At 41.7% G+C, this 144,179-nt stretch overlaps 6 protein-coding genes across 16 annotated transcripts; 4 read left to right on the top strand and 2 right to left on the bottom strand.

Annotated features, from left to right (window-relative positions):
- Positions 1-15,561: 15,561 nt before the first annotated feature.
- On the top strand, positions 15,562-31,753 carry ankrd50l (ankyrin repeat domain 50-like). 7 transcript variants are annotated; one of them, XM_085249596.1, is made up of 7 exons: positions 15,562-16,132; positions 16,243-16,486; positions 19,019-19,094; positions 20,014-20,819; positions 25,785-26,002; positions 26,886-30,450; positions 30,972-31,753. In XM_085249596.1, the coding sequence occupies exons 4-6, from the start codon at positions 20,371-20,373 to the stop codon at positions 30,437-30,439; spliced, it is 4,221 nt and encodes a 1,406-aa protein (XP_085105722.1). In that variant the 5' UTR covers positions 15,562-16,132; positions 16,243-16,486; positions 19,019-19,094; positions 20,014-20,370; the 3' UTR covers positions 30,440-30,450; positions 30,972-31,753. The 7 variants fall into 7 exon arrangements, with proteins under 7 accessions (XP_085105722.1, XP_085105723.1, XP_085105724.1 ...); XM_085249597.1 differs by lacking the exon at positions 16,243-16,486; XM_085249598.1 differs by lacking the exon at positions 15,562-16,132 and having other exon boundaries at positions 16,146-16,441.
- A 3,114-nt stretch (positions 31,754-34,867) lies between these two features.
- Positions 34,868-40,669, bottom strand: LOC146556180 (uncharacterized). The gene is made up of 2 exons (XM_085248582.1): positions 38,753-40,669; positions 34,868-38,654 (listed from the first exon to the last, which is right to left on the bottom strand). The coding sequence occupies exons 1-2, from the start codon at positions 40,667-40,669 to the stop codon at positions 37,911-37,913; spliced, it is 2,661 nt and encodes an 886-aa protein (XP_085104708.1). The 3' UTR covers positions 34,868-37,910.
- On the bottom strand, positions 40,584-75,312 carry fhip1b (FHF complex subunit HOOK interacting protein 1B). 3 transcript variants are annotated; one of them, XM_085248580.1, is made up of 13 exons: positions 74,993-75,312; positions 63,435-63,900; positions 60,834-61,238; positions 59,740-59,970; positions 57,602-57,847; positions 57,262-57,429; positions 56,314-56,393; positions 55,680-55,849; positions 53,974-55,362; positions 53,426-53,604; positions 52,751-52,913; positions 51,933-52,240; positions 40,584-40,708 (listed from the first exon to the last, which is right to left on the bottom strand). In XM_085248580.1, the coding sequence occupies exons 2-12, from the start codon at positions 63,561-63,563 to the stop codon at positions 51,936-51,938; spliced, it is 3,465 nt and encodes a 1,154-aa protein (XP_085104706.1). In that variant the 5' UTR covers positions 63,564-63,900; positions 74,993-75,312; the 3' UTR covers positions 40,584-40,708; positions 51,933-51,935. The 3 variants fall into 3 exon arrangements, with proteins under 3 accessions (XP_085104706.1, XP_085104707.1, XP_085104705.1); XM_085248581.1 differs by lacking the exon at positions 40,584-40,708 and adding an exon at positions 46,162-46,968; XM_085248579.1 differs by lacking the exon at positions 40,584-40,708 and having other exon boundaries at positions 47,507-52,240.
- On the top strand, positions 74,864-81,664 carry cnga4 (cyclic nucleotide gated channel subunit alpha 4). Of its 3 annotated transcripts, none has more exons than XM_085248586.1 (7): positions 74,864-74,997; positions 76,731-76,832; positions 76,937-77,043; positions 77,314-77,897; positions 78,012-78,257; positions 78,491-78,656; positions 80,573-81,664. In XM_085248586.1, the coding sequence occupies exons 2-7, from the start codon at positions 76,789-76,791 to the stop codon at positions 81,394-81,396; spliced, it is 1,971 nt and encodes a 656-aa protein (XP_085104712.1). In that variant the 5' UTR covers positions 74,864-74,997; positions 76,731-76,788; the 3' UTR covers positions 81,397-81,664. The 3 variants fall into 3 exon arrangements, with proteins under 3 accessions (XP_085104712.1, XP_085104710.1, XP_085104709.1); XM_085248584.1 differs by lacking the exon at positions 74,864-74,997 and adding an exon at positions 75,031-75,179; XM_085248583.1 differs by lacking the exon at positions 74,864-74,997 and adding an exon at positions 76,203-76,354.
- Positions 81,665-82,069: 405 nt separating this feature from the next.
- Positions 82,070-103,649, top strand: trappc10 (trafficking protein particle complex subunit 10). The gene is made up of 23 exons (XM_085249631.1): positions 82,070-82,232; positions 86,938-87,019; positions 88,028-88,163; positions 91,564-91,763; positions 92,522-92,717; positions 92,831-92,942; positions 93,082-93,329; positions 93,440-93,586; positions 95,025-95,139; positions 95,446-95,522; positions 95,727-95,818; positions 96,323-96,463; positions 96,880-96,989; positions 97,097-97,629; positions 97,718-97,859; positions 98,195-98,353; positions 98,672-98,901; positions 99,317-99,417; positions 99,551-99,674; positions 100,022-100,186; positions 100,417-100,597; positions 101,068-101,262; positions 101,865-103,649. Exons 1-23 carry the CDS (start codon positions 82,172-82,174, stop codon positions 102,110-102,112), a joined length of 3,795 nt encoding a protein of 1,264 aa, XP_085105757.1. The 5' UTR covers positions 82,070-82,171; the 3' UTR covers positions 102,113-103,649.
- A 2,859-nt stretch (positions 103,650-106,508) lies between these two features.
- Positions 106,509-108,761, top strand: LOC146556176 (protein DVR-1-like). Its single transcript, XM_085249291.1, has 2 exons — positions 106,509-106,865; positions 107,641-108,761. Exons 1-2 carry the CDS (start codon positions 106,589-106,591, stop codon positions 108,492-108,494), a joined length of 1,131 nt encoding a protein of 376 aa, XP_085105417.1. The 5' UTR covers positions 106,509-106,588; the 3' UTR covers positions 108,495-108,761.
- Positions 108,762-144,179: the final 35,418 nt, after the last annotated feature.

Here is a 144,179-nt window from a genome sequence, read left to right as displayed (position 1 = left end):
ACATCCTGCAAGAAGCAACCAGGACAGGTGAGTACCTTTACAAGTTCTCATTTCACATATATTTAGTGTGACAGGTGAGACCTGAGTCTGGGAACCGCCCCTGGTGGGCGGAGCTGGTCTTTGCTCCTTTCATAAGCTCAGGTGTGGGCAATTAGGCATTCCTCAGCAAACCTGAAGCTGCGAGTGCTTGGTCCAAGTTGGTGTTTTTAAATTTCTTTCAATGAAAGCTTGATGCGGGTCCCCCTAAACTTCTGTTAGAACGGTATGTTACACTAAATGTACCACTTGAGCTCTGGCCGTTGGCAGAGATTTACAATTATTTGCACCCTTGTAGGTAGGAAACATTGCGTTCCTTCACTTCACCGCCACTGACCCACATTTATTAAGGTGTGACGCTAGTGATGGGCAGATGAAGCCCCATGAAGCACTGAAGCTTTTCATCCAATTGGTTCACCCCAACGCGAAGCTTCATGAAGCTTCATTTGCTCTAGCAGGACACCTACTGGACGTAAAAATAATAGCTGGCATGAATTTGAAGAGTGTGGCATTTTGCACACAGCCTGTAAATGTCAACAACAAAAGGAGTGTGTAAAACATGTATATTGTAGTGATGGCAGTATACTGTGTATATTTATAGTGGCAGTATGGGAAATGATTATTTGGAAATGCTTGAAATGGAAATGATCATTTACTGTGAGGTGAGGTGTGGTTGGGGTGTGGACAGTGGTTGTGCTTTTGTAACGTTGAGGTATGGACAGCTACACACTGAGGCTTTGAGCCTCAGTCCTGCCTGTTCACATTTTATTCTGTAAAAACTAAATTTTCACTGCTTTTATGGCCTTTTTAGTGGGGAGAACATAGCTAGGATTTAATGATTTAACAAATCTTTTGAATCCTTTGTCCTCCACAATGCTAAATGGCTGGGAGTCCTCAATCACCATGCTGACCAGGTCTTCATCTATTTGAGATTGTTCTCCTGAGGAAAGACAATAAAGATAAAGCACAAATATAAATATCACATACGTAACTTATAACAGTTGTATAATATTGTTATATCATTTAGTAACATTACTGCATGCTATATTATCATGGCATTTGATGGCTCACCTGGTCTTGCTCCACAATCGGTGTTCCCTTATTCTCATGCAAAGCTCTGTAGTGCCTAAGCATGGATGAGGTGTTGTTGTTATATCCCAGCTCCCTGGCACATAGCAAACACTTCACCTTGTACAAAAGTCAAGACAGCTCAACATAAATTGTATTGCACCATCAGTATCATGAAAATACATCTTCTGTAGAAATTTACATACCTTGTTGGGAGGAATAAGATCAAAATGTTCCAACACAGGGGAGGACATCCTCCTCTTCTTAGCTGGCTCCATTCTCTCCTGACTTTCTCTCCTCACTCTCATAAACCTCCAAACGGTCTCCAAACTCTCACTAACCGCAACTCTCCATCAAACACCCACATTTTTGAATGAAGTCTGAGGGGTTTATATCGCTGTCATATCTCGCGGCAAAGTTCGAACCACTTCATGAACCAGTCACGTGGTACAGCCGGGCAGCGAGGCTTCGGACGTCATCATTTTCAGCTCCTCCCATAAATGAAGCAAGCCTCGATACGCGCTTCGCGGAAACGCCCCCTCCATTACTCGACACACGCTCCGAAGCCTCGATACAGAACGTCCCATCACTATGTGACGCGAACTTGTGGACAGGTAATGAAAACGATACAGTTGAGGAATATTTCTGTGTTTTACTGTCCAGCGTAAGTCATCTCCTGCCTTTTATTTACAGAGTACCGAGCTGCTGCTTTGCCAAGTGGATTTCTGCTTTATAAGTTCAATAAAGTTTGGAGAAAAAAAAAACCTCTTCGGCTGCTCCCTTCTGCCGTATTTTGCGGCAAAATTATCCACGGCCACGCTATGAATTATGGGATATATGGGACCACGATGCGTGCACGGGACCACGATGCGTGCACCGGACCACGCTTGATATTTGGGGAAATCGACGGCCTATTTGGAGTATGCATTTGAAGTACACTTCGAATTGGGACAGCCATCGTCGCGTGGCGGTGACGTAACCGCACTTGAAATGCGTACTTCAAGTGTGCAGACCCTGAATTGGGACACAGCCACAGACCGGTAAGGGTCTGTTGCCTGGGGTTTGGGGACCGCTGATCTAGTCTGTGTTAGTTCCTGTTTTATTTTGATAGTCTACGGCTGCATCCCAATTCAGGGTCTGCAGCCTTAAAGTACGCATTTCAAGGCCGATTACGTCACATCGGCGCGCCAAAGGCTGTCCCAATTCAAAGGCTGCTCGAAATGCGGCCCTGAAATGAGTCCTTCATTTCCCTGAATTTTAAGGCTGTGGCAGTGTAGACTTCGTGGCCCAACATATCCCAGAATGCATAGCTTGTGTAACAGAGTTAGAAAATAGCTTAATGAATTTCCTCAAAATTGATGTGCTTTGTGAATAGTTGGAGCCACCTGGTGGACAAACACAGCAACTGCAACTGTTAAGGTTCCAAATTGCTGCACAGCGCATGCCTCAGCAAAGGAAAAAAACTCCCAAGCTGGTGGTAGGTGCTAGTGAGCGATACTGTTGTCAATTTTGTAATTGTATTAATGAAAACACCCTCATAGTGGTAATTGTCAACATGTATTTTGATTGTAAGCAGTACTAGCATGTATCCCGAAAGTTACAGGCATTTTGATGCATGGGTAGTAACTTTATTCACGAGTAGCATTTTTAGTTAGCATGCTAAGCTAATACTCGTTAGCTAGTCGGGTGCTTTTTGACTTGCACTCAGCTCTAATGCTTCTCTATGAGATTGTGATTGTTCTAATTCTTTTTAACAGAACTGAATGTTGCAGTTGCTTTGCAGATTGTTAATGAAGACTGTGTGCTGTTTTCTTTGTACCAGGTAGGCGCTGTTAAGTATAAGTTTTAATTGATGCTGTTGTATAGGAAAAAAAAATGATGAACAATGATGATTGTTTTATAATAGAAAAGCTGTTTTTATATGTTATTGTTGTTGTTGGTTAGGAAAAAGGAGAAAAATAAATAAATAATATTGCTACTATACGATCACAAGTTTGGTTTCAGCTAGAACTTTTAAAAGAAAGATTTTGTTGATGTTGTGTTGTATAAATATATCTTAGTCATTTGTTAAGTGTTATGTTTGGAAAAGGAAAAAGGAAAAAAACTCCCAAGCTGGTGAACTGAATGTTGCAGTTGCTTTGCAGATTGTTAATGAAGACTGTGTGCTGTTTTCTTTGTACCAGTTGCCAGAATAAAGAGGGAGCCCAGAGTAAGGGCAAGTCCAGCGTTGCAGTGCCGTCCTTTCTACATGGGCATATCACACCACTTGCACAATAGACTCTCAGAACAGCAACAGCTACATTGGTGCCGTGACTCTGTGATTTGAGATCAACTTGATGCAGATCTCCAACCCAGGTTGCAGTGTATTGTGCTTAAAGATTCATCCTTTGCTCGTCTTGGACTGTGAATTACGTTGAGGTACTGGACTGTTTGTTCTTTGATTTGATGGGACTCTCTCCGGACTGCTTGTGCTGACACCTGCAACTCTGAATATTTGTTATTGTCTACGTTTTGTTTTGGTTTGTTTTTCTTGCTTTTCCTTTTTTTTTTCTGTTTATATGCTAATATGGCAAGCAAATTCCAGCTGAGTGATATATGTGAAAATGTTCTCTCCTCTGTTGGGCGGGGTAGAGGTGCAGCACGTGCTCATTTACTGTCACATGGGTCAGTTGGGAGGGATGAGGGAGCTTCACCTGTGTTGCCTGGGAGGGTTGGAGCCTTTGGGTCGGATTTAGATCCGGATGAGTCTCCCGTGGGGCAATTTTTGCGGGGCGAAGCACGTCACTCCACTCCCGGTGATGGGAATGACACATTAAACCAGTTTAGTGACATGCTCTTTCAACTTGGTTCACAGATAGGTGAATCTATTGCGGCCAGACTTATGTCTAGTGGAGCTGTTGGTGATGTCGACCGAAATAATGCTCACTCACATAACCAGACTTCACATTCGGGTGGCGATACGAATACACCTAGTGAAAACACTCAATTCAGTGTTATTGTAAAATCCGACAGGGAACCTGTCATTTTCAGGGGTGATGGTACAGACAAGTACACAGTGACTGAATGGGTTGAGTTGATGAAATCATACATCAGGAAGCAGAGTCTTGATGTGTCGTTGCAGACAGAGGAGGTGATGGGGAGGCTAATGGGGAAGGCCAGGGATGTAGTTAAGATAGGCTTGAGAAGTGATCCTGCGCTTATTACTTCCTGCGCCCCTGATGTCATATTCAACATGCTGATAAGGTACTTCAGCAGCACTTCCTCTTGCCTACCCCTGCAGGACTTCTACTCAACTCTGCCTTCTCACAGGGAGAATCCTGTTGATTACTGGATACGCCTCAACAAGGCTGCTGATATGGCTGAGGAAGGTTTGAAGCGTCAAGGCAGGCGAATGGAGGACATTGGTGGTGAGATCGCTAAAATGTTTGTGAAACACTGCCCAGATCCTGAGCTCGCATCTGTGTTTAAGTACAAACAGATACATGAGTGGACGTGCAAGGAGATTCAGGAGAGGATAGATGAGTATCGGCGCGAGAGGGTGTCTTCTGTGAGAGTGCGCGTGGTTGAGGCCCATGCAGCAGCGCTAATTCGTGATGACACGCGTGTTGAGCTCTTGAATAACGATGACAGGAAGTCTTCTGGTGTTGACGCGCTTCCTACGTCACCCCCGTCACCTGGGGTAGGACCCTCTGTCTCACCCTCTCCTCTCTTGTCCCAGACGCAGCAGATGTTTCTTGCTCCAAGCTGTCCCACTGTTCCTCCTCTATTGTCACAGGATGGGGAACGGAATCCGACGACCTCAACTCAGAATAGATGTCAGACTATTCCCCTGCATTACCAGAAGCAGTCTGCCCTCCCTGCTCCTGAGCAGCAGTTCCCCCACAGTCAGCAGCCCAGCGACAATGCTGTGCTTGGTGAGATGATGTCGATGCTCAGGGAGCTGTTGAATAAAGCGAAGGCTGGGGATGGACATTCCCCCTCGCGGCAGGGTGGCAGACGAGTACAGAATCGGGCCCCTTTGTTCAATGGCAGGAGCTGTCAGGTCTGTAATAAGGAGGACCACACTACACAGTCCCATTGCCGCTTTGCCCGACTCTGTTTCACATGCTTTCAGCCCGGTCACACACGTCGCTCGTGTGCCAATGGGGCCTCTACGGGTGACAATGCCCAGGGAAACTAGACGACCTGTGCTTTGAGGGAGGCTGTACAGGTCATGAAGAACACTCCCACACACATGATGCAGCAGAACTGTATGACAATGTAAAGGACTTAGACAAGTCTGAGAGAGTTATTTTTCAGGACACACAGAGAATCAGCAGCAGTGACAGCCTGTTCTACACTCCTGTTATAATCGGAGGCAAGTCATCCCTTGGTGCTATGTTGGATAGTGGTTCAATGGCCTGTTCTTTGAGTGAAGTAGCGCTGCAGAGGCTTGCTGCTGCTGGTGCTATTGATTTGAGAAATCAGGGGGCACCCACTGTTGTTTTTGTTGGCTGTGGTGGTGTACGAGTGAAGCCTAAATCAGTGATGGAGCTTGACATGGAAGTGTATGGGTGTCGTATCTTGGTTCCAACCTTTGTTGTTGAGAATCAACAAGATGACTTAATAGTTGGCTCGAATGTCATCAGACATTTAATCCGTCAGTTCAAGAAAGATGCAAGCTACTGGGAGGCAGTTTCGATGTCGCGTTCAGGGCATCAGGAACTTGAACAGTTCCTCTCTCTGCTTGCTGGCCTGGAACGCTGGTCTGGTACTGAGATACCAGACAAAGTGGGCACAGTCAGGTGCAACAGGGCTGTCACCCTGCCAGGTAACAGTGAGTTTCTTGTATGGGGGAAACTTCCGAAAGATGTTAAGATATCTCCCGGCTCTACTGTAGTTACTGAGCCAACCACCTCTCGCTCTGCACCCAGGGGCATCATGGTCGCTAGAGTGGTGACTCCTCTCTGGGGAGACAGGTGGGTCCCACTCAAGCTCCTTAATGTCACAGACAACCCTGTTATTCTGCGGAGGAATGCCAAGCTTGCTGATGTCTACACCTGCCTTGCATTGGAGGATATGGAGGTTCCAGAGCTCAGTCAACAGTCTACTCGTACAGAGCCCACTGGGACATCTGTACCCACAGTGGATGTTGGTACTGTACAGGAGAGGCTGGACCGTGTTGGCCTGGGTGACCTGGACCTGAAATCCTGTGATGTGTCATCGGACTGGCAAGAAAAGTTGGCTGACCTTGTGGTCAATTATCAAGATGTCTTTTCTCGCCATCATCTGGACTGTGGTGAGGCTAAGGGCTTTGTACACAGGATTCGACTGACAGATGACAGGCCATTTCGTCTCCCCTACAGGCGTGTGCCTCCTGCCGAATACCACAAGCTCCGCCAGGTTCTTAACGAGATGGAGGAGAGAGACATAATCAGGAAGTCTACTAGCGAGTTTGCCTCACCTCTTGTCCTTGTGTGGAAGAGAAATGGCGACTTGCGAGTGTGCACCGATTTTCGATGGCTCAACAGGCGGACGCTAAAGGACGCTCATCCCCTGCCACATCAAGCTGATTGCTTGGCAGCCCTTGGTGGCAATGCGTTTTTTAGCACGATGGACTTGACTTCTGGCTTCTATAACATGCCGCTACATGAGGAGGATCGCAAATACTCTGCATTCACAACACCCATGGGTTTGTACGAGTATAACCGCCTCCCTCAGGGTTTGTGCAACAGCCCAGCCAGCTTCATGAGAATGATGACCTGCATTTTTGGCGATCAAAATTTCCTCAGCCTGCTGTGCTACCTTGATGACCTGTTGGTCTTTGCACCATCTGAGCAGTTGGCTTTGGAGAGATTGGAAATGGTTTTCAGCCGACTTCGCCAACACAACCTGAAATTGGCCCCAAAGAAGTGCTGGCTTCTCAGGAGGACGGTGAAATTCCTCGGGCACATCATTAATGAGTCTGGTGTGTCCACAGATCCTGCTAAGGTCGAGGCTGTCAGCAATATGACCATTGCGGACCTAATGGAGCCTGATGGGATCACCCCGTCACAGTCCCGTGTCAGATCATTTCTGGGGATGGTGAACTATTACCAGCATTTTGTGCCCAATTGCTCTGCCTTGGCAAGGCCCCTCTTTGACCTTCTGTCTGGCCAGAAGCAGAAGCGCAAGGGGCGGGCACGTGTGAGCCGTGCTATGCAATCTCGGAAGCTGACACCTACTGACTGGACACATGATCATCAACAGTCATTTGAGGATCTGAAGGCTGCTTTGGTGTCCTCAGTAGTTTTGGCCCATCCTGACTTTGCTCGCCCTTTTGTCTTGTCCACCGACGCCTCCTTGGATGGGCTGGGAGCAGTTCTTTCACAAGTTCAGGAAGGTGATTTTGTGGCTAGACCAGTTGCATTTGCCAGTAAATCCCTTTCCCGTGCCCAGCGTAAGTACCCTGCTCATCGCCTTGAATTCCTTGCGTTGAAATGGTCTGTGTGTGACAAGTTCAGCCACTGGCTCAAGGGACATGCCTTCACGGTGTGGACTGATAATAATCCACTTACACACATTATGACTAAACCTCATCTGGACGCCTGTGAGCAGCGGTGGGTGGCGAAGCTGGCATCTTACGAGTTTGATATCAAATATGTCCCTGGTTCTAAGAACATTGTCGCAGATGCACTAAGCCGTCGACCGTTTGTGAAGTTGGCTGTCGGAGAGAGGTTGCTCTGCTGTCCCTATAGCAACCTAGTTGGAGAAGCTCTTCCCATCTCTGTTGGCTCAGTACAGGAGGCATTTCGACAGTCGAACTCCAGTCGACATCTCTTCGATGGCCAGGTCGAGGAGGAGCCTAATGTGTCGGTGCATGCTAAGAACCAGTCCTTGACTAAAGAAGAGGTCTCTGCCATCTTTGAGACACATACCCTTTGGGAGTCGGGTGCCAGAACGCGTGCTGTTGACATCCTCCAACAGCTTCCACAGCTACTTCTCCCTGCAACAGATGCTCAACCTGTGTTCTCTGAGGGTGAGCTTCGTGAGGGGCAGTTGAGGGATCCTGTCCTCTCCAGAGTGCTGTACTTTGTGGAACGTGGCCGTCGACCTTCCCGGAGGGAAAGATCCAGTGAGTGTGCCATGGTCATTAGGTACCTTAAACACTGGGACAAACTGACGATGTGTAATGGTGTCCTTTACAGAGTATCTAGGGATCAGGTCTCCAAGAAGAAGAGATACCAATTTGTTGTTCCTGATGCCCTTAAACCCGAGGTCCTCCAGGGCACACATGACAATGCTGGCCACCAGGGGCAGTTTAGGAGCTTGTGTCTGGCCCGCCAGAGGTTCTTTTGGCCGCACATTGACAGAGATGTGAAGGATTATGTGCGACAATGCCAGCGGTGTGTCATTGGTAAGGCAGCTGATCCTGAGGGGAGGGCACCCCTGGAGAGTATCAAGACATCTGCACCTTTGGAAATTGTGTGCATTGATTTTTGGACTGCGGAGGATTCTAACAAGAAACCTGTTGATGTGCTGGTAGTGACAGACCATTTTACTAGGATGGCCCAGGCCTTCCCTTGCCGAGATCAGTCTGCTAAACAGGTTGCGAAGCAACTCTGGGACAAGTATTTCTGCATTTATGGATTCCCAGAGAGGGTCCATTCTGACCAGGGCGCATCATTCGAAAGTCAGCTGGTTGCCGAATTGCTCAGGGTTGCTGGTGTGAAGAAGTCTCGGACGACGCCGTACCATCCAATGGGCAACGGTAGTGTGGAACGTTTTAACAGGACACTGGGCAACATGATTCGTGCCCTCCCTCCTGATGCGAAACACGACTGGCCCCGGCGCCTCCAGACCCTGACATTCATGTATAACTGTACTGTGCATGAGACAACAGGTTACGCTCCTTTCTATCTCATGTTTGGTAGGGTCCCCCGTCTTCCAGTTGATGTGCTGTTCAAAAACATACTGAAAGATCCTGAAATCGGTTGTTATGATAGCTACGTGGTGTCCCTGACAAAGGATCTTCAAGAGGCAATGGCTATTGCTCAAGGACATGTTGACAAAGAACAGAGACGTCAGGCTGAGCTCTATAACCGCCGTGTGAAGGGGAACTTGATCGCTACGGGTGATAGAGTCCTGGTTTCCAACAGACGTGAGAAAGGGAAGCGAAAAACAGCAGACAGGTGGGAGTCCACCATATACACTGTCGTTGGTGTGAAACCTGCTACTCACACATATGTGATCAAGAATCCTATCACTGGACAGGAGAGGGTTGTGCACCGTAACCTGTTGATGCTTGTTAACTTCTTGCCTGTGGACGTGGACAGTCACGCAGATCGCACCTTTCAGTCTTCTTCTGAAGCTGGATCTGGCGATGCCATGGATGCAACGGGATTGCTGTCTTTCTCAGAGAGTGGGGATTCTGTGAACAGAACTCGGCAATGGGTTGACAAATTGTCGGCTGCACGTTCGGACAGCTGCGAGGGCGCTGAGCCCTCTGGTCATGTTTTGAGCATGGCTGATGAGCCTGAGAGTGTGAGTGATTTGCACCATCAAGCCGGTTCAGTGACCTCTGAACGAGACTGCTTATCGGCCCCCTCGACTATCACTCAGGGAGGGAACAGACAACTCACGCCTTCCACCCACTCTGGTCCTGGCGATGTACAACCAGTCAGATCTCGTTTTGGACGCATTGTCAAACCAGTCAATCGGTTGCTCCATGTAATGTCCACTCAAGAGGTTGTTAATGATGCAAGTCAGATGATTGGCAAAGTCTCTAAGTCATTACGTCAGGCTTTTCAGTAAGTTTTTTTTATTTTCTACATTGTGGTTTCCAGTTTGGTGTATTCTTTGTTCCATTCTGGTTTTCCATTGCACCACCATGTTTGAACTTCGGTCCCGATGCGGGGACATTTCTTTTTCTGTGGGGCATGGTTTGTGTGGGGTGTAGACGGCATCCTGCATCCAGGAGCTGGTAGTGAGTTGGCGCCGCTCACTCTGCTTCATCCTTTTGGGGATACTTCTTGAGTTGGTGTGTCTATATAACCATGTCGGGTCTGTTTTCTTTTGGGTTTCTCTTTTGTTTTGTTGATTTTGGTGGATGCTGTGGGTTGTGCATCTTTAATTTTGAGTGAAATTCTGCGGGGGTGGATGTAACAGAGTTAGAAAATAGCTTAATGAATTTCCTCAAAATTGATGTGCTTTGTGAATAGTTGGAGCCACCTGGTGGACAAACACAGCAACTGCAACTGTTAAGGTTCCAAATTGCTGCACAGCGCATGCCTCAGCAAAGGAAAAAAACTCCCAAGCTGGTGGTAGGTGCTAGTGAGCGATACTGTTGTCAATTTTGTAATTGTATTAATGAAAACACCCTCATAGTGGTAATTGTCAACATGTATTTTGATTGTAAGCAGTACTAGCATGTATCCCGAAAGTTACAGGCATTTTGATGCATGGGTAGTAACTTTATTCACGAGTAGCATTTTTAGTTAGCATGCTAAGCTAATACTCGTTAGCTAGTCGGGTGCTTTTTGACTTGCACTCAGCTCTAATGCTTCTCTATGAGATTGTGATTGTTCTAATTCTTTTTAACAGAACTGAATGTTGCAGTTGCTTTGCAGATTGTTAATGAAGACTGTGTGCTGTTTTCTTTGTACCAGGTAGGCGCTGTTAAGTATAAGTTTTAATTGATGCTGTTGTATAGGAAAAAAAAATGATGAACAATGATGATTGTTTTATAATAGAAAAGCTGTTTTTATATGTTATTGTTGTTGTTGGTTAGGAAAAAGGAGAAAAATAAATAAATAATATTGCTACTATACGATCACAAGTTTGGTTTCAGCTAGAACTTTTAAAAGAAAGATTTTGTTGATGTTGTGTTGTATAAATATATCTTAGTCATTTGTTAAGTGTTATGTTTGGAAAAGGAAAAAGGAAAAAAACTCCCAAGCTGGTGAACTGAATGTTGCAGTTGCTTTGCAGATTGTTAATGAAGACTGTGTGCTGTTTTCTTTGTACCAGTTGCCAGAATAAAGAGGGAGCCCAGAGTAAGGGCAAGTCCAGCGTTGCAGTGCCGTCCTTTCTACATGGGCATATCACACCACTTGCACAATAGACTCTCAGAACAGCAACAGCTACACTTGGCGGTGGGTGTGGATAACTTTGCCGAAAAAAAACGGCGGATGAGGGGCGCCTGAAGAGTAAACTTTAAGTACTGAATATTATGTCACTTATTTATGTGCAAATGTTTAATAACGAAGAACATTAAAACGTTACTGTTGGCCACATGTCGGCAAAGTTATGTGACATTAGTGACGTTTGTACTAACTTGGTTTTAAAGCCTTTACTTTAAAATATACGCCGTTCAATAGCTGAGCTTAATCCTACAGAGAATGATCAAAGCTCATGTGGAAACAAACAAACAAATGAACAAAAGATTTTCTCCTTTATTTCTGTCAAACAAAGCTGTATGACACGTTTCCAGCTGTTAGTATCATGGTTGCTAGGCAACCTGGGCAGCGCAACGGAGGCTAGACCGTCCCATTTCACAAGCCTCGCACTTCCGGCCTTAGCGGTCTTTGAGTACGCGGCCCTTGAGGATCGTTGAGGCTGCGTACTTTAAGGCTGCAGACCCTGAATTGGGATACAGCCTACATCTCGTGTGTATTATGTTCAGTTTTGCTTCTCCTGTCTCGTCAGTGTGATTAGCGTCAGCTGTGTTCCCACCTGTGTCCTGTTCCTCGTTATCGTGTGTGTGTGTGTGTGTGTGTTATCTGCGGTTCCCTCTGTTCTCTGTCATGTTCTTACTAATTGTAGAAAGTGGCTCTGTCTGCTTTCCTGCCTGTCACTGAGTCAGTTTTTGAAGTTGTCACTGTTTAGTTTAGTCTTTTGCCTTTTGTTGTGTGTTTTTAGTTCATCCTGCGTTTTCGGGTCCACAAATCTGTCTGCCGCACACCTACACCTGCATATACGATGCAAAGTATAAATCTTTATTGATTTTAAAGTGTGTGGGTTATTAATAAGTTATTTGTGGATATTTGTGATCCTCTGAAATTTTGATGCAGATATGAAAAATTTGTTTTCTAATTAGGCCTAAAGGATGTCCAGGTCAGGTAAGTCATCCTGCAGTTCTACAGATTCATACAGTTTGCATTTGTACAGATATGGGAATATTGTGTTTGCAAGATATTTAAGACAGTTTTAAGATGGATATTGTGATTATTAGCATGTGCACTGTAAAATATCACACAGGATTTATATTATAAGACAAATATCATAACATGATTCCAAACCAAAATGCTAAAAAAAAAAAATGAAGACAAAGTCATTACAGTTGACAAAGATAAGTTTTTTGCTGCTTTCTAGCAAAGAAAAGTGACACTGAAGTTAATAGGGAGCCAGTTTGTTTATACACTTGTATTTAATTATTTGTTATTATTAATCTCTGGCTCTCTTTCACAGTATGTCTTTGTCCTGTCTCATTCACTTACACCCAAACAGTCATGGAAGATGGCCGCGCCCTCCCTGAGCCTGGTTCTGCTGGAGGTTTCCACCTGTTAAAGGGAAGATTTTCCTTCCTGCTGTCGCCAAAGTGCTTGCTCATAAGGGGTCATATGATTGTGGCTTAAAAGTGATATCTCACTGAATGTCATCTGGGTAGCAATGATAAGAAACGTAGTTAAAAATTTGCTGAAGAAGAACCTACAGTGGGGCAAAAAAGTATTTAGTCAGCCACCGATTGTGCAAGTTCCCCCACTTAAAATGATGACAGAGGTCAGTAATTTGCACCAGAGGTACACTTCAACTGTGAGAGACAGAATGTGAAAAAAAAAAAAAAAATCCATGAATCCACATGGTAGGATTTGTAAAGAATTTATTCGTAAATCAGGGTGGAAAATAAGTATTTGGTCAATAACAAAAATACAACTCAATACTTTGTAACATAACCTTTGTTGGCAATAACAGAGGTCAAACGTTTACTATAGGTCTTTACCAGGTTTGCACACACAGTAGCTGGTATTTTGGCCCATTCCTCCATGCAGATCTTCTCGAGAGCAGTGATGTTTTGGGGCTGTCGCCGAGCAACACGGACTTTCAACTCCCGCCACAGATTTTCTATGGGGTTGAGGTCTGGAGACTGGCTAGGCCACTCCAGGACTTTCAAATGCTTCTTACGGAGCCACTCCTTTGTTGCCCGGGCGGTGTGTTTTGGATCATTGTCATGTTGGAAGACCCAGCCTCGTTTCATCTTCAAAGTTCTCACTGATGGAAGGAGGTTTTGGCTCAAAATCTCATGATACATGGCCCCATTCATTCTGTCCTTAACACGGATCAGTCGTCCTGTCCCCTTGGCAGAAAAACAGCCCCATAGCATGATGTTTCCACCCCCATGCTTCACAGTAGGTATGGTGTTCTTGGGATGCAACTCAGTATTCTTCTTCCTCCAAACACGACGAGTTGAGTTTATACCAAAAAGTTCTACTTTGGTTTCATCTGACCACATGACATTCTCCCAATCCTCTGCTGTATCATCCATGTGCTCTCTGGCAAACTTCAGACGGGCCTGGACATGCACTGGCTTCAGCAGCGGAACACGTCTGGCACTGCGGGATTTGATTCCCTGCCGTTGTAGTGTGTTACTGATGGTGACCTTTGTTACTTTGGTCCCAGCTCTCTGCAGGTCATTCACCAGGTCCCCCCGTGTGGTTCTGGGATCTTTGCTCACCGTTCTCATGATCATTTTGACCCCACGGGATGAGATCTTGCGTGGAGCCCCAGATCGAGGGAGATCATCAGTGGTCTTGTATGTCTTCCATTTTCTGATGATTGCTCCCACAGTTGATTTTTTTCACACCAAGCTGCTTGCCTATTGTAGATTCACTCTTCCCAGTCTGGTGCAGGTCTACAATACTTTTCCTGGTGTCCTTCGAAAGCTCTTTGGTCTTGGCCATGGCGGAGTTTGGAGTCTGACTGTTTGAGGCTGTGGACATGTGTCTTTTATACAGATGATGAGTTCAAACAGGTGCCATTCATACAGGTAACGAGTGGGGGACAGAAAAGCTTCTTACAGGAGACGTTACAGGTCTGTGAGAGCCAGAGATTTTCCTTGTTTGAGGTGACCAAATACTTATTTTCCACCCTGATTTACGAATAAATTCTTTACAAATCCTACCATGTGGATTTATGGATTTATTTTTTTTCACATTCTGTCTCTCACAGTTGAAGTGTACCTCTGGTGCAAATTACTGACCTCTGTCATCATTTTAAGTGGGGGAACTTGCACAATCGGTGGCTGACTAAATACTTTTTTGCCCCACAGAAATTGCAAAGGCCCCAAAACAGCACCTTGTGGCACACCATATTCAGAACAGCCACAGAAAAGAAATAATCCAAAGTAGACTCCAGTATGACCAGTGAGTAAGTCAGTCAGCTGCCTCATACAGATTGCGGATGCCAGCACACTCTGTAATATGAATGTAGGGAAAGCAGGTGGTCCAGGTGCTGTTCCAGGATGAGGAATTCATAATGAATGAATGCACTGTCCACACCTCCTGTAAGACATCCACTAGTGTTGTTCTCAAACAGTCTGTGATAACATGTTTGGCGACAACATGCCAGTTGCTCAAACAGCAAAAATCATGAAATGTCTGGAGGGACTGGTCCTCAGAGACTTTATGGATTCTCTCCAACCTACTGTGGACTCACATCAGTAGTTATACAAAACTGATGATATCATTTGCATCACCCTCCATGCTCTTTAGCACCACCCAGACAGCAAGGAACAAACGCGTGTCTATTTTTTGTGTGGATTACAGCTCAGCATTCAACACAGTCATCCAAAACACGACTGTTTGGTCTGCACACAATCTGCAACACACATTTTTCATTTATTATTCTATTGTAAGACTTTCTCAGACAAATGTAATATTTTGTAAGAGTACTAACACTCACACAAAGCGTTGCTCCATCCCATTTTAACGTCATTTAAGCTTACCTGATTGAAACTGTGTGCGAACCTGTTTCTGTGAGTGAGTAAGTGTGTTCCTTTCGAGGTAGTGGACACAATTTTATTTTATTTTATTAGTCGATGACGATAAAGGAATTCTAAATTTCGAAGACGAGATAACAAACGGTGTCATGGTGACGCTGTGTTGTCATCATGTAATTACAACAAATAGCCACCAGGGGTCTGTAGAACTCAGTCACTGACTTCTGCGCAACAGGAATGAAAGGGATAAAAATATTTCTTCTTTACAGTCCTGAAGTGAATTCAAATTAGGAGGTCACATACAACTACAACAACAACAACAATGATGATGATGATGCATTTTTACTGAATAAGTCTTTGGTGTCTTTTTCATACCTCTTTCACATATTTTATCTATATGTGTGTGGACTCTATGTTTAAACATAATTATGTGCATTATATTTCATTTTGCAAACTTGCTAAATCTTTTTTTGAAAATGATTTTTGGTATTTAATTTTATTATTATACGTATATATTAGAATGTGAACAATCGGCTAACAAGGTCACTTCTCATCTCACTGTGAGTTCAACTGTGATTATGGGACCGTTTACCGGATCTCGTGGCTTAAAGCAGAGTCTGTTTGCTTTGGTGCAAACACGTCACTCACAGGTCACTTTAAAAACCAGCTCCTCTTATTGCAAGAAAGATGTTTTTTAAAATGAAAGGCCCAGTATCTATTATTGTCAGTGAATGTGCAGTTTCAGCAAAATAAAATAAAATAAGCAATCAAATTCGACGGTTTACGCTTTCTTTGCTTTATCTTTAGATTTTTTTTATTTCTCTTAACTATATTTAGCATAAGTAGTAAAATCTGTTGTCCAGTCTAAATGTGTGCCCTCAAAACACACTGTTTAAAGAGTAAGGAAGGAATGACTGTCCTTTAAATGTAATTCCCAGTAGGATTAAGTTCACCTTTAAGGTGATGGTATGAAGAATTGTTGGAGACACGTGATTAAAATCCGGTGAAGTGCTGTGGGGCTGTGGGAGTGTGAGCCTCTGAGCGGCAGACGGAGAAGAGCAGCGTTCGTGGCAGGTAAGATCACGCTGTGTGCATTTACAAGTCAGATGCGGTGTCCTGCTGCACAGGAGGGAGATTTTTTTTTCTCTGTGAGCTTTGACTAAAAACAGCCTTTCCGCGAACAGATTTGTGCTCATATTTTGAATGGCGACGCCTAATGAAGCAGTTTGACACATTATCACGGGATATCTTTGGTCACACCTGTGGGAGAATCGTCCAGCATTTGGTGTGGGAGCAGGCACGCTGACAACCTGTGGATTCCAGCAGCGAGACAAACGCGTCCAGAGTGCTTGCAGCTGATCTGCTGTGTGCCGTGTACGCTGGGTAATTGTGGGAATTTGTGATCCGGTGATAAAGAATCGTCTGAAGGTATTTGCAGATAATGACCTTGTGACGTTGATTAACATGAGCTAATAATCATTTTCAAGAAAAAATTACATTTTTTGTTCGATTAATTGGTGACTGTAAATTGGCTATGCACACGCGAAGTGCTTGAAGTGTATAGAATAAAACACTGCATGAATTTATAGTTTTTGTGAAAATGTGGCTTGTACGACCAGAAAAAAGGCGCTGTGTAAATGCATGTGCATCACAGTTGCAGCAAACTCTGCTTTTTGCGTCTTTTGTTAAGAAATGTGGAAGGAGCGAAAGAACCGCTTCAGGAAACAGCCTTCAGCTGCCGGGAAATGGATGTCATTTATCCATCTCTCTTTTTGTGAACCCTATAGTAGCACCGATATGCACCAGTATAGTCTAATGTTCCACTGGAACTCTACTGGAGGGGCGAAAAATCATTCTGGAGAAAAATGATTCCCTCAGCTGATGTTTTGATGATGCTAAGTCTGAAGCTTTGTCCACATATCAAGGGAATTGCTTGCGGTGTGTGGATTTTTTGAAGGGGATGCTGGTTGCTGTGGTGGACGTTGTAGGCACTTCTGCACAGATGATCATCTTGCATATTTCCCACTCAGTCTTCTGCTCTTAACTTGGTCCCCACCGCAGTTATTTCACCTGTGATCTCTTTAAGTCACTTTCATGCTCTGTCTTTTCTGCATAACCTCTAGTCTCATCCTGTATGTGCACCGCTTAACAGTAAACAGCAACATTAGAATCACATCTTACTCAATCAGCCATTTGTGTAGGCCTAGTGTGCATGTAGATCCTGTCATCATGGAAGAGAACACTTAAAAGTGCTCATAATGGCACAACAGAGCTACTGGTTTGCCTCACTGTTGGTTTAAGGGTTTTCCTTTAATGTACAGTTAAAATGTTATAAAATGAGTGTTTGTCTCAACCCCAAAAATCCAGTATCGATCGGTCTGACTCCGCTTTTTAATTTCTGGTACAGCAGGTAGAGTTGGGCTGTCTTTTCTTTGCCCTGTTTTAGTCATAACACAAAGCACAGCAGCTTGCTTCAATTCTGTGCTGAACCTTCAGCTCCAGAGCAAATAATCACATTGCTCAGACTTCCACACAAATGCTGTAAGTTGTACGCACACATTTTTTTTCAGTTTTCTTGTGGGAGTCAGAGGGTGTAAGAAAAGGGAAAAAAATCTTAATGGAATGGTGTGCAACCTCTTTGCTGGTTGCCTAGCAACTTCATTCAGTGCATTCACATGCACTTTAGGTTCACACTGCATGAGAAACCGGGTTACTGTAATTGGAGCATGGAGTTAGAGGTACCTTATTTTCTGGGTGTCTGCTTCTGGTGCCTGAAAAGTCATCTTCAGTAGTGACAGATGATTGTATTCCTAAATAATTCCAACCTTACAGTCTGAATAACTTTTGATTCCGTCAATGTTTAACTTTTTCTAACTGAATACATAAATGAATAAATTAGGCATGGTAGGGAGTCTGGCTTTATTTGACTTCTACTTAGACAGCTTGCTATTGAAGGCTTCAGCTTTGGGTTCTGCACCAGTATCTGCTCAGGCTGCATAGCAGGTCCAAAGGGCTTTGTTAGTAACCACAAGTAATGACAAGAATGTAGACAACTTCTCTGCTTGGTGCCAAGTTTGCTCATTACTGTCATCAGTGTGCTGCTAAAACAGCACATCTCTCATTCTCTAGTTGATTTTCAGTATTTGGCACTTGTCAGCCGACGGTGCAGCATATGTGTCATCCACCTATAGGAGGGTATTCCTTGCCTGAGAAAGCATACAGACTAAAAGTTGCACAGGTTGGGAACGTCGGCTGGTGGCTCTTGGCTTCCTTTGCTCTTTGAATTACGCTGTCAGCAGGCTGGCGTGCTGTCGATGATATGCACAGCAGCAGGGTCTTTCAAGTGTTAAATCACAGTCTCATCCGTCAGATTCAGCTTCCTGTAGCTGATGCTTGATTAGTCACTGACTTGAAATGAAGAACAGCGTGCACGCTCATCAACATCGTCACCACGCCGAGTTTATCTCAGAGGCCCGTTGCATTCTTTGTCCGAATTCTTCAAAGATCTTCATGAGAACCAGACTCGTCTTTTTACTGCCTTTTCGTGATACTATACACTTTTTTGTCCAATCAGAAGAACTTAAAGTATGTATTGGCAGTTTGCATGTAGAAGCTTTTTTTTTTTCTTCTCTTCATTGTCTCATATGTGAAAAATGGATATGTGTGACATGTGCTTGGTATCATATAGGCTCAAAAACCCAACCATTCAGCTTTTCAGTGTTTGCCTCACAGCAGGAAAAAATGTGGAATGTTGTGGGACGGCTTTTAAAAACAGCAGATAACATAATCATACATACAGGAGCTCTCAAAAGGTGCTTTTAATTGCACAGAAAATAAAGAGGTTAGTGTTCCTCCAGCATATTTTTTTTTCTCCCGGTTTGTCCATCATGATTGGCTACCACAAAATAGAAACTAAAAACTTGATTTGCTGATCCTCTTTTTTGTTTGTTTTAAATGTAGGGTGTAACGCTGGTCCAGGAAATGCCAGAGTGTGTTTGACCGAAGAAGATGCCGCCCCTCTTTAATGAAAGTACAGGTAGGAGAAGTGAGCTCCTAAACGTGTAATAATTCAGAAAGGTTCAGAGGACTCTGTTTGATTTGTTTATGTTTTCCAGTTTGCATGCGCCCTCATCACACTTTAATTAAAAACTAGGTTTTAATCAGCAAAGTGGAAGTCAGAAAGAGAATAGTCAAATTAGCGGTGTTATGATTGGTGTTACTGCTGAAACGCTTCCCATAAATAACAGAAAACAAAGGATATGTCATTATATTTTCTCAGTGAGTGAGCTGTTTTGCTCTAGATCAGCAGTCAAAATATCAAACACATTCGCTTTATAATGATATAAGGAGGATAAAATGTTTGGCACTTTCGCCTAGTAAATGATTTATGACTAATTAATTAACTCAAAGTGAATCAGAACAAAAAGTGAAATTCGAGGCTCGTGTTTTGATGCCAGCAACACAACTTACCTTCTTGACACAAAACTTTAGTGCTGTAGTCTGGCAGATACCTTTCCTACAGCTGACGGAGTGTCCTGCGATTGAACCTTGACCCCAGGTAACTCCTCCCACCTGTCAGCTGTAGAGTGGCTCACCACTCCTCTACCTTGATCACCCGTGCATGCCCGGACATGCTGTGAAACACTGAGAGAGGGTGGAGACAAAAAAAACAAAACAAGAAAAACCGGAAGGCATGAGAGAGAGCGAGAGAGAGATGGGGGGGTTGAGGGAAGGCAAAGATCGTGGGTGTGGGAAAGGGGAAAAAAATGTCATGCTACAGCTGCAGTTTTGGGTCGATTCTCAAAAAAGAAGCAGGACAGAAAGTGAGAGAAGAGGGGAAACTGTGGCTGTAATTGGAGCACACGGAGGGCGACTCAGACAGGGGAGGGGGTGAGATACATGCTGTCATTGACTCATTCCTCATTTCCTTCTCCCTCTTTCTTGATATCTGACAGAGCAGCTCCATGATCCCCCACGAGAAGCATGGTGAACTGTAGCATTTCAGACTCGGCGACACAAAGATCAAGACGTTGAGAGAGAATGAAGAGGTGCACCTTTCCTGACTTAACCTTTTTCTGACTCTTTTTTTTTTTTTTTTTTTGTCAGCCTTACACCTTGGGACCTACGGGAGAAAGACAACTAGCGATAATAATCGCCTGATGCAACACTTTCAGAAACTGACAAGCTAAAGAAATATCCAGTTATTGCCTAGAGCTGTCACACACACACCGGCTGCAGCTGTACCACAAAGAGGAGTGGAGTTAGTCACCGAGTATGGGATGTGACATTCACAGTGCTAAGTTGTCCCCTGGATGTCAGGACCCCAGGAACAAATGAGCAGCAGTGGATTTGGCAGCAGCTCCAGCTTGCTTCGGGGCCGGCGTTTTTATTGCCGGGAATGGGCCCTGGACAAGCTGCGTCGCTGCCTGGATGCCCGCTCGGGGCCCGGGCAAGCTCCCGGGATCCTGGTAACGGGGGGACCTGGTGCCGGGAAGACAGCTCTGTGCACCGAGGTGGTGTCCCCCACCTCAAAGGCAGGGCTGGCAGTTGGGTTGGCACAGCGTTGCCTTGCGGCCCACTTCTGCCAGAGGGAGGAACAGACGAGTATAGTGCTGTGGAGGTTTGTCCTGGGCTTGGTGGAACAGCTGAGGGCCTCTCCTCTCCTCTCTCCAGGGTACGAAGAGCTCCTTAACAGCCCATCGGTATCCTCTGCCCTGGAGCCTCTCATGTGTCAAAGAGACCCTAATGAGACCTTCAAGAGGTTTGTACCATGTTTATTTTGTTTGGTTTTTTTTTTTCTTTGTTTTGGTGTCCTACAAAAAGTCAGCGCTTCCATCTTTTGAGATCAGTTTTGTTGAAACACATCAGTGGGAAATTTCCCACTTCTTCTAAATGAAAGGGAAAAGAAAGTTGCCTGAAACAAATCCAGGTGCTCAGCGTGTATGTGCACGTTCAAGGGTATGGCTCATGCCCAGCTCATCACAGCAGAATTTATGTGGGGGTCTGTAAATCATGACGCTGATGATGAAAGCCGGAGCAAAGTTCCGACTTCGTGCGTGGGGAAAAGCAGTTTATCAGATTCCAAAATCAATGAAAACAGGCCGACGGAGTCCTGGCACTGCAGCTCGGTGCTGTTGTATAAGTGGCCTGTTTGAGTATTTAGTTTTAAATGTAGCTGTTAACAGATCGTGTATTTACAATGATGTTATCTGTTTACTGTCAACCTGCTGATGACCCATTTTGTGTTTTGTTAACATGATGATCTTAACTTTATGCAACACAGAAGCTATGAAATTCAATCCGTGACCATCCGGTTATTTGACAGCATCTAGGATTAGGGCTGTTATTGTTTGAATCCAGTTCCATGCATTGAAATCTATATAACTTTTTTGGTTTTGTGGCAGAAAGTCTGAAATTTTATTCATTTTATTGCATGAAAGATTAAAGTAGTAAGCTAAACGTCATTTCCAACACTTGCTGAATTGCCAGAGTTGGTATGAGCTCCTGTAATTGGGGGAAGGACTAGCAGAGTTAGTTGTGGACATCTCACAAAGCCACCTTACCTTCGACCTTTTTACTTGGATGGACTCGGCTTGGGTTTGAATTCACGGGTTTCCAGTGTTAACACATTTTGCGAAGCTCCCTTTTCATTGTTTGCAGTTCGGTGAAGCTGAAGTTTTTCCCACATCTCCACTTAAGATCACTGAGCTCAAAAACAGTAGTGCTGTCTGGTCTGCCTTCTGAGAGAGGACCACCCTAAATACCATGATCCAGTAGATAAAAAGTGAGCTGAATAAAGGCTGCTGTCATGAAGTAATGTGCATGTAAAGAGTGAAGCTGCCTCACTCTCAAAACAAAAACAGAGTAAAGCACGAGCAGCTGTTCATGTTGTGGGAAAATGCTCCAGCAGAGCTTAAAGGTTATCTTTGTTTTTGTCTAAATAAAGGTGGCTTTCTGCAGGTGTTTAGACTCTCAAGCAGGCAGTTAACTGCCTCACAGTCTGTACATGTAAAAGCTGCAGTGAGCGGCAAACAGAAGCCGGGACAGTCGCAGGAAAAGTGTGCAGCAGCCATTCTTCCTCGTCTTATATTTATGTCTCCCCCTCATAATGCCGCCCATTCACAACACACAATGGGGCCTCCAGTGAATGAACGCTGCAGTGTTATTTACAACATAACATCCTTTCAGAGACTGAGGGGGACAAAGAGGTGAAAAAATGCCTCCGGCTCCCCGGTGACCGTCTCGGCACCGGTCAGCGAGGTCACTCTCCTCTCTGAGACTTTGACACGTTGCCGGTGTGTTTGCTTTGCGGTGAGTCGGAGCGCTTCTGCACTCCTCCTCTGTTTGCTCTCCTCTGGTGTGAAGTGCTGAGCTGAATTGCACATTCCCCTCAGACTGGCTCGCAGCCAGCAGCTGTTTGTGTTGGGGGGGCTCTTTTGAGAGAAGGTGGCTGCGGGTGAAGCTCCACTGTGTCAGGACACCCATGGACAAATTGAAGAAACGTGGATTTGAATTGGCAGTGAAAGAGAAGGAAAATAAGCCTGTGTGTAGTGCAGTGCTCCCTCTGTCTGGGTCTGTTCGCTAAACTGGTGTCTTATATTGATTTTAATCCGAGCCATAGAAACAACTGTTCAATACTGGGTCGTGCCCTTTTTGGTGTTCGCACTAACCTAAGTGCCAAGCTGGGAAAATGTATCATTTCAGACACACGAGCTGACTGTTCACCCAGTCACTGCCTCACTGGACACTTGTGGCTATGCTAGCTTCTTGGGAGACACATAATCTGATGACAAAGTGCTACAAACTGCCGCTGGACTTCCCATGACAGCAGTAATGACAGTCAACAGCAGGACAAATGGGCGGCTTGTAGTGAAGCTCTTTCTAAGTAAGCTCAGTAATAGGTAGTGAATTGTGTTGAACATCTTTCATATCAGTTCGAGTAAAGCCACCATACTTTAAAGTGCACATAGCATTGGCTGCAATGTCCTGTGTGTGTAAGAAAATATATTAAAAGTATACAATACAAATACAGTTGTCTCTACAGGATTTATCCAACTAGATCACCCATGTTAAATGACTGTGTCACCTGAATGAAAGAATTACCCTTCCTCCTCCTCACATCAGAGTGTTAGCCCGCTGAGGGAGTGTTGTTTTAATCAGATAACTAAAAGCGCGCAGTGCTATGATAAGCTTGTCATAACCTCGCTGAAATCATCACTCAGAGCAGGATGTCGCTCTTCTTTTTACTGCGTAATATACTTGATAATAAAGGTCGAGTCTATTATCTGGTTAGCTAAGTCTTGAAATATTAGTGACCTCAAGACATTGCAAAAGACCTTTTGTAAGCAGCTTTGATGATTCATCAAATAAAGCCACAATCTCACAAAACTACCAGTGGCCGCTCCCAGCCTATCAAATCTGAGGATTTGCTTCCTTTTATTAATTCAAACCCTACTCACGAAAAGCTATTTAATTTCAAAATAACAGATACATTAACTGATCATATAAACTTGGGAACTGTTTGGGGTGGTGCCATTTGTTTCAGAACATGCATATAATCCTGTTTGTTTTAGTGTCTCATCCATGCATGAGATAACTATTAGGCCTAAAGTATAATCGTTATAGAGATGACTAATTTTTTTTATATATATTTAAAGTGGTGAAACTTCTCCTCCCACTCCTTATTATGTACATATGAATCCAGAGCTGATTAATTCTTGACCCCTGAGTGTAAGCAGTTAGTGACCCAGCTTACTTTAGATTGTTTAAGTCTGAGTGAAACTCTTTTGAGGTAGTTTTTTTTTTTTTTTTTTTTTTTTTTTTTTAAATATAATGTTGAATATGTGACATTATTTTGAGATTAAAGTTTCTCTCCTCTTGACTTTTTACTTCTAAAACAAACAAACAAAAAGACAACAACTGTTAAATCCATTAGATGAAAACCTGTTTGGCCTCTAATGGTACCTGGACCTTGTGGTCATTTTTAAACACAGACATTAACACTAATGACAGCTCACATGCAAACCCACACCCTGTGTTTGTTGCAGGATAAGGCATTTTTGCCAGCTGTAAAGCTCTTCTGAAAACTAGCGCTGTGCAATACTACACATCGTGGCATCGATTGGATACCAAGTAATTCCAAGTAGTGTTGTCGATAATAGCGCTGATGCTTTAAATTTATAAAGCCAGCTTATGTATGTATAAGGCCATCTGCTGCGACCCCAACCGGTCGCAGCAGATGGCCGCCCCTCCCTGAGCCTGGTTCTGCCGGAGGTTTCTTCCTGTTAAAAGGGAGTTTTTCCTTCCCACTGTCGCCAAAGTGCTTGCTCATAGGGGGTCATATGATTGTTGGGTTTTTCTCTGTATCTATGAAGCGCCTTGAGGCGACTTTTGTTGTGATTTGGCGCTATATAAATAAAATTGAATTGAAGAGCAGTGTGTCATGACCTATGAGGTGAATTTTAAGCACCTTTAGGCAACTGTTGTTGTGATTTGGTGCTATAAAAAGAAAACTGAATTGAATAATCATATATTTGCAAATTCTGAACAAATTTTATAACGACTAAATCACCGGACTACATGCTGAACTTGGATGGAAACAAAGTATTGATCCTCTTGTGCTAGTATCAATCTGATACCAATACCAGTACTGGCATTGATTCGATATTGGTATTGTACTATCGATATTTGGAAATTTGAATGATCCCTCTAGGGGTGTTACTTTTTTCTCAGGTGAGAAGTTTTGCTATAATACTGCTGCTGACCTGCACCCATGACACGGAAGTGCAGCTTCTCCAAATGTTTTTTTTCTTTTTTCTCCTGCACCACTATGATTGGACATCAGGGTCAAGAAGTTCAGTGGTGTCTTTGCCGTGCATCCATAATAATAATAATAATAATAATAATAATAATAATAATAATAATAATAATAATAATAATGTGAAAAGAATTGCCAGTTTGATAGCGTGTGTGTGAGAGAGAGACCAGGGTGGAGCTGTAAATTCACATGTTCCATTAACCTGAGTCACCATCAGATCACAGCAGGGTGTGGGTGCTGACCGCAGTGATTAAAAGGCAGTGACGCCGCTATTTTAGCTTTAGCCAAGTTTGTAATTGTTTTATGGTTTTGCAGCTTGTTCCGGTGTTTAATGAAAGTGTGGGGTGTGGGGCTAAATTGCTGTTTAGTTCTCTTGGTTACAGTTTGATATCTGTGTTAACAGGTTAACATGAGAGTCGGCTTTAATTTTACTGCAGAAGCATCTGATAGCAGTTGTCCTGGTTGACTCTTGTTTACCCACTTGTAGTTTGGATTTGACCTAAATTACTGTGAAAGTGTAAATGGAATTGCTTAGTTTGCCTGACATTTGCTTACTTTTTTTATTGAGTTCTTTTTCAATGGCTGAATGAAACTGATTATGACTCCAGTATTACTGAAGATTCAACATATGGAAAACAATGAAAAAACTTCCATAAAATACAGTAAAAAATTAAACTCCACACTTTAAATAAAGATGCCTGAAGTCGCAGCAAAGTCTGACTGTCACTCCCAGTGACTCACACTGACAATGTGCGAAAGATCTAATCTGCTTTGTTGGCACAAACGAGTGTTCGCAATGTTACTTTTCTTTTTCAACTCTATTATCAACCCACGAATCCTGCTGTTATTACATTGTCTTAAGTGTAATGTCTTGCACTGTGTGTCTGCCTCTTCCTCGCATGTCCTTAGAGCAGTGTTGGAACCCCTGTCGGACCTTCCTCCTCCTGCCCAGACTCTGATGATGGTTATAGACTCTCTGGACGTAGAATATGGACCAAGGGAAGGAGTTAGGAAGAGTGGCTCCATTGCAGAGCTTTTAGCCTGCAGTCAACACCTGCTGCCCAGCTGGTTGCTGCTCGTCTGTTCGGTCCGCCGCCAAAATAAGGCCCTGTGCAAGATGTTCTCAAGTATGTACATACTTCTCTTATAAGATTATGCAATATATTACAAAATAAATAAATGCGATCAGTTACATGTGAACACAAGATGACATATGGGTTGGTTAGGGTGTGGCCATGATTGTGCAGTGAAATCACTATTTTTGTCATCTAAAAATGCACTGACAAACACTGACCAAGTAGTTTAATTGGCGGTTCACTGCAATACAGTAAACAAACAAGAATTTTCAAAATTTCTATTGAGATGCTACTTCGGTCTGTGAAGGTTCTCAGTCATCCAGCTCATCGTAGAAGCTCGGAAAGAAAAGCCTCTGGACTCTTTTAAGTTGCTTGAAGATGTTTCACCTCTCATCCGAGAAGCTTCTTCAGTTCTAGGGTCAAACGGTGGAGAGTCCCAGATTTAAGTTCTGTGGGAGTGTCCGTCCCCCCCCCAATGCTCCTCTACCTAATCACACGAGCCAAGGTGTGAAGACAGGTGTCGGTCACAATCAGGTGAAACGTGAAACGTCTTCAGCAACTTAAAGAAGTCCAGACGCTTTTCTTTCCAAGCTCCTTAGACCAGGTGCTACTTAGGGTGTTGCCTGAGGTGCTAAGCTAACGTGGTTTTATTTCTACACCTGCTAAGCACATTCTCCATTTTGCCACATTAAAAGTGGAACTTTATACCAAATCATCCAGGACTTAGATAAATTGTTAGCTGGAGGTCTACCATTACACTAGAACAAGCTGGCATAGAGTTTTCAAAATAAGAAGCAAAAAAAACAAAGCATCACATAAGACTGAAAAAATTTAAAACCTAAAAAAAAACTGTAGATAGAATCCATGAGGAATATAAAAAACTTTATTGAAGATTTAAAACAAACAAACAAACAACTGTCCTATCTGTTTGTAGGTTTTCGTAAACTCTGTCTGGATGATCTGCGGAAGCCTCCAGCAGTCCGTGACGTACAGCAGTACATCCTCTGTCGTCTGGATGAAGAAGCAGCGCTTCGTCGACAGCTCACCCCTGATACCGCTGATATGCTGAATCTTCTGCACATCAAAAGTGGCGGCTGCTTTCTTTTTCTTCAGCGTGTTCTGGACGGTGTGGCAGCTTCGCTGGTGGGTCTGCGAGAGATCCGGGACATCCCCGGGACTCTCAACGGACTCTACCTTTGGCTGTGCCAGAGATTGTTTCCCCGAGGGCGCTTCATCTACGTAAGGCCTCTCCTCAATGCCCTCTTGGCTGCCCCGAGGCCCCTAACACCCCAGCAGCTATTCATGGCAGTCTGGACTCAGGACACCTTATTAAGTCTTCAGGACTTTGAGAACAATCTCGAAACCCTCTCTGCGCTCCTAATCGATGGAACCGGAGGCACCAAATTAATTTTTCATGCAAGCTTTACAGAGTGGCTGACAGATGTTAAGTACTGCACACAGAAATATCTGTGTAGCAGAACAGAAGGTCATAGCATGCTTGCATCATCTCTGACTCTACAGGGACCTAACCTTGACGTTGAGGAAACTTGCCAGCTAGCCACACACTTAATTTGCTCAGGGCACCATAAAGATAAACCTGCATTTTTGGCACTGTGGATGCTGTGGGCAGGTGTACGTGCTCTTAACCCCACCTGCAGTAAAGCACTTGCCACATCCTTAGCTCAGCTTCCTGTTTCAGTGAGTCAGGATGTTGCTCAATTGCTGATGAGAAGTGGACTAGTCTCTCGAACCTTTTTTTCTGGAGCAGACTCAAGTGATGCAATGCATAGTGTAGGTAAAGAAGGAATTGATGTGCAACAGACACTTGAAAGGGAGACGTATATAAAGGACCTGCTTGCCAGTGGCATGTCTGTAAACCAGCCTGGTTCTACAGATGGACAGACTCTGCTTGCTAGTGCAGCCCACGAGGGTTCTGCAAATTTAGCTAAACTTCTCCTTTCACATGGCTCTGATCCACTGATCAGTGATCATCAGGGTCAGACGCCACTGACTTTAGCCTCCAGGCAGGGTCACGTCAAAGTGTTGTCTGAACTCCTGGAATGGGCCAAGAGCCAGGACCAAAAAACTGCAGTACAGATGATGGAGCATGTTGACAATGAAGGATGGACAGCGTTGCGCTCTGCAGCTTGGGGTGGACACGCTGAGGCTGTCCATCTACTGCTGGATGCAGGAGCAGATGTAGATGGATGTGACAGCGAGGGCCGAACTGCTCTCAGAGCTGCTGCATGGGGCGGTCATGATGAAATTGTTCTCACACTACTGGACTATGGGGCTCAAGTTGACAAAGCTGATAGCAAGGACCGCACGCCACTTATCGCAGCTGCCTATATGGGACATCATGAAGCAGTGGCAATATTGTTGGACCACAATGCACGTGTTGATTTGGCTGATGGAGATGGACGCACTGCTCTGTCAGTTGCAGCTGTCTGTGTCCCTACAGCAGCAGGGGTCAAAGGTTTTGGAGAGGTAGCAAGTCTGTTACTGGAGCGTGGAGCAGATCCAGGGCACAGAGACCATGATGGAATGACACCGCTTCTTCTTGCATCCTATGAGGGCCATGAAGATGTAGTCGAGCTTTTGTTAGAAGCTGGTGCTGACGTAGATGAAACTGCTGGACCTGACGGCAGTGTGCCTGCTGCTGCTGCTGTTACTCCCCTCCTGGCAGCAGCAGCAATGGGACACATGAAGACCGTGTCACGGCTGCTTTTCTGGGGAGCGGCTGTGGATGCCATTGATTGTGAAGGCAGGACGGCACTATGTCTAGCAGCAGCCAGAGGGAGCGTAGAGGTTGTTCGTACATTGCTGGACCGAGGCCTGGATGAGAACCATAAAGATGATCTTGGCTGGACTCCATTGCACGCTGCTGCGTGTGAAGGACATCGTGCAGTTTGTGCCATTTTGACAGAAGAAGGCAGCATGGCACGAGTTGGAGAGATGGACATCGAGGGACGCACTCCCCTTATACTAGCTGCCCAAGAAGGCCATTGGAGCACTGCCAAACTTCTATTAGACAGACGGTCTCCCATTGACCACAGGGCCTATGATGGGCATTCTGCCTTGAGTGCTGCACTCCTGGAGGGCAATGCTGATGTTGCAGAGCTGCTTATGAAACGAGGGGCTGATACTGATGTCCGGGATGCCGAAGGGCGTCCTTTGCTCTACCTCCTAGTATTGGAGGGTCGCCTTGATATGGCTACTCTCCTAATTGAGAAAGGGGGTGTTCCTCTGGAGTCCAGAGACTCTGAGGGCCGTACAGCGCTTCATGTGGCTTCCTGGCAAGGATTTGTAGAGATTGTAGACCTACTTTTAAGACACGGGGCGAATCCCAATGCACAAGATGCAGAGGGGAGACCACCAATACATTCAGTGGCTTGGACAGGACACGCTAAAGTAGGACATCGCCTCCTAGAAGCCAGTGGCATCAATATAAACCTTGCTTGCCATCAGGGGGCAACAGCTCTGAGCATCGCTGCCCAGGAGGGACATGCTAACATCGTTGCAATGCTTCTAGAAAGAGGCTCAAATCCCAATCACATGGATAAATATGGCCGCAGTCCGGTCAAAGTGGCTGGGAAACATGGACACTATAACATTGTCAGGATGTTGGAGAGCTATGGAGCCAAGCCATATCTAGGTGTGTTGCCTAACTCTAGTACTGTATCCCCTTCAAAATCCAACATGATCTCATCTTTAGGAATCTCAGAAAGTAGTGGAGGTGAAGTAACTGCTGCAACCTCATCGTCCTCGGTTTCTTCTCCAGGATCCACTGCAGAACGATTCCACTCCATGCAGAGCTCCCAAACCTCATCGACCTGCCACTCACTGGCCACGGTGCAGACGGTGCCAGCTGACAGCCTCAGCTTTATACAGCAGATCCAACAGCACTCACTGCCCCGCAGTCGTAGCCGTAATTCCACCCTCCCTCCACCAGGGGGCTCGGGCATAGGTAGTCTCCACGGAAGCAGTAAGAGGCAACCCAAAGGCAGCCCTCCCCCTACTGTGTGCACAGTCACTGCCATGGTGCATAATTACGAATTGCCTCAGAAAGGCCTATCATCTGGACTTGAATATCATGACAAAATAAACAAACAAAGCTCAAATTTAATAAAAACAGAGAGGACTAATTACACAGGTGGCAAATGGAACTCTGTAATGGCTTCACTTGGGATAATGCCAGGACAGGACCAACCGCTAGGTGCTAAAAACCGAGAGAACGCTCCTCTCGGATACCCGTACAGGCTTCAGAACCCACTTCAAGAGGAAGCTTGGGATTCTAAACCCCAGAAGAACATTTTGTCACCGGTTTGCTACAGCTTTTCCCCCGTCCCACCCTGTAGTGCCTTGCCAGATGATGTAATGGTCACTATGACAACCACAGACCCACAGCTTAATCTCAAACGGGCCATCAAACTGCAGTTTGAGGGTCCCACCAGTGTAGCCTTACACAAGAGAGAGACGCCTCTGTGACTGGTACTCAAGTAAGTTGCCTAAGTTAGCACTGACTAGACTTTCTTCACAACCTTTTTACTGTACTGTGGCTCAGTGATGTAAATAATTCAATAATTCAACTGTCAGCAGCAAAAATGCAAACATAGTAACTGTCAAACCAAATTCATTTTAGTTCAAGGGTGTCCAGTGAGAATAAAATTGACAGGATCAAGTCTTTGATAGGTGACTTGGTTAATTAGATGGTGAGACTGTTATTTTGAAGTCCATTTATCAATCTGTGTTCTTATTTAATTCAGGATTGTAGGGGTCCTGGAGCCTATCCCAGCTGTTACTGGGCGGGAGGTCGAGCACACCCGGGACAGTTTAACAGTTGATCACTGAGCTAACAGACAGCCAGAGACAGACATCCATTCATACCCAGATTCAAAAGAGTAAAAATTACTAATTGATCTAAAGTAATTAAGTGGAGAGAACCACACACTTACACTGCACAGCACTTATTTCCCCTTTCTTTTTTATTCAAATGCTAATGATTTTATCTTTCTTTTAGGTGGAGTGGGACATTTTATGTTCAAGGAGATGGCAGTTTTTTTTGGCAGTGATTCACTGGGTTCAAATGAGAGGAAATCATTCCTTGTTTCAGCATCCTTTCAGAAAACCAGAGGAAGAAGAGACTGAATGACATTAAAGCATTTGTTTCTTTTTTGTTTTACCTGTTGTGTGGGAGGAGCAGAGCACATCCTTATAGACTAAATCATGCTGATATATTTAGTGTAAAGCATGACTTGGATGTTATTTTTCTATGATAGCATACGTTTGATCGGCACTGGTCTGACAAAAATACCTTTTTACTATTTTATTTTTATTTATTTTACCCCGTAGAGCCATTATAGAGTAATGGTTGAGGTTTTTTTTGTTTGTTTTTAAACAGTCATGTTCAAGAGCTTTAAGCTTGTGGCCTTGACCTTTTAGGGAAGCCTTTGGTATTTGCTATAAACTGGCCTACATCCCCCATAGTTGTTCCATAGCTGTCAACCAAAAATAATTTTCAGAAAAACAAGCCTACCAGAGCCTGACCTACTGCTGGTTTATGATACAGTGCTAACCCTAAAACGCCGCCAAGTTTGCAGAATGCGACTTGGCTCACTGACAGTGTGTCTGTGAGCAGGCAGGAAGGAAAATGAAAACTGGACAATAAAAACTGAGGGTGGATGTGGGAGGGCTGTTAATTCCAAACGTGTATGTGGCCTAAAATGTTTTGTTTTTATTCATTTTTTTTCATCAATATTTAATTACATAAATTAAAATGGCAAGTGATGCTATAAAACGTTCTGTGTGGTTCTTCGTGTGTTTTATACTTTTACTGTAGCTGCATTTCAAGCACTTTTGCAGCTAAATGTCACGGATGGCTTCTGATGTGGTTGCATCGTGCAGAGATGAAAGTCTGGCTGCGGGCTGATGCTGGCCCACCTGGGGTTATGAAACCAAATGATTTTGGACACACTTGAAACTGTAGAAGGGACCAGACGCAGCTCATGGCGATTCTTGACTATGTTTTTTTGAGGCGTAGCATCTGAAATCTGTAGCAACTGCAATATCAAATGTTTTGGAGTTTGGAGGCCAAGTCGATGCCTTGGGCTCTTTGGTTGGTTCACTGAGCACTTACTGATGTGTGGTAGGGTGCGTCAAGCTGCTGCTGTGTATGGTTAGCTACAGTGTTTAGGTAGGTGGTACATGAAAATGTAAGATCCACTTAAATGCCGGGAGCCAAGTTTTCCCAGCAGGCTCTAATTAACATTCATCATCACAGTTGATTTGTATTTCTGTGTATTAACCCCTTTGTAACATGACATGCACCTCTTTAGAAGTATAAATGCTGCTAGCTGTGTACTACATCGGAGGCTCTACGTAGATTCAATACAGAAGCACAATTCAGGCGTGAGTCCTAACAATCGCCTCATGTTAGCTCCTTTATGATAAGAAGCTTGTGTTCACCACTTTTATTAGATGCCTATTTAATGTTCCCATCTGATTGTTTTATGAAGATTGGAGGGAAGAGCTACATGTTGTTTGGAACAAAACTTATTCCTGTCTTTCTAAAGCCAAGAACAAAATGTCACACTGTCTGAATTCTTAACTATGTCGAAAACAACCGATGCACTGTGAGAGCAGTCTTTGCAGGGCTAATTATTTTTCCCTCATCTGCATTTGTTTCCACTCTTAAGAGGATTTTGAAAAGTTATTTCTTGGTGTGAAGTGTCAGCCTTAAAAAGCGCTACGAGCAAAACGTTTATTTTAATGCAAGAGTCGACACTATCTACAAGCTGGCTGACGAAGAAAATGGAACAGCTTGAAAACATTGCGCGTTTCCATAGAGAAGCCGTACTGCTCCTGCTGCTTTACAGAGAAGCTGGAACAGTTAGCACGCTGCTTTTCCAACAAAGGCATATAAAGTCAGCACAAAAGCAAACAATGTGATTTTTTTTTTTCCCAGGGTGTAACATTTAGGAAAAGGATCAAATGCATATACAGGATTAAAAGCATTGTGGGTCACTAAAAACTTGTGCGCTGCATGTGAAGTATTTTAATGAAACTGTGAGGCACACGGAATAATGATTTCCAGAACCTTAAAGCTACTTGAGGGCAAAATGTAAATTATGAACGGAAGCTTGAATAACACACTAATACTGAGAATTTCTCCAAGACCATAAGAAAGAGACACTGTGAGCTTTTTATATTTTACAAATGCTCTCACTAATCTGTTAATCTTCTATTGTTTTATGCTATTTTGTGTGTAGGAACTGGCTCATTTCCATAATTCCTCCACAGCTGCATAACAACATCCTTGCAGACTATACAGCGAGCACAAGGTTACCATACCCTCATATAAATGAATTGATGTGCATTTAAAACACTGTTCGAACTTACAGGTTTAAAATTTATTTACTTCCTTGATTTTATAATTTAACATGCTCATTAAGAGTGTTGCAGGTTTGGCAGGTCATGGAGTTTCATTAACGCATTGTAAAAAATGTAACTGACAAAATTCTGGGGCAAGTGAACTGGGAAATGGGGTGCATCAAATGAGGAACAGGAAAGCTGGATGACAGGATAGCCAGCTGGCTGGAAACAAGGAAGCTCGCTGAGTGAAGAACAATGGATGAACAGGATAGTTGATTGGCTAGGAAACAGCTCGTGGGAAACAGGTGGAGCTACAGAGACGGAAACAGGAAGATTCGTTCTGAAGAGCTCGCGTTGCAGTTAACAGAGAGGAGAGGAAATGGTATGTCTGCAGATAAAATCCATGGCATGTCTTTAAAGTTACCCCATTAATCAACCAAGTCCCTTTAGTAACATCTAGTGGCAGGTAAAGGCCACTGACTTCCATGCAAATGTGTATTTAATTTGAATGTTGGATTTGGCTGCTATCTTTGAGAGATGTAGAGTAATTTTGCGTCTCTACGCTATCACAGTGGAGTTCAAGTGTCAGCTTTAATTTGTGGAGCTTTACAAAAGTGTTGTATTTACCATTTAGAAACCGAAATGCTCTTTTCTTTGATGAGGTCAGTAAAGGACCAAAATTCAGGAAACACTACCAAAGAAAATAAGAGGTTACTTAGTGGCTGTAAGAAAGAAGCAGTCTAACAGGACATGAAAACCGGTGCTGGAGGATGGTGTCACACAAATACAAACTTCATTTGACACTGAGCTTCTGAAAGGACTACACACCCTACATTTACTGTGTATGAGCAATTACTGTGGAATCAACCTTTCAACAAATGCTTGACATCATTGTGCCATTTTTTCCCCTTGTATGACACGATGACCACACTGCACCGCTGGCTGTCTAACAGACCCTGAAAGTGATTTTCACTCTGTACGAAATGTCCAGAATGTGTGCAGAGAGCATGTGTCATTCTCTGCGAAGCAATCACGACATTTTCGAGAGAGACGAGTACTGATAAACAGCTGGGGAGGAGTGAGGGGGAGTTTGATCTGTGGAGAGGTTGGCATGAGTATCTCAGATGTGCAGGAAATTGACTTAAAATGCAAACAGAGCCCTCATGTTATTCTTCACTTGGCAACGGATACAAATAGGTGGGCGTTAGACACGAGAGGATCCTCCTTCACTTCTTTCTGTGTGCAAGTTCATTCTATTAATTTTCACCACAAATAAAATCATAATTGTAGTGGTGGTACAGCTGAATTTTACTGAGCTCTTGTGTAAAAATCCACAGTCTATATTGGTTTTTAAATTCACAAAAAGACACAAACCCCATATTTATTCATGGTGTGGAAGATCTAGTTTACGCTATTGTGAACCAAACACTGTGTTTATGTCAACTTTTAATATTGTAGACAACCTTAAGGTAATACAAGATATTAGCAGGACTCAATAGACGACTGAAGCCCAATGAAGATCACACAACTTTTCCTTCTTACATTTTATTATCATTAACATGGAAAATCATCAAAACTAGAGAGATCCAAAGACATGAAGTTAAAAAAAGATGACAGATGAAACCTTTTTGTACCTTTTAATGTATTAAATCTGTCTTGACATTTCATGGCTTAATCTAAATGCTCAGACACACTAGAGAGAAAAACAGGATTTAAAACCTTGTGATTAGGAAAGGAAAAAAAAAAATCAGTGATTGCAGTGAAATTATTTTCTGTCCATTGCTTCCTCCAAGTTCTGGTTGTTCAGAGGTTTAGTGTTCAAAACTCTCAACCTCTGGGCAACTGCTTTCAATCACATGGTGACTGCACCAGTCTGACTTTCAAAGAGCATACAAGTTGACCAAGTTTCCCAAATATAGCAGTCCAGTTGATTAAAGCAGACAGCATATTACCATCAATCTCAGGCCGTCTGTGCTGATCCATGCAACTCGTCTGCACGTGTCTCAAGATGCTCAAGGTTCCTGAGCATCTATGTTATTTTGCCATAAGGCAGCAAGTACACCAGTATTTGTGGAGCCTCTAGCTGGAGTCTGAATCGAACTAGTTATGCACGTAGACAGCAACAAACAGCACTTTTACTTATTTAGTTCATAGGCCCATTCAATCACAAACTCTGAGGCAATAGGACTGAGCAGGCTGACTCAGGCTTATTGCCATTTTATCAGCACAACAAAGTCATTGTGAAGACGGCAGCTCTGGTCCCCGTCTTCAAAGAAACCACTTCAAAGGCAGATTGCAGGTCTAACAATCTGCACAGAGTTGCAGTAATTTGGTCATGCCATGTTCTCCAACCTCTCTGTTCCCTAGTGACTGTATCATGACAGAAAGGCTTGGAACATTTTAGACATGTTCAAGAGGTAGAAAAAAATTCCAGGTAAATTCAGTAAAAGCAGCAACTCAACAACAAAACGAGTGTTGATTTATTAACAATTATTAAGAACAAATGTAAAAATGATGTAAACATGCACTGAAATAAGAACAGTGATGGTGAAAATGGTATTAGCCTTAGTGTTGAATTAAGGACGTATATACATCCCAGTAGTGTTAAAACCAGCAGAATGTCATATTGCTGCCATCAGGGGGTAGAAAAAAGAAACTTAAATCTTAAAGCTAAGCGGCTTTTGTTTGACATTTTTAAATAAATGCTGTTTGAGACACAATTTTTACAGAACTTAGTTTAGAATTTTTAAGTTTTGGTGCAATGATTCACACTAATTCTCCACCCATTTTTCTTTCCTTTAACTTGTAAGGTTCTAAATGGCAGAAGATTGCATCCTTTGCAGATACATCTATCCAGCAAGCTCAGCCTTTGGACAATATTTAGGTTAAAGCTATCAGTTCCAATCGATATGGGTCTTCGATTGATCAGGGCCAAACTGTGATGGCTAGACAACTGAGCTCTTCGGGGTGTTCCTGGTCTGCAGTGGTAAGTATATGTCAAAAATGGTCCAGGAAAGGAAATGGTGAATCAGTGAAAGGGTCACGTGTGAGGAGGGAAGGCTGGCCCATGTGGTCTGAACCCAAAGACAAGTTACTGTAGCTCAAATTGCCGAAAACGTGAATTCTGGTTCTGATAGAAAGGTGTCAGAATTCACAGAGCATTACAGTTTGTTGTGTGTGGCAGTGCATAGCCGCAAACCAGTCAGGATGGCCACGCTGATCCATGTCCACTACTGAAAATAACACAATGGGCATGTGAGCAGAACTTGAACACAGAGCAATGGAAGATGGTGGCCTGATCTGATGAATCATGTTTTCTTTTACATCACGTGGATGACCGGATGCCTGTGTGTCACTTATCAGGGGAACACCTGGCACCAGCAGATGCTATGGGAAGAAGGTGAGCTGACAGAAGCAGTGTGATGCTTTGGGCAATGTTCTGCTGGGAAACCTTGGGTGCTCCCATCCATGTGGATGTTACTTTGCTTAGGTGGGTGGTATGTGTCAATGTTGCAGACTATGTAACCCCCCAAAATGTTTCAGGAACTGTTTAAGAAGCACAACAGTTGGTTTAAGGTGTTGACTTGGCCTCTAAATTCCCCAGATCTCAATCCAAACTTCCCATCTGTGTGATGTGCTGGACAAACAAGTCCGAAGTCATAATGTTATGCCTAACCTTTATATGTCATACATATGTCCACAGGGTGCTGCAAAAGAAAATCTCTCAGCTCTAAAAAGCAAATGCAAATGTTCTTAATAATTTCACGCTTTCACCCTATCCCAAACGGACAGTCGTCTGCCGAATGAAACATCTGCTACAAACAGCCACATCTCACAAAAGAAAACTTGGCTGACAGTCGGGTTCCACTGCTGACAGATGCTGCTGTGCAAGAAGGGAGTGGGTGGACTGAAAAAGAGCCACAGAGCTTAACTCGTTGTCAGTAAAAATCAGTGACAGCATGAAAAATTGTAGAATTTGCAGGAATCACCGAATCCAATTGTGACGAGATGTATTTGAAACACAGACACCCTGCTCTTTGTATCACTTGAAAATAAAAATGCCACATTGGAGAAAGTACAAACTCTCTACTTTTTAAAAATTGCAATAATATTATGTTAATGAATGCGAGTCCATTCATATTCGTGCAGGATTGGATAGCTTTATTAAATTTATGCATGAGTAAATACTAGCCTGTGCTCATGCCTGCGGGTTATCAGCTTTGGTAGAAAACTGAGCAGCACACAGATCAACACAGACATTGTGCAGACTGTGACTAAACTCTAATCTACAAACAACAGACACCAAACAAACAGCAATTCTACTTGACCCTGAACACTTCAAAGCAGCTAAACAACAACAAGCTAAAAATGACATGAGGAACACTCACTGCCTAGTGCAACACCAGCTTTTCTTTCCTTTCTCTTTGTAGCTTAGCTTCATAGTCCTTGCTTTTATCATGGATGTAGCCTTTGGCCTACAAATCCAGGCAGACATGTGACTCATAGGTGCAGCTGGGCCGAATACTAATGCATCATTTATCAGTGCTGTACTTTAGGGGTTTTTTTTCTTAATATCAGCACACTTTTCCTAGTCCTGGGATGATTTGTACTGGTATATCTTGATGCAATGATGCATGCTATCTGACACTGCAAGTTGGCCATCAGGTAGCAAGGATAGGCCACGTGGACTACTCAAACCCTGGTTTATTATGGGCCAACCTACTCCCTGTGCTGGGTATAAAAGGATTCTGTGCTGCTCCCCCCAATCTGCTACCAAAACATTACCATCTGTATCTATACAGATACCCCAGGGACAGGTCAGGACAGGTCCCATTCCTGCACATACACCCAAAACTCTAACTGTGTTCCAGCCTGGCTCCAGAACTTTGACGCAAGGTACACGACCAGTTTCATTGCCCCTCTCGGATACAGCCACCATGCCTGAGCTTAAGCAAGCTGCCACTAAGTAGGGTCGGTGGAATCCAGTTACCACTGTGCGTTCAAGACGGGAGCCTGTCTTAGGGTCAAGCTTTAGGGCAATGAGGGTACCTTTTCGAATATCAGCTACCAGGAATTCATCGAGCCTGGTTACAGTCACACCCCTGGGAGCTTCCAGTTCATCTTTTGCAGAGCCGAACCCAGACCCTCCAAAGGTCTGAAGCAGTCGGCCGTGCCTGCTGAACACAAGAAGAGCTCTTTCTGCTGCACAGCTTACTGCAATCAGACCCTTAGCATTGACCGCAATGTCAAAGTAGTTCCTACACCGTCTGTCAGAGCCACCAGCAGTTGGAGAGGTCACTTGTTGGAGGACATTTCCACGAGCGTCAGTCACCTGTTTCAAAGTTGAAATTCAATTATAACCTCATTGACAGTTTCATTTCCCACACTGAAAAAAAATTTCTGTACATGTTTGAGTTGTATAACACCTACCTGAATTCGTGCATTTCCACAGTCCACTATAAAGAGCTGACCCTGTGGTGTGGCATGGATACCACTTGGCAGGGTAAGATCAGCTCGACCTGAACCTTGCTTTCCAAATTGTCCAATGAGATGGACACCTTTGGGTTTAAATTCTGTGGAAGTCAAGTCACACTCCTCCTCTAACTCCACCAGTGCTTGCTGCCTTCTTTGTCCTCTGCCCCACTTTTTTGCCTCAAGTTCTGTTGTACAGGAACCATCTATAACAGACAGGGATAAAGACCTAGCCACAGGAGGTTGTGTTGATCCAGCAGCTGTAGCCTGTTTCTGTGGCTGGTATAAAATATTTTGACCTCTATAGGAAGGCGACGAGAAAGTATGCCCCATGTCAGAGGCTTTCAATTTCCTTCTGAGAGTCGGCGAGGTTGAGGTGAAGCTCGTCTTGAAGTTGCTGCCCCTAATCCCCCACACTCCTTGCTCAATTGGCCCACTAGTAATCAATGGGCGCGTCTTGTGAGTCAAGTCCACTGCAGACTTTGATAAGCGGCAACTGTAATTCAAAGAGCCTCTGTTCATACTGTAGTCATGAGATGGGCTAACAATGAAAGTATAGCTAGAATCAAGGCTGTCTGTTGGGGATGGTGCTCGGCCAGAGTCACCGAGCGTCCCTAGAGAGTGTTCATCAGAAGACTGGCTGAGGCAAGAGGGGGGTCGACCCCTGGATGTGAGGTCTAGGCAGCTTTGGCTGGCTGAAGGTTCTCTTTGAGATGTTAGGGAACTGTTGCAGTATCTTAAAAGTCTATAATTGGAATCTTGACCTACTCTTCCCTTATCTCCATTTTGACCGTCTAAACTTAAGCACTGACTAAGCTTTATATGCTGCTGTTTTTGTTCAGGTAAAAGGTTTGGCTTCCTGCTGGAGGCCACAGTTAGCCATTTCCTCTTGTTCCTTGGTGAGTAAGGTTTCCCATTCTTGTTTATCTTGTCCTCGTCTTCCATGTCCAATTTTTTAAGAACTGTAGGTACAGCCAAAAATACATCCTCACCTTGTGGCTGGAAGGAAACTGATTCTACCTCATCTTCCTGAGATGATTCCCAGTCAGCCTGTTCGCAGTGACATATCTTTGCAGAAGAGTGCTTTTTTTCCTCCTCTGATTCTAGGTCACCCCGGTTAGAAAGGCTGATCTTTCTAACAACCCTGCCGGTTGGTGAAATAAATCCCTGTCCTTGGGTGCTCTTCTCTTTTCCAGAACCTTGATAGTTTGTGTCTTCACAGAGCATCTCTTGTGAATGAAGAGCACATGGCTGTCCTTGTGGCCCACAACCTCCAGCATGCAGGCAAAGGCTTTGTTCTTGAACACGAATATCTCCAAAGTTGACAGCATTCGGTTGTGAGCTTGGTTTGAAGTTCACTTTCTTTAGAGAAACTGAGATTTCCCAAGGTTGTAGGAACTCTGAAATCTCCTTCAGCAGTGGGTTCTGGCTTGGCCCACTGTCCTTTACAACTGATTGACCCAATTCCTGAATCTGCTTTTTCAGTTCTGCCAGTTTACAAAGCCGCTGGTCCAACAGGGACTGGCTGACCCGGGCTGCTGCCACGTTCTCCCGCTGGATCTGGTCTAGACGCTGCTGAGTGTCCCGATGGTCCTGCTCCACCCTCTCCAGCAGGCGCTGCTCTTCTCTGCGTGCTCCCAGGATAGCTCGCTCTACACCACGCTTTACAGATTCAGTCTCAGTTTCATGATGCTCCTGCAGCCTGCGCAGCTCTGCCTCTGCCTGGGCAAGGTCACACTGTGCCTGGGTTACCCAGCATGGAGGGTACTGATGCAGGAGAACAACAGAGAAAGGACCATCTGACTGGCAATCAGGGCTTGGACAGTGGCCTGGGATAGGAGAGGTGGGAGTGCTGCCCAAAGATGTTCCCAACATTATGGATGGATGGATTTGTACTTCTCCAGTATTTAGTTCCTTCAGAATGACGGAGAGATAAATACAGAAAAAAAAAAGAAGATCAGCTTCACTCGGGGCACAACACCACTGTAAAGTTCTGGTGCATACATTTCCGAAGCATTTATCAAAACCAACCGATTTACTTCAGCATGACTTTAGGAGTGAGTCATAAGTTTTTGTACATACTTCAAAGTTTTCTTTTCAATGTTGGGATTTTATTTTGAACCTATGTAGTCTAAAATTAAGCGCTGGTCATCTACACTGAAAAAATGGGAATTGGGAGGCTTTTGAATTTGCACAAATGAATTTAGTTAATGCTACACAAGCCTTTCATGTTTCTCTTATTTACATGATTAAATAAAGTACTATTTACTTGATTATAAACAATACTGAGACTACTCATTTTTCTTGCATTGATTTAAAGTGACTAAATTAGAATACTAAAACCATTGTAATCATGTTTGACCACAACCGGAAATGATGCAATATATTCAAAGACAACAACTAAATATGATTGGATAATAAGACCTAGAGTCTTATCCAATAAGACAACAACATAATTTAAGGAGAGCGCAATTGACCGCCAGATTCTGGAAGACTGTTCAGCCACATGCAACCTTTGGCACTGAGTCAGGCATACTGAGAAGGTAAGTAATTTAAATACATTTGTTTTAGTTGGGTACGTTTTCACAGAATTGTTGTAGCGCATGCATGCTATATAAAAAGTAGTCTGTAATGCATCTACATGTTGTTTTTACAGTGCTAGCTAACAGTGCTGTTTATTCATAAAAGCGTGTTGCTTTTTTTCAGGTAGTCTTAATTTAGTTTACATTTTCAATTGTGTAATTAATACAAATGTTATATGTAAGAGATGACAGGATCATCTATAAGCACTTTCTTTTATTTGCTGCTAAGGTCAGTTTTTTGTGAAACATTTGCAAATATATTCTCAAACTAACTTTTTCTTTTAGTTATTTCTGCAGGCCATCTTTAAAAATGTGTTAACAAGTTCACATGGATGCGATTTTGGACTTGTTCATGGCAGAATTGCTGCTTTCACTGCTGTTACAGTTTAATAAAGGTGTATTGTTCAGTAGCACTCAGTCTTTGCCTTTTTTGTCAATAATGATCAGTTAATATTTCAATTGAAAAAATTAAGTAGGATTTAAAGCCATAATTTGTCTTGCAAGAACATAATTGCAATGTGTTTACATTACGTAATATCATTGCGTACCACTGGCAAATAAAAATAAGTTGGTGTTAAATATTAAAATATATTGACATTATGCAATACATTGATATTATGATAATAGATTAATATTAGTACATCAAACATGATTTTTTAAAGTAATCTGATGGAAATAAAATACTTTGATGTGACAAGCATTAATTACTTGAGGGAAAGTGGAAAATTAAGTCAGTCATACTTATTCATATTATGTGGGACCGATGTACACAATAAAATCAAGTAAATTGAAAGAACTTTTTTTTTTCAGTGTACTGCATTGAGTTTATGCACAATTTTATACTCTTTTAAAAGTAGCTTAAAATATTAGTCCTGTGACTTAAATAATACCTGTAACAAGTATGATTGCAATCTAATAAACTGCCATGCTAAGAATAGCTAAGTATAATTTCAAATGAGATTTGAAACTCTTGTGTTTTAACGAGTTTTCTTGTATTGGAGCAGCAACATGCAGCATATTCAGTCATCCATCTGCACTAAAATTGGGATAATGGCATCCAGTTACAAAACACCTCACTCCCATGAAATTATCTGTCATTAGGCATGATTTCCGTAATGCGTAAGTGTATGACAGACCAAAATCATGAATCAGTCACACACCAATTTAGTCTGGCAGAGGTGCATGCTTGCTTGTGAAGTGCTTCTGAGTAAACAGCTGCTTATGGAAAGGTGATACAGATATGAAGAGAGGCCATAAGAGAGCTGAGGCTGTGGGTAGAAAGAACTAGCTAAGGCAAGGAAGAAAAGTTTTGAGTTCAGTGTCGAGAAATCTATTAGCATTTCAAATAGCAGCAGACAGCCAGAAGCATCCAGAGTGAGGGCGAGAGTGGGAGGTAAGGAGACAGCCAGTGTGTCAACACAATAGTACTTCTCAACTCCCCAGTCCCTGCGAATTGATCTTGCTTTGATATTTTATTCATGAGCTGTACAAAGCGATGTAGAGAAGCAGCAGTGAAAGATGTCGATCCTCTGTGTGCTGTATTGTGATAACCACGGTGAGCCATCACAAAATCAACAGAAGCATTTATGCAGGGTAAACATTAAGAAATTTATATCCCACCTTTCTGTCAGATGTGGAAACAACTTGAGATACTTAACAACAGTCACAATTCAACAAGTAGCTTCAACAAGATATTCTACTTCAAACTTTCTCCTCAAAAGTTTTTGAAGTGTACTTTTGACTTTAAGCTTACGAAGCATGAAATAGACAGTGACTGTTGTTTTTAGGCCTATTTGATGTTACAGTAAAAGTAAATTACTGTGCTATACTGCATGTTCTGTTCAGTGAGATCATGTATATTATTGAAAATAAGGAAAAGAATTGAAAGTAGTTTATTGCATTACCCACAATATGTCAAATGTTCAATTATGATAATACTTCAGAAGTCACCTAAATTCGATTCAGTACAAAATAAATACAAAGTGTTTTTAGCTACAGCTAGGAAACTAGCTTTAGCTTGATACGAGCACCGTGATACCCTACTTAATGTGAGTTACGTGCAGTTTTATTTCAAACCTCACTCCATATCTCACTATGGGAAGTGCCTCTTGGTGAGAGCAATTGAGTACCGGGTAATATTTCCAGAGAACTACAGTTACTCTAACCAAATGCTTCATTTGTGGGCAGGTAGTAGTTTAACATTGGTGGGAAAAATTAATTACCATAGCAAAGGTCATAGAAGTGAATGAAGCTCGTCTTTACTAGTTATGGGCAATCTAACGTCCTATAACTTCCTTTTACCTAAACTGAAGCCGAGCTCCCAAAAGTTGTACACAAATCATAAGTAAAGCAAGCTCTATGGTTATGCTTTTGCTTGGGTATGTAGAGAAAAGGATTTGGGGTATTCAACCAACACAGATCCATAAAAAACAGTCGAGAGAAATATATTTATTGCTGACTGCATTTATTTTACTTTTTGTATTAGCCTGTGGCATTTGTATCAGCTGTACGAATTAAGTATTTCAGTAACAAGTCTGCTGTCTGCAGTTTACATTTTTTTAATATTAACAATTAAAAATAATGAAATCCACAGCACTTACAATTTGTTACTTTAATACTTCAAAACATTGTAAGGAGCAAAACGAATCACTGAACCCAAACTTTAACCTGGACATAGTCCTTCAAAAACAAGCAATGAATGTTTCCACCATCATTGCCAGTAACTTTATCTATGTTGGGGATAAGTGACAGGAGGAACTGTGGTAGTCCCATCTCTGGTAGGACTGGCACAAGTCGCCAAAGGTTGTGCTCACATTACCAAAGTAAATTATAGATGAGGGAGTCCAGTTGCTCATGTTTTGAATGTCAGGCCATGTAAGGAAAAGTCAATAGGAAACCTTGTAGTATTATTAAAATAACAAAAACATAAAAACAAAATTAAAAACTGAACTTTACATGTAATCAAAGGATTCATGATATGTCAAAAAAGTGAATAATGTAAATTAACACCCACACTTTCAAATAAAATAAACTAACAAAACATTGAAATTGTACTAGAAAATAGGTATATGAAATACATCTGTAGGGGAAGAAAACAAAAAACATCAAACCCTGCAATGTCTTACCTGTAGTCAGGTACCGGCTCTGCTCCACCGCTCCACTCTTCTCTACTACATCCCTGTACTCCTCATACAATCAGCCTCCAGCCCTCCCTCTGTGCCATTTTCCCTCTTGTTTGCTGTTGCTAGGACACAGCCAAGCCAACTCCAGTTCCCTCTTTGTGCAGACTTCAAATTGTGTGGATCCACATTTGACATTTGTCTTGGTGTTCAGACTGTGTACTTTATACTTTACTTGAACCGAAGATGTGTGTTTTAGAAAATGCAGCGAGTCAGAGTAAATCTATTAACTCAAACCACACAGTACGTTGCTTCAGGGACCACCACATATTTATGTCATGTAGCTTTATGATGAAAACCCATGGAAGTTTTCAAGCTATCGTTAATGCTAGAGATTTACTTATCTACATGAAACATTGATTTCTAGGGTCAGTGAGTCCCCACCCCCCGAAACATGAGCCATTTATATTCTCTGTGGTGATTGGGGACAAATATTATTATTAGTTGATCAATCAAGTTCAAACACTGTGCTGTAATGTCTCCAAATGTCTTTTCTGACCAGTGGAAGAAGGCTAACCTAGCACAGGGACAACACAGTGAAACACATCTCTACATACACACCAGTTAACCCGACAGTCATGTCTTTGGACTGTGGGAGGAAGCCCGATTACCCGGAGTTGTCCACATGGGCACAGGAAGAACATGACCAGGAGGTTCAAACCAGAAACCACCTTACTGTGAGGTAACAGTGTTACATACAGTTATTCAAGTTAATTCAAATTCAACTCACATTCCTGAAATTCACATTTTTACTTTAGTTATTCAAGAAATTCAGATATAAATTCTTCAAAGTTAGGGCTGCGTGGTACATTTATATAGTGACGACTGCAGAATGCTCATTTTGTCTGACCAGAAGGGCAAATCCAATATATCTAAATTTTACAAAGAGAGAAAAGCAAAACATCCTTAGATTAAAGCAGGAACACAGAATGCTTTTCTTCATTTCTATCCCATATTTTATACTTGTGTAATAAAAACATTATTGTTAGAACTTGTTAAAAGTCTATCTCAAATCATTTATAATAACTCAACAGAGCTCTAAACTCTACCAACAGAGCAGGTAAGACTTTGACACAGAGATATCCAATCTTAAAACATATAGTTAAAAAATAAACAGTATTTGTGCAGTGTGGAAATGCCTGCTAGTCATTAGGTGGCTCGGTCTCAATGTATCCCGACAGAATTTTAAGGAAATGCCAAATAGTTACTTACTTTAGCTAATTTTTAACTTGTGTAGTTTTTCCTCATGAAAAAATGAGTGTTGGTGTTACTGGTTACTGGAACATTGGATGAGCAAAAAAAGGACAATTAGAACCAATGTTCTAAGAACATTCACACAGATGAACAGGAAATGCAGTGAGCAAAATGGCCATTTTAGGCAAATAATTACTGTGAGTCAGCCTGAAAAACAAAAGTTTCCATCACATTTTTTGTTAAGCTGCGGGGGGCTTCTAGTAGCTGCCTCCTCCTTTCACCAAATTACAATACTGTGCAAAAGTCTTGAGTCACCCTTCAGTTCTTTATATTGTGCTTCCAAAGAAGTCAGCGTTTGTTGCAGTTTTTATGTTCACACCAAACTCGTACCTGACAATTTTCAGAGGAGCGCTTTTTTTTTTTCTTTGTGTTTGTTTTTTTATTATAAAGTCACTGACCTATGATTCATTCACGCTTAACTCAAGGGATGAACCACTGCTGTGTCTTCTCATAACAGACAATGAACCAATTTTAAAATTGTATCTTTACTTTAGGCAATTTTTTCCTGGCAGCTTGTCACAAAACATCATTTGTTCCCATTTTTACAAATAATAAAAAAATAAAAATGCCAGAAACACAGTTTGACAGCCATTAATTAGTATTTTGAATCAACATGGTCCTTTCCAAAGAGCTACTAGATAAAAAAAATTGGGAAATCTTGCCATAGTGTGCAGTGTGTCCTTAAAAAAAAAATGTAAGAAAACAGAGCATGTGGGGGTCAAAAGAAGACGTGTCAAGCCTGGAAACTATCTGCAGATGAACAGTAAATTGGGGGGCACATAAAAAAATAAATGGTAAAAACCTAACATAGGACCTAAGAGCTACATCTGGCCCTTCAGTTGATCCACTTACTAAGCATTCATCGGGTTTGGAGGAGCGATGAATCTCAGTGTCAAATCTTTCGTTTAAATTGTCATCAATATGTACAGAGGAGGTCAGGAGGTCGGCAGACAGTGAGTTTCTGCAGCTGTCTAAAACACACTGGAGGCTCGGTCATTGGTTTGGGGCTCCATCTGAGCCAGTGGTGTTGGAGATCTTGTCAGAATAGATGAATTATAAACACAGAACAGTACTGATTTTGATCCAATGTTAAGAGCTTTCCAAATAGCATCATTTTCAGCATGATCCCAAACACACTGCCAGTGCAGTAAAAACATACCTGAGAAAAAAGAAAGAAAAAGAATTGTACAAATGGGTTTTTCCTCATCTACTATATGTACGTTTCAATAAATCGTTGCCCCCATTTCCCTTACAAAAGATAAAGAAAAGAGGGGTGGCTTGAGACTTTTGCAGAGTAGAGTGCCATACCAAGGCATCAGATTTAACACTGATATTTCATTCTACTTTTATGACATGAATGTCTCATCTCACACAATTTTTATTTGAAGGGGTTGTCTCAGGCACAGTATGCCCATGAATTCATCTGCATGTTTCCACAAGTACGGATGGATTTTAAAAGGACAGGAAGTGATGTTACTTTGTATGTTTATAGTTTTTGAACTCATTACTCAAGCAGAAAGATGAGCTGGTGCCCACAAGTACTGGGTGCTGCCTCTTCTGGAGCACGAGCCAACATCTTATGTGATTCAACAGGAGTATGAGAAAACGAGGATATTTTTAAACTGAAAATCTCCTCTACTGGAGTCCCTTTTCCAAGACGTTCAAAGAAACCCAAAGAAAAGACACCAGGACAAGTGTTGTATTGCTAGGCAAAAAAATTTATAAATTAATAAAAACATTCCCTTTGTAGTGTTCTTCTGACAGCTTTTCCCACTTTGCAAGTTGTGTCCTCTTTTTCTCTAATGATTTCAAAATATAGAAAAATATTTCTGACAACATTCATCATGACATGATTTTCAGATGATTTTCATTCTGTAGCGTTAATCATTTCACATTCGTCTCCCACTTGCTTATCGTTGTTTTTTTTGTTTATATATATATTTAAATATATAAACAGTATTTACACATCAAAATCAATCCATACCATCTCTCAGCTTCAACCCAGAGACACCAGAGCATGTTTTGCATAGATCACAGAGGGGAAAATGTCAGAGGTGAAAGGTCAAAGCCTTTGAAAGAAACAAGATCATAACAAAAGATATCAATATCAAACATGGCACAGATTGGACATTTTGAAGCGGCAAATGAGTCCTTGAGATGTTTACTGTCCCACCCCTCCACTTTCTCCAGGTGGCGCTGCAGCTCGCAATGTAAAAACAGGAGTGGCAGTTCAACATTTTGGATTGCTGTTTGCGTTCACAAAAAAAACAAACAAAAAACCCCCCAAAAGACATTACACGCTCAAAATTAAGCAAAAACACAGGAAAATTTTCAAAGAACAATTTTAGTGAAATTTATTTTAAAAGTTATTTTTTACTTAATTGTCAGATCAATTTTAGTGTTCAAGAAAATGTTTAAAACACAGCAGAAAAAAAAAGTAAAAACAAACAAAAACTGCCAAACATAATCTTCCGGAGCTTAGCTTTGGGTTTACAACAACTCCTTTTTTTATTTGTCAGTTAACAGAGTCTGAAAACAACAATAGCAGGCCAAGGAAGCAGGTTTGGAGTCTGAGCAGAGCTGAGACGCTGCAGCTCACACTGGCTGAGATGCTCGTTCATAAAGAGCTCACACGTTTTGGAAGGCCATCGTTCATTGTGCTAAACAAATTAAGCAGGAACTTTTTTTTTCAGATTTGTTACAGCATGATTACTCCGTGGCCACTAGAGGAACAAAAACATCTTGTGCATCCAGCCGTGGTAGCTGCTGAAAGCAGAAAGCGTCAAAATCAATTTCCCAAAATGAAAAAGAATAAGAGGGAAAAAAAGGCCTGTGCCCCCGTCCATGACCCCTGTTATGTGAACGATTGGAGTGCTCATGTATATATATTTTTTTCTTTAAAAACCAGCAGAGTATGAAAAGCAACTTCCATAAAGCTAAGTAAATCCATCACAGTCACCATGAAGCCTTGATTCTATTTGCCAGACTCCCTTTCATTTACCTGTGTGCAACGTGTGTTTTTACATATAATCACTGCTCTAAATAAACTTCTGCTTACAGTCTTTCAAGGAAGACGTCAAAGGCCCTGGTAGGAAACAATCGCCTTATAAAAACGCCACATTACAAACTTCATCACATTGGTTTTTGTATACTTGCAAATGAACTAAAAAAAGATCAAATAAAATTAAAAGATTAACCGCGAGTACAGACTGCAATCCCTAATTAGACAGATTTATTAATGCCACGTTCTTACTGAGAAGCTCCCTTTTCGTTAATTAGGCTGAGCCTTAAAAATTTAAAATTATTAAAAAACAAAAACTAACTGGCACCGTTTTGTGGGCGTGAAACGTTGACTAAAGAAGCACGATTCGTGGATAAGGTTCATTACAGTGTTCAGACCGTGTACCATCAAACTGTCTACGATTGCTTAAACAGACATTGTGAGTTTCAGGTATCAGCGATTGTCTTTGGTGTACCATGAACACTAATGACTGTAACTGTGACTGGAAGTGACATTAAGAAACAGAGCAAGTACCATCAATCTTTATCAGAGCTGTTTGTAAAAAATAGTTTTGTTAGAAAACACAATCTTGAGTGTAAAAGACATGGAACCTGATGAGGAATGAGGCCCTCTGTTCTCGTTTTTTTGTTTCCTCTCCCTCGCTCTTCAGATCACACATGTACAGCAGACTGGGTGATACGCGGATGGACGGATGGCAGTGTGTAAAGTACAAGAGAGATTTCTCTACCCAGAGCAAACGTTCAGCGTGAAACCTCGCTGTCATCGCCGAGCTCTGCAGGTGCACGACTCACTAACCACTAAACCCTACTGCATGGAAGCTAATTTAAGCTCAGTACTATTGCACAAACCAAACACTACTTAACTGTTAGTTTATCATAAAACCTCGCCTTATCTGACATGCAGAAACTATTTACCTATTAATAAAAAACCAGAAACAAACTATGGGTCATTACGAAATGCATCTAAGAAATTCTGTAGAAAAGTGACTCACAGCCGGGACGAAATCCCACACGTACGAGCACGACGAACGCGGCTATGGCTTCGACGAGCTGAGGACGTCTCAGCTTGTTGCAGAAAGTGAAAGTGGTGTAATGGGAAAGAAATGTTAGACGTTTTGCAGGGTGGCAGGCAGTTTCTCTACTGCTAAGAGTTGAGAGAGAATGGCTAGTATGTGCAAATATGTTACTTGGAAAGCTGGGTCACAGGTAGATGATTTAACAAAGCACTCCTAAGAATAATGCACATTTTTACAGTTTTTACAGTTTCTGGTAGCATTACAGAAAACTGCTACAGATATTACAGAGCTGTAAAATGACTACTTACCATTTTATAAAAAAACAAAACAAAAAAAACCCCAAAAACAAATTAGCAACACATTACAAAGGAAAACAGTGAATATCAAGTCTTGGCAAAAGCTTTTAACACTGTGTGGCTGCAACTTCATTCAACCTCAAAACACAATAAATTAAAGAAAAGCTGATCACAACTTGCATCAGCACCTCCACGTGCACATTTATACTTGGTACCCAATGAAATAAAAAGATAGAGTAGCTATTTCACCATTAAAATGGGTGTTAGTGTTTCAAAAAAAAAAAAAAAAGTAGCAGCATATTATTTTCCCAGATGTGCTGTGTGTTCGGTTTGGCCTGTCTCACCAAGAAAACAAAATCTTTTTCAAGAAAAGTCATGAACGCCTCATGAGATTCTGGGTCATCAAATTCAAAATAAGGGAAATAATGCCAACGCACAGGTGGAATTAAAAAAAAAAAAAAAATCGTGCAGAATTTCGGGTCTTTCAAAAACACTGAATGACACACAAAGGATGCGACACGTACAAGTACGGAAGAGGATCAGGGTCACTGGGGTACAAAAAGTGGGCACATCTTTTTTTTTTCTTCTTTTATTCTGAGAAAAAAAATTTCTTTGACTTTAATGTCAGGATTCGGACTTTTTTCTCAGAATTCTGAGATTAAAGTCAGAATTATGGGAAAAAAAGTAATTCTGATGAAAAAGTCTGAATTCTGGAAAATAAGAAGAAGAAAAAAAAAAGATGTGCCCACTTTTTCCCCCAGTGGCCATGATCCTCTTGCCGGCTTCGTGATTCCTCCGCTTAATTTTGTTTTTTAAATGGCCTGAACAGTTGGCGTCACCTTTTTGGAAAGGAGTGATTCATTCAAATAAACTCTCATACACAATGGCAGACACATCTGCTCCCACATGTTGCTGATATGTCTATAAAATGGTGCAAATTCAGAAGACAAATGTTTAAAACGTTAAAAGAAAAAGGCAATAATTACCCAAGTTTCTCAGTACAATTATGGTAGTCGTGCTGATTCACAGGAGACAAAGTGGCGCTCTCCCACACGGAGGTTTTTCCAGTTTTCATCTCATTCAGTGATGACTAGCATTTAGTGCAGCCTTTTTAAAATAAACCTAAAAGAGCTCCCACGTTTTTTGGGAATGCTTCTGTTTTTTAAAGTGAACTTTTTCTCTTAGTCCGTCCTTGACAAAAGCTCTGATGAAAGCAAACATGAGCCAGCTGCACGGAGATGACCAAACTGATGGGATTACTTTGTAAGTGGCTGACTCGCACACGCTTTCAATCTTTTCCTGCCAAACAATTTTTGGTGTTTTTTTCTGTTGTTGTTGAAGAGGAAACCTTCTTTGTGCCAGCCTGAAAGCACCCTTTCAAAACAAAAGATAACAAGTATTGACTAGCACCAATATGTGCACCTACTTCTTTAATCTGTGGCTTTACTGTGTCGTATTATACCATGAAATGGCATGTGTATATACAAGCTCCCGAATCTCAAGTATTTACCGAGATTTTCTGTGTACAGGATGTGAATATAATACACGATATGCACAATATCATAAGTGTACAGATGAGGAAAATGATTCCAGTCCTATAGGTATCCTATAATAATTTTAGTAATAAAAAATCCCAGTTTTCCTCTTTTGTCTGCTTCGTTGCAGACGATCCATTTCAGTGACAGAAAAGTCTCACATGTGTCCTGATGGGAGAATCCTATATCAATCTCTTCTTTGTGTACAGCCTAAATCAACAGATGTGAAGCTAAGTTTGAGGAGTCTGAGTTTACCTTCTACTCCTCTGCTTCCTGGCTGTGCGGGAAGGGCAAAGAGACGGCGTGCTCCTGCGTGAGGGCAGCCAGCTCCTTGAGGAACTCGCAGAAGATAACGGCGCAGTAGACGGCGTTCTTTACTCGCAGCGCTTCAGCTTGCTTCTCAAGGCCAGACGCACCTCCGCTGCCCCGGAACAGAGCGCTGTGCAGTGATTGGCCGCCATCCCGTACGTGTGCAAGGGCGAGCTGAGCGGCGTGCCGAGCCCGTGTTGGACTGTTTGTGTGACGAAGAATCAGGTCTCCGAGAGATGGCTTTCGACTCTTCACTGGAAGAGAAGGGCACGGTTTCACAACAGGGAAATAAAACTGTGACGCGAGACTGCTCTGACATCTCTGCGATTCCCCGGCGTTTTCAAAGATAGAAAAGAAGTCACCAAGTGGGCCTATAGTTCTGATTATCTCCTTTAATGTGGAGTTTGGTAGCAAATCACTGCACAGCAAAAAACAAAAAACCCTCAAAAACCTCTAAACCTGAAGCAAATCTGTTAGGTATGTTTGTTTTTTTACAAAGTACTAATGGTAAGATGTTACGGCACCAATAAATTGCTTCTGCTTTCTAACAGTTTTGTCTTTTTTTTTTAATTTATCCTAAAGTTTTCCAATTCAAATGTACTTTTATTGGAATTTCGTAGTGTGTTTAAAATATTTTTAAACGTCTTTGTTAATTGGATTTTGGTAAATTATCTTTGATTAACACTTTTCACTAAATTTATGACCAAAGTCATCAAAGCCACGCCTGTATGTGTAAATGTAGCTCTTCCTATTTCTATACTCACCAAGGGAATCAGAGCGGCGCAAAGTAGGAACCGCTGCCGGCGAGTCGCTCCAGTCCACTTTGCTTCGGGCCACCAAGTACTGCTGGGCTTTCCTCAGCATGGCAGGAAAGTCCTCGTGAGATGCGGCAAATGCCTCGATGCGGTTCTTCACAGAACCTAAAACCTGAGGAGAGTTGTGGAAACAAACTTTTAAACTTTTTGATCACCTTTGCTTGGTGTTGTTAACCCCTCTCACAGGCTTGTCATCCCTCAAGACTAAAATTCACATGAACTTAACAATTTAACTTAACAGTTAAATTGTTAAGTTCATCCATCCACACCCACGCTCGCTGGGTGTGGATGGATCACTCGACTGAAACTGCAGTTATATTTATTCATTTATTGTATTTTTTTATGTCCACTGCAGCAGTGAATTCAAGTATCTGAAAATAAAGAAAATGAATGTGGAAAGAAACTGGATGCAAATATCACTGTGGGCCTGATGCTTTTGGAACCAGAGCGTGCACAGAAGTAAGGTGGGCTGGAAGTGGACAACTATGCCTAAAGGCAGACACCCAAAAACTGTAATCCTTTCAAAGACAAAAAGAAACTATTCGCTTTCTCTACTATTTTCAGAACAAGGGGAAAGAGGGCACCAAAAACCATTATAAACAACTTCTGCATAGTGCAGCGTACCTGGATTAGGGACTTGACACTGGGCTGGAAGACCATGTTGGTGTTGAGCAGGAAGGAGCGTAGGAGGGGCTGAGGATAGCAGGCCAGCTGGGCCACAATGCCAGTGAGCAGGATGTTGACGTATAACGAGTTTTGGAGCATGTTCTCCAGCTTGGCAAACAGAACTGTCATGAATGGACCTGCACGGAGGAAGAGCGGTGGATCATTGAATAGAAAGATAGAATGCTCAACTCTTGTCAGCAGGAAAGAGTAACTGCTTCTCAGAAGTGGGTTTTAACTGCTTGTGATTATATGGTTGCAAATCCTTTCACCATCCTTAAAATATAGTCAAGAAGAGTTCCTAAGTTTGAGGTGGTAATTACACCATCAACCACATAACTTCAACAGCTGTGCTGTTAGCAATTATCAAAAGCAAGAGCTCAGTGATACAATTCCTGTTACACATCCAACCACTTATTTGATACAGCAGTGTGAGCATGAAAATATGATGACAGCAATAGACGTATCCACAAACTGATGCAACAGTGAAAGAAATCCGTGAGTCTCACCTGTGTATGGCTGGGACACAGGTTGGTTCAGTGGTCTGGCAGGACTACAGATGCCCACCGCAGACCCGTCTGCCTTCACGTCACCTGTCAGCTTCCCCTCCAGTGCTGATGACAGCTGCTGTTCTTCTTCCTGGCGCTCAGTGGACAGACTCTCTCTGGCGATTTCCTCCAGCTGACAGGCTGCTTTGCAGCGCTCTTTCACCCGGTCCTCCAGTTCTCTCAGCTCCTGTGTGAACGCCTCAATGCTAATGCCCTGACCGTTGGCATCGCCAGGCAGCTGTGGGTCTCCCGGCGCCTGCTCCAGCAGCTCCTCAATAAGACTCTCTACAGACTGCTGACTGGCTTCTGGAAGATCTGAGGATGCATCATGTGGGTTTAAGGTTTCACTTGACAGCAGTTTGGTATCAGATGCTGACTGGTTAATGGGGGTCTGAGTAAAAATCTTGCTAGGACAAAGAGATTGTGCATCACTGATGTCACTGTTGCTAAAAATAGACTTTGGGAGAGCAGTGCAGCTTTGCGAGGGGCAGTTAACAAGGGAACCATTTTGGTTGGCGTTTTCATCCAAATACTGCTGATCATCCAAGTCCCTCTTCACTTTCTTCACCTCCAGTCCTCTATCACGACTGTCTGAGCACCCGTCTCCCTGCACCATTGTTCCATTATACATAGCCTGGTAGCTAACAGTGATGGCAGATGAGGGGATGTGAGGAGCTGGGGAGGAGATGGGATGAGAAGTGGATAAAGCGGTTGCTGAAGACGAAGAAGGTACAAGAGGAGGTACAGGCTTGGGAGGCAGCTCCTCTCTCTGAAGGCTGCGTTTCTTGGAGCGAGGCGTTAGGCTGATGCAGCTGTTTTTGCCAATCGTAACATCCCACTCTCCGCTGTCCCGCTCAGAGCTACTCCATTCAGACCGCGCTGCTGCCACAATGGCCGCCCTTTGCTGACCGGGAGAAGAGTTATGACTTCCTCCCTGCTGGAAAGAGAAGTGCTCAGGGAACATAGTCATTGGGACATTGGAGGTAGGGGGAAGTGGGGGTGGCGGGGCTGTGTTTGGGGATGGGTTTTCGCCATCATATGGTGCCGACCAGTCACGACAAGCCCAAGAGCAAAACTCAATGCTCCTCCGAGCGTCCTTAAGATAATCCAGATAACCTGAATCCCAGTCCAGACAATCTGTGTGGGTCTGCTGATGGTGCATCGGGCTGTCAGGAGACATCTGGTGGGAGCTTGAAGAACTGGACTGCAGTGGATCCATGCTAGAGGAGGTAGGAGCACCTCCACCTCCTGATCCACCTCCACTGCTCTGCTGTCTCATGAAGAAGGACAGGCGGGATGGAGTGCTGGGTCTGGGTGGGGCGGGAGATTCTGTGCTGGGACTATTCAGTACTGCAGGATGACAATATACGGGCAAACAGGAAAACCATGAGTAGAGCCAGGATCTGCTATCCCAATTAATACAGACACTGTATGCAAACAATCAACTTACATACAATAACATTCCTAACACCAAGAGTTTTCCATGCAAATTCACTCTGGCTCTACAACTAAAGGTCTTAAGTAAAGTAAGTGACTAGAGTAGCTGCACAACTATTGTGTACAGTGTATTCCACTCAGTAAAAGATTGTATTTCAAGTGCAGATCATATCATTTACAACCACAACTATTAGTGTCAACTGCTCACTTTCCACAAGTGTGTAGCTCACCTTTGCCCCAAAATGGATTTTCCTCATCTCTCTCAGAGGAGGCAGCTGCGTTGAACCGGCAGCACTCTGGGATTAATGACAGGAACTTGTCCGCTGACTTTCCGTATAAGTCAGTCTCCCTGATAGCACGACGCTGACTCAGCATTACGTGAGTACATGGCAGGAGATACCTGAGAGCGAGAGAACACACAGAAGCAACTTCAGTAATTTTAGATAAGTTAATCCACATGCACAGGATATAGGTTACTATTCAGGAAGCTTAAACTGTGTTGTCATTTTTAATTCTACATTTCCATTCTTAATATTTGCCATATTTATCTTGCTGTGACAAATCACCTTAAAACACAGACAGTATGCCCTAATCACAGCCTGCAGGTAATGTGTTAACGGGTGGGGGGGGGGGGGTCACTGGCAGCTTCTGACAGTAGTATGGGAAATGGGAGAAACAGCCATTGGTAGTTCATAAAATTTTTGTAAAAATGGGCAGAAATAACCTTGTCTGTATCGTCTCGTGGTAACTGCTGACAGATGGTGACTTTGCGTCATAACCTTTACTTAATCTAAATGACTAGATGTGTGAAGAAGCCCTTTGGAAGTATAACATTTGGCAAAATGCTCTGAAGCGCACACAAACCTGAGTACAAGCTGTAGCATGACGTCTTCACAATTCAAGGACAGGAGAGTCCTGAAGAGGCTTAACGATACCATGCAGAGCTGCAAAACAAGCAGAAAGAAACTGGTTAGAAAACAACCATTTTCTGAGGAGGACATACACATACGTAGGACACTGTGATGATTCATAAAAAATATTTTTTTGAATTCCCCCCCTCCAAAAAAAGCCTCAGAATAAATTTCAGAACCCAAACGATATAGGATTTTTAAGCTCAATGCCAATTTTTGGCAATTTAAAAATGTGATATATCGGTTGATATTGTTTGTTTTCTGTTTTTTTGGATTACCTTTCTACGCTTTTTTGCTCCACTTGGAAAAGTTGGTATTTGTGTCCCTTTGGTAAACACACTACGCAACATCAACACTCATAACGTGGTTGAAATGTACATTTTGATACCATATGTTGGAAGCTAATATTGGTTAGACTCCAATAAAATTCTATAACAGCAAAATTTACTATTTTCTTAGCAGTGAACACCAGTAATTTTAGTCAGCAGTGCTGATGTTTTAACGCTATTCCTTTTTAACTCCTATTTGGGGGTAACCATCGTTTCTCTTTTTTCCGTCATACTTCAGGTGAATTAATAGATTTTTTTTCCTAACACCACTGCTGTTCCAAAAAGACTGATATTTATGCATTTGGAGGGAATTTAAGATAATGTTGAAACATTTTGCTGAGGCTTATTTAACCACTTATAAATAACTGGTAACACAATCCTCAATTGTTGCAGCAGACATGAAGAGATTCAGTTTCCATGTTTATTCTGTATCCTACTCAGTTTCTGCTTTAAACCCACTCACCACCCACTCAGTCGAGTTCAAATGAGGGCCTCAGGGCTCCTTTACAAATATGCACGCACGCACGCACGCACGCACGCACACACACACACACAAACACATATATACGGACCCTTGAATTGCTGCTAATGCGCGTGAGCAGCGTGTCCAGGATGGTGTCATTGTCATGGCGATGCAGCAGGATGAAGCGCAGGAAAGTTTTGAGGAGGGAAGTTTCCGTTATACTGCGCAGAAAAAGATCAAGGTAGGCTGTGCTGGCGATCATCTCATCCACCGATGACTGCAAACACACACAATTAAAGGTGTCTCAAAACTGCCAAAAATATGCAATATGATAATAGTTATGTGTGCACAGTTAAAAGCAACATTAAGGGAATTTGTTCACCCCCTCTCCCCAACTCGGCTGTTAAAGAAACTGCAGCCTTTCTAACAAAAACAGTCCCCTTTGCTACCTTATGCAGGGCGGGGCCGATGACAGGTACAAGGAAGCCGTTGTGAAGGTAATCCAAAAGCTGTGAGCGGACCAGGGGATGGGCGACCTGCACCACGGCGTTGCAGAACTCGAGCGAGTTCATGAAGAGCACGAGCGACGACACGCCCATCCAGTCCTCCCGCCGAAGGGCATGCCAGTCATCTCCTCGAACTTCTATCTTCCTCGGCAGAGAGGAATAAAGAGCGCTGAGGCCTGTCGCCAACACCTGAGGAGAGGCAGAGAGGTCACAGACGTTGCTGACTGAGTCACCTCTAGGAAGTCAGCAGGTGGCACCTCTCAAATAGGAGTCTATTTTTAAAGTTCTGACTTTTGGAAGTAACAAACAAGAGCTACAAACTACACCAAATTAATGATGGAGAAAATAAGCAGCATTTTCATACAAATATCACCAAGTCACAGCCCATCCAACCCCTTCCATTAAGACTGTGCTGACTAACGGCTATTATTACTGTCTGCTGCAAATCTCAACTGCTTAAATGAACAGTTTTTAAATATTTTCATCATAATTCAAATAATTGCAGCATGATGGTCCGTACTCTGAGTCCTACTGTTGTTACCAAAAAAAGGTTTAAACGAGTGCCTTCCCAGCACATGCAGACACAGTGGATTCACAGTCTAGCTCAAAGCCCGTCATGTATCTTAGCCTTTTAATAACAGCTGATGACTTTTATGAAAATCCAATATTTATTGCTGCTGCCGTGCACATATAGGATGGAGAAACCTGAACCCGTTAGGCTGACAAAACAGATGCAAACTTCCTCAAAAAGAGCTGTGCACGGACACCGAGGGACAGGGAGCAAAGACGGGATGTTCTCTGTACTCTGCTTACAACGTGAGAAAGACTACAATTGTTCCTGTTGTCTAAGAATGTTGAACTAGATCCAAAACTGTCAAAGCAAAGCTGATTATGATACGTGTGAGTATGCACAGACAGGAAATAGCCAGACTCGGGCAGAGAGGAGCAATTGGTCATTAACGCCACCTCCACTGGATCTTTCAGCTGTAACTAGGTCAGACTGAAGCTGCTGGAAGGAAGATGAGCAGAAAATAGCTGAGTTAGCACCAGAGTATAGAGACCTGAGAGGGAGGGGGGCGGGGGTAGACTACTGACCACAGTGCTGTATGCAGACATCACGCAAGACTCGCTCTTATAATGCAGTATGAAAGCTTAAACATTGCTCTGGGACCAGATTCAGTTAAAATCCTGACCAATTCTTGTTCATACATTCAAATGTATGCAGACACATGTTCCCATTGCAGAACTGTTAAGCAAATTAAACTAATAGCTTTAAATATGCACCTCAGACTGCATTAAGTATAACATGGCTCTTTAATTACATCTAGTGGCAGCTAAAAGAAATGACAAAAACAAGGCAGACAGGTTTTACTTCAAAGCGGAATAAACTTTCCACCTTCAAGTTATGATTGTGTTTCCAAACAGAAAAAAGAAATCACAGTTCAAAAATGATAAAATATCCTTCCTTTGTTTTCATCTTTCTTTTAGGTCTCCTGCTTAAAGAACAAACAGTTATTACTAAAGAGTGCTTCTAAACTCACTGGGGGAGAACTGCATCAGTAAGGAAACTGCATTTCACACAAGTTTTCTTAAGCTGTCTTCTTTATCACTAAACAATAAAGTTTCTCCTAAAAACTGCAAACATGTGATGTTGGGTGAGTTTCTGGGTTTTTTTAAATAGGAAGCCTCGAGTTGAGACACAGTTGATAGGATGTAGATAAGGATGAACGGTCTGTCAGAGTGCATAGTCATCTCCTTCTCCTTCCATTATCGCACACCATCACTAATGCATCAGAATTAGACAGCCTGCGCGCGCGCACACACACACACACACCTCTCTTTCTTAGAAGCAGTGAGGGAAACTAAGTCAAGATCCAACTCTTATAATCTGTCCTTAACCATCACATCAATAAAGAATAGGTCATATTCACCATATACTATACGGTTTTTAGACTCAGAGGTTTTAATTTGAGTCTGGCTTTGACCATACTTCTATCAATCACAAGCCAAATGAGCATCATTATGGGAAAACTGTCTGAAAAAAGAGAGAATGAAGAGTGACTCAAAAGCTCCTCACTCACCGGACAAAAGTAGGAGTTCTCAGCGATGTATCGTGCAACAGCCTCGTGACTGGCTGACGCCGCCATAACCAGCAGTAGTGCATCTCGCGCCTGCTGTCCAATGGCTCCATCTCGGTGGATGAATGGCACAAGCAGGGAAAAGATCAGCAGGTTGGTTGAGCCCTGCTGGGCTGGTGCAGCCCGGAACAACATCTCTAGAACCACCGGCTGTCGGGCCATTGACACGCAGATCTGATGGAGGGAAAAAGAATCCCATTAAAGAACAAGAGTCATGAAATGCTGTTGAAAAATCTACATTGGAGGTTAGTTATTATTCCAACTTTAGCACAGAAATGAATCACTAATCACTACAAAGGTTTCCTTTTATATGAAAAGAGCAGGTCAGTGCCCCTTTCTGGGGAGTTAAAAACATTTCAGGGAACACCATCAATTATATTACTATTTATTTATGCACCAAATTCACCTGGCTTTTGAAGTGGAACCCCTGCAATTAAATGGTACGTCTTCTGACCAATCAGTAACCTGAGCTGGACTATATTCAACTAACTTTATTGTTTGGGGGAGAAAAACGCCACAGCATGTGATGCTCTCATTTGTTGGTTTCTCAATCAATTGCTGCCGGGCATTCTCATGAAAAAGATATCAAATTACATTTTAAGATAAAAAAAACCTAGCAAACAGCATGCAAACAGTAAATGCAGCAGAAGCAACAGCAAATGAAAAACTACTATAACTTCTATCTTCCTCGGCAGAGAGGAATAAAGAGCGCTGAGGCCTGTCGCCAACACCTGAGGACAGGCAGAGGTCACAGACGATGCTGACTGAGTCCCCTCCAGGAAGCCAACAGCAAATGAAAAATTACTATAATTCAAATTGTCAGGTTTCATGAAGAGCCACAGCTCAGCTAAGGTTTTTAATACAACAGCCAATTTTTCCAGCCTTCAATTCTCAGTCATCTCACATCCGTTCAATTTTAACACAAAAAATAAAACAAAACTTGTTTGTCATTTGTGGGATGTCTACTACCGGTGAAATATATTTTGTTTATAGTGACTGCATACACACACTGGAAAAGACTGTAGGTTTGTATGTACCTGGTTAAGCAACAATACCAGGCTGTTCTCCAGAGCTGAAGGACAGCCGAGTTCTGGGTCAGCACAAGCTCCCAGGAGCCTAAGAAGGGGGTGGAGAATGGCTGTGTGCTGGAGCAGGGGCTGCTGGGACTGACCGATAAGCATCTCAAACAGTTTGAGCAGTGCACCCTGGCTGTCTGGGTCCAAGCCACGGCGAAGGTGCCACTGAACCAGCCTCTCCAGGATATTCTCTGTGACCACAAGCTCCAGTATGGGCCCCATAGGTGGCACGCTGGTGCCACTCTCTGAGCTCTCAGCAGGACGCTCCTCTGCCAGCAAACATAACATCTGGTCGGTGTTGTTTCTCACTGCCGTAAGGTCATCGCTGGAGGATGAAGTCTCATGCTGCTCCAACACCCAAGATATCTGAGAAAAGGAAGTAAGGAGTGTGTTGTTGCTTTATCCAGTGGGCTTAAGTGATGAAGTGTTTGAGGTCCATGCTAACGGGACCAGGACAAACACTAGAACTGTAATGGCACATGTGGGTATTTGTTTATGTAACACAATACATAGAACTGAATGTTATTCCACATTACAATGTTTCCTCAAGTCAATCAATTCTGCTTCCATGTAACTGGTTCATCCTTTAGTCCAAGAGGAAGAAATTCCCTTAAGGCTCTCCCAAGATATCGAGTCCATTAGCACAAACAGACAGGCAACCCTTAAACTTAATATCTCCAGCCATGGCTATTACTGACAAAGAGGCATACAGGCAGATAATACTCAAAACAGGTTAAAATACAACAGTGCAACACAACTCAATTATTTTGCAAGATATAAAACGGCCTGTATTTGTATAGCGCTTCACGGTGAGAGTATGTGGTCAAAAGTGTGTGAGAGCAAAATGATAAGCAGAAGTTTAATTGGTCAGCATGACTACAGCAAGAATGAATTTGCAGATCTGGGCCCATGTTGAACAGATAAGAGCTGCATGTTAGATACTGGATAACAAGTCACGAACTACATTTAGGTGCACTTCTGTGGCTCTGTTGCAATGCATTTGCAACATATTCACTTATGGCTGGTGTCTGCTTCTTCTACAGTGGATTATAAATGCATTTCTCCATTATGACAACCGATCCTTTCAAAGAAAAACTCACTGACAGGATCGGACCTGTATATAGCTTTAGTAAGTCTCGCCAAAGAAGGAGCGGGTTTGCAAAGTGTGCACGCCCTGCAATCCCTGGGAAAAACAGAAAATAGATCATTTCTCAGACATCTTTTGTTGCCTCAGATTAGTTCCAACCGTCAGGCAGTGACAGACCTCTGTAACCTATAAATGTTCAGTAGGTAACTGGACATCAGCCAGCTAGTTTACTTCTCTCACTGACACTGACACAGTGAACTTTCACACATTGTGTGAACACATAATCATTCACTAGAACAAAGACAAAGCCTTCAAATCACACAAAAAGAAAAAAGATTAAAAGTAGAAAATTTGAACTGTCACAATAAATTGGATTTATTATAATTAACTCACCTGTGAGAGAGAGAATGTTACTTAGGCGCTGAAGAAAATTTAAAAAAGCAGTTTTTAACTTTGATTCTGTTTTGTGACTGACAAAATTATTGTTTCATTTTGAGTTCAGCTTTTCTTGAGTTTTCACTCTGGGTAGGAAAAATAATTTGCCTCAAATTGTGAAAACGGGACAGTCTTTGTGCAAAATTAACTTTTGTGTGTTAGTTCAAACATTGATGCTGTAACATCAAGATAACATTTTTAATTTAAAAAAAAAATCAGTACCAATGTAGACCACTGTGGGCAGGGCAGGAACATCGAGCAATTTTTATTATTTATTATTTTGAAGCCACAAAAAGTCCATCACACCATTTCCTGTGACGAGCACACACAGCTGCACTAAGTAAGGCTGCTCAAATATAGCAAAAATCATCATCTCAATCCCCAATATAGTTTCGTCTCAAGTACTTAACATGGTTATTAACTAACTTTAAAAAAATGTCCTTTTAAAGGATATTTATTTGGAATTTAAATACAATTGATAATAAACACATGTCGAGGAGCGTGTCAGGCTACATTTCACCGTGTGTTATACTTGTATAACTATGCATGTGACAAATAAAGAACCTTGAACCTTGAATGGTTATTAACTAACTTTAAAAAAATGTCCTTTTAAAAGATATTTATTTGGAATTTAAATACAATTGATAATAAACACAAATTGGTGAGTAACACAGGGTCATCTGGTAAAGCGTTAAGCAGAGGTATTTTTGACTGCAAAGCCCATCTTGCAAGAGCAACTGGTGCATTGCCTCCACTTTGATATCTCTCCAGAGGCAGACGGGCAAAAACAGCCCCAGGGTCATTTGGGGACCTGCAATGCAGCCACGGCTCAAGCAGCGGAGAGCTAAAGACAGCGTTTGCCAACTTTTAGTAATTCTTCCATGGGTTACATGTGCCTTTTACTTTTTTAAGATGGATTGTTGATCAAGAGATGGGTCCAAGGGAGGGGTAAAAACATACCAGTATAAAGGAAAGACAAGAAACAAGAGCTTTGGAAAGAAAAGAAACAGAAAAAAAAACTGTGTGTGTCTTAAGCTCACCTGTCTCCAGTGGTTTTCAAACACCATGAGACAGGTCTCTGGGTCTGCAGTGCAGGGGCTGGAGGGGGCGGCACTCCGGCTCGACCGACTCCCAGAAGCCCGTGGGTTTAACCTGCTCAGCCAGCTCATAGTGAAACCAGCTTAAAGCAGACCAAAGATCACTAAAACTCAATGACGTTGAGTCTAACAGAAGGCAAAGGAAATTATATGGGAAAACAAGAAGTGGGAGAGAGGAAAAGAGAAGTGCAAAAAGAAGGGCAGAAAGGGAAGGGAAAGTGTATCACAACAGAGAAGAGGAGAAAGAGGTCGGCTGTGCAGGCTGTCAATCCCGCTCAGTGTACATCTAGGAAAAGCCTGCTGCTGCTGCTGCTGCTACAGAAACTTTGTGACCCTGTCCTCCTCGTAGACCCTGTCATCCAGTCTGAAGCCAACACCACTCCATAGCCGGTCAGGACTGGCAGTCTCTCTGTGTGAACAAAAAAACCCCCCAAAAACAAAACAACATTAACATCATATAAACCTGGAATAATAACAGCTTCATTCACAAACTTGCTATTACTAAAAGATCTCATTGCATTTCTCTTAATGTGGACTTGAAACATGACAGAATAACCACTAGATTAGAGTGGGAAGAATGCATGTAAGGCAACATGGATACAAGATTCCATGCCTCACTCGCTGTGGCTCGGGAGGCAGGGTCCATGGCAGTAAGCTACCCCAGGACCCCACAGAGCTTTCAAGAAAGCCAATATACATCCAGAGGAATGACTTCAGGTGGACATTGTTGATAAAATACAGATTTATAAATGACATTATGCATATGGAAAAAACTACAAATCACCTTTCAATGGGATCACATCAGCCACGATGTCATTGAGTGTTCAGACCACACATATTACTCTTAAATAAGAATAAATAAAAGCACAGCAATTATCTGAAATGTCATTAATGATTTTGCCCAGTTACACTGAGGTTGAACAGGTGAGTAGCTCATGGTTGGTGCCAAGCTGTTGCATGTGAAGCGTGTAACATTTTGTGGATACGTTTAGAAAATTATTGCAATGGAAGAAAAGATAAAAGTAGAAAGAGCCACGGTAAAAGAATTAACAGTTTCAGAAAACAAGTTTTAACTACACACCATTTCTATCAGTAACATTTCTGCAGTATTATACTGAAAACGTTGATGTTTTATCACAAGTCTAATCCTCATAACACCTGCATGGACTGAGCTCATGAAGGAAGGGAAAAGAAATGTTTTTGCTTTCCTTCATTTTCTATTACATCAAAATGCTTTTAAAAAGGTCCATGTTATGAAAGGACTGTGCAGTATCAGTAGCTGCTGTGTCCATTTGTCGTCAGTATTTATATCACTGGCTGAACACTGCACTCAAGAACATCTAATGCGATTATATACATATACTATATTCCCAAAAGTATTTTGTCATCTGTCTTCACACCCATATGAACTTGAGTGAAAACCCATTCTTAATCGACAGGTGTTAATATGTCATCTGCCCACCATTTACAGCTATGACAGCTTCAACTCTTGTTGAAGCTGTTGATATGTTACAGTGGTGAAAAACCCAGGATTGGGGCATGGCGGAACCGCGACCGGGCCAGCCAGGGGAGGTGCTGACCCAAATGGTGGCCGAGTTCGTGCCTACCTCTAAACCCGTACCCACTTCTTGGGTGGGAGCGCCTGCACCTGTTCCTGTTCCACGGAGGAGGGCGGATGAGCAACCTCCACTTACACCACCTGCTCATGCATCTTCTCGGCCTGAGCCGATGGACAGCGTGGACAGCATGCGGGGGACAGCGTGCTCACCCAGAGCCGGAGGCTGGCACCAGGGAGAGAGCTGCTCAGCTGGGGCCAGAGGCCAGCATGTGGTCTGGACCTGCCTCGTTTTTACCAGAAGCCAGCGTCTCTATTAGAAGCGAGTGTGAAAACGACAACTGTAATAAAATCCGCTGATATGTGGTCGGGTCTGCTATACATATGCTACAGTGTGCTTATTTGACCATTCTTCCAGAATAAAAGTTGTGAGGTCAGCCACTGATGTTGGACAATAGGGCCTGGCTCACAGTCTCTGCTCTAATTCATCCCAAAGGTGTTCTTTTGGGTTGAGTTCAGGTTTTTGTGCAGATCAGTCAAGTTCTTCCACACTCACACTTCCACACCGCTCATTTAATTCTTTATCGACCTTGCTTTGTGCACTGCGATGCAGTCATGTAGGAACAGGAAGGACCCATCCCCAAATGTTCCAAAGTTGGGAGCATGAAATTGTCCAAAATGTCTTGGTATGCAAAACATCAGGAGTTCCTTTTACTGGAAGTAAAGGGGGTGAAAAACATCCCCACACCATAATGCCCCCGTCCGCCAAACTATACATTTGACACAAAGCAGTCAGACAAGTACCGTATTATTCGGGCTATAAGGCGCATTTAACATTCTTTAATTTTCTCAAAAATCCACAGTGCGCCTTATAATCCGATGCGCCTTATGTATTAATTCTGGTTGTGCTTACTAGCCTTGAACCGATTTTATGTGCTCAAATTAAGTTTAACATCCGGGCATCCATGAAAACAGAATTTATTAAATTTAATGGCGTTAGAAGTTAGGTGGAAACTAGCAAGCTAAGCATGATATAGCATGTTCTGACAGATTTCTGAAACAAATTCAAATGTACCTGAATTTGAAATTTCCACTGAAGTCACGGGTAAGAGGCAAGTGGAACCAAGATCGAGGCCATTTGCTTTTTGAAGTTTGCAAAGACTGCTAAATTGTGCCAGTGGTAGTTCACTCTTTGCAACATAGTACGCTGTTCTAAACAGATTTTTTTTCAGGTTTATTTTTAGTATGTTATTTGCAATTGGTGTTTGTTCTGGGAAAGATATTGCAGACTGAGCAATAATGCATTTCTTGCATTTCTCATGGGTTCTAATGGGGGCCTTTCTTAAAATGACTGGTCCCAGTAACAAAGGCACTTGTCGACTCAGAAATCGAGGGAAAACCAACAACACACCCGGCAGAACATTATGTTATTTACACGGGTGCACATAAGTGGTCCGCATGTGCGCATTCGCTGTCAAAATAAAAGATGCGCACCAGATAAGAAGTTGCAACGTGCGTTTGCGTACATATAAAAAGCACTGTTTTTGTCCGCTAGAGTGGGATTTTCACGGCACATTCTGCACCACATCTCTGTGCGTGCATCATTTGTTTGAAGCCAGCTCACCTCCTGCAAATACTTTTCCGAGAATACGTGCTTCTTTTGTGGTTTGGACTCCTTCTGACATTTCTTTGGAGGTGGAGGAACATCACAGTAATTGCTTAAAGGAGCTTCTTCGACATCTTTAAGAGTTCTAAACAAATGTCTGTCCTCCTCCAGAAATCTTATGTACGCAAACACGCGTTACAACTTCTTATCTTGTGTGCGTTTTTTATTTTGACAGCGAATGCGCACCTGCGGACCACTTATGTGCAGCCCTGGTTATTTAGCTCGTCATATTGCAGCCACAGAAATTATTTTGTCCATGAAACCATAAAGCTGCACTTTCTTTTTGCCTTATAGTCTGATTTGTCATAGCTTTTCCGTTTTGTGGTAAGCTTTTCTTTGGCTGTCACTTCTTCACCCTGACCTGTTTTATTTGGCTCAGCAGAACTGAAATATATATCCTGCTGCTTTTACACACGCACTCACATAACGCTCAGCGATTCTCTGCGCGATCAACCTCTCACATGTTTAAGCTGCGGGAGATTTCACTTGTCATGTTTGCATAGTAAGCTAACGATTGATAAGATGATGTGCGGAAATTATCGTCACTCACCAATCAGTGCTGTCGCTCTCTATACACAGTTCGCGCGATTGCAAAGTGAAAGCAAAAAGCAAGCACAAATTCAAATGCAATTTCAATATGTCACATATTGACAGTGGCTCACCGATGTCAATGACATAATTCCCCAGCTACATTTCTGAAAGAATGCAAAAGCATTGACATATATTTTTCCTCCCTACGATAGCCCGACGGGCAGGGCAGAGATAGATTTTGGTAGCCCGACTGGAAAAATCGTTAGCCCCGGGACGTCAGGCTAGCGATTTTGCGAGCTCTGATGTTAGCATGACATTAGCACAGTGAAGCTGGAGGATGAACGCTAACTTTTTTCCGCTTGATAAAAGTTAACGTGAGGGTTCCCGATGGTTAGGGACAAATGCAATCACATGGCAGGATGCTGTAAACGGACCAAACCTCAGTCAGGAGAACAACTGAGATAATTCACAGGGTTAGTCATTCATATACTGCAACAACATGGGAATAGAGCAGCTGAAAGAGAATTCAACACTAATGAATCAATAGTACGGAAGTGGAGGAAGGAAGACGAATGAGTTGAGTAAAGTTTGACTTATCTGTTTTGTTTCGCTTAATGCACCTTATAATCCGGTGCACCTTATGTATGAAAACAGACCCATTCATCGACGGTGCACCTTATAATGTGGTGCACCTTATGGTCTGAAAAATACGGTACCGTTTTCCTGGCAACCACCAAACTCACTCATCCACTAGATTGCCAGATGGAGAAGCATGATTCGTCACGCCATTTTCTTTTCTCTGTGGTAGCAATTCTGCTTAATTTGTTAAATCCCTTATCAATATCCTTAATCTAAATGTCATTCTGCTGTCTTAAGTCATCCAAAGACAGAAACCCTTTCTGTGCTTTTGCGTGCATGCAAGTAATCGGGTTGTGCTGTATTCCTCAACTGGTTAAGAACAAGAGGTTGAATGGTATAAAATGCACTCCGCCAGTAAGTGGGATATTTGATATTTTCCTTCAGCACCATCAGAATTTAATAGCTCCAAAAATATCTGCCAGGAAGTAGTGCACTTAGTGAGTTATTGTAAGGATTAGTGAGAAATAACTGAACAGATGGTTAATGATGGATTTTGCTGCTGGAAAGGAGGGGGGAGGGGGATGTTTGTTCTTTTACTGTTGTGCAAACCTACAGTGCAGAACTTTTGGCTCTTAGACTTAAAGTGTAAATATCAACCCTATTGACTCTTGCATATACAGCGCTGTGCAAATGACTTGACCCACCCCTCATTTCTTTCCATGTGGCTTAGAAAATGATTTATTGAAAGATCTAAACATACATGGATAATACAATATATAAAGCAAAAAGAGTTTACAGAATTGTAAGAAGCTTGAAAGATAGTGTTTGGCATTACAACCTTTATTCGTCAACATAGCCTGAACCCTCCTGGGCAACTCTTGCATGATTTCTTCAAGTTATCTTCAGCAATAGTCTTCCAGGCTTCTAGAAGTGCATTCAAGCTTTTCTTTGAGTGCCTTTTAATTAGATCTCTGTCAAGATGATCCCACATTGCTTGAGAGATGTTGAGGGACTCTGGAGGGGTCAGTCCATGACTGATAGTTTTCCATTGTGCGTTTTTCTATCCAGGTATGCTTTTACTGCATTAGCATTGTGTTCAGGATCACTGTCATGCTGAAAAACAAGTCATTGCCAATCACACACAGTCCCAAACCATGCCAGAGCCTCCACAGTGTTTTACAGATGTCTGTAGACCATTACTACGGATTCATGCTAATATTTATGCTTATGATAGTATCAATATAAGGACTCCCAAATGTCAGCATCCTAGCAACTGCAATCACCATTAAAAATTTTCTGGTTTTTGTTTTGTTTTTATTATATATGTGAGCAAAAATATCGCTGTTGCAAATTTCCTTGAAAAATTGTTATATAATATTGAGACTACATTGAGCACCCCTAACAACAATTTGACCAAAACCTCCAAATTTGGATTCATCGCTGTTGCCATGCATTTTCAGTCCAGTTCTTGTGTAATTGATATACCTTAGTGTTCTCTCCCCCTTTCCCTTCCTTAGGAATAACTTCTTGACAGCCACCCTTCCACTGAGACCATTTCTGATGAGGCTTCAGGAAACAGTAGACGTATCAACTGAAGTGCCAGATGCATCGCTCAGGTCCTGTTTTAGGTCTTTGGATGCCCCCACCCCCTCCACCACCATTTTTAATGAATTACTGTTCATTTTCTGCAGATAGTTAAGCTGTTCCTCCAGATGTCCAGTGCATTTGACACATTTACCAAGCCGACATACGCTAAGTTTTCAACCAATAGCTCTTCTGAAATCTCCTTGTTGGTTCAAAACATGCTATACCTGTTGAACTGTGTTATCATTGGCACTTTTCATAGATTCAAAGAAATAAAGAAATGGGAACAGATTATGTGTTTATGTGACAAGCTGCTAGTAATCAAGTGCCTAAAGACTAGAGATGGCACGATACCACTTTTTAATGTCCGATACCGATATCAGAAATTTGGATATCTGCCGATACCGATATGAATTCGGTAAAGCGTATTTTGTAATCAATAAAACTGTTGTTTTTTTTATAAATATCTTGCTGCATTTTGTATAAGTTCATACCTAAGTTTTAAAAAAAAAAACAAGCGACCGAAGCTATTCTGTTATACCTGTATGCAAAAAATACACTCCACCCAAAACATTTTAAAGTTCAGCAACACTGATCGGTCTAATAAATTTAAACCTACACCATCCTCCCTATTCTGGTATGTTAAAGAGTACTTAGTAGAAATATTAAGCAACCTAACTAATAGGGTTGCCAACTCCCAGCAAAAATATTAGGGCGGGGGGTGGTTCCCTTGTGGTGGAACCACATACCTCATAGCGGCTCAGCTATGAGGTATGAGGCCAATCACCGTGGTGTCATCGCCCTTAATCGATGTAATCAACTTTAATTTAATGCAAGTGTAAAACAAATGCACAGAAATCAATTATTTTTCTACAATAATTAAATAGATTCAACATCTTTCTTCAACAGAATTGCAGACTGCACAGATAGTACCTTCCCAAAGGAAAAAGTACTATAGCTTATTAGGGTGTATATTAGACTTATTAGTTACTATATACAATAATGGATTTCTATACATTTAATCGGATGACCACTTTTGTTGCAAGATTCAGATAATTATTTATTCAAAGTTTTTAAATGACATAACAAAGAAAAGTATTTCTTTGTGCCCCCCTCTCCCTGTTAATGCCCTACCTGGCCACCGACAAAACTTTGCTAGACCCGCCCCTGCACAGTTACCAGCTGTCAGCTACTTAGAAAAGGATCCTGGTGTTATTTGTCTCTCAGAAACAGTTCATAACTTCCCTTCAACTCATTCATGTCACCTAAAAGGTAAACCTGTTTCTCCATCACCTGTTCAGCTCTGATGATTCAGTAAGGACATCTCCTGGTTTCATCTTGATGTTTCCCTCTCACCACATATCCAAACCATATCATGACCAACAGCATTTACAGCCATGGCTCCAGCAAACCTCAGCTGATACTAGAAATTAATATTAAATAAATTTTAACAACAGCTTATCACGCTTAAACGTGCTGCTGTTGTTTATCCGCTGGTCTCCTCTTTCTAGCGCAAAGTGGGCGATAAACAAACAAGAAAGGCGGGACTTGTGGCAGAAAAGCCGATCAGCTGATCATTGATCAGTTTCATGTTTGAAGTAATAACAGGAGAGGAAGGGGGAGTGAATGAGAGAAGTAGATGCAACTGCGCAGCAACGACAGAATAACTCCAGCTTTGTGTCTATTTTTTAATTCTAGCTGGAGTACGGGACAAATCGCTTCCTTTTCACCTCAATATGGAACTCCGATGGCCAGTCCAGCTGTGGCTCAATATATTAGTTGTTAAGCTTAACGTGGAAATACTCTGCAAACATTCAGGGATGAACTTACACACTTGCTTTACTTCTCTGGGATAGTTTTTGCCAAGATGAAATGCTGCGGTTAGGAAGCATGTAGCGAGGCTCCAAATGCTCCAACAGACCGCCGACAGGTCTCGCAGACAACAGCCACTCTATCATGTGACACATACTGCTCCGATGCGCCGAGCTGGGTTACGCCAAGTAGCGCGTTTTGTGAGATGATTGTGTGATACTTCGGATCGAATTACATTTTTTATTTCTCTCCAATATCCGATCCAGTAATTTAAGTCAGTATCGGACCGATGCAGATACGTAATATCGGATCTGTCCATCTCTACTAAAGACACAATTTTATCCCCCCCCCCATTGTTTTTGATGTGTAACACTAGTTTATCCTTTGAGTTAAGTGCTTTGTTTAATCCTTGAATGGTCTGGACTGAAAAAAGGTGAAAAAGCAGCCAAAGTCCAAAGAAAGACTTCAAAAGATCTTAAGAAACTCTGACTCCTTGGAAGCAAAATGTAAAGAAATGAATCCTGGCTCAAGACGTTTGCACAGTGTTGTATGTATTTCCTATGGATAACATCCCTTAGGCTTGATAAGTTAGTAAGTTCACTTTAACTGAGATACATAAATGTTAAAGTAGATTTCAAACCTTTGTTATTGTGGCCACATGATGTGGAACAACATCACATGAACTGGACTTGGATCACACGCAAGAGGTCTACCAACGTCATGCTCAACTTCCCTAAATCAATAAGGCTCAAATGCTTCTTTTTTTTTTCCTTCGCTCCCCTGATAGAGAGTATTTACACACAAACAACAAAGGAAAAGATGGGTTACTATAGTCCACACTTTTTAATGACTCACTGTTCCTTAACATCTGATTCAAACTTAATGACACTGCTTGAAAACTGCTTCAAATGCATAAATTCATAACGAGGATAAAAATAAGATGATTATCTTACCCTAAATGAAGTTTAAGGTAACTGCTGATGCAGCTACTGTGCACCAGCATTTTAAAACTTTCTGACCCCGATGTGCAGGAAGTAGAAAATACAGTATATGGCCATTCAGCTTTAGTTTTATTTCAGGTCACACTGAATCATAAAATGTTTCAAAGTTCAACTAGACATTCCACTGGAGGGAGGCTGCCTTCATAAAGAGAAGTATTTGCCAAAGCTTAGTCATGAAGAACACCAAAGCAGTCTTGACTGCTACAGTCTCATAATGCAAAGTCTAAAGGTCAAGACCTATTTTATACTAACTAAAAGTATTTATGTGAAAAACTTAGAGCCACTCCTGCCTTAACCAGAAATTCTCCACGTCCACTCATATCCACGAGGACTGATGATAGTTACTGATAACATCTGTGACTCAAGTAGTGAGCAATCATAGACAAGACATGAGGACTTAAGGGTGTCAGCGGCTACACAACAGTGCTTTTTGTTGGCTTAAGTACCAGTGGTTCTGTAATGGTAAATGGTAAATGGCCTGTATTTATATAGCGCTTTACTAGTCCCTAAGGACCCCAAAGCGCTTTACATATCCAGTCATCCACCCAGTCACACACACATTCACACACTGGTGATGGCAAGCTACATTGTAGCCACAGCCACCCTGGGGCGCACTGACAGAGGCGAGGCTGCCGGACACTGGCGCCACCGGGCCCTCTGACCACCACCAGTAGGCAACGGGTAAAGTGTCTTGCCCAAGGACACAACGACCGAGACTGTCCAAGCCGGGGCTCGAACTGGCAACCTTCCGATTACAAGGCGAACTCCCAACTCTTGAGCCACGATCGCCAAGGTGGTGTATGTGCCAAGACAGCAATTCATCTGGAACTGAAAAGGGTGGCATACACCTACAAGTGTTTTTCTCTATCCTTACATGTTGAAGAAGAAGAGGAAGGATGTCAAAGAGTCATAAACAATATAAAAGATGGATGTAGCTTCCATGTAGCCAAAATTAAGCCAATATGGGAGGCCTTAAAAATGAATTCTATCTGAAGGCCACCAGATGGCGATAGCTGTGGTTGAACAAAAGACTTCCAGTCCCGTAAAAGACTACACGAAACGGCTTTCGGTCTCTCTGTAAACACTTTGCTGATGAGTTTATGGGGTCAGGTACACATTTAGGGTAAAGACTTGGTCATACCGTATTTCAAAGAGGGAGGCCTGTACATGCCACAAAACTGCACACTCACTAGCTAATGACTTGTGACTGACAAGTTGTTAGCCACACAATTTCACAGTCAGACCAGCCTTTCCTCATCATCTGGGTTTTTTGGGTTTTTTTGTCTTTTTGCAACCAAGGTGGCAATGGCAGAAACACTCATCTTGAATCTTTAAAACAAACACTGAGGTTATGTTGTAGTAGCTGTGATGATTGACTTGCATAAGGTTGTAATAAACTTGAGTGACATGACATCTGGAACAGGGTTTTATTGAACAAAAAAGAAAATGATTAGTGATTGTTTATCAACTTTCCCTGCAGTGTACTAACTAGTTAACAACTTACAATTAAACCACTGCTTGACTCTTCCTCATCAGCGGCTCAGCTATGATGCACACTCGTGCCTCTGCCACTGCCTACTGCTTTTTCTGCATCAATGCAGATCAGAAAAACATATATCCTATATCTTTAACTGTGACAGGCAAATATTATTAAAGCAATACATGAATCAGGCTGTAGAAACAAAAGAATACTTTCAGTCTGCAACCACCATCATTTTTTCTGTATAAGAAAATAATATATGAATGTGATTTTCCTTTGCATAATCCAAAGCTATTCTAACAGTGCAGACGTGAACTAATAAGACACCTGGAGGAACGTGTGCTTATTTTCTAATACCGATTCATCTGGTTTTTTAATCACATATTTCCTGCCCCAATGTGGCACACTTATATTGACTCCTCTCTAGATCAAATTTAAATAATCATCCAACACTGAAGCCATAGCACCGGTAAATGTTCACATCTAGGAAGCTGAATTGAGCAGAATCTGGTACATTTTTCTTGAAAATGACCCAAAATGCTAAAAACTGAAGTCGTTACAGATGCTCTTCTCTTCATCTGAAAACCGCAATTTTATTCTTACTCTTGTAAGGCTGAAAGATGTGTCTGAAAATAGTTACACGTTAACTTTCTGTTAAGATGGTGAAATTATTATCTAAACCCAGTGAATAAAGATAAGCAAGAGTGTACGTTCTCAAACAGACAAATTTAAGCGATTAATGAACAAGGCTTTTCTATTCAACCATGATTTAATCTGTTGATGTGATATGCATATATGTGGCTTATTCGAGATGGGGGGATCTACTAGTTATTCTGGGCACAGAAGTGACAGATTATTAGAGTTGTGTAGTTATAATTCCAAAGTCCAACCCAGTCCACAGATCTAATTCAAAGTTCACAGGTAAGATCACAACATAAATCATCAATCACTGCAGTATTTGGGGGTCATGTGTCCCGTTCAATCCTACAGACTGCTAGAGCACATACAGTGCACACAGCAAATACTACGCCCTTTCCCCTAAACCGGTTGGTTTGTCATGACTTAGCAGCACTTGAGCTTTTCTGCACTACATCTCACTTCAGCCAAGCGAGGCTCCTTACGCTGTGGTTCGACAGAAAACAACAATGTATTTCAAATGCAAGACGGAGGACCAAGCTAATTGACACTGCAAATATAATCAGCTACCTTAGAAATGCCAGCAACGCATATAGTTAATTTATCTAGTTGTCATGCTGTTGAACTTCACTATGAGGTCATCGAGAATCTCCCTACCTTGTGTGAGTCTCAACAGTTGTTGCGAGGTGGTGTTTTCCTTGGGCAGCTACCTGCTAGCTGGTTGCTAGTAAGTTAGCGCTGGTATGCTGCTAGCGACTAGCTGCTGATGAATTCCACAATGTCAGAGCAGTAAGCGATTACAAGATAGGAGGCGACCAAAAGACAACCGGCAAGACAGACCACAGTGAGTCAGGGACGCTAAGAAATCAACCACTCCTTCACTGAGGCTGCTGTGCATCCTGTTAGCAACAGATAAACATCCCATTTGATGGTTTCTCAAACACTCTTCGCTTTCCCGCAGCCATCTTACTTTAACTCCGCCCACACGTCTTCTCTGACTCACAGCGACGCTGCTTCGCACAGCTGTATGAGGGCTTTAAAGTGCCCAGATTATATACACTGCGTGCTAAACACAATGCACAAAGCTGAAACTTGTGAAAAATTGCTTGGCACCATGTCTGACTTTGGAGTTAGTTTGCAGTCCTCACCTCTTAGTCGGATAATTGTTTTTTATCAGTGGACCTGAAAGCTCCAGTTACTCCACCTTCAGAAAAGCCATGCAAATAAACTAAGCACAGGCAAATAAGGAGAGCTTATCTAAACGTAAAGACCCGCAGCAGTCAAATAAAACAGCGTAGCTTAAACATGGAAACATGGAAAGCAAATCCACATAGCGAATCCAGAAATGTATGGAAGTTTTTACCACTGGGGAAAAAGAAAAGCCATTTATAAGTGTTAATTTTGTATTATTATGTCAACATTTTAAGTTGAGTATTTCAAAATTTATTTTACACCAACTATATTGTAGGCTAAAGACTTTACAATATTACAAGAAGATGACAAAAATTTAACAATCTCAATAATCAAGTCAAATTTAAGGTATATTAAAAAAAAATCCATACCCTATTAATTTATAGACACACAGTGACATCCTCTCTGTAGTTTGGGCTCTATAATCCTGTCAGTGTTTGCTGTGTCTGAATTTTAAAGAGATAGCCTGCCCTTGTTTTCCGAGAGAGTTAAGAATTCCCAGAAGACACATGACATCTGTTATGGTTTCCCTCCATAGAGACCAGCATCACCAGGCAGTGATCAGGTAGACCTGGGTTGTTGTTAGGTGGACTCTACAGTGGTGCCTGTGTGTTCCTCTTCATCATGAGCAGTACTTGCCTAAAAAATACATTCATTTAAGACCGATGTTTGGAAAATGGATATAACAGGTGATGTTAGTATCAGAGGGAACCGATGGCAGAGGCTGTTTAGGCGGCAACAGGGGCAGAAAGCCAGTGGGGAAGGACACGATGGTGTCAAGGATAAGGGAAAACATAACACTTTCCTGGGCAGAATTTTGAAATTTAAGTAAGTATTATTGATTAAGCTGAATCTTTTTGGAAAAAGAAAAGTGCAGCTGTGATACAACAACAACAAGGCTGTTATTCAATTAGGCAGCTTGTAGAATGACAACATGTTTCTAATTATTAAGATTTAAAACATTTGACCTGTTTGAGATAATTAACACAAATTAGATCAGATATAATATCATTTATTCATGACAAGAGTCTTTCATTGTTTTGTTTGGGCTCCTGTTTTGGCAAATATTTCACAGTGAAAAATCCTAATACATTTTCCTGTCACAAGCAATGCTTTGGTTAATAATTTGACTATGACAAGTCTCGAATCATAATATTTATGTGACTCTGTTCTTCTCTTCTTTCCCTTCTTCAACATTTCTCAGCTGGAACGAGTTCATTGTTGATCCAGCTGAGCAGTTTTATTATGTCTGGATTCAGGTCATGACACTACCCATCGTTTACAACTGGGTAATCATCATTTTGAGGTAAAGTAGTGCAGTGTGGTATGTTTGCAAATGGTAATCATTCCTAAGCATATAACAACAGTGCGTGATAGGACATTTTCTGAAGCAATGCTTGTGTTTTTCAGGACTTGTTTCACTATGATAGCACTGAGCTACCTCCCTGTGTGGCTTACTCTGGACTATGTGTCAGACCTCATGTATATGATTGATATGATCATCACTCTTCACACTGGTAATTCTGTCGGTTTACAGTGGGAGTTCAAATTCCAACTTACTTTTGTCACGTGCAAGTTTTACATAACCCTTTATCATATTAAATATGACAGTCTTTTTTCCCTAGCTGCTTCTATTCATGTGGCCGCTGTAGCTATGGCTATAGCTATAATGAGGAAAAGTCATTTGGATGCTTTCTAACAGTTAGAGCCAACCTGTGTATTGATAAATTACATCACTGTATGATGAGTATTCTGGGCTTCATTAAACACTGTTTTTGCCTCTTCAGGTTACTTGGATCAGGGCATCCTGGTCAAAGACCTGATTCAGTTGAGGAAGCGCTACCTGCGCTCTAAACATTTCCTCTGGGACCTGGCTTCCATTCTTCCTTTCGACTTCCTGTATTTTGCATTCGGCATCCAAACTCCTCTGGTCAGAATCAACCGCCTTTTGCGTATCCCACGACTCAACGAGGCCTTGGACCGCATGGAGACAAGAACCTCCTACCCCAACACCTTCCGCATTGCCAAGCTCATGATCTACATCTTTGTGCTTATCCACTGGAATACCTGTCTGTACTTTGCGCTGTCCAGCAGCCTCGGCTTTGGAAGTGATCCTTGGGTTTACCCTAATATCACCAACACAGAGTTTGGCTCCATGCGACGTCAGTACTTTTACTGTTTCTGGTTTTCCGCTCAGATTTTAACCACAGTGGGAGACGTCCCCCAGCCAGAAAGGGAAGAGGAGTTCTTGTTTATGATCGCAGACTTGCTCATTGCTGTGTTGGTGTTTGCGTCAATTGTTGGCAATATCGGCAATGTCATCACAAGCCTAAGAGATCGCGATAATGTCTTCTTCCCTAACCATGAGCTGGTAAGCTGATGGAAGAGCCAAGCTTATTGAAAAGACTTTTAATAATGAAGATTGTGTGATAGCTTTCTTTAGCTAACATTTATAGAAAATCAAGTTTTTCTTTCCTTCTTTCAGGTAAAGGCATACCTGCGTAGTCATCACATCAGCAAGGAGCTTCGAGAGCGTATCAACAACTGGTACCAGCATCTTTACATCAACAAGAAGATCATGCGAGAAAATGAAATCCTGCAGCAGCTGCCTCTGCATATGAGGACAGAGATCACGGTCAGCGTTCATCTTCGCACACTCTCCAAAGTCACCATCTTCCAGAACTGCGACAGAAGTCTGCTGGAGGAGCTGGTTCTCAAACTAACTCCTCAGGTCAGAAAGCTGGCAAAGCTGTGTTTGTAACTTATAGTCACTAATTTGTTTATAGAGCACACAACTAAAGTGAATGGCACCTGCTCTCTGTGGAATGTGGTTCAGTAGCTTACTGTTATCTTGCAGATCCAAATTTAACACTGTTGTTGGTTTACCTTGACAGTGCTTTTGGAATATAACAATCCTTTGAGGCTGATGAAGTCTCACCTGCTCTTTATCTTTTTATCTTGTAGGTGTTCAGTCCAGGAGAGTACGTCTGCAGGAAAGGAGATGTGGGCCATGAAATGTACATCATCAAAGAAGGAAAATTGGCAGTTGTGGCAGATGATGGGGTTACAGAATTTGCTGTGCTGAGTGATGGGAATTTCTTTGGGGAAATTAGTATCCTTAACATCAAAGGTATGTTAAGTGATTTGGGCATGCTCTTACAAGTGAATTTGTTTAGCTGGTGAAGAGACACATGGACAAGAAGCAGGCCAGCTCTTTTTCTTCAGTTGTCTAAAAAATAAAACCGAGAGTCTCAACAATGGTAAAAGTATTCTTCCAGACTATTAGAGATGCTTGAAATAGACAAGTATTCTCTATAAAAGGAGGGAACGTGATTTCTGCACATTTAAAGTGAAGAATTACGACTAAAATACAAATTATACTAAGAGTTTTTTAATTGTAGTACAGCTGAAATTCAAGGTGGAGCCTATAATTCTGTTCACAGTTTTCACAAGAAGATGACTCAGATGAAAGAAAATTGCTTCTGAAGGCATCTAAAAGTGTATAATTGGAATCGGGAATGTTGGTGTATGAAGAAAGCAAACAAGTTTACTTTCAAGTGGTTGTGCTGAATTACAGTTTTTACAGATTTGCAAAAAATCTCTAGAAATGTCCACAACACCATAACATACATACAACCACAGGTCCAAAAAAGTTGGGACATGGTGTAAAATTTAATGTAAATCTCACAACCCCATATTGCATATTGAATAGAATATAGAGAATGTATCCTGTTTAACCTGAGAAAATGCAACATTTTAAGAAAGACTTTAGCTCATTTTGAATGTGATAGCAGCAATACATCTATAAAGTTGGGACAGGGCCGTGTTTGACTCTCTGTAACATCCCTCTTCTGTTAACAACAGTCTATAAACATCTAGGAACTGAGGAGACCAGATATAGATGATAAGATTTTCAAAGGGTCCACAATTTTATGCTAACATTATTTTGAAACGCTATTGTTAATAGAATATTGGTTTATAAGATTTACAAATTATTATATTCAGTTTTTTATTTACAGTTTAAACTTTTTTGGTAAGTCCAAAGGTATTTTTGGGAGCCTCTATAATTCCTACTCTATTGGTGTAGTTGAAGCTGTCAGTTGGATTTTTCTTTTTTTCACATTCAAAATATTATGGATGATTATTACTACTTTCTTTTACTATTTTTCTTTATTTGTTTCCTTGACATACTACTACACACTGATGGCAGTTAAAAAACAGCCACCTGTATATCAGGTGGCTGTTTTTTTAACTGCAATCAATTGGAATTTGCTTTGAGGGCTGGTGTCCAGTCACGTAGGAACAGGAAGGACCCATCCCCAAAATATTCCCACAGAGTTGGGAGCATGAAATTGCTGCAAAATATTTTTGTATGCTGAAGCATTAAGAGTTTCTTTCACGCGAGCTAAGGGGCTGAGTCCAACTCCTGAAAAACAACTCAACACCACAATCCCCACTCCACTAAACTTTACACTTGGAACAGTGCACTCAGACAAGTACTGTTCCCCTGGCAACATTCCCGAAAACAGATGGAAAAGCATAATACGCCACTTTATAGAACACATCTTCACTGCTCTGGGATCTAGTGGTGCATGTTTTACCCCACTGCATCCAAGACTTTATACTGTGCTTGGTGATGTATGGTTTGGATGCAGCAGCTCGGCCATAGAACCCCATTCCACATTGCATCTATATCTACATTGCATTGAGGAAATTTCAGAACTGGACTTGTTGCACTGGTGGTATCCTATCACGGGCCCATGCTGGAATTCACTGAGCTGCTGAGAGCAACAAATTCTTTCACAAATGTTTGTAGACGCATTCTGCATGCCTAAGTGTTTGATATTATACATCTGAATTCAATGATTTGCATGGATTGCAATATAGTGTATATAGTGTATAGTGTATATTCAATTAATTTAAGACCAAAACAAGAATGATTGGCTGGTTTTAAAAGTCTTGAATAAACCAACAAATGTTGGTAACATCCTTAAAATTTTTAGGTTTGTCAGGTTTTTACAGAAATACTATTCTCTTTTATTACAGGTAACAAGTCAGGCAACCGCAGGACTGCCAACATCCGAAGCAATGGGTACTCTGATCTCTTCAGCTTGTCCAAAGAAGACCTGACAGATGTATTATCGGAGTTCCCTGCAGCCAAACGTCACCTGGAGGAGAAAGGCCGACAGATCCTCACTAAAATGGGCATGTTGGAGGAGAGTGGGGAGAAAGAGGAAGGGGAGGGAGAGAAAGTGGAAACCAAGATACAAAGACTAGAGAGCAACTTGGAGGTTCTGCAAACTAAATTAGCTCGACTAATGATGGAATTGGAATCGAGCAACCGCAAAATGCAGGCCAGGGTGGCGCAGCTGGAGCTGGAAGTTTCAGAACTGGAGACTCAGCTGTCAGAAGATGATGGAGAGAGAGACAGAACATTGGGAAGAGGGCAAGGTGTGGGTAGGGAGGCTGAATGGGAGCGAGAGGAGGGAGAGGGAGAGGAGGAGGAGGAAGAAGAAGGCTCATATATGAAGGGGGAAAAACAGGGACATGGAGATGATAGTAATGATGTCACCAAAGAGGGAGATGGTGAGAGCACTAAAAGTACAAAGGAAGATGCTGAAAAGGTGGTAGAGGGAGATAAATGTAGGCCAAAAAACCCAGATAATCAAGGAGATAAAAGTGAAGATGATGGAGAGAAGATCCAAGGAGATGACAGACCTGGGAAAGGAGATGGAGCTGAGATTGAACCTGAAAATGGGAAAGAAGCGAAAAGTGGAAAGAGAGAATCTGAGGAAGGGAAAAGGAGGAAAAGGATAAGGGAAAGAAAGCTGAAAGGTAGAAGAAATGAACGAAAAACTAAGAAAAAATGAAAAGAAATGTGAACTGTGTTTTTCCCATATGCGTTTTCAGGAAACGCTGCAGTGGATATTTGTTCCCCTAGATGGCAGCATTGCATTCCTCCCTTCTAAGTCATCGTCAAGAAAATCAATGTATTAACCCCTCCCCTCTCCCTTTAGTATATTTATACAGTTTTCAATAAAATAGTCTTATTAGTTTGGTTTCTTTGTTTGTTTCTTTTTAATTCATTAATTTGCAATATACATGACATGTTGTAAAAGTTGTGTTCACTTTGATTCTTTTAATATGTATTGGTTACTGACAGCAGATTCCAATATTTTAAATAAAACATTTAACCAGCAATTACAGACGTTTTCTTGCATCCCTTTAATGTATTGTCCCTATGACTAAATTGCGTCTGTTAACACCATCTATCAAAGTGCAGCTGTAGTGTAGCGTGGTGAGATCCTTGCTCTAAACTACGCCCGAATGAAAAACAAAGAAGAGGACCAGAAACCGCAACGGAGTTTTCCAATCCTCATCCTCATAATTTTAGAACACACGCACATCTTTAAATTGGTGCACAGCACACCACAGAAAAATGCTGGCTTCCTGACAAACCTGTCATTTATATCCCCCATGCGAAAAGCGCCTGCTGGCCCTTTAATTACGCACGGCTTACGTACTTCCCGGAAGCGCAGTGGGGACACAGGCCCCATCGATTCAACACAACTGCATACATAAGCACTTACTAATAATAAAGCACTGTTTGTATGTCATTTTCATGGAGTGCTATCGCTAACACATATGGCGGGTCAAGAGGAAAAGCCAATCATCTATACCATGGAAAACAAGCCGATTGTAACATGTGAGTGTTTGTTAAACGGAGACGTTCACTCTTTTATTTTTTATGGTCTTGACAGCTAGCCCTGCTAGCTGCATTCATTAGCTTATTTTGGCTAAGCTAGCTGTCACCCTTACAATAACCAATTTGTAGTCGCTGCTTATGTGTATAGCAATTGGGGATGGCTTATTTCCAAACTGTTAGGCTGTAATATTTTTAGACGTGCATACTGCGCCGTGTTCGTGTTAAATGTTCTCAGGAAAGACGGTCTCTTAGCTAGCTGCACTGATTAACAGGCCCAGCTAACGATAGAACGTCACGGACAGGTGCTGCAGTTTTAGTGGGGTATCATATTGTTCCTTGCTATACAGCCACAGTTTTCCCTGTCGGGACCTCGAAAAGTAGCTGCCACAGTGAAGAGTGAGAGCTGGGCTCGGTTTGCCATTCATAAATCCCGTGGAGTGTGGTAGAAGCTTCATTGGTGGGGTTATTATTTTAGGGAGCGACAATGGTGGTGGGTGCCAGCTTCATCTGATTTCGCAGTATGTATGTTTCGCAAGTATAAGAGTAGATAGAGGCTCTAGGAAATGGGACTATGAATGAAAATCATTGGTGGCACACTTTGACGTTCAGACATTGGGGTTCACAAGCGGAATCGCAGGTAGATCTCAGAGTGTGGATATAGTGGTCCCTTGTCGTTCCATACGGGTTATCGTGTGTCCTACACTAGACGGTTGCATTCTGTAGTAATAGGTCCTTTTACAGATATAAAATATGAAGTTAAGGCCTTAGAGATTGTAATGCTCTTAACAGTAAATGTAATATGAAATGAAAATGACACCCTACTGTTGCAGGATTTATTGTCAGGGTTTCTGTGTAAATTACTTACTGTCTCAAGTTGGATACTGAAAACGCAGTTTGTGTGTCGTGTGTGTGATTGTAATTGTGCATAAGTGGAGACCTCGGGTTACACTCTGGTTTACTCTGGCCGTGTGATCTTTGATTTACACAGAGCTTATGCCACTCAAATAGTGTGTGGTTGTGTTCTTGATGATAGCAGAATTAACATATGATGAAACATTGATTCGCTCAGCAACATTTAGCGATGAGGAGGGATACATCAGAGTATGTCTATGTAGTAGATGAGCAGCAATGTGCCAAGTGTGTGAGAGCAGCTAACCCAATGCAAGGATCATCAGTTTGCTTTGCAGCTTCAATAGCAGCTTTTGTGAACATCCAAAGTTCATTATTGTTTGCATTGCACTGGGTATATCAAGAACTGTTGAGCTAACACAAACAACTGCAGTATCCCAGTGTGGGTGATAAAATGCTGAACTTCAACAGTTAAATATGGCGCTTTCAGATTAGAACAACAAATCTGAATTGTTTGTGCTAAATTGACCAAATTACAGAGTATACAGGAAGACATGAACTGTTAGAATGACCAGTTCACATTTTGTCACTGTGATGACGGTACAGGCACATTATTGAAGTCGTACAGATTTTAGTATTTGATACAATAGTTAGGTTAACCTCTTTGTGTCCTCAGTGCTTTGAATTTTGTTTTTCACTTGGTATTTATTTTGGTTTTATTTGGGCAGAGGCAACAAAACCTTTTTAGTTAGTTTTAATGACTGAAACTGTTTGATAAAGCTTAGGAAAAGATCTAAAAGAAAAAAAATATTAACGCTGGATGTGGAAAAGTGAAGTTTAAATAGTGTGTTTAAAAGCGATTTAAGGAGTGCTTTTGCAAATGTACCTCACTCAGTGTATTAGGCACTGATGCAAAGGAAACGGCAGAATTGACTGATATTTGTGGCACTGTTAGGGTGAACAAGATCCACATGCATATGTTCTGGTGTGGTCAGAATGTGGAGGGTATGGTGGTACATGAACCAGTTCTCCACCTGCTGCCAGTGGTGGTTAGACTGGTCCTCCTGTTCACACCCCGCAGAAAAAGCAGTAACTATTATCCCCATCTCTAGTCTGATGGACAACTGCTGGCGACATCGAGGACTGCCACAAAAGAGTCAAATTGACCTGACGTTGAGGTTGAAGTGCTGACCTTTTGGGATATTTGGTTACATTTTGTTTCATAAACCATGTGGTTTCCTTTTACTTTTCAAGTGTATTCAAAGAAAACATGGTTTCACACTGGTTCACTGGCTGTGGCCTGTTTGCAGTGTAGCTTTAAACAAGTGCTAGTCACTGTTCATCAAAACCCACACATCTACCTTGAATGACAGCTTGATAATTTCTAAAATTGGACACCATTGTTCTGCAGGAGTGGTGACTCTACCAGTCCGCGCTGGTAAAAGTGGATTCACGGAGTGTAGGAGGCATATGGAAGAGGAGCCTTAAATTAAAAGCTGCATGTCTGAACCATTATGTCATAGTCACAGTCACAACTCTTTTTGTAGTTTTCTACCCTGGTCTGTATCAAAGCAGTATCAGCAGGAGTGAGAGGGACTCTTTTATTTATTTATTTATTTTTTGTAATCGCAGGTGGGGCGTGAACAACGAGTCATGTAGCAAAAGAAATCAGATGTTTGTTTTTCCAATAGCAATGGCTGATTCTGGCTCTGTGTAGGGCAGTGCACTGTGATAACAGGTGCTGATGCATGCGTGTTTTTGCACTTTTATTTTTGCATTGCTGATCATGTGCTCTATTATAGCAACTGGCACTGCATAGAAAAATAGACTGTTTAACTCAAATCCCTGGCTTTAGGTATGTGCTTTCTTTACTACCAGTGATTGATCTGTAGTTTTTTCTGCTTTCTGTCAGTTGAATCTTTTACGGATGTTGAGCCATGTGTGGGAATATAATGACTGCGACTGTGAAGGCTAGTCCAGACTGTATTTACAGATGACACCGTGATGAAAGAAAGGATTGACAGTGTTAAACTTTGGTTGTGTAAATATCTTAGCTTGAGTAGCTCTGTCTTTAGAATAAAAGTGAATGTGCTTTGTAATGAATTCTTTTTTCTTTTACTTTTTGTTTAATGATAAGCTGTAGATGGCTAGAAATCTCTGTCACAACAGTAGCACTTGTGCTAGGACATAGCAATCAGTTACAATACAAGGGTATTTCTATTGCTTTTTGGAAGCATGCGTTTGCTGTGCAGAAAAGAGAGAAGTAGGGGTTTAAAAAAATCTATTTGTGCTCCTAATATTGTGTAGTTTAATAGTCTAGTCTGGAGCTGTGTACAGTTGCCTCCTGGACAGCTTTAAACATAAAAAAAGAAGTAGAAATCCCAAGAATGATGTTGTGGAAGCAGAGGAGGCTTTATTCTGGAAACCTTGACATCATTTAGACCCAGAGGGCTGTTAAACAGGAGGCAGCAGATATAGAAGAAGAGTGCAGTGCAGGAGGTTGATGCTGCCAGACTAGCCCGACGAAAACTTTGACAACATTTTCCCTAAATTAAAGTGTCATCACAGCTTGACTGTCTTTGCATCTGGTGAGGTTTTATTGCAGATTCTGAAGGTGTTTAGAGTTAAAAACCATTTGTCACATTGTGCAGTGATTGTTTACTCCATTTCTGATATTTTCATACAAAAAAGAATTCACTTTGCATTTTGTTCCCAATTCTTATTTTTTTCGGTCAATGTTGTGTGTTCACATCAAAGTGGCGTTGGCAGCATCTGACAAGGAGGTGTTTGATGAATCATGTGACTTTTCTACCACCCAGAATGATCCCTATGACAGGTACAACAGAAATGTTATCAAGTTGTTCAGAACAGAAATATAACAGTAAAATGCAAGACTGTTGTAAAAAAGGAAGAAAAGATGAAATCCAGATTTTAGTTCCAGTTAATAAGTTTATCCTTAAGCGCGCTCTCAGCGCTGCTGTTGGTGGCTGCATATTAGAGCGCTGAAACTTTAAACTGGACCAGTTTAAACATTAAAGATTACAGGCTGATAAAGGAGACGTGGAAATCACTTCAGTTTGTCGGAGATCAAAGTGAAATTAAGTTGATTTATTGAGCAGGTGTTCTTGATGTGTGTTCCGTGTTCTAGTAACTGCATTTAGTTTTTATTCTCAGATGCAGAGTCTGTGCTGTTTAAGGGTTTGAGAGTAAAGGTTAAACACAGAGACAGAATTCAGACTTTATACAAGCACATTTGATACGGGCGGCAAGCACAGTGTAGGTGTCCTGTTTTAGGATCAGATATTAATGCTTGTTGTACACTGATTATTGTAAAATTGTTTGCTGCCAACAGAAAACAAGAATCAAAGAATAAAGCATCTAAACATCTATATTATTGATTATTGATTCTAATCAGGGAAACATAAAGATATTACACCCTTGTACTGTTCCCACCCAGGGAGCATCCAGGAATAGTGACGCTATTTTCTGCGGAGAAGGTTGGTTGATTTCATACTTGTTGATCTCTAATCTGGAACCCAACCTGCTCCAGAGCAGGTTGGGTCACATCATAGGTTACCTTGGCCATTTACCCTAATAAGAAGTGAATCATCTTCGTAGAACAGAAAATGAAAGGTTAACCCTGAAGTTACCTGGATAAGGCCTCTGCTCGCTCTGTTTTAACTCAGGTGTGACATCCTTTTATGCTGGTCGGGGAAACTGTTATTGTCAAGAAGACATGAGAAAAAAAAATTTTTTTAACAACAATATTCCATTACCACCCCTTGAACTATTGCATTTTTTTTTTTTTGCGATGACCTAATTTTTAACCCACCTTGTCTTCCTGTTTTTGTCTCAGGTGCTGGAGATCAGGCCTTGTTTACTTCTCTTTATACCTCATTGGCTCAACAGCTTCCCAGAGAGCCAATGGAGTGGAGGAGGTGAGTTTGTTTTTCTTCTTCTTCTTTCCTTTCAAATTTCACAGGTCAGTGTTTCACCAACAACACAATACATTTGTATTACATTTATTGATCACACAGAAAAACCTCAGGAGCAGAGCACAATGAGAGACGTTCTAGAGGAAGCAAAGGTGTAAAGAATTAAAAGAGGAAGTAGGAGGTCCGTTCATCACAAACCATAAATGACATTTACAGGTGCAGCTAAACTGCAGTAAAGACAAAAACTGGTTGATTTGGCTGAGCATGAAGTGTAGCAACAGAAAAACACAAGGTTAGACATTAACGTGATCTCAGAGGTGTACTTAGTAATATTGGATGGTTTATTATTAATCGCCAGAGTTGCCTTAATGACTGGAATACTGATAATGTAATTCTCTCTGAGACATGATGTTTCATTTGAAAGCAAAGTGAATATTGTTGTGTATTAAAAATATTATGAGCTGGCATAGCAAGCAGAGCTTCTGATGGTCTTTTCTGAGCTGTTATCTGCACTGCGTGGATATAACACTTCAGGGTTTTGTTATCGTTATGACTTCGGCCAGAATCAGTTTATCCATCTGTTTGTGGTGACGGTAACCACATTGAGTGAAGATGGGCGGCTTTTTACATCCTTGATCTAATTTTCCCATTTTGTTATAACAGGAAGTTAACAAAGCAGCATTTATCTTCATCCAACAGAAAACACATCGACAATTCTGAGGACAAAATGGAAACTTGCGTGTAGTAATACCATTTCTAAGATACTGCTTCTGTTTCCTCCTGATATATTTGAAAAGACAGTGTGAGGTACATATTACATCAGTAAGACAGATTCTACTGGTGATACAGTTAAAGATATGATGCTCTGTCTTCATGGATATTTTAGAGTTTATTAGGTTGGGTTTATGGCAAAAGAATCCATTGGATAGAAAGATGACATTTTGTGCTATAAACTGTAGTCATTGTAAACTTGTGTTTGTATACTGATGCTCTGCTTTCATTTTTGTGCAGGACTTATGGCCGTGCACCAAAAATGATCCTCCTTGAAGCTAATTTTGTCCAGTTTAAAGAGGAGTTGCTCCCAAAGGAGGGCAACAAGGCTCTTCTCACCTTCCCCTTCCTCCACATCTACTGGACTGACTGCTGTGTGAGTACAAAGCACACACAGATACACAATCTTATTTCGCTCTGCTTGTCAGATCAGGTTGAGCATGTATTCTCTAGCCTGTCTTTGGGGGGGTCCTTAGGTTGATTCAAAGCTCCATAAACTCGCCTTTATCAAATAGCTGTCTGACAGAGAGATAAAGACTTGGTGCTGTTCAAGCGAAATTTGGAAAGGTGTTGGCACATTTTGTACAGGAAGTGAGAGTAGTCGAGTCGTAATAAAGCAGAGTTTGTTTAATCCATGCGTGTTTAAAGATGGATGTGACTGCCTGGATGAGTGTTGTGTTTATACTTTTATGCTCACTGTTCATCCCCTTTCGCATGATGCTGTGCAACAAAACTGATGTTGCATCTTCTGGCATAAGCTGCTGCTTTTGTGTTGCTTCTGCCGGTCACGCACATCACTATTTTTATAACGTAGCGTACTGTTCTACTGCACTTGAGTTGTGTTGAAGACGTGAGCATACAATTGTGTATCAGTACAGAAGTTAGACCGACATGACACTTGGTCTTATGTCTTTGCTTCTGGTTTTCACTTATTGTCTTCGTATGTCAGTGCTGATGTGGCGGTATTCCACACCTGTCGTTCAGGTGAATATTGCAGCTCTGGGTCTTAACTGCGAGTTAAAATAGAAGTGGCTATGTGATCACGTTACCAGCAGTTTGTGAAGAAACCAATGCAGTGGGAACACTTTCAAAGGTGGGTCTTTTTAAAAGAGGTGAAAGGTGGCTGAGTGCAAGATATGGAAATGTGACGTCCATCAAGGCTGACAGGCACATGTATGTTGTTTTCCATATAAACACAAAGCTTTGAACAACCCATCATCAAGTGTATCTCGTTTGCAGAGCCTTTCTCAGCAATTATCTGTTATTACACGGATGGCTTTCGCTCATCCGCAGCCAGGCTAAACTGAACTTGACAAAAGCAAAAGCAGATGGGAGAAAAACAAGAGAAGCAGGAACCTGCTGCTGGTGCTGACTGAGCAGTTGGTTAGTTTAAGGAAGTGCAGTCATCAGCTCATGACTCATGACATTTCCTAAGGACTGTGGGTGTAGTATACCTGCGTTAAAGACTGCCTTTGTAAAACCTGAATGCTTTCTTATTTGTAAAAGCAAGCAAACCAATGCCTCCTTGACAAACAGCTTTGCAAAGTGTGTGTGAGTTTAGTCCCATCTTTATTCAAGAGCAAGGTCTTTTGATTTGAGAGCATTTCTTAATTCCGTGTCCCAGAACTGTAGTGGTTTTCCTCAAAGCGTCATGCTTGCAAAGGTGCTCAGCTCTTAATGAAAAGTTGAATAATGTATGTGATATTCAACTTGCTGCTGTCCAAGTACACGCACACACCACATGAATGGAATTGCTTAATTTGTTTAAGTAAAGAAACAAAGGCTTTTTAAACCCCAAGGTGCTTCTTTTGCAGTTTCCTTGAGTCACTTTGTCACTATTAGTACAGAAACCAAACACAGAAGCAGTACACTTTCAAAAGCTTATTTTGTTTGCTTGTTTGTTTGTTTGAAAGAAGAACTAAGTTCTAACAAGTGAAACAAAGCTGAATATGGAGGTAATGAGGATGCTGGCTAAGTACTGCGTGTCCTCCTGCACATTAGACATCTGCATTTTGTAAGCGAGTAATGTAAAATGCAGGCTTTACTTTGCGGCTTAAATAAAACTGTTCACACTCAGCTTGTGGGATGACAAAACTGCCAAGCAATTAGCCGACTGTTGGAGGCAGTGCCATTCTTGTCTAGTGAGGTCAGCCTCTTCAGTCACAGGACTGTCAGGCTGAAGTAATCTGCCGCTATAATTGAAAAGGGAATATATGGGAATCCCATAGCTACATTTTAAAAGAAAGAAAACCTTTTTTATTTATTTATAAATGAATAAAACATCATAAAGGCTAGATGAAGTTATTTTCTGGTAACTTGTGTCACTTTAGGACAAATAGGTCCTGACTGACTAAAAGTTAACTTCCAAAACATTGTGTAATACCAGGACTTCAGTTTTTTCTTTCTGGCGGGTGACTGTTATATAATAACTGACTAATCATATTATAGCCCACCTCTTCTCATTTCCAGCCAATTTAAAACAAACACCACCCTCGAGCGGGATTCATTTAGAGCAAGCCACTTGGCAAATCCCAGTCACAACACCACATCAGTACCCCACAGATACAGAGGTTTAGTTATTGTCAATATAAACTCGCTGGCCAGCATTCTTTCTGTAGTTTCAGTTTCCTGATATGCTTTGATGTTGAAATATTCTCACTGGGTACAAATGTAAAGTACAGCTGTAATAAAATTAATATGTTTGTACTGCTGTGGTGTGGTGTTGGCAAAAAATTGGCCAACGTCTAGGATGGAATAAACCGCAGGTATATAGTGCACTGTGATGATACTCAAGCCAAAACATGTGCAAAGAAATGAGCTATTTGCAGTTGTGTGGATGTTGTATATTTCCCAGGTACACCTTGCTAATACTCTGGAATATTGGCATGATAGTGTCACACAGTTGCTGCAGATTTGTTGGCTGCCGTGATGCGAATCTCCCGTTCCATCCACATCCCAAAGGTGCTCTATTGGATTGAGATCTGGTGAACAAATTGTAAAGTTCCAAAACCAGTTCAAGTTTTGTGACCTGGTGTGCTATCCTGTTGCAAGCATCAGAAGACTGTACAGTGTGCTTACATAGGGATAGAGATGGTTGGCAACAATACTCAGGCAGCCTGTGGCATTTACACAATGATTAGGGGCCCAAAGTGTTTCAGAAGACACCCCCCACACCGTTATACCATTACCAGCCTAAACAAAGCAGGACGGATCTGTGTTTTTGTGTTGTTGCCACAGACTAGTATCTGAATCTTGGCAACAATCGAGACTCAGCAGACCAGGCAGCATTTTTCCAGTCGTCTATTTTCTAGTCTCTCTAAGCAAACTGCTTTCCATACCATGATTTTAATAAGTGGTTATTTGAGTTACTCTGTGGCTATTCTATTCAGCCCTCTAGCATCAACCAGAGAGCCCACTTTCACTAGGTTCACTACCATGCCTCATTCAACATCACTGAAGTCACCTTTCTTCCCTATTGTGATGCTTCAGCAGGTTGTCTTGACCGTGTCTAAATGTATTGAGTTGCTGCCATGTGATTGGCTGAGTAGTTATTTCCATTAACAAGCAGTTGAACAGGCATATGTGCATATATACCACTATGCAAAAAGGTAATTAATTGCATTATAAAAATGAAATAACTTGAACTAAATCACATCAATGTCTGGGTTGATGATTAATTGTTTTTAAACCAGCACCAGTTTTCTTTCATATTTTGGCAGCCAGTACTAAGTCTTCATAAAATGCCTGACTAAGCAAAATGATGTGCTTTATTGTAGGATACAGAAATGTATAAGAGCTCCGTGAAGGAGGACATGATGCGCTGGCAGAACAGCCTGAGGACCCACGGCTCATCAGACTGGGTCATCATTGTGGTGGAGACCAATGATACCAAGAAGAAGAACAAGACAAACATCCTGCCTCGCTCATCCATTGTGGACAAGATCCGCAGTGACTTCTGCAACAAGCAGAGTGACAGGTTAGCAGGCTCCTCCTGTCTAAACAAACTCATTTGGATGAAATTAGAAAGACGTGACGATGTGTAACACACTGACTCCCTTTACAATGCTTTATTAGTCCCAAGTTTCTTCTTTTTCTGGAGTAACTGTCAAAGGTAATTGTTCTACAGAGTAATTTGAAATGTGATGTGTAAGTCTGAAATGATTATTTGATTTTTGTAACGATTGTTTGATGTTATGTTTCTGAAAAACGTCATGAGAGCCTTTCTTTTTATCCCAAAACACACAGTTTGTGAATCTCTAGCGGTGGGTAGTGATGAATGCAGAGCGTGATGCAGTCTAGGGAGAGAAAGTGTACTATAAGTTATTTCTACACTTACAATGTACAAAACAGATGTAAATGTGCTCGATGTTAGAATTTAGAGACATTCTCTGAAAGTCTATCGTAGAGGTTCTCTAGATGCTGCAGTTTACTGATTTCCAAAGGGATGACATGAAGAGTCTGAGTTGAAATTTTAACTTTTACAAATGCCAATTTTAGCTGAACTATTAGGATGATTTTCACAATTAGAAACCCACAGACTGCTTTATGTTTTAATTATTTTATTCACTTAATTTAAAAACATTTTCACTTTTATTTAAAAAAGTGAAATAATAGTAATTCATTGCTTTCTTTCACATGTTGTCTCAAAGCAGTTTCTGTAATCAGTACTTGCTAAATCTAAGCTGCCTTGTGGATTGAATCTTCCTTATGAAAGACTTTTGTCTTTTCATCCAGGTGTGTAGTTCTGTCTGATCCTCTGAAGGACTCATCTCGATCTCAGGAATCCTGGAATTCCTTGCTGCTAAAGCTGCGAACTCTCCTCCTCATGTCCTTCACCAAGAACCTGGGCCGCTTCGAAGATGAAATGCGCACACTACGAGAGAAGCGCACCCAGCCGGGCTGGAGCTTCTGTGAATACTTCATGGTCCAGGTACATGGAAAGAAGCGCCAGAATGTAGGCCTGTGTGTTATCCTGTCCTTGAACTCTGTCCTAGAAGGTTACAGGAACCAAGTGTTGATTTCCATTATGTGTGTGTCGTGCAGGAGGAGCTGGCCTTTGTTTTTGAAATGCTGCAGCAGTTTGAGGACGCCTTGGTCCAGTATGATGAGCTGGATGCTCTTTTTACCCAGTATGTCCTTAACTTTGGAGCGGGAGGTACGTAATCACCTCATTATTATGCTTTGTTTCAGTTTGTCTCTGTTAATTAAAAGAAACACTGTTTGCATTTTTGTTTCCATTTTCAAAGGTACGCGCTAGTTTTGTTTTTGGTCATGCTAATCCGTTTCTTTCACAGATACTGCTAACTGGCTCGGCTCCTTCTGCGCCCCAGTGCGTAACTGGAGTGGCTTGTTGCTTCGGCGACCCATTGACATGGAGAAGAGGGACAGCATCCAGCGTGGAGAGGCCAGTCTCTTAGACCTGAGAAGCTACCTGTTCTCTCGTCAGTGCACTTTACTAATCTTCCTCCAGAGACCCTGGGAGGTCACGCAGAGAGCGCTGGAGCTGCTCCACAACTGTGTACAGGAGCTCCGCCTGCTGGAGGTAATAAACACAGATCGTACCATTTCTAATGGTACGAGTGGCCTTTCATCCTCTCTTTCTACAAAATGTACTTCATTACTTATCTTAAAATGCTTTCTTATGTTACTCAGGTGCAGGTCCTTGAGGGAGCCCTGGACTGTTGGGTGTTTCTCAGCTGCTTGGAGGTTCTGCACAGGATCGAGGGCTGCTGTGATCCAGCCCAGTTAGCTGCAAACTGCTCCCATACTGTTGGTCTCTGGGCATATGCTACAGACAAGGTACCACACACAAAATAAAAAAAAAAACAAAAGTCTTGCTTTTTTTAAGCTTGGGCTTTAATAACTTAAGGAACCCATTAGCAGTACCTTTAAGCTTCCAACAGATCTGTTGGACCTTACCCCTCAGCCCTAAAAAAGGCTGAAGGGGTAAGGTCGCCAGCCTACGGGGCAGCAGGTTTTTAAATGCAGTAGCTCACAAATGCTTCAAATGGATACCATAGGTGTATCTGCTAGGAGGCTGAGGTAGGGCTGCCACAAACAATTATTTTGATAGTCGACTAGTCACCGATTATTTTTGTGATTAGTCGACTAATCAGATCATCATCCATTGGACGTAAAATGTACAGCTTATTGCACCAGCAGCATCTGCTCTTATATAACTATCATTAGCTTACAGCTTTAAGTGTTTAAGGTCTGTGCTAACTAAAAATAAAGACAAGATGATAGTTTATTAAATTTTAATGAAATTTGCAGATTGTTTCTGTGAAATTTAATAAACTCCTTGCTATCTAAAATATAACAGGACACCGGAGTATATTCTCGAGCATCTCACACTTCTGATAATCAGCTGTCTGCTTGACGTTTATTCAGCTGTGTAAAAACTATAACTTTAATCTCAGCCAAACCGATTTACTCAGGAACAAATAAAACACTAAAAAAGCCAAACAATAACATTTTTAAATTATCTAAGTGACTCATATTTCGTGTTTAACCTGAGTAGCGAAAGACGGCGGTGGGTTTGAAAACGATTTGCCGGGAGTCCGGTGTTCTCACGGCTCTAGTGACCTAGCCCCCGGCTAACTATCGAGCTAGTGGGTAACAGACGTCTCTGAAAACGTCGGAGCGCTTTTGAAAATATGTGATGTCTTGATAAACTGAGCAGATGTTTGAGGTTTACACAGCTACATTCTCACCTGAAAATATGTTAAACGTTTATTTTGTGACACAGAAAGAACAATAAGAGTAACATTAAAACTAACTAGCTGCCACCATTGTTGGAAACTGAGCAGGGCGCTATGGATTCTGGGACACAGCTACTTCTTCTTCGGGGTTTAACGGCAGCTGGCATCCTTGTACATGCAGTGCTGCCATCTTCTGTTCTTATTCCTGCGTCTTTTGGGATCTTACAAAGCCTCAAACAACGCATCGAATATTTAAATTAGTCGTCGACGTAATCGTGACTAGTCGACTAATCGTGGCAGCCCTAGTAGGAGGCCATCGCCCCTGCCAATACTTTAATAAGTTTCTACATACAAGAGCACTAAAAAGGTTACTTGTCTGTATTTTTCCAAAACATCTTTGCCAATGCTTTGCAGTCCATTTCTGTCGAATGAAGAAATGTGCTTAACCTTTTATGTAATAATTTAAACACCAAGAAGTAGGTATTATGAACATAAAATGGCCTTTTTCCAATGAGTGTTCTCTCTGCGTTCTGCAGCTGAAGTCTCTGGGGGAACTCTGTGGCTTAGTGTCAAAAAATGGACCCAATTCTGAGGACCTGAACAGGACTGTAGATCTGCTGGCTGGGCTCGGGGACGAGAGGCCTGAGACTGGTAAGTTTTCACATTCTACCTTTGCTGGGCAGTAATGACCACCTGATTTATTAATTTATTTTTTCAGTTTGTCACTTTTTTTTAGATTAAAAGTACAGGCTGTTCCCAAAAACATGGCTATTAGTTGTAGTCTCTGCAGTGCAGCACACACAGGCACAGTGCCTCTTTGATCTATGGCAGCTCTCTTAAGTCACCATGGTGTGCCTGAACCCTCAGGGTTAGACTTTACTCTTCACTGCCTCTCTTATTTGAAAGGGAATAAATAACCACATGTGTTTTTAAAATCTCCTTTGTCTTCCTCCACAGTCAACAGTTTGCAGAGCCCGTACAAAAAGCTGAAAGAAGCTTTGTCGTCTGTCGAAGCTTTTGAAAGGCACTATCTTGTAAGCCACACATATTGCCACAGTTTGATATTTTATTTCATTGGTTTACTAAGAAGGAAGTTAAGACGCATTCTTTCAACTGTTATCCAATTTTTTTTTTAATCATCATTTTTTTAATGATGTAATGTCCTGAAAGCTTCAGCAGCAACAGCTCATTTGATGATCTTTCTCTTCTACCACCTTGTTGGCTCCTTCTTGCATCAGGAACTTTCTCATGCTGCTATGGAAATGTACCAGGCCATCGGCCGGCTTCGGTCTGCCAGACTGGTGGGAAAAAGTCTGGCTGAGTTCTACATGTAAGGAAGAGTTAAGCTGTTGGTTTAATTAGGGTATAGGCAGGTCTGTTTGAGTTTTTCAGGTTGATTAGGCTTCTACTATAGAACTGTTTCCCAATTAGAGCCTATAAATACCCACACAGGACTGAAGATAATTGAGAGGAATTAAGTGACATTAATTATATTGAGCATAACTATATGAGGTCTAACTTAAGAGTCAAAAACCAAATACTTATGATGCCAGAAATAGGCTGTCCATCTGCTACTGGCTCATATTTGATGTCATGCCAGCCAATAGAGAATAAGTGAGTGGGCAGTATTTGCATGCAATTTCATACATTATAACCTGCAAAATAACTTTATCAGTGTACAAAAGGAAAAAAAGAAAAGAATTTCTTCACAAATATATAAAAATCTATGATGATGACAATAATAATAATGATGATGATGATGATGATCTCTATCATTTTCTATAATGAAGAGGAACAAGATGATTTGTTTATATGTCTTTTTTATGTAACACAGGAGGAAGGGAGATCCTGAGCGGGCGGAAACCTTCTTACAGGAAGCTCTGAAGTCATACGTGTCAGAGGGGTGGAGCCTCCCTGTGACTCACACCAGGAGACAGGTTGCTGAGTGTCAGAAGCTGCTGAGCAAAACTGAAGAGTATCCTTCAGAGCCATGAGACTAATTAATGGGCAAATATTAAAACATCACAGTGGTGCCAAGATTTAACATTACTTCACAGTACTAAACACTGAAGCACATTTATTACTTTCCTACTTTCCTATTCATAAAAATGGTTGCACTGGTCAAAGTTAGTACTTTAAAAATATGTCCTTTAGTTTCTTTATAATATAAAGTCGGTTGTTATGGCATCAAAATATTTACATGACCTTCTATAAGTTAGTCTAGTATTGTCATCAGTCAGGGTTAAAATAGGCTGAGCCGCTGATGATGTGAAACCTTGTCTGGTTCGGTTTGGCCTTGAAGGTAAAGTAGGGGTTCCTGCTTTGTTCTTCCAAAAGTTGTTTTTGAAGTAGTGAAATGAATTATTTGGTTTCCTTTACAACCCCCCACAGCTACTTACAAACCAGTGCTTTGTTGGCTGGTGATGTAAATCTGACGACGGACGAGAGGAAACACTTTTGTCAGGAAATTCTGAGCTTTACTGGCAAGTCTGGAGACCAGTGTAAGCACTTCTGTTTAACTCCCAATCAGCTGGAATCCATGTTGTATTTATAATTTACAAAAATGTGCACATCATTAACGTGTTTTTTTTCTACTTCTTGCTCTCAGCTCACAAAGTTACCCTCAGCATGGGCGTGTTTGCACAGCTCACGCAGTTAAAGTTCCATCCAGCAGCAGCCTCGGTGCACTCTGGAGCTGTCCTGCAGGTGGAGCTCACTCTGCGGTGCTTGATGCCCGTGTCGGTGCGCATCCAGCAACTAGTCGCCAGCATTCACTTTGAGGTGGATCATGGAGGGACTCATGGGAGGTCAAAGGGAGCTCAGAGACGAACGCACCCAGGGACAGTAGTGTTTAGACAGAGTAACTCATCAGCGGGTCCTCCATCCTCCGCAGGCGTCGGGCCTTCATTAGAGCTGGATGAGATTCAGGACAGGAGTCCTTCGGACAATTCTCTCAACTCTACAGGAGTGATATGTAAAAACACTCACCTGCTCATGCGTCGTCATGACAGCAACTCACCCCCAGACACGCCTAACTGTATCAGCCCCCCTACTGTTGGAATTAAGGAAGGAGCCCAAATGCTGAAGGTGCAGGATGTAACATTAGAGCCTGGGAACAACAGCATCACGTTCACGGCACCAGTAAGATGCGACCTTCCTTCGGTCATAAAATGTCTCTTTAACTTTTCCCCCCTCACACTCTCATTTGTCCCTCTGGTTTACATTGTAGAGTGGACAGCCAGGTACTTACACACTTCGTCAGCTGTGTGCCACAGTCGGTGAGGTGCAGTTTATCCTGCCTCATATCTACCCGTCGGCCCAATATGAAGTCTATTCTCAGGAGCCCCAGCTCACCGTGGAGCCTCTCTCAGGTCTGAATACTTTTTTTGATTAAAATCAGATTCTTCATGTCTGGGGCTGTTGTGTTTGTTACACTTGGAGTTTATTTGCAGCTTTATTAGCTTAAATTCTCTAATAGTTTTCTGTAATTATGACCATATAAGCATAAAGAGTTTGAGGTTGATAAATTCTAATAAATGATTAGTTCAGAAAAATACTTTAACTTTTAATTTTAACAGCTCAATAGCTTAAAAAAAGTTAAATAAGTTTTACCAGCTCGTTTGAGCTGATCAGACTATAAATATTCCACTTACCCATAAGCCAGCGCAGCATGTGTGCGTCACTGTAGTTGTGTCTGTGTTTTCAGAGCCACTGTTAGCTGGTCTGCCTCAGAAGGTGAAGTTTACTCTGCTGACGGGTCACTACACTGTGAAGAAAGGAGATGCCCTGCAGCTCAGCAACACAGAAACAATGCCCATCCTGCCCTCCACCAGCTGCACCGCCCGAATCAGTAGCCCTACTTCTGGTCAGTAACTACACTGAATATAAGAAATGATTCTTTTAAGATAGTCATTTGGAGCAGTGATCTTTCCTGACAGTCCACTTTACTGCTGTCATTCTTTCCATGCCAAACTGCTTAGATTATCTCACCTGTTATTTGAGTGATGTCGTCTGAACTATATGGATCTCCACTGTGCTGCTGTGTGGGTGGGTGGGGTTTGCACAGAATCTTGGTGTTCATGTTTCGGTTCAGAACTGAGTTGTGCCCATAAACAAACAAACTCATAGATACGGAGCTCTAAGCTTCACGCGGCCGTCTTTTCTGTCCCCCTCTTGTGTTCAGAGTTGGTGGGTGAAAGCACTTTGTCCATTCAGTCGTCTGAAAAGGTGACGAGCATCAGCCTTCCTCCGGCCCCTCCCTACCACACTCTGGAGTTTCAGCTGGAGGTTTTGTGCATAATCCCGTCCGGGGCTGACCGGCCCGCCAATGAGAGGCTGACTAATGGGGAGGTCCGCCATCGACCACGGAGCTACAGTCATCCCGACACACCGATGACCGCCATCGATCAGAGGGTGAGACACAAGACATGTTTCTGTGGGGGAGATGGTTTTCAAGCTGTGGGTGGTACCTGTGTATAGTGTGGATTATGTTTTCTAGTGATCAATCGATCAGTTGTCCATAAGATGATTAATGACTAATATTCTAATAAATGTTTTAAGTTATCGTGAGGGTTTGCTACTTTAATGCTTTCACATTAGAATTGATGTTTTTGTGTGGTGAAGGTTTTATACTTGATATTTGATGACCTCACTTTGGGCCCAGAGATATTGTAGTTTTGTTTTTCTTTCTTTTTTAAGATAAACAATTGACTATTTTAAATAGTTAGCTGACATAAATTGTAAAGAATATGATTGTTAGTCATCAACCAAATACATATTTGCCAGATAGCTGATAGTCTGAGAAACGTAAACTTGTGTGTGTACACAGATGTCTATCGACTGTCCGTGGTCGATCTACTCCACACTGCTTGCCCTTACCTTCTACATCCCTTTCAAGACCAAACACTCTTTGCTTTCTGCTGGTAACAGGCAAGTCTCTTCCTCTTTTTAATTCGTTTTTATTGTTGGGAAAGATGAAAGTTTAGATTTAACTTATTAACAGTCTTTACCACTACCTTTCCAAACCTGTCTGACCTGTGACCTGTTGGACGTGATCCCACAGGAAGTACATCCAGGTGTGTGTGCAGAATGTGTCAGATGTTAATTTTGCGCTGGCAGAAGTGAAGCTGACAGAGAAGCAGCACGCATCGCTGGAGCTCCAGTCTCTTAACACTAAAACACAACAGGTGAGCAGAAAGGGGTAAAAAGCCTAACAAACATCTTCCTTTATTTTAAATAATGACACCAGTTTTAAAATATGGTGAATGCCTTCTGTAATATTTTGGGTTAAAGATGGCTTTATAGGCTGTGTGCACTGTTTTGCTTATTTTATTCTTGATTTTGCATTTTGGTGTTAATTTGTCTGGAAACCTCTTGTCATTGTGGACGGAGCCCCAGAGTGTTTTCAGATTCCTTTTACATCAGGATAGACGATGTCATAATACATTTTCCATCTTAGATGTCGATTAGAAACATCAGAGCTACATCATCCATGGACTCGCACTGATGTCTGGTGTGTATTTTGTGTGTCTAGCTTCTGTGCTGTAAGCACAGTGTGTTCTGCTTGTGGGAGGTGAGGTGGAAGGACGACCTGCCCTCCTGTCTCCAGTGTGTTTTCTCTGCCAACTTTTCTCCGCTCAGCCAAGACATTTCTGCCTACAAACCTTTCCACTACCAGTTCCAGCTTGAGAGAGTCACTGTAAGTCCACTTAAACTCCAGATTTAGGTCCTTTTCATCTAAATGCGTAAGTGAAGCAGTGATTGTGTTGTCAGAACGTTAAATATCAAGACTTTTAAAACATCTGAGCAAATTCTGTTTGCAAGTGGCTACTTTGTATGGATGGCTCATTGTAGGAGTTTAGTTGCAGTTAAGTTAGCCATTATCATTAACTCTCCCACCCACTGATAACCTCTAATTCATGTCATCAGACATTGTACAGCGTGAAAGCAGAAATCTTCCCTCCTGCTGGTGAGCAGCGCTGCCGCTCTGGCGTCCTCTGTGGACTTGAGGTGTGTATAACACGACTGACTGAACCAGCAGAGGGAGAGATTGCAGAGGACAGCAAGACTGAGACCGATGGCCCCAAAACCACCAAGCTCATGTATGAAGGTATGCTATCAGCTCCCCTTTCTGTCTTTTTTTTTTCTTCTTTTAATTAAATCAGATTTTTAGTTGACCGGTCAGTTATTTGAGAGGAATATTTGGCTGAAGAATATAAAAATGGCATTAATTTCACACAACACTCAACGTAGAAATGCTGGTGCCTAAAATCAGCTGCTTGCCAAAAACTGTAGTTCTGTAAGAGTTAATATCACTTTTCACAAATACCAAGATATTAGCTGAAGCGGTGGATTTATCACTTTATAGATCGACTTGCTTTTGTTCAGATGTGCATATGTATAAGAGCCAGGCACTCCAAGCAAAACCATCTCTTCAAACTATTCTTCAGACTCCTTTTTGCACATGGCCAGACACAAACAAGGCAAAATAATTTAAGGCAACAAATAGTCTGTTTGATTTTGTTTGATTTCGATAATGTGAAACAAGTTTAATAGTTGTGTTTGCATGCATGTCCACAGTGGCTGACAGCAGCAGTAACTGGGCGGTGTGTGGGAAGAGTTCAGGGATGGTGCTCATGCCAATGACGGCCAACGCCACCCACAAAGTCCAGATCGAGGTGATGCCTCTGTTTGCTGGACACCTTCCCTTCCCCAAGATCAAAGTGCTGAAGTACCTGCCTCACACTGCAGCAGTGGCCATTCAGCCAGACCCCGGTGAGACCTGCTAAACCTTCAAGCCTTTGTAGATGTTTATTCATAAGGGAAGTTCAGAGTGTGCAGCAGCACAGCTTATTAGTTACTCAGCCTCACTAGTTAGGAGTTGCTCAGGTTGTGCTTTATTTACCTTAGAATTACCTTTGTGTTGTGTGACGCCACAATGCAGAACATTGTGTGGATTGGTGACGCCCTCTGGTGATTCCTGTGGGGTTTTTCAGAAGGTGCTCCTAAGTTTGAATATGACAGTCCATGCCGCCTTGTATTTGACCACCGTTAGTGTGTCACCACTCACACCAGTGTCATTAGCATAGTTTCATCATTTTAACATAAAAGCAGCATCACATTAAAATGTAGCAAATGATTGCAGTGGAACCGTGTTTTCATTCACACTGAAAAGGAGAGGATTTATTTTTTTCATTTTTATTTTTTTTTATTTTTTTTTAATAGATTTGTGTTTTACACACTCTGTTTGATCTGCTGGCCTGTTAGCAGTTCATCCCCAGATCGTAGAAATAACGTTCCGGTACAAAATGCTTTTCTTCTTCTTCTTCTTTGTCATTTGGACAATCAGTAACTTGTTTATTCCTTGGCGCTTTCAGACAGTTGCGTGGAGAACGACAGCCTATCCCTGCTGGACAAGACGCTGGATGATCAGGGAGACACAGCAAGCATCCGCAGCCGGGGTAGCGTCCACTCTGTGGGCAGCGGCGACCAGCAGCAGAAAGGCGTGGCCATGCCACGACTCGAGCCTTTCAGCCCTGGACAGGTGTTCAACCACAGCCATGCATGCCAGGTCCTGGTGCTGCCAGCTACTGACGACCACATCATGGAGGTCAATGCCACATGACCCTGGTGACAGCGTCACCAACAACCTTCACGTAGGACTGAACCTGTGGCCTGGATGGACTCTACTGAGATTGTTTTAAATCTGGGACGACTCGGGTCCATGAGTCCATTTCTGCGGCTGCAGGTTGTCGGTATGGACTCACTCCTAAGCATGAAACCCACTGCAGACGTTACGGACTAGCCAGTGAAGAGCCAATGACATCTGCTGATTAAGTTTAAATAAAGATTTTTCTTTGCCATACTTTGTACATAGCTCATTGAATGGATTTATAGGTATAAATATATATATATAAATAAATAAATATATATATATATATATACGGACTGATCAGTGAGATCGGTGCCTGTCGTACTATTTCGAACTGAAGAAGGAAAAAAACACTCCTGATTGTCCCGTGATGCACCAAAGCCCTAGATGTGTGTACGCCTTGACCATCTACTCAAGTACTGTAACAACTGAGTGTGTCCAGCTGTTGTGTGCCTCTTCAGTAGTCATCTTTTTTTTTTTTTATATATATTTGAGATTTTTGCTTGTTTTTGAGTCATTGAACTCTGATGTGTCTTTGGAGACGTATCTTATAATCCCAACAGACTCCTTTGTCCTAGTACTGAGGTAAATAATAATAATCTCCCAAGTTTACTACATGATTTCAGCATGATAAAGGTCAGTCCAGCACACATGAGGCACCAAAAATGAAAGTGTAGAGCTATTATTGAAAATGACCAACGCACCATCTGTGCTGATGCAAAGAAGTAGTAAAAAACAAATCGAATCTAAAATAACCTGGGTTACCTGTTCAAATGTCTGAACGTGTTGCTCTTCTTTCCATAGTATAGATTAAATGTGCTGCACAGGATTCTAAGTACAGGCTTTAGTATTTCTACTCTTGGGTATAAAGATCTTTAAAATGTTCACGTCTCCAAAAATGCACATAGATGTGCTAAAGAACTTCTATTTATTTTTAACAAAGACAAAGCCTTATGTTTTCTGACTCAAACGAAAACATAAGAATGAAACTCTCAAATATAAACCCGGCAATGACACGAAAGGCTCCGATTGTAGTGGTGTGTGTGTGTGTGTGTGTGTGTGTGTGTGCGTGTGTGTTGCATTTCTGTTCCGCTGTAGCTCTGTGTCCATGGACGTGATCAGATGAGACTTTTACACGAGGATCAGCCAGTGCACATTGTCAGTGCATTGTTTATATACTGGGTGTGTATATTTATTGTGTGCGTGCGTGTGTGTGTGTGTGTGCGTGCCAAATCCATGTCCGAGCTATGCACACATACCGGTGATGTCGAATGGATGAGTGAAATAAGCCGCTGTTAGATTTATTCATACATTTGTTTGAAAGGATGAACTCTAGCTACTTCTACCCCCGCCCTCCTCCACCCTTGTCCTCCTCTGTGGTGCATGCGCACACAGCGCAACTACAGCCTCCTGCTCCTCTTTGACCACTGTACATACTTATGTGTAAATAATGATTCAAAGGAAAATCATCTTTGATTGCCAACTATATTAAAAAAAACACTGGGATCTCCTTGGATGTCTGTTTTCTATAATATCATGTTAGCAAGAAAATGGGTTGAAAGATTGACGAGGCAACTGATTGACTTCTGTTGATATTTGTGCAGCATGAAAAACACAACAGGGTTTCTTATGGCCTGGTATGAACAGGGAATCCTCACTTGCTGACCTCGGTGTAAGAAATGATTCACAATGTATCAGTTTACAAGTCAAAAATATGCTTTTCCCAAATGTTCCATGTTGACTGTTGTTATTAATCAAGTGATTTTTGTGGAGGGAAAAAAGTTTGTTTTTGGTTTCTTACTAAGAATTTATTGAAAGTACAAAAAGATGCAAAATGAGTTTTAGTAAAAGTAAGAATGGAATGGAGGGAGGTGTAACAGTGAAGCTGTAAGGAGCACAGGCAGTGAAAGTGGATGAGTTTAAATACCCCAGGTCAACTATCGGAAGCAATGGACAATGAAGAGAGTCCTGGCCGGGTGGAGGGGGACGGTGGAGCGACTGAAGATGGAGGTGGCTGAGTTGAAGATGTTCAGATTTTCGTCATTTGTGACCAAAATGGGCAAAGACTGAGAATGAGTACATGAGAGGGGATGACTCTGAGCAGATTGAAGACAAATTTAAAGACGAGGTGGATAGTAGATTTACCAGGGGGATGTAGACCAGCGGTCCCCAACCCCCGGGCCACGGGCCGGTTTGGTACCGCGCCGCAAGAGTTGAGGCTAGGGTGTGAAATTTTTTTTTTTTTTATCGGTTTTTAGCGTTATTTTTATTAAATCATTTTTACTGTTAACTCTGTTTCCCTGGGTCTTTTCCCACATGTTATGAATACATTTTCTTTTTTTTTTTCTTTTTTTTGGTACTGGTTTTATTTTGTTGAATTTATCCGCAACACCTTAAAGGCCGGTCTGTGAAAATTTTGCTGGAAATAAACCAGTCCGAGGTGCAAAAAAGGTTGGGGACCACTGATGAAGAGGGTAAACGAGGACATGCAGATGGTTTCTGCGACAGAAGAGGTTGCTGGGGTTAAAGTGACAGGTGATCAGCTGTGTAACCTCTAAAAGCAGTTGCTGTATGAAGATGATCCATGTCCCACCAGCCGTGCCTCTGCTTTGAGTCCTGCTCTGCAGTTTGAGAACCGTTTATTTAAGGGCAACACTGGCCTGCAAACACTGAGCCGGATACTTTAAACATGGCCAAAGTTTCAATTAATAATATAAATATATTAAAAGTACTGATTGTGAGCCAAAGGTTTACAGAGAATACACTGATCACTTGAATACCAAAGTGATTTTCTGCTTTTATTACAAGCTGATGTCAATGAGGACATGGACAAGTGGAGGACAAAAAGAGTGGCAGACCTAAAAAAATATCCACAGCAGATTAATAGGACCTGAAAGCCACATCCTTAGGAATTCGGAAACAATCCAGCAAAGGAAACGGGAGAAGAAGCTGGGGTATCCCAAATAACACAAGAACTGGGGTGAAAATCCGTGACAATAGGTACAGAGGAGTTCAGGAGAGAGGTGCAACTGTGAGTGTCTGCAGCCAAATGTAAAACACGGTGGCGGCTCAGTCATGGTTTGGGGCTGCATTTCCACCAGTGGTGTTGAAATCTTGTCAAAATTTATGAAATTACAAATGCAGAAATACGAAGTACCATTAGGTTTGGATCCACCATGCAAAACTATCTGACTGGGACTGGCTTCAGTTTTCAGCATGTTACTGATCCCTGAGCTGCAACATTACTGAAGCAGTGTGGAATCATCTTGACAGAGAACAGGACAAAAGGCAGCCAACATCAAGAAGCCTGGAGAACTATTCCTGAAGATGCTTAAAAAAACACTGACGTATGAGACCTCAGGAAGTCTAAGAATAAAGGTGATCATACCAAATATTGACGTTCAAACTCCATTTCTGTATTTCCATTCATGTATGTGTACATTTCAATAAAATCACTGCATCTGTTTCGTCTTTTCATAGCAGATTAATAAGAAGAACCACTCTGAGGGTTCACAGAGGGAACATAATATATTTAAAATGAGAATATGTTGGAATGTTTTCTTCTCATGAACAATTTTATCACTTCAGTTCTGTAAGAAGTCTTTATATGAAGCAGAAGTCAGTCGCATTATGAGAGATCATAAGAAGTTCATACCCTCAACGGGCGCTAGATGGCGCGATCGTCTCACCCTTTGAGCACAATTCAGCTTAAACGCTGTTGAATAAACTGGCCTGTTACTGCTGTGCCTTCTTATCTGGCAGACACATCCCGGTGTTACCAGTGTTTTCACTGAGATAAAGCCTCTGTTTGACATCACCGCACTGGCGCAGTAAAAGACCTCTCACAGGGTGGCCGGGTCATCCTCCAAGAGAGTCCCCTGGGGGCCCAGAATTCATTGTTGAGCTTATATTGACCTCCGTTTACAGTGAGGTTCGACTCACAGATCATATAAAACAAGACACACACATCAAGACTTTTAAAACTCGGTTTTTAAAAGAGACCAACAATGACAGAAGAGGGGACTTGAGGATTGAGATGATCATGTTTCTGGAAGCTTCTGCATTCAACATGTATTGGTGTTTAAAAAAACAATCACCTGTAAGTCGAATTACCTGGTGAATTTGACTCAGGGAGAAAGTGAGTCTGAGCCTATAAACAGGATGGAGGATATAATAAAAGCTGATTTTACAGTGTAAACAGCGCGATGTTTCCAGACTGCTTGGTGACTTCATTCAGGAATGTCATTGTTATTTCAAGGGACCTGTCCTGAGCTCAGCCCTCCTCCCCCGAGCTCAGCCCCCCCCCCCCCCCCCCCCCGCTTATCTTCGCCCGCTTCTCATTAACATGATTACGCAGCTGCGCGCCGGGATCTCTGTGAGGTTAAACTAAAGGTTACAGGTGAAGAAGCTCTGGAGCTGCCGAGTCCAAAATCAACCGAAAGTCCGGGCATGGCTCCTGTGTTGCTGCTGGCGGTGTGTTTTCTCGGCGCGTGTGCCCTTTCACCCGTGGAGGACACAAACAGGCAGGAGCAGCTCCTCCTGAGGTCCCTAGGGCTCTCCGAGAGGCCGAGGCCTGCAGGGAGCCTCCAGCCCCGACGCCATGTCCCCTCCGCTCTCTGGGGGATGTTCCGGAGGGCCGAGAAGCTCCAGGCTCTGGAGAGCCAGCCCTGCACGGTGTCCGAGTATGGAGTCCGCGGCAACATCGTCAGATACGTCCAAGACCAAGGTAGCTACTTGGAGAAGCTGATGTTAGTCAAAACATAGGATGCTGGAGCTGAAGCACTAGAACTATCGATACGAACGCTGGTATTGGTTGATCGATACTTTGTTTTAAGTTTATTATGTAGCCCACTGACACTATGAAAAATGTCTGAAACCTTTGTGTTGACTGTCACGTGTAATTGATTTAAAGCCTATTAAGAGATTTAATATCGAACATCGTCCATGGCTGTCAGCCTGTCAGTGTGCAGTATGCTGCCAGAGGAGGATGCAGTGCTGCTGATGGCTGAGATCACAACAGTGAGTGTTTGTGTGAGTGTCAGGGATAGTTATGTTTACCCCAAAGACTCAGCGGTGGCACGAACTCGTTATTTAGATTTACATTTTGAAAGAAAAATGATGAAAAAACCGATGGAAATATTGATTTGCTCTGATATAATTTACTAACATTCCTTCCAGGTTTGCTTTCAGAACTCCCCCCTATTTAAGCCTTTAAAAAAGCATATCTGGCCTTTTAATAGCCAATAGCCAAGCTATATTTCATGTCTCTGCAAAGCTAGGCACATATTTATTCATTAAAGCTGATTCAGATACAAAAGGTGAAATAGTTACAAGCATTTCATGCTGGTAAGAGACAGAAGCTGTAATTTATTGAAGCGAAGACTGAGCTCCGTTGCATAAACAAAATGCACATTCTTTGCTCTGACTTGTACTCTTCTCTTGACTCCTGGAAAAACTGTAAGTTCCTTGTTAATCTTGCTGTCTTGGCGGATGTTTTGCAGGCAGGATGGTGTCTGGCTGGAGCAGCAGCTGTCAGGCTTGCCTGGAGAAGCATCTTTTCTTCAACATGTCCATCCTGCAGCCTGTGGAGATGCTATCTCTGGCTCAGCTGGAAATCAAGCTCCACTGGAAGCCCCTCAGTCCCGTGCAGCTGCTGCAAGGGTCCCAGGCCATTAGTGCCTCTCTTTATAAAGTGATCCGATCGACTTTGAAGGGAACTAATCCTAAGGCGAACCGCAGACTCCTGCTGTCCCAGTCGGTCCAGCTGCAGCCCGAGTCCACCTCCATCACCATGGATCTCACAGCGGTGGCAGAGAGCTGGCGCAAACCGGGGTCTAACTACGGCTTAAATTTAGAGTTGCTCCCTCTCGGACCAGACCCGGAAGAGTTCTTTCCGTTTTACCCCGGTAACTCCCTGCCGCTGGAAAAAGACTTCACCTTCCCGTTGGTTCAGGCCTCACTAGTGGCTGTGTCCCTCAACCCAAATCGGTGTCGGTCCAGACAGAGGAGAAGCGCCATCCACATCCCCGTGACACCCAGCAATGTGTGTAAAGCTCGCCGCCTCTACATCAGTTTTAAAGATGTCGGCTGGCAGGACTGGGTCATCGCCCCGCAGGGCTTCATGGCCAACTACTGCCACGGGGAGTGTCCGTTCCCGCTCAGTGAGAGCCTGAACGGCACCAACCATGCCATCCTGCAGACCCTGGTGCATTCCTTGGATCCAGAGAACACGCCACAGCCCTGCTGCGTCCCCATCCGTCTCTCCTCGATCTCCATGCTCTACTACGACAACAATGACAATGTGGTGCTTCAGCATTACCAGGACATGGTGGTGGATGAATGCGGGTGTCGCTGAAGATGCTGGACACTTCTGATTGGCCTCCGGTCAGCAGATATTATCCTCTGATTCATTCAGCTGCTTTGTCCAGTGATGCGAGTCTAGAATTGTTGTTACTGCAATTTTTTTAAAATGATTGTTTTTCAATATGTAATGGAATATGTTTGCAGACAGTAATTTTTAAAGAATTTAACCTATTTGCTCTTATTGAAAGCTCTTGTTTGTCTTTTGTTTGAAGTCTAATGAAATAAAATTAGGAATTTAGTGTTTTTCAGTTTTAACAATGGCTTAAGTGGTCTGTTACACATCGCTTGCAATACTGGGCGGCATCGATCCAACAGCATTTTCTGAGTCCAAGACCTAAAAGTGAGTTAAGTTTGCTGATTTTGAAGTTACAATCTCAAGTTTTGTTTAACTAAAAGCAGATTTTAAGAACTATTTTGCTTTTAATTAGGTGTATTTGATTTAAAATGACAAAAATCAAGATCTTAGTGCTAAATCTTTGGCAGAAATATAAATGATAAACAACAACAACAAAAAAAAATCAGACAACTACACTGATGTTCAAAGAGCAGCTCAGTCCTTACACATCTTTAGAGCTTCCCTGTGGTTTAAATGTTTGCAAAGATCATCCACTCCTTTATCTGCTTCAATGGGAAATAAACTCTTATCTCACCTTCTTGCCTGATAACAGCACCCCCCCCCCCCCTCCCTCAACCAGGGAGCCAAACCGCTGGGGTTGCCATGACGACAGCCAGGAGAGGCTGACGGGTTGGAGTAATTAGTGAGAGATACAGAGAGTTTGTGGTGTGAAGAAGAAGCCTGGCGAGCAGATTCTGTCTTCCAGAATGTTCTTCCAGATGCTCTCACTGGGTTTTGGTAATGTTTCTTTTATACAGCAGGTTTTCTTCAAATCTTTAAAAGGCTTGAAGACTTTTTTTTCCCCCCCTCTTCCAGTGTTCCCGTGTAACGAATCAATGAAAGCACTAGAATATTATACCAACAACAATACATTAAAGGATGATATAAAAGAGGCTACACATATGTGACTAATGCAGTTCTGTTGTAAGAAGAAAATATTTAGTTTTCATGTTACCAAATGAGAAACCCTCCAAAACAACAGGAAAAAATACAATAAAATTCACCTGATTATGTGTAAGTACTCACTGTATGACTCAAGTACTTAAATGTCCAGATCTAAAAATGAGAGGGAGGTATTTATGTGGGTGAACATTACCTCCATCAGGAATTTGGATATCTGTCGTAGGAGAGACAGAAGACAAATCACTCACATTCAGGCAAATTTAGAGTTGTGAGTTAATCTAACATGGACGTCTTGGACTGTTGGAGGAAGTCGCAGTACCCAGAGAGAGCCCATGCAAACTCAGTCTGCAGGTGGATTAAAACTCTGGACTTTCTTTTTTTGAGGTGATGGTGAAAACCACTGAATCCCCATGCCATCCTAAACTATGCATTAAAGCATCCACAGCAGCCACTTCTTCAGCTTTTTCCTGTTTTATCTGGAATGTTTTTTTCTTCGGTACATTTTTTGTGCACTGTGGCGAGCCCTTTTGTTACTCTGTTTCCTGTTCAGACCAACCAGATACCACCTGGCTTACACACAGGTTACAGAAAACCGCATGCAACCATGTCAGTCTAGGTTGCATACCATTAATCACTGCTTGTGTAGCTGAAAGCTAACGCAAATGAATGAAAAAGCATTGCCAGAAATGCCACATAAGCATTCCAGGGTAACAGAAGAAGAACGCCACCTCATCTTCTTGCTAGTGTGGAAAGGAAACTATAAACCTTCTTAATGGCAACTTCTCCAACATGTTGGAGCCCACACCTGTTCTCAAATATGACACAAACATCTGCAAATATTACACTCAGCAGTTGTTTTATGTGCGACGTAACTGAGTTTTTCAATCACAAGGTGCATGCAGTGCCCCCACAATGCACCTCTGAACATCTGAAGATGAGATTGCAGACAGTAGCAGAAATGATCTGCTGTCTTCAAATTTACTAACATAGCATGTAAAATGTTATTCAGCTTCAGTCCACATGACTGAGTAGCATGTCCCTGTACTGTTGGTCAGGGTTATATGCTTGAGTGTATGAAATATCTTTACCATTTAAGTTCTTTTGCAATCTATTGCAAAATCTGTGCAGGTGCATTGACATTGTGACATTGTGGTTTGACTTTGTGACTATGCTGTGCCTGGAATTTCATGACGAGCTAACAGTTGCTACTTTATATAGAGCATACTGTGTCTAACCTATAGTTACTGAACTCAGTGACTAGGCCCAGCTTGGGTTGGGCAGGCCGTGTCTCCACTTTAGACAAGAGTCTTTGGTTTCCTTGCTCTTCAGCCACCACAACCACTTCCCAACATCCTCATAAGGCCTCTGCCATATAGTCAACATACTCAGTGTGTCAGCTGGGTGCTTATTGTGTTCTCCCTTGTGCTTAAGTTTAGGATCTGTTGTCTCCCAGAGTTGAAAGGCAACATTTCAACATTTGCTCACCTATTCCAGTTGAGTTGGTCCTTCCTGCTGGAAAATAGCCCTCATAACCAGTGACACTTCCCAGTAAAATCCATTGCTGTTTGCCAAGTATGTCAAACCATTCATAGTTAAATTATTCTCTTGATCAGATCTGTACCATCCCTCCACATTAAACCCACCTGAACTAACTCCATTCCTCTGTCCTTTGGCTGGCTGTGTATCCCAAATCATAACCTGTTTTTTTTATTCCCTTTTCCGAACTACTTTGCATCAGTAAACCAGTTTCAGTGTAATACAGTCTGTCCACTTTAATCTACCCCCACCATTGGCATAGAGAAAGCCCACAGCCCAAGAAAGGACAGGAAATGGAGTTTGATGAAAGGAAAGAGTTATTGTGAGCAGAGGAAGAAGAAGAAGCCACTTAAACCCACGTCTTTCATGAGTCTGTCTTCAGAGACCTGAAGTCAAACAACTAGAATAAACACACACAGACACACACCGAAACTGTTGTATTTTTCTGATATTGCTGTGAATTGTTTAGTTTGCAATATCTCAACAGAAAAACTCCTTAAAACTAAAACTACATCCCTAAACAACAGACGTACTTTGTTCTTAGTTTTCACTCTACCATTTGTGCAGTTAAAGACACACAATAGGCTTTTCATTGTGATTAAAACTTTTAAAGGAGGAGGAGTGGGGGGAAAAGCATTTATTGTTTTGATAATTTCCATAATCATATTGCAGCAGTATTGTTTCCTTCCTTGAAACATCACTGAACAGACAGAAGATGAATGAAAGTGAGAGCAGAGCAGCAGAGGGAGACAGGAAAAGGAAGGAGCCTCGGGCGCTTCAACAGCTCTTTTCTGTCAAAGACAAAGCCATTTCTACTTCACCCTCTGGGACCAGCAATACACACTCTACAGTCAGACTCACAGAAGTGTTTTGCTTCCTGTGTCGAAAACTGAAGCACGCGCTCTCCCCTTTCCCATAAATCTCCCCTCAGTGATAGATGAGCCACAGAGCAGAATTATCTTTATTAAGCTTTGCATCTGCGATTCTTTTGCTGGAGCTTGGTGGGAAAGCACTGTTGGAAAATGAGAGACAAAGTTAAACTGTATGCTATCAGATATGTCACAGATAGATATGATTAACTGATCACATGTTAGTGATTTTTATGAAGCCCGCACCAGCTTTTCCTCTCATGCCATCATGAAGTTGATCTTTTTTGGTTTTGAGCGGAATATCTCAACAAGTGTTGAAACGATTGCCATGAATTCCCTTCAGGAAACATTCCCTTCAGGATAAATTATGGTAACTATAGATGGGATATTTTTTCACGTCTAGCTTCTTTAGATGGTTTTGCTTTCAGTAACCAAACACCAGTAAAATCATCCGCACGCCCATTAGCTGAATTAGCAAATGTTAGCATGCTATTGGATAGAAGGCAAATGGTGAAGCGCTGTTCCTGCCAAATATGTTAGCATACTAATATAAGCTCAAGGGACACCTGAACTACAGGCTCTACTGGTCACATGTTTGCATGTAAAGAAGGCTAATGCAAAACTGAGGGATACTTTGACATCTGTTGCACATCTCCAACCTATCAATGCCTGTTTTTGGGGGTTGTTTTGGAAATGTCTCCATCCAGATTGTTTGATTTTGGTCTATCAGATCGTTTAGGATAGAACACTACATTCCCAGGGACCAAACCCAACAGCAACTCTGCAGAATTCATTACTTCAGCACATTCTTTAACTCTATTAATCAGTTTTACCTAGCTACCAAAGTTAAGACCTGGTTGATCAAGGAATTGGTTAACTAGGCCTTCACAACTAACAGAAATGAGCAATTTAGCTTGCTAAAATACATTTTCAATTTTCAGTTCAATTCAATTATATTTATGAACCACTAACTAATTACAGCAGTCACCTCAAAGTGTTCTAGATTGTAAGGTAAAGACACTAAAATAATACAGAGAAAACCCCCAAATTACACAACCCCTTATGAGCAGTACTTGGTGACAGTGGGAAGGAAAAACTCTCTTTTAATAGGAAGAAATCTCCAGCAGAACCAAGCTCAAGGAAGCGCAGCCATCTGTTCAATTTCACTGTTCATACCAAATGGCACAAAATGCTACAAACACCACATTTTGTTAAATGTTTCTTTCATTGCTTAATGTCATCATGTAATATGTTACTGCATCTAGGCCGGGAGAAAACTCTATGAAGAGACTTTCTGGCTCCTTTCTTCCTTCTTTGGTTTCAGTCTTCCACACATGCACAGTCCCTGAGAAATGAATCAATGCCAGTCAAGATGGAGCCTGTGGAGCTAATATGACTCAGCCATCCCGACTCTTCCGTCCATCTGTATCCTATAACCATTTAATGCTACTGGATACATTTTGACAATAGTATGCTGAGCCTTATCACTCCAGTGATTGCTGTATCTCAAAAGAAAAATATTTCCCTTCTCTTTTATATGAAACCTCGACCGACCTGCAGGGGGCAATGTGGCTTCAGCTGAAGATCCAGAGCTGCAAGCTCTCTCTCTCTCTGTGTATGAATGCTCTCAGCATGAGGTAGCTGGTTAGCAGTGGGTAGGTGCTGAGCCGACCATAGCAGTGAATCTCAGTGAGCACTGGATATCTGTAGGTAGGTGTGTGCGCGCACAGACATTTTAGGATTTCATCATTTTTGTGGAGTGGGTCAATAAAACAATAAAAACACATTCAATCATCATATTTATTGTAATAACTGCAATGCAAGTTTTTGTTGAATAATAGAAAATATCAGAGTGACACATTAGTGAAGTCATTGTACAATGATAAAGGGGAGGAGAAGAGAAACGATGTGGGAGAAAGAGAGAAAAAAAATAGGCCAACAAAGGCCACATTTTGCCAGATTGTCATTGGTTGTTCAGCCAAGCATCCCGGCCTTCGGTTTTCCAGCCCGTTTTTCACTTCCTTGCTCTATTTTCCATTGTACGGCCAGTATATGTGCTTATCTGCCATACTCTATCTAAGCTCAATAAACTACATGAAAGCACTGCCGTCTATTTTATGTAAAACTGGGGCCATAATTTACAAAATGAATATCACACCATGTTGAAGAAGACACAAAACTAATGACTGAGAGATAAACTCATTGGAACAGCGGTTACTCGGGTGATAGCTACTTTAAGGTTTATGTACAATCCACGTCGCCCCCTGTTGTTCTTTAGAAACAGTGCAGATATAAGCACTTCTAAATTGGTTTTACTTCTCAGACCCAGGGGCTACACTCATCTTTTATGTCTATTGATATTACACACGTTACTCTGCATTAGGCGAAACACTGTTGAGTGAATCTGACTACATGAGGAAAAAGGCTCATAAATACTCTAATACACTCTGGCATGCTCTCAGCAAATATATCCATTTTTCTTTTTGGGCTGATTTGCTGTTGGCAACAGCTCAAATCATCATGATACACTCATGTTTTTTAAAATAATGACTTTAAGTAATGAGCACTATCAAAAAAGAGAAATGTGGAAAAGAGAGAAATGTCAGTGTTGTTTTAACTCGTTCCAGCAGTCAGTAGATCTTACTCGAGTGAGACATATTAGTGCTCGCTCTTTAATGTGAGTAAATGCCTCTGTGAATTGCAAAGATGACAGCGAGGCACTTATTCTGTCTCGACCACAGACAGACTCATCATTCCATTGACCCCCACGGTGAGTGCAGTCTGTACGACAAGCACACTGAGTAACGTTCTGCAGCCACACACACACACACGACTCTTGGCTCCCATATTTTTAATCCTTTTACAGCGTGTGTCATACTAACATACATTTGGCACACACACTCTGTCACCTAATCAGTGATAATGGAATGACGGTGTATCCTGCCTAGTAACACAGGCCTCTGCATCATTAACATGCTAACCTACACTTGGGTCGCACACTTACACGTCTGCATGTTGTAACGTGCACGTGCAGTCATCAGAACAATAACCTGATGTTAGGGAGCAGATCAGCCACCCAAAGCCACTGTGCTGCAAACAAACCCAGGGGACTGGGAGATCAATTTTAATGTTTAAAGTTATGCTAATTAAGATTTTTTTTTTTTTTAAATCAAAACGAATTCATCAAATGACTGTAATTTGTAATGTACATGTGCACATGACGAGGACTGCATAATATGACGTGGATCTCATGACTGGTTCAGTCACAGCAGAGTGAAATAAGATGAAAACCTACTTGCTGTGGTATATTGTAATAAGCAGCAGCTATTACTACCTCCCACCAGTAGGTGGTACGGTGTTATTGTATGTGTTCTGAGCTTATGGAGTAAAAAGTCCGGACCTCCACCATAGCCTCGTCTCAGTCCTCTGTGCTTGGTCTAAAGTTATTGTTGACCACAACCCACGCTACACGGGCAGTTGGAGCAACACTGCATAAAGTTACAACATGGTGTCAGAAGTCGGCAAGACCGTGTGAACAGGGACCGCGACGTGAGTAAGCTAGCCGTAGATTAGCTAACAGTAGCCATTGCTAACGGCATGGAGCAATTCAAGCCACCATCACCGCTACTGCTCACAGGCAATTTATCTGAGACCTGGCGCAGATGGGAACAAAGATTCGGACTGTATATGACTGCTACGGGTGCGTTGGAGAAGGATGAAAAGGTTAAAATAGCCATTCTTCTCCACACTATCGGCGAAGAAGCGCTTGAAGTGTACAACACGCTCACAGTGACCCCGACCGGAGACGCACTGACAATGGCGGACATTTTGAAAACGTTTAAGGAATACTGTAGTCCACGAAAGAACGTTGTTTTTGAATGCCACAAGTTCTGGTCATACCCAATGTCGGCGGATATAACAGTGGACAGATATGTCACGGAACTCCGTCAGAGAAGTAAAAGTTGTGAATTTGGGATCAATGAGGACGACATGATCAGGGATAAATTGGTGTTCAGCATAAGTGACGCAAGACTAAAAGAGAGATTGCTTCGTGACAACGACCTCACACTGCGCAAGACGATAGAAATATGCAGATCAGCAGAAGTGGCCAAGTCACAGATTCAGGCCATGCAGTCAATAACTGCAGCCCAAGACACGTCAGTGGACGCATTAAGAAAAATGCCAGGATACATTAAATCAGGACACAGTAAAAACAAACTGAGCAACGACAAACAAACAGTTTGTCACAAATGCGGCAACAAACACGCATTCCGACAGTGTCCAGCCTATGGGGCAACATGTCACAAGTGTTGGAAAAATAACCACTTCTCAAAAGTGTGCAGAGCTAGCGCAGAGAAGAGTAGACACTTCAAGAAAACAAAAACTATTAACAACATTGAAACTGATGGCGATTCACTATACATCGGCATGGTATCCAGCGACAAGCACAAGACTGGCAAATGGCATGAAAGTGTGACAATCGGAGACGTACCACTCACCTTCAAGCTAGACACAGGTGCGGACGCAAATGTGCTCCCCAGATCAGTTTATGACAAGTTACCAGATATGCCTCGGTTACAGCCCACAAAGACTGTACTCATAGCTTTTGGTGGAGCCCGCATACGTACAGATGGTGTGGTGTCTCTTGAGTGTGAAGCACGGAAGCACAAGGCTGTGTTTGACTTTCTTGTATCAAGCCATGCAGATAAACCGATCCTAGGTGGACAAGCTTGTGAAGAGCTCCATCTGGTGCAACGAGTTGAGACCCTTGCCATGACATCCTCTGTACCGAAATCAGCTAAACCACCTTCTACCTCGGAAGAACTTGTGGAGATGTACGCTGATGTGTTCACAGGCTTAGGTGAGTTCCCTGGAGTTCACCACATACATATTGACCCAAATGCAACACCTGTGATTCACGCATGCAGGAACGTGCCACTCTCCATAATGGATGCACTGAAGAAGACGCTACAGGACTTACAAAACAGAGATGTCATAATGCCCGTCAATGAGCCTACAGATTGGGTCAACAGTCTTGTCGCCACACAGAAGAAGAACGGAACACTAAGGGTGTGCTTGGACCCTTGTGATCTGAACCAAGCAGTTAAACGCCAGCACTACTCCATTCCCACACACGAGGACGTTCGCAGCAAGCTAGCAGGAAAATCCATCTTCACCATATTGGATGAAAAAGATGGATACTGGCAGATCAAGCTGGACGAGCCGTCATCAAAGCTCTGTACCTTCAATACACCTTGGGGCCGATATCGCTTCCTCCGACTCCCATTCGGGATCAAATCAGCCAGCGAGGTCTTTCAACAAAAGAATTGTGAGACTTTCGGCAACATTCCTGGTGTATTTATCATTGCAGATGATATGATAATTGCAGCTACATCAGAGCACGAACACGATGAAATCCTGCAGAAGGTCATGGAAGGTCAAGAGCAGCTAACGTGAAGTTTAACAAGGACAAAATTCAGTTCAAAGTTGACACAGTGAAATACATGGGCCATATCATCACAGCAGCAGGGCAGAAAGCAGATGTTTCAAAGATCAAAGCTATTGTCGACATGCCGACTCCAGAAGACAAACAAAGCCTTCAGCGTCAGCTGGGAATGACGAAGTTTTTGGCACAGTACATCCAAAATGAAGCATCGCTCACAGCACCTTTGAGACAGCTACTCAAGAAGGACACAGTGTGGCAGTGGCAGCCACATCACACAGTAGCGTTACAGACGCTCAAGTCGACGCTCACACAAGCGCCAGTGTTGAGATTTTATGACCACAAGAAACCACTAACACTGCAGGCCGATTCTTCAAAAGATGGGCTGGGCGCATGCCTATTACAAGAAGGGCAACCTGTGTGTTATGCGTCACGAGCACTCACAGACACAGAAAAAAGGTATGCACAAATAGAAAAAGAGTTGCTAGCCATTGTGTTTGCCGCTAAACGATTCCACCAGTATGTCTATGGAAGACCAGTGACAGTGCAATCTGATCATAAACCCCTGGAGGCGATAGTGCGCAAACCGCTATGCAAGGCACCGGCGAGGCTACAAGGAATGCTGCTACAACTACAGAGATATGATCTCACCGTCACGTACACCCCCGGCAAAGACATGTTCATAGCCGACGCACTCTCACGTGCCACAACTACCAGTGACGACGGAAACGTGAGTGAAAACGCAAATGATGAAAGAGTTGTGTATGCTCTGGAGGCCACAGCAGCATTGAGCGAGAAAACACTGTGTGACCTGAAAAAAGCAGTGGCAGCAGACAGCGTACTACAAGCCGTGCGCGAAAGACACTTCAACGGATGGCCGCCCAGAAGGAAGAGTTTAGACAAAACACTCCACAGCTACTGGCCTATGAGACACAATATCAGTTTCCACGATGACATTATTATGATCGGGGACAAGATCGTAATACCCCAAAGCTTCAGGCGTGTGATCCTGGAGAAGCTGCACCTTGCCCACCAAGGCGTGCAGCGCACAAAAGCCAAAGCAAGAAGAGTGCTGTACTGGCCTGGCATGTCACGCGACATAGAGACCATGCTTGAAAAGTGTGAACAATGCCAGCAAATGCAGCCAAAGAACCAGGCTGAACCGCTTATTCCACACCAGATTCCAGAGGTGCCATGGATGAAAATCGGAGCAGACATCTTCGAACTGAACGATCATCCATATCTTTTGTTAGTGGATTATTTATCAAAATATCCAGAAGTTCTTAACTTACCTGACAAAACGGCACACTCTGTGATTCAGAAGATGAAATCAGTCTTCGCAAGACACGGAATTCCCAAAGAGATAGTGAGCGATCATGTTCCATTCGCCAGCCACGAGATGAGATCGTTTGCAGCATCCTGGGAGATAAAGCTAACTTTCTCCAGTCCCGGCTTTCCTTCTTCGAATGGCATGGCGGAGCGAGCCATAAAGACTGTCAAACATGCACTTAAGAAAGCCGAACGGACTGGAACAGACCCACATCTAGTGCTGTTGTCTTTGAGGAACACTGCAGTCACAGGACTTAGTGTGTCACCTGCACAAATGTTGAGGGGACGGGTTCTCCGCAGCACCCTGCCATGCACCAGTGCTGTGTTGAGGCAGTCAACCCCACAGAACATTCACAACGAAGTGCGCAGGTTGCAATCAAAGCGGAAACGCCACTATGATCAGCACGCAAGACCATTGCCTGTTCTGACCCCAGGCGAGACTGTGCACATGCAAACAAGGCGCGGTTGGGAGCCAGCTGTTGTAACTCATCGGCGAGAGGAACCACGCTCCTACACTGTGCAAACACCAGATGGTAAAGTGCTCAGGAGGAACAGGAGACATCTGAGGAAAATACACCCAAGTCTGTTCAAGGACACACCCATGGACCCAGATGAACTGTCCGTTCACACCCAAGAGCCAGTGGAGCCACCAGCAAATGACACCCCACAAAACTCTAGTCCTGCAAGTATGGACAACACACCCACATGTTACACACGCAGTGGCCGAGCAATAATACGCCCTGCCAGGTATAGAGACTAAGTGATTGGGAAACTTAAAGTCACTCTATCCTGTACCTGCGTTGTTCTGTACAAGCTAGATAACTGTCTTGTTGGAAAAGAGAGAAAATATGTCATGTTTCATATGTTCATTTTGACATGTCTTATCTAATCTGTCATGTGTTCATCTGTTTCAAAACACTACACTGATGTGTATTTGCATTTGCTCAAGTGACAAGCAATCTGAGGTGTGCTTTACTTAATGTCTCAAGAATATAATATTGTTAATGTTCCTACGATTTAAAAGGTGCATTTATGTTACAAAATATTGGAGTTAAGAGGTAGTATCTTTATCTCGGAAAAGAGGGATGTGGTATATTGTAATAAGCAGCAGCTATTACTACCTCCCACCAGTAGGTGGTACGGTGTTATTGTATGTGTTCTGAGCTTATGGAGTAAAAAGTCCGGACCTCCACCATAGCCTCGTCTCAGTCCTCTGTGCTTGGTCTAAAGTTATTGTTGACCACAACCCACGCTACACGGGCAGTTGGAGCAACACTGCATAAAGTTACAACACTTGCAACCAGGAAAAATCATTTGTTGCCCGTTGATTCAAGGCCACAGGTCACCCCGAGGGAGGAATCACTCACAAATGATGGTCTTGCAGCAACTACGTCACTATTTGTTTAGGAGTTTCTGAATTTATCTTTCAGATCTCTGAGATTCTGACTGGACTCCGACTGAAAGTACTTATTTTGAATTTCTGCGTATGTAGACTCCCACAGATTTGCAGTTTTTGCTGATTTATCTCAGTTAATTGACGTATTATCACAAACAGATTGCATTGTCAGTTAGATCCCGTTCAATTCCTACCTGACAGCAGACAGACTCCTTATATTGCCATTCCTTAGCTGTCTTGATGTACTCGGTGGTTGCAGACACGGTGTCTACCTTTGAAGTAACTGTTTAAAAGCAACAAGGTATTGCAGAGAACCACAACGATTTCAGTTGTGCCACAGTCTCCAACCACTTCAGTGTGACTGTCGTATAAAATTCATAGATGGTGTGGCATAGATGTTGGTATGGACTGCTGTCCGTCTATGCAGGACCACAGATCAGGGTTAATTCACTCCAAACGGAATCTGCAGAAATGTCCTTCTCTGTTGTTGCTTTATGAGTCAACAGTTTGTTACTTCTGGGAAACAAAAGCTCTGCACTGGTGAAATTACTTAAAAGGTTTGGTCTAACAAAGAAAAGGGTTAACGACTACAATAGAGTTTAGTATGAAGGGAAGAAACATAGGCTACGTTCACACTGCAGGCGAAAGCGCATCAAATCCGATTTTTTTGACCCTATGTATCTGATCATGGTGTGACAGTGTGAACGGCACAAATCCGATATTTTCAAATCCGATCTGGGTCACTTTTGTATGTGGTACTGAATCCGATACATATCCAATGTTTTACAAAAGTGACTGTTTAAACGGTCATGTCACTGACGGTCACTGACACAAGACAGACGCCAATTGTCAGCGCCTGAGAAGACATCACGGACGCTTCCTGGCCATCCAGCGTAGATGTCAGTGAAACTGTTGGGAAGACAACGTTGGAGAAACATGAACATTTTATTTGTCTCTGCAGATTCTGACAGAAATCTGCAGCTATCCTTTGAAGCAGCGCTCCTCTAAAACAGCAATAAGGATAATTATTAGATTATCTACATTATTATGTAAATAACAAAATAACTTAAAGCAAAAATTGGGAAACGTAAAGTCCGAAGTCTTTATATTAAGGGCCATCAGTCAAACAATACTGTTTGCTCTGGGTCTAAACAGAGTGCATTGTGTGTGACGTCTTCTTTTGCGCATTCGGCCGCTTTGAGGGTTCACACTAGAGCACGTTTGCTGTCGCATTTTATTTATAGTGTGGATTTGATCAAAAAATCTGAATTGAGCATTAAGACCTGCAGAGTGAACGTAGCCACAGTTTTATTCCATTTTGTATGTTTATTCACTTGCTGGGGTCCTCATGTGAGGTTTGACAGTGTTTTAGTAGATAAAGGTGAACGGCTTGGACATGAATTGTGCAGGGTTTGGGCCTGGCAGATCCCCATGTACTAAACAGAAGTGAAGAAGTTAAAGAATTAAAAAGGAGAGGGAGGGTGGGGCACGTAAACGAGAACGAACAGCTTGTAGAACTGGGGGAACATATATAGATGAGAACCGGAAGGAGCGTGTTTGGAGGCGTGGTCTTAAAATTCAGATACCTTATTTCCAAAAAGACAAACAATGACACAAACACATACAAAAGTTCTCCACAATTCTGGATTTGAGTTGACGTCTTTTCCAATTTTTTTTTAAACTCAAACTGTTTAAGTCCAAATACTATTTCAGAAGTTAAACATTCAGAAAGTAGAAATCGTGCATCGGGATTATACATAAAATGCTTGCCTTTACTTTGTAATCGGACTTACAGGATGAGGACTTACAGAAGGAAAGGTATTCTTTTATTACGCTGTCCTCACAGTTCTCTCCATTCCTCAGTAAAAGTTGCTCCCAGCAGCTTTGTGAAAGGCTCTTAAAGAGTAAAAAGTCTTGGCTCAGAACTTTTTGGTGCCATTTAGAAAAACTCCTGGTGGTCAAATAAAATACTTGGTGAATTCAGCCCCTGGATGTCAGCGTGAGTTGTGGCTGGCGGTGTCCTGTAATGAGGTGACAGCAGGTTCCACTGACACACACACAGCAGACAGCAGTGGCAGCATTACCCTTGACCCTTCAGCTTACAGCTATGCGTGTGTCCAGGTGTGTATGTATGTGTGGTGGTGATGGTATTTAATTAAAACCATACGGCTGAGCTCCTCCTCACACTGATACAGTTCAGCGCATTCAAAATTAAGTCTTACCTAAATGGTATTTTAATGAGCAACTAACAACTCTATCAGATATTCAGACACACTCGCATCTTGTGGTCACTGACCCATGGCAGGTTAAGGTCCCGTATTAATGAAGAACATTTTTTGCTTTTATCGAGACAGCGCCACGTCATCTATTTGCTTAATTGCCACGGGATGAATCGACTTGGTTCCAATGAATTAGTTTTGTAAATCAGTGAAGGAAATGATCTGAGGTCATTTGCCTTTAATCTTACTGTAATATATTTCTTATAGCCATCCACTCTTTACTGTAGTAAGGTGAAGCCTTAGTAGAAAGTAGAAAACCTGTTGTTGTTACTTTTATTTTAAATGTATGTCCGGGGGGGAAATAGTCAAATGTTTCCTGCTTCTCTGGGAGAAGAAGCTGTCATAGACACAAATTAGTCACATAAGCTCATGTAAGTCTAAGTGGGCTCCAAAATAAAGCCTGTCCCAATAGACTCCAATTTTAAATGCTTAACTTTAGAGCCAAAGAAAAAAAGAAGAAACCATTTTGGTTTCCCCTTCATGTAGCTCTTTTTGGCTGCTCACTTATTCACTAGGGGTCACCACAGCGGGCAACTGAGAAGCAGTGAGGAAATTTGCACAGGGATATTATTATGAGTTTGGCAGCTTAAATTGCAGGCATGCTGACACAGGTAGCTACAGTATGCTAGGCTTCATATTAGCGATTGTGGCTTACTCGGTTGATCTTTTAACTGCTGGTACTGTCTGAGAAATAATATGAGCCGTTGAGTTGTTAATTGCACTGACAGACCATGCAAGAAGTGCATGCATGGGCATTTTTTCCGGTGTTAGCAAATACTCACCAGCAAACCTTGCTAGCGTTAGCTGATTGTGGGGCAAATAGCGCTACATTTTCTGCAAGGAAGGCTGACTTTTGAGAAATTGACCCCAGCACAATATATAGAAAGTAAAGTTTGTACTATGAATTAAAGATTCATAGTTGTATGAGAAAGTCTCATTTTGACAGGGTGAGCAAGATGGGAAATAGTCGCCTCTGACCAAAGGTAAGTTCCTTGAGGAAAATGTCATTTTAAGGAAATTTAATTATGTGAAATTATTTTTACTTGTATGCTACTTAGCGCTAATTAGCAGGTTAGCTAGCTGGACAGCTAAGACAGCTAGCATTAGCTGATGAACGTAGTTCTCCACTCCTAGATTTTAAATAATACTGTCCTTATGTGCATATTTATAATCATTTATACTCAATTGTACATTCAAAATCAATTTAACGATACTTTTTATAGTTAATATTTTGGTTCCTTGTGTTTCTGTTAACATGACATTTCTGTGTGTGTGTGTGTCTGTGTGTGTGCACGCTAGTGAACACAAAGCACTCTCAGATGGGCACAACTTAGCAGTATACAGTTAACTGCTGCGCATTAATTTAATTAGCATTTGTTGTACAACTCATCCAGAATGCAGACAAATACATTATGATGACTTTCTACACACAAGCAAACAGAAGGTGTTTATGCCAACAAGTGCTGAAAAAGTAAGAAGATATTTTTTCTTAGAGAAATACAGTGAACTCAATAAGAATTAAAGTTTTTAAGACCATAAGATCCATCTTGTTTGTTGGTTGCTAAAACATGGCAGCAGGCGATGATCACCCTTCCACTCCCCGGGGAAGAAAATGTTTTCTTTCTTTGTAATTTGCCCAGGAAATATTGACAAAGCTGACACAGAAGGAACCTGCAGCATATTTATGCAGAAGGCTGGCTGGGCTTCTGCTAATGCTAGGATGCCTAAACACAACAAATACATAACTGCACTCACAAATACAAAAACTGTTTAGTGTTCACACTGAGAGATGACCTGACTTTCCTTTTGCCAGCAATTAGAAAACTTTCAACTTGACTGATTTGTGGAAAGATGCGTAATTAAGCAGAAAAACAAAGAGCTCCCCAGCCTGTTAGTACTGTTGATGTCCTTTGTCCTCTTTACTTTATTCAGTAAGTTCTCCTGTGAGAGAAAGGCTGACAATAAGTTACCATTTTGGTTTAATGTATCGTTACAGCTGCATGCATGTTTGAGGAGTCAAATAAGCCTGTATATCTGATCATAAGTAGTTTAGCTAATGTATATATTCCAAAGTCTTTAAGTGGTTGAGCTACAAAGATATACATATACACAGTGCACTGTGTTTAGTACTCATCGTTGTATTTGAGTATCTCAATTCTGACTGCCTGGAATTATCTACTACACACAGACCTTACACTACTAACAGAAAAGTAGTGTTCATGATCTCTGTGCCGCAGTGTAATGCGACTCTGCAGTTGGTTCATGGTTAGTAAGTGGCTGAATGATGACATTATTTCAGAAACAGCGTGATTGTGAGACTTCTGCATTACCTATCCCTGCCCTGTTTTGCTTCGATTGTTTCACTTCTGCCCCACCCAATCCACACAGCAGATACACTCAGCTTTCCCTCTGGTCTGAGTCACTTGACCAGAAGGTCGACCTCACCTGCCTCACGTGTCCCCCCGTGTATTTACGGCTGATGCTGATTTTCTGTCTTGAAATTTAACCACCTCAACTGTTTCTACTTGTTTCTATGTGCACATATGGGCCCTTACTCGAGCTCTTTTTCACTAACCCTGACAAAAGCATGACTAAAACATCTGATCAATCACCTAAAGCAAGTGTAACGTCAGAGTTCTGCAGGATCTTTCTTCCAGCATATGTGGCTTCCGTCTGTCTCATTTCTGACATTATCTGCGTGTGTCTGTTTCTTAAAAAAGGATGATGTCATGCATTGGAGTGTTTCATTCAGTTGCTCATTTTCTAGACTGCTTTTCTTATAATTTCCGAGACTACGTGAAAGTTCAATCACTTTATGAAAACCCCCGCTCCTCTGGTACACCTGTCTGGCTTAAAATAAACACACTGATTGTTTGTGAATCCTTGGAAATCACGAGCCATGCTACATGCTACCCCTTTTCTGCTTTTCTTGTTATGAGCATCTTAACTACAACGCTGACCATTTGTAAAGCCTTAAAATGGCACACGGAAAAGTTTTTATGATGACATGTCAACAAAAATGCTTTTGAAGTGATTTTTGAAATATAGAAAATTGTAAGATATCACGTTGATGTTTTTGTGCTCCTAAATTGTCATGAGTGTCAGTCAGTGTCATGTCAATGGATTCTATATAACGAGCATGATACTTATAGCAATGGTCCCCAACCTTTTATCGCCCCCCAGACCGCTTTAATGTCAGACAATATTTTCATGGACCGGCATTTAAAGTGTCGCGGATAAATACAACAAAGTAAAATGATATGACGAAGACAAAAAACTGTGGTATTTTGTAAATATAATAATAAAATATGTATTCGGCTTTAAAATAATAACAAAAACCTGAATTCACTGTGTAATTATGCAACTTTATTAGCAGCGTCCTCCTGAAATGCGCCAACAGCATTGAGAGTAACATCCTCCTCTCTGCCCCTTAATGCTCTCTGGTCGCTATGGTAATGCATAAATAATAACTACAACACGTGAAAAGACCCAGGGAAACCGAGTTAATGATAAAAAACCCTGAAAACCATAAATTTCACACCTGATCCTCAACTCTCGCGGCCCGGCACCAAACGACTCACGGTCCAGCCCAGGGGTTTGGGACCGCTGACTTATGGTATGCTACATTTAACAGGTCAAATGGCAAGTTTAGCACGATATGAGTCATCATTGGTCATGACAGCAACCCTAAAACCAACCCTGCACAATTCGATATTTAATCAGATTTTTGATTTTGGTTTATATCAAATTTTTTCCTGAGTACAGGGAACAAATGAAAAAATATTCATTCCGCTAAACACGTTTTTGCATCATTTCTAAATCTGATACAAAGGTTAGCACAAGGCTAGGTGCTTAAATGTCTAATATACTGACATCCCTACATTTTTAAAAATCTTAGTTAAATGAAAATCCAAGTGGCAATTTTGAGGGCTGAAAAAATTAAGTCAACTTCAGGAGTCAGTAGAGTTGTCTGCAGGGATAGAGCAGTAATATGTTTCCTTATAAATGAGTTTAATGCAAACAAAGTCACAAAAACACCAGCGCTGTACCCTCAGGCTAAATTTAGCCCATCTAGGGACCAACATAGCGGTGCATTGGTGCAATGCAGAGCTGCTTTGCAGACCTTTGTCTACATGTTGTAGCTGTTTACTGTCAGTAGGGGATACTGTCAAAAATATGTGGAACAACAGGCCTGTGGGCTCCCCTTGCTTCTGCTGGAGCTGTGGAGAAGACTCAAGTTACAACAACCAAACAGGTGAAGTGAAACAAAGTATATAAAAAACAAAACCAGACCATTTTTTCCTGATACTTTTTAAAAATATTGTCTTTGATGTCTTTTTGCATTTTTCCATCGGTGCTGAACTTCCCTGCCACTTTCTGTTGCTGTTTAGACCCAAATTTCCAACACTCAGCATTTGACCTACACATAGCACCATCCATAATGAGCCACACTTTTTGGGAAATGACTGCGCACAAACATACACAAACATAATATCACGAACCTCCCCCATGAGAGCAAAGGTAACAATAAGTATTGGACTACGAGCTGATTATTAAAGGTAATGCTTGATTTTTCAGATCCTGATCAATGAGCTACTGCACTGTGTTAAAGACTTCTGGAAAAAGGCCATCAGAGAGCTGATGTAATGACTTTAGGTCTTTTGCACTTATAGACTTTTACCATAATTGATGGCATGGGGGAATAAGAATCACCCGAGACAAAGTAAAGGTACTTTTGCCTTTACTTTGTTAAAGTAAATTTCTTTTTTGGGAATAAGAAGTCAGTGTTGGCAGATCTATTAATAATGTATCACTGTAGGCAGCGCTTCTGTTTTATGGATGTATATCGGGTATTGTTGAGTAATATCTCTGACTTATTCAGCACTTCAAATGGACCAGAACCGGTTTAAGATGCATGATACTTTAACAGCACCTGCCAGCCAAACACAAACAGCTCTAAAGGTTGCAGAATGGACTTGTCACTGTGTCTATAATGGTTTTATTTGCATGGAACATTTATTAGAGCTTTTCACCAGTGGGAGTAGTTGCATCTCTTAATGCGCAGACTGTGATGAAACTTGAATCTCTCCCTCTGCCTTCCTACGCCCTGCCTCCTCCATTTGCTGTTGTAAAATTTAAAGTAATGCAGTTATCACCATGGAGACTGCTTAGAGATTGACCCTCTCTGGACAATGTCAAGAATCTGAGATGCTCTCACTGTGGAGTGCAATCGAAGCTTGAGGGGTGCTTAGAATAAAAAACAAGGACATGTCTTAAACACCTACACTAGAATTGAAAAAGAAAATCAAAAAATCAAGGGCAGCTTTTTATTCTGCTTTGGTGACTTAAATAAAAAGGAGCATTGCTTGATACTAAGCTGTCATATTCAGCAGTGGCACTTTTATGAGATGACAAATTGTTGAGCTAAGCTGAGATCTGGGGCTGGCTGAAGAGGTCCCTGCTGCTCTGTCTCTAACTCCACTGCCTATATTTCATTGAATTTTGATGCATTGTGTTGTGTTGCCAAAATTGCTGCTGAGTTGCAAGCGTTGCTTCTAGAAGGACAAAATATGCACCTGCAGGACAGCTAACATTATCAAACCCATGGCAACAGTTGACACAGCTGAAACAGGGTTTTTTTGTTTTTAACATCTTTGTTTGGTACTTTGTGTTGCACAGATTAAAAATGTCATTAGCCTTATAATATTACACCAGTGTTGCGACTACACGACTGTTTTATTTCATTTCAAAAGCATCAGATGTGTTGATGGACATAAGATTATTTACAAAAGAATAAGAACAGAGAAGACCTTAAATTGTCTTAGAAATGAACTTTTAAAGCAAGATTGGAATATTGTATATGAACAAACAGAAGTTAATAAAGCTTACGAAGGATTTTTAAGAACATTTAACACATTACTTGATAAAAACTGCCCAGTAATTGAAATCAATAGGAAACACAACTATGCAGGAAGACCATGGATGACAAAAGGACTACAAAATGCCAGCAAAAAAAAGAATACCTTATATCGAGAATTCATAAAAAAGAGAACAATAGAAACTGAAATAAAGTATAAAACTTACAAAAATAAATTAACTAATATAATGAGATCCTGTAAAAGAGAGTATTATATTAAAAGGTTAGAACACAATAAAGATAACACAAGAGATATATGGAATGTATTAAACAGAATAATCAAAAATGAAACAAGGAATAATGATTACCCTGGGTACTTTATAGAAGGGACAAGAAGTATTAATAACATGGAGGAGATAGTAAATGGCTTTAATGAATTCTTCGTAAACATAGGGCCAAAACTGGCAGAAGAAATAAAGGTTGATGGAATAGAAAGGGACACTGGTGAAAATATTGAAAGGAATAGTAGCTCAATGTTTTTAAGAGCAGTGGAAGAGAAAGAGATTTATGACATGGTTAGAGGACTTAAGAACAAAACCAGTACAGACTGGAATGATATTGATATGGTAACGGTAAAGACAGTTATTGATGGTATCGTAAAACCATTAAAATATATATTCAACTTGTCGTTTCAAAAAGGAGTTTTTCCACAAAAAATGAAAGTTGCTAAAGTTATTCCCATTTACAAAACCGGTGAAAGACATCATTTTACAAACTATAGACCAGTGTCAATACTCTCCCAGTTCTCTAAGATACTGGAAAAACTCTTCATAAAAAGATTTGACAGTTTTGTGGAAAAATATGAATTAATGACAGATAGTCAGTATGGGTTCAGAAACAACAGATCAACAGCTTTGGCACTGATAGATCTAATGGAAAAGATAACGGAATGTATGGATAATAAGAGGTATGCGCTCGGAGTTTTCTTAGATCTAAAGAAGGCGTTTGATACTGTTAATCATGAAATTCTATTAAAAAAACTGGAAAAGTACGGGTTTAGGGGAGTGGTTTTGGAATGGTTAAAAAGCTATGTAGGGAATAGGCAACAATATGTACAAATAAATGAATATAAATCTAATTTGATGGATATAGCTTGTGGAGTACCTCAAGGTTCAGTACTGGGTCCAAAAATGTTTATTATGTACTTAAATGATATCTGCAGAGTATCGGAGATTTTAAAGTTTGTAATATTTGCAGATGACACAAATATACTGTGTTCAGGTGGGGAATTGCCACAGGTTTTGGAAATGATCACACAGGAATTAACGATATTAAAGAAGTGGTTTGATATAAATAAATTATCATTGAATCTCGATAAAACCAAATTTATGTTGTTTGGAAACCAAAAGAAAAACATCGAAGTAGAAATATGTGTTGACAATGTATATTTAGAAAGAGTAAATGAAATAAAATTTCTTGGGGTGATCATTGACCACAAGCTCTGTTGGAAGCCACACATTACTTATGTTCGGGGGAAATTGGCACGGGGCATTGCCGTCCTGGGAAAAGCAAAGCATATGTTGGATCAGAAAGCACTGCACATTTTATACTGTGCTTTACTACTGCCATATATGAGCTACTGTGTAGAGGTCTGGGGAAACACATACAAAAGTAACACACAAACAATAACTATAATACAGAAAAGGGCCATTAGATTAATAAATAATGTAGGGTACAGGGACCATACAAATGCACTCTTTGTCAAAATGCAAGCTATTAAATTCCAAGACTTGGTGAAGCTTAAAACAGCGCAAATATTGTATAAAGTCAGAAATAAATTGCTTCCCAAAGAAATCTGTAAATTGTTCATAGAAAGAGAAGGTGGGTATAACTTAAGAGGGAAATGGAATTTAAAAATACAAAGTGCTAGAACAACTTTAAGAACTATGTCAATCTCAATTGCAGGAGTTAAATTATGGAACAGTCTAACAGAAGAAATAAAAGACAGTCAAAACATAAAACAGTTTAAAGTAAAATATAAAAACCTAATTTTAAATAAGTATAAGAATGAAGAAAACGGGGTTAACCCAGGATGGTAATGTTGCTGGTAATGGTGTTGCGGTTCTTTTTTGGTTGTTTTTTTGTTTTTTTGTTTTGTTTTGGTTTGTTGTTTTTCCATAACTTGTGTATCTGCAAATATACACATTCTGTATTTTTCATATGAAAGAAACTATACTGTGGTGGGGCTTGCTAATTTCTTGTTTTTGATTTATGTATGTTATGTTTTGTTTTACTTCATATGTTTATATGTTTCATATGTTGTTTGTTTAATTTAAGACAAAAAAAAAAAATTTAATGAATGAGAGGTAAAACTTGAGGGGGTAGGGACAAATAAGTAAATACTTCAGCCTACTCCTTTTCAAACAAATAATGGAATGATATTTTGTAATGATTGTGAAGGCACATGTTTGAAATGTTTGAAATAAAAATGAACTGAACTGAACTGAACTGAACTGAACTTTACACTGTTCCCCACATTTTGTGATGGGTTCCCCTGAACTTTGACTGCCACAAATGCATAGATGATGAAATCGTGTGCTTCAGAGATATTTCCAAGATACAGCATATTTATCTTTTCAGTCCCTTTGCGATGTCTTTGGACAAACTGGACCTGCCATTTAGTGGGTTAATTCAGACTATTTAAGACTTTTTTTTCAACATTAAATAACAAACAATTACCATTAAAATCAAGTTGATATCTGAAAAAAGTGGCAGACATGTAGCTAGCTAGCATCATCCTGTTTCAGTTGTTCTAACCTACAGTGTACCAAGACAAATTCATGAGACAGTTGTGTCAGTCCTAGTTTTCAGGGCCATTTGAGTCCCCGTTACAGAGATGAGTGTAGTTTGTACTTAACACTATTAACACCTCTTTACCATGTGGTCTCTATGCTAGCCTGTCGTGGATCACATGAGTAATAATGGCTGACAGGATGGACTTGGTACCTGGCAGACTGGTCATTGATATGCATCCTTTTGTTAGTCTTTAAAACATGACATCTGGGGATTCAACGAGTTTAATTAATTTTTAGGTGCGTTCAGATTATATACATTTTTCCATATTTTGGTATCAAAACCCCAAATGTGTCAGGTGGTAAGGGCGCCCATGTAAAGGAAGATTATTGAAACTATTTAAAATTGTGTTTAAGTGATAATGACAGTAAATTCAAAGCAGTTAAAAGATAATAGTCAAAAATACACATCATCATGCCACTTGGGGTCTTTATGGATATGAATACCTTAATTCAAACAGGAAACTGGTATAATTTCCATGTCCGGTGGTGTTACCAATGTAAAATGTTTGTTTACTGTTGTACAGTAGAAAGAAAAGTAGACAGTGCAGTCTGTGGACTGGGCTCTTAGCATCGGAATGCATTTACTGCACCGACAGCACAATATTATATATTTGGTAATGGATGGATGAGATTTAATTAATAACAGTGCCAGTTTTGGTTCTGCTTATAGATCAGAATATTTATTGACTATTGCCTATCCCAGCTGAGTGCACCCTAGCAAGGTTTCCCTACAGGGCTACAGAGAGAGAGAGAGACAAGCATCCATGCTCACTCATGTCTCTGGGCAATTTGTGTGTGTGTGTGTGTATATATATATATATAACAGTTCTGTAACTGTAACTTCGGTCGTTGCTGTGCTTTTTTTTGGAAGTCGAATTTCCCAGAGGAACCCACCCGAGGGATTAATAAAGTTCTATCTTATCTTATCTTATCTTATCTCATGTCTCTGGGCAATTTAGAAACACCAGTTAAGCTAACGCACATGTCTTTGAATTGTGTGGGGAAGCTGGAGTACCTGGAGAGAACCTACACAAGCACCAGGAGAACATTAGTCTCTGTGGAGCGAAAGACCTCAACCAGCTGGTGGATTTGAACCCGAAACCACCTTGCTGTGAGGTCACAGTGCTAACTTGTGTCTCATTAGTTCCTATGTATGTCCTAACACCTCTTAAGTTACAGGATAAGCAGTTAACACTTACTCTTCACTACTCTTCAGAATCAGTGCAAATGATATCAAACGCCCGGTAACCCTAGCAACAGTGCATCACTGTCATTACAATCATTTTGACTATCCTTCATATTCTTCTTATTTTAGATCACACGAGTGGTGATATTTGCTTAGATTTTTTTTTTTTTACTGGTTCAGCACCTTATTCAAGTCTACTGTAATAAAGTACTATTAAATTAAATTATAATCTATTAATGGCACTCTATGAGATAATAGAGCTGGGAGTGTGGGCTGAAACATCTGTGAGCATGTTCTTGTTGCTCGGGGAGAACAGAGATGGAGACAGAGATTGAAAGAGAGAAGGGAATGAGAAGGAAATAAGGTCCAGTGTGTCCTAGAATAGAAAAAGAAAATCCATTTATTCTGAGAGGCCTGCAGGGCTGGAGGTAGCAGGAGTCCACTGTTACTGCACAACGTGCGCACACACACACGCACACACACACAAAACCTCTCATCCCTCTGGAGAAAATGAATTCTCTTCCTCTTTTTCCTCTTTCCCCCCCCCCCTTTACCTTTTTGCCTCTGTCAGCGCAACTACCATAACTTCAACCTGAACACAAATCCCATCTCTCACACGCAAACATGCACGCGCACACATATGCACACACACACACACGCACACACACAACGAGTCACTCACCTGGTCACCTGCCCGAGGGGTTGTGATGCTGTTTCACTCTTTGCAGGGGTCTCTGTTTCGTGTCCGCCTGGCCACCGAGAATACGAGGTCATCAATAATCCTGCTGAGAGGAGAGGAGAGAGGAAACGGGGAAATATCAAGTGGAAATAGGAAAGCGAGAAGAAAGGGGAACGGGGGAGGAAGAACTAATAGGAGAGGGGAAGCAAAGAGGAAAGAGGGGAGTGGAGAAAGGGCCACTGGAGGTAACTCCAACTGAAAATAGTCCCATATTACCATAACGCCTTTCTGCAGCACCTCCTGGTGCACTGACAGGTTACACAGTTTGTTGGAATGATAAACAAGCTTCACATTAATAATAAACCCAGCACTTTATGATTTTTTTAAACAAAAAGCAATCAGAGGCTTTTTTTTAAGTTATAAAGTCATCATCACCATTCTTCCAGCTGAGGGCTAGAAGTGGTCACATGCAGACACGCATGCACTCACACAGGAATTTAAAAATAAGGAGACAAAAGGTACATATCAGCTTTTTGCCCGTCTCTTCATTACGTTCCATGCTGAGCTGATTTTCCTCCCCATTTCATCTCAAATCCTCCACTACTCACGGTTCCATCTGCGTTTCTCACCCTAAACTACATTTTTCTTCTTTGCCCTTCCTCTTTTCCCATCCAGCTGTCTTTCTGTCCCCATCAACCTTTTTCCTTCTCCTCTAATCCAGCCAACCTTGAAGCCACCTCTACACCTTCCTCCAAAGTCCAAAAATACCCTGAAATATCACCTCTCACCGCTGAGACTCCCCTTACTACCTTAGAGTAGCACCAGAAAAGGTTTGTGTTTAAATTTCAAGACGAGCGTTTGGAAACTTTCATTCTCAGGCGTCGTTGGAATTCAAGAAAAACCTTTCACGGCAGTGGCGCGATCTCTTCAGTCAACTTTATTGGCCTACATGTTTCAAATCAGCTGGTGGGCAACCTTTTATTACTGACCGGACTGAAAGCCCAATCTGCCATTTGCCACATCCATAGTGTGACTCCAGCTCGAGACAGATCGTTTCATTTCTTTCTATTCCCTTCTGGCTTTTGCTTCTGATTGAGTATTTTTTAAGGGGCACTTTGGAAGTATGAACCCATCTGAAAGGAGACGATAAATGGAGTCCTGCCCACCTCTGAAGATCAGACTGGCTGGATAAACGTGAGTTTAACCAAACTTTATATACAGACGATGGACACACTGGAAGGACTGACTGTTACAGACTGTATTAGCAAACCAAGACCGTTAGATACTTTAGATCTTCTTCCTCCATTTGTCTTTACTTTGTCAACATCTATAGCCATGACTATATATTAGCATTATAAAATATAAGAGAATGCTGTCATATGCTAAAGCATGATGCTGAGCTTGCCTCCGCTTCCATTTTCACCACGCCACACACAAAAGCCTGAAGACAACAGTGTGTAAATGTAAGTCTGACATTTTAGCTGTCAAATTGTATCTCAGTGTGGAGTAGCTTTTTCGTTTCCTTTTTTTTGATGACATGCAGCATGCAGACAGTTTTCTAGGAATCAAAATGAAAAGACAGTCAAAATTCAGAGAAACTAATTTCTTCATAGTCTTGCTGTGCTAGCTGAGCATATTGTATCCAGTGTCATATCTGTCCATTAGACGCAGTAGCCAGTTAGCTTAGCATGAATTGTAACACAAGACACGAAACAGCTCTGTACACAAATAACAGCAGCAATAAAGCTCAATAATGAACATGTTAGATCTTCTGTGCATAAAAATAGGAAGCTGTGATTTTAAGGTTGCATGGCCTTGTAAGTGTTGCCTCTCACGGCCCCTTTCAGCCCTTTCGTCAGTGATATCCTGCAGACAACTGAACAATCTTCACCTGACCTGCGTGTGTTTATCCTGTTATTGAAACATTGCTAACTTCCAAGCCACTAGGCTCCTTTCATTAATTGTTGGCTACTTGTTAATTAACTAAGTAGTCCAATTAACTAGACATGAATCTGCAGGTCTCAAAAGTACAATAAAAGTCCTCACAAGAGAGCACAGCTATCATCAGTTGCACTTCATCAGCACCTTTATACAGAAGGGGAAAATGGGCAAGTAAAAGGCCTGACTCCAGCACTGGACCTCCAGGGCAGACAATATTTACTATGCTGGGGCAGAGAGTGAGCTGTTTTGGGGGGACTCAAGGTTCCAACAATGCCCCCTGTCTCGATATAATAATATATGACTGTGCTGGTGATTCTGTGGTGGAAATAGATTTGTACCAGTGGCTAACGCTGGAGGTAAATTTGGCTTTAGACCCGAAGGACGGCAGGCAAGTTTAATAAATCTCGATCTTGCTAGGAATGATAATAGCCTTTTAAAAATGGCTGAAGTTGTCCCTTTTATCATGCTGCTAGACTATAGCACTGATGCAATAATTTTCAGTAAGGATGACAGAGATAGATTCTTGAAAGAGCCATCATCTTAGACACACACACACACACACACAAATTCACACACACACACACGCACAAATTCACACACAGTGCTTTTGAATACCACCAGAGAAAGAAATGGTGATTAGGGAATAAAGTGAAATATATATGGGCAATTTGTCTTATTACATTAGTGGTATGAGGTAATATGAGATAGTGTTAGTAAAATTATTAACCATAAAACACAGAAGAGACCTAGCCTGGATTAGGCAGGGAGAGCGAGAGACTATCGTACGGCCACTATATTGTGGACCTACTGACACATTGGAGATGGGGAGGAATTAGGTCAGGGCTCGACTGTAGAAGGTAATAGATGGATACAGCAGAGATTTATGTGCAGCACCCTCTCTCTAGAGAGAAATAGAGGGGGAGAGACAGAGAGAGAAAGAGAGATGGGAGGTTGGTATTGGAACTAAATCAGACTGTCAGTTGGTGCTGAATTCTTCCTGAGGCGACAGAGAGGGGAGTAGAGAGAGAGGGAGGGAGAGCGATGGAGGGAAAGGAAAGCAGAGCAATGGAGAAGGAACTGGGACATGGAGAGGGAAAGAATAATTATGGAGGAAGCAAAGAGGCTGAAAGAAAGATCAGGGTGTTGGAGTTTCGTGGGGCAGAAAACAGCCAGCGAGGACACAGAGAACAGGAAGGCATTGGAGATGATGCAACGTAGGCTGGGATGGTAGAAGTTATTTCAGGATACGAGAGATCCAGAAGTAAGAAATGTTGGAAAAAATTAGGTGATAGGTGTGTTATCATTTGGTTTTACAGTCAAAGGTATGAGCATATCGCAAGGATATAGTCAGAAGTATTTTTTTATTATAAATTTGAAATCATCTGTTGCATTGCGTGTGCTAGGACAGGACCCTTCCTGTGTTGCTTTTCCAGAGGTTTCTTTGCATTTCTGCTCCATCAAATATGAGATGGGATTGTTTTTGTTGTTTGCTATTTACCTTGATCCAAATTTATACAAATTTAATTGACTTGACAATTTAAAATTTTGGATAGATGCTGGATTACTCCGTAAGTAATACCAGTTTTACACCATTTTTTTAAAATTACAAAAGGTTTTTGTACAACAACACTGCTACAAAACAGACTCGAATGGCTTTGAGATGTAGTTTTGCCAGCTTGCATTGACATACAAATCATATAGGCATTAAAAAGGCACCAAACTCAAACCAGTGTTGTGTGTGTACATAACAGAAAACAAAAGTACATCATGCGTCATCATGCATAATTTCTCCAGCTGAATCTGCAAAAATACCAAAGATAATACAGTTTCACAGTCATAAAATAGTATATTTGCACTAACAAAACAAGTTATTATCTGAACACCTGGCACATCCCTGCAACTATCTACAGTGAATGAAATGCCAGAAAGTCTTGTGTTCTGTGTATGATCTTAGGAAATAGGAAAAGTCCTGCAAAGACCTGACGCAGGACCTCAAAGATGCATCTGGCCCATCAATTGAACCACCTAAGTGTTGATGTATATTAAAAACTGTTAATCAATCAATCAATTTATTTAAAAGCACATTTAAAAATGACACAGGTTGACCAAAAAAAAAGTGAAAAGTAGAACAAACACACACAAAGAACAAAACAAAAACTCATTTACCATTAAAAGCTATCCGGTTGTTCAGTGATGACGCGACGAATCCTACTTCCGGGTCTAAAGTAGTCTGCATATGGCTTTTGTGTTGTTAACATCTTTAATGTTATGTATTTTCTTCTATTTGATCTCAAAAAGCTCCTAAAACAGTCAGTGATCCCTATTGACCTCCCTCGGCTTTTATTACCACTAATCATTTATTTAAGCTCAGTTTTTAAAACTTTAGGATGTAACTACAGCCCAGCCCATGCAGCAGTATATGAATGACTAACTTCGTATTGTGGATGGATTATCTCAGTTGTTCTCCTGGCTGAAGTTTGGTCCTTTTACAGCATCCTGCCATGCGATTACATTTGTTCCTGACCACCGAGAACACTCACATTAACTTTTATCGAGTGGAAAAAAAGTTAGCTTGTTTATATTATGCTAACATAGCTGTGTCGCTAGCGGTCACGTAGCACATCATTATATACCAGCTAGCCAAACTTCAGTAACCCTACAAACGTCACTGCTGTTTAGTTTTCTGTCTTCATTTATGCTGGAAGTGATAACAGAGCTGTACATTTTAATTTGTTTCCAAAACCCCGCAGTCAGGACATGCTATATTGTATTTAGATAGAAGCTAGCGAGCTAACTCCCTGCTAACTTCTAACTCCGTTAAATGTCATAAATTCCGTTTTCATGGATGCCTGGATGTTAAACTCAATTGTTACACCTGGTAGAGCAGAACGCTGATCATTTTATTAAAGATGAAAGACTTTAGACAGTTTTTCAACTCTCAGTAATGCCATAGTGATTGTTTGATATATGGACCTGCAGCGGAGTTTAGACCCAGACACGGCTAGTGACGTCAGACTGAACAATCGGATAGAGTAAAGATGAGTTTTCAGATGGGTTTTAAAGATGCTAAGTGTTGGAGAGATCCTAATATGAAGGCAGACTGTTCCAAAGTTCACAAAGGCCTGGTCTACTCTGCATTTAAGTCTGCTTCTAGGGAGAGTCAGAAACATCTTATCAGCTGACCTGAGAGTTCCAATTGGAGTATTTTTAATTGAAAGAACAGAGAGGTATGATGGAGCTAATCCATTTAGAGTCTTAAAAACAAGCAATGCAATCTTAAAATCAGTTCTAGAACGTACTGGAAGCCAGTGTAAATGAGCCAAGACTGAGGAAATATGGTCGTGTTTACGTGTGCCTGTCTAGAGTCGGACAGAGCCTGGCTCATACCAAAATAAAGACTATTACAGTAATCAAGCCTGGATGAAATGAATGCATGAATCACTTTCTCAAAGTCAGCAGATGACAAAATGATCTTTTTGCAAGGGCACAGAGCTGGAAGAAGCTGGCTTTTACAACAGAATTTATTTGTTTCTCTAATGAAAAACTGCTCTCTTGCACCATCTCAGATTTTTTGCAACAGGAGTTCTGGACGTTCCAGAGGGACAAGGTCACACTTAAGAGGAAAACCAGGGTCAGAAGGTCCAAATAAGTTTTTGATCATTTACATTCAAATAATTCAGTGCAAATGATGATTTCATTTCATCAAGGCAGTCTAACAAAACTTTTAGAGAGTCTGTAGAATTATTTTAAAGACGAAAGTAAGTTTGAGAATCATCAGCATAACAGTGACATGAGATTCAATTTTTTCTGAAAAGCATAATGGGAGCTGAGGATCTAACTTCTGTCAGTTAAATAAGATCTAAACCATTCAAGGACAGTTCCTTTATTACCCACACAGGTCTCCAGTCTTGACACTAGAACACCATGATCCACCATACCAAATGCAGCGCTCGGATCAATGCAGTTAAAATATACTGTGTAATAAATAGTACAAAAGTTAAAAAAAAATACGCCTTTAAAGTCAGCGCTAAACATGCTCTAAAAACTATTTTGTTCCACTACAGAACAAGACGTCATTTGGTTGGTTGTTGGGTGCTGATAATAGTCTTAGATTAGGTTATGTTAGCTAGCTAGTGACAGAAACAACAACAAACTCGGTGGAAAAGAAGGAAACTTTTTACTTTTACTCTCTCTCTTATGCAGTAAGTGGTTCTTCATTGTTCGCTAGCTCCACAAGCTAAAGTCTGTGGTGATTTTTCCTTCCAGGTGTAAAGAACAAGCAGTGCAATCAGCTGGCAAAGCGGATGTCCCTAAGATGCAATCAGCTCTATTTTATACAATTCTTTCCCCCAAGCTCATCCAACCAGTTTCCAACATAACAGGTTACTACATGTGCATCACATCACATGCATAACTAAGTTTCTTACCAAAGCAAAATCAGGAATCCTGACATACATCAGTACATCACAAAAAAACATGGTCTTAAATCCAGCTTCACAGACTGAGAGTTCGACTTGTGTTGAAAAACAAAGGCGGTCGCAACTTTCAAGCTCAGTAGAATAGCACAAACTCTGCTGTTCTCTTCTCTATTGAATTTCCGCAAATGTTCACACATTTCAAAAAGTTGCTCCACCTATTGCTCATGCTCCTTGTGAAGTATAAAGAAATGAGATGTGGCTCCAGAAAGCAGTGTACATTACAATCAATATCAGTGGTGTTAGCAATATCAGTCAGCACCAATCAAATGTTCTAGCTAACTAGATAGAAGGGAGGAGAAGTTGTGGCTGATTTGCTATCTGCATCTCGCTGGACAGCTTGAGACTTGTGAATGAGTCATTGTGTGTAAAGCTACAAAGTAATGGGCATTATTTGTATTTTAATGGGGTTGTTGATCTTTTTATGATGAACATCATTACACACAGATAGTGTCAAGTGTTGGCTTGGTACTTTACACAGAGAATTTAATAATGCTAAAACATTAATGCATTGTTAGTGGAACCTGATAAAAATGTCACTGGATCAATGTAGGTCAAGGTCTTCCTTGTAAAACCACTTTGATATTGATCAGTTTTGGAGGAGCTTGTTCATGTAATCCAATACACCACTTCCCATCCACCAAATGCACCAAAATGGTATTATCTCATTTTAAATTCAGTGTACATATGTGAAATGCATGTACTGTTCTAATCATAAGACAAGTATGCTCACTGACATTGACCTTGCAATTCTGCAGTCTGTCCAGCAACAGCGTCTGGGTGGGCTGCTGTCGAAGGGGCTCTTTTATTCTTGAAGATGTGTTTTTTAAATACCCCCTCTTTATCTTTTATCCTCCCTTTTTATCAGAAATTGCCACTAATGCACACTTGTGCACAATGGATAAAGGAAGCAGAATCTGAGTTTAACCTTTTCCTGCTCTCTGTTATCTTAGATTGAAAAGGAAATTCAGAAACTTGTTTGAAATAAAATGACATAAAATTATGTTTTTTTTTTGTTGCTGTTGTTGCATTTTTTACATTTTGCAGCTTTTAGATACATCCACAGACAGACATGCCCATGTGTGCTTTAAGTGTATACAGGAACACGGCCATTGTGTTCTCTTTCATCCTGTTACTTAAACACTCTCTACACACACCCACACACTAATCAGTGTTACGCTTGCAGCCAGTGACTCTTATTGAAGCCTGTGTTAATGATGACTTAAACAAACAGTGTGTCTTTAGCTCAAGTCAATAGCTCTAAACAGCCACGAGTCACACCACCCATTACAATTAGGGTGGAAATATTAGAACAGGTTCTATTGTACACACTTTCAATGTGTGTGTGTGTGTTTCTGCTTGTATTCACCACGTTGTGGGGACATGATTAACAGCAGGTGCTTTGTGGGGACTTGCCTCCATTCCCAGGACAAAAAGCAGGGTGTGTGTACATATGATATAAAGCATTATATTTTCAAGTAGACCTGTTGAAGTTCAGTTTTGGGTTAGTTAGTATCTCAGAAATTAACGGTTAATACAGTGAGGAGACATGAACTGTGTGCGTACATGTGTGGCCTTGCTAATGAAGGTATTGAAATTGTCATTAACGTGTGTGTGTGTGTGTGTGTGTGTGTGTGTGTGTGTGTGTGTGTGTGTGTGTGTGTGTGTGTGAGACGATCCAACGCTAGGAGAGCAATTGGGTTTATGAAAGGCTCATTGCTTTCCATAGCTCAGCCCTAAGCAATATAGATGTTTTTGTGTTTTCACATTGACAAGTCCATTTAAAGCAGCTTCCAAAGACATGACAGACCATTACTAATATGCTAGCTGCTGGACCGTGAGGGTTACAGCAACACACTGGACTCATGCAACACAAAAGTCCAGTTTGAATCACACGCCTTTTATACACGACAGGGCCAAAGAATATGGAGATTTATGGCAGGAATATATAAAGAGGCAAAGATTACAACTACGCATTATGGATTTCATGCTATATGACCATATGCAAGAGTCACAAGATTTTCCTTTTTCCTTCACTAGATAAATATGACCTCGTCAAACAATGTCAAAATTGCACAGATACATAGAGAGCAGGCAAAAACAACCACACAAGCTGCCGGGTCATGCACGTTTCACCTTTTGGAAAGAAACTCTACAGGCTACACTTTGTTATGAAGTCGGCAGAAATGCTAAGTGTGAGTTCTTTTTCCAGTAAGCCATATGAGTCAGCCTGTTAGGTGCGATACATGTTATGTTTATTACAACTGGCCACTGGTAACAGGTCTCTCACAATATAGGTTTCCTTTAACTTGACTGTAACAACACAATGGTAAGTTTTGCTTTGCTGTTCACCAGGACGTTACTGTGGCAGGTCTGGTGTACCCTCAAGCACTAGTTATAAAAAGTGGTGAGGCTGTGGTGATGTCACATTTGCTGCATGAGACAACCAACATAACCATGAGCAAGTTATAATGATTCTATAGCCTGGAACAGTAGATTTTGCCTTGTAAATCACCAAACTTCCCCTCTTGGATAACCACAAGTCCAAACTAAAAAAAACAATGTTGAATGTTTTATTTTGAACAGGCGTATCTGTTGTTTCAGACACATATATTGGCAACATTCCTAATTACCTAGTAGGCATGTAGAAAGTTTCTGTTTCCCCACAATGAAAAGAAATAAAAGGAATCTGGTGTATATGTTTGAGCAATGTTATATTTACATATCAGATCAATTTATAAACCTCAACAGCAGCTTGTTATTCTGGACCAAAATGGCACTTTTAGAGAAAATTGTCTAGTGATGACTGAGTTGTTTTGAGCATTGTTACTGATGCGTTTTTAAATGTAATTTTTGAATGATTCTAATGCTGCAAATGAAATTCCACTTAGCGCCGCTGTGTCAAAAAGCAGCAGAAACTCAGAGACGATTATCTGAAAACCTTAAACTGCAAATAAAACTGGAAGTGTCTGCAAGACTGCTGTGATTCGAGACGCCCTTAAAGGAAATCTCTACATCTGTGTGTGTGGATGTGATAAAGTTGCAGAGCTGGAATGGTCTCAGAGCACTCAGTGTTTACTTGGCCTCCATTATCTTTTATTTGTAGGTCAATAGTGTCTCTTGGTAGGGAGTAAACATGCTGTAAATCAGAAATGTGTTTGTGCATGGCTATGAGGGAATTCACACATGCACAAACACAATAAATATGCAGGTGGGGGCACACAAATACAAGCAAGTGCTCTGCGTTTCATTTTATTGTGAAAATCCAAGGAACACAACGCAAGAAACAATGAGCCTGATGTGACCATTAGCAGTGCAGAGCATGTACACAAATCCACTGTGTGAATATGCACATTAGCGAATCAGCCATGGCAAGCTTCACTCCTCAATGCATTTGAATATGCAAATGTTCCTCGGCACAAAAAGCCTTGACAAGCTGTTATTACGTGATTCCAGTGGGTGCAGATACAACAGGCTGAAAAGATATTAGAGGAGGCAGAACAAGAGAGAAGAGAGTAGCCCTTGACAGTTGCTGGGGAAATGTGTGCACATTTCCTGTGTGCATCGATTTGAGGGTGCTTGTGTGTGTGTGTGTGTGTGTGTGTGTGTGTGTGTGTGTGTGTGTGTGTGTGTGTGTGTGTGTGTGTGTATTCACAGAGGAATATAATAATGCCTTGGGTGGTGTTTGTGTTTTGGGCTTAGAATCTGAGATGTGCCGGGTCATACTGATTATGATGGGGTTGGTCAAAGAGGGCAACAAAGCATTCAAGGAAGTAAACCCTGATCACGAGAGGAAAAAGCAGCAGGCCACCATGACTCTCAGACTGTGTGTTCTTGATGTTGGAGAGCAGTGAGCTTATGTTTAGCTACATTTTGCATTGGCTTGCACGTTTTAACTGTATACATATTCGGCTGTGGGAGTTTAATTACCCTTTTGACATTAACTACAGAAACTGAACTTATAAATAAATAATTTGCAATTCTCATTTCAGAATCTTCTCTCATGGTCGAACGTTCTTTGACAAGCCCGAACTCCTTTTTCTAACCACTGTGAAGGCATGCACAGCCACAAGCAAAAGACTTCACTGACCATGATCATACAGTTAAATCCAGTTGTTGGACAAAGACACAATTTTCATAGTTTTGACTCTGTTATCCAGCCCTGTGGACTTTAAAAGACAGCTTTAATTTGAAGGGTTTATTACCAAATTTTGCATTAGCTGTTTAGAGACATTTTCATGCATAGTCCACCACTCTTAGAGGTAGTTTTATGGCCTTGTGAAGCCCGTGCCTTGCAATTTCCTGCAGGTTTTAGATCTCACCCTGGGTCAACACACCTGAATCAAATGATTAGTTCATTACCAGGCCTCTGGCAAACTTCCAAGACATGTTGAGGAGGTCATTTAGCCATTTGAATCAGCTGTATTGGATCATGGACTCATCTAAAACCTGCAGGACACCGGCCCTCGAGGCCTGGAGTTGCCTACCCTGATAGGCTATCATTAGACTGGAGAACCAAAATAAACTTATCAGAGAGACAGCAAAAATTTTTAGGAGTGGTAGAATCAACAATCTGCTGCATTAGTAAAAGAAGGAATAGACTAATCAGGTCAGCCAGCTCAGCAACACCAAAACGCCTGATAATAGAATCATCATCTATCATCAGGCACTTTGGTGATGATAGAATTATTTCCATGGTCACAACATTTCACCGAGTCAAAAACGCTCTTGAGAAGCTACTCGTATCATCATCAACATCTACAATCAAGAGATGCCTTCATGGAAACACAAAAGGGTTTACAACAAGGTGTGCG

The sequence above is a fragment of the Mchenga conophoros genome, linkage group LG16 (genome assembly GCF_057382185.1).
Source record: "Mchenga conophoros isolate Kocher_MC1m ecotype Shallow Benthic linkage group LG16, M_conophoros_male_GT1.1, whole genome shotgun sequence".
In the NCBI taxonomy this organism is placed as follows: domain Eukaryota; kingdom Metazoa; phylum Chordata; class Actinopteri; order Cichliformes; family Cichlidae; genus Mchenga; species Mchenga conophoros.
This window is presented reverse-complemented; position numbering and strand designations above follow the sequence as displayed.

Coding starts and splice junctions, on each gene's coding strand:
- ankrd50l (XM_085249597.1), top strand. CDS start 20,371: ATGTCAGGACCCCAGGAACAAATGAGCAGCAGTGGATTTGGCAGCAGC. Junction 20,820..25,784: donor CCTAATGAGACCTTCAAGAG/GTTTGTACCATG, acceptor GCATGTCCTTAG/AGCAGTGTTGGAACCCCTGT. Junction 26,003..26,885: donor CCTGTGCAAGATGTTCTCAA/GTATGTACATAC, acceptor ATCTGTTTGTAG/GTTTTCGTAAACTCTGTCTG.
- fhip1b (XM_085248580.1), bottom strand. CDS start 63,563: ATGAGCTGGCTGAGCAGGTTAAACCCACGGGCTTCTGGGAGTCGGTCG. Junction 55,850..56,313: donor ATGCTACAGCTTGTACTCAG/GTTTGTGTGCGC, acceptor TCTCGCTCTCAG/GTATCTCCTGCCATGTACTC. Junction 52,241..52,750: donor GCGCCGCTCTGATTCCCTTG/GTGAGTATAGAA, acceptor CTTCTCTTCCAG/TGAAGAGTCGAAAGCCATCT.
- LOC146556180 (XM_085248582.1), bottom strand. CDS start 40,669: ATGTTGGGAACATCTTTGGGCAGCACTCCCACCTCTCCTATCCCAGGC. Junction 38,655..38,752: donor GTGGAAATGCACGAATTCAG/GTAGGTGTTATA, acceptor ACTTTGAAACAG/GTGACTGACGCTCGTGGAAA.
- trappc10 (XM_085249631.1), top strand. CDS start 82,172: ATGGCGGGTCAAGAGGAAAAGCCAATCATCTATACCATGGAAAACAAG. Junction 96,464..96,879: donor CTGCTGAGCAAAACTGAAGA/GTATCCTTCAGA, acceptor AACCCCCCACAG/CTACTTACAAACCAGTGCTT. Junction 98,902..99,316: donor TGACCGCCATCGATCAGAGG/GTGAGACACAAG, acceptor GTGTGTACACAG/ATGTCTATCGACTGTCCGTG.
- LOC146556176 (XM_085249291.1), top strand. CDS start 106,589: ATGGCTCCTGTGTTGCTGCTGGCGGTGTGTTTTCTCGGCGCGTGTGCC. Junction 106,866..107,640: donor CAGATACGTCCAAGACCAAG/GTAGCTACTTGG, acceptor GATGTTTTGCAG/GCAGGATGGTGTCTGGCTGG.
- cnga4 (XM_085248583.1), top strand. CDS start 76,203: ATGGATATAACAGGTGATGTTAGTATCAGAGGGAACCGATGGCAGAGG. Junction 77,898..78,011: donor TCTTCCCTAACCATGAGCTG/GTAAGCTGATGG, acceptor TCCTTCTTTCAG/GTAAAGGCATACCTGCGTAG. Junction 78,258..78,490: donor TTCTCAAACTAACTCCTCAG/GTCAGAAAGCTG, acceptor TTTATCTTGTAG/GTGTTCAGTCCAGGAGAGTA.